At 50.7% G+C, this 121,628-nt stretch overlaps 1 protein-coding gene across 2 annotated transcripts; it reads left to right on the forward strand.

Annotated features, from left to right (window-relative positions):
* Positions 1–14,448: 14,448 nt before the first annotated feature.
* On the forward strand, positions 14,449–98,607 carry GRAMD2A (GRAM domain containing 2A). 2 transcript variants are annotated; one of them, XR_010561718.1, is made up of 13 exons: positions 14,449–14,503; positions 55,823–55,936; positions 57,182–57,239; positions 66,497–66,569; positions 67,112–67,215; positions 68,842–68,940; positions 73,044–73,115; positions 76,697–76,759; positions 90,050–90,206; positions 91,778–91,880; positions 94,175–94,282; positions 96,848–97,617; positions 97,726–98,607. XR_010561718.1 is itself a non-coding variant. In XM_065412173.1 (11 exons), exons 1-11 carry the CDS (start codon positions 14,460–14,462, stop codon positions 94,284–94,286), a joined length of 999 nt encoding a protein of 332 aa, XP_065268245.1. In that variant the 5' UTR covers positions 14,449–14,459. The 2 variants fall into 2 exon arrangements, 1 of the variants encoding a protein (XP_065268245.1); XM_065412173.1 differs by lacking the exons at positions 96,848–97,617; positions 97,726–98,607 and having other exon boundaries at positions 94,175–94,286.
* Positions 98,608–121,628: the final 23,021 nt, after the last annotated feature.

Genomic DNA, 121,628 nt, shown 5'->3' on the forward strand with positions numbered 1-121,628 from the left:
GGCTAGTCTACACTACCCGCCCGGATCGGCGGGTAGAAATCGATCTCTCAGGGATCGATTTATTGTGTCTCATCTAGACGGATAAATCAATCCCCGAATCGACGCGCGTACTCCCACCTCGTCAGGAGGAGTAAGCACTGTAGACGGGGGAGCCGCGGCGGTCGATTTGCCGCCGTCCTCACAGCGGGGTAAGTCGAAAAGGATACATTGAATTTGCGTATCTTAAATCGATCGATCCCCCCCCAGTGTAGACCTAGCCACAGAGAGAGGAGATGTAGCTGCTGGGACCTCTACCTGCTTCCACAGAAGCAGCTCAAGCTTCCCTGAGCACCTCCACGGGGGTGAAAGTCACTGTTGCTTTTTCACTGTGTTAGAATGTTGAGCTGAGAAGCCCACCCCCCTTCCACTCCTGAACATTCATGTTACTATAATAATCCTGCTCCGACTGCTCTTATTGGAAGGCTGTTCCAGAACCTCCCTCCTCTGGTGTTAGAACCTTCTTTTCATTTCCAGCCTGAACTTACTCAGACTTCTCATCCACAGATGCTTTGCAAAGGGGGTTCAGCATCAGCACATGAGCAGGGACTGTGGAGAAACTGAGGCGGGGATAATTACAGGCTTGATGTTCAGAGGTACTTACTGAACTCCAGTTGAAGTCAGTGGAGGTAGAAGGGACTCAGCATCTTGGGAAATCTAGTGACTGCACAAGGGCACAGAGCTGGGGATAGAACCCAGGAATCCTGACTCCCATTCCTGATCCCCATCAATTATTTCATGGGTGCTCAGGGGAATCGGGGTGGGGCATGCAAGGTATCCCATAATACAGCGTCATCTGGTCTCAGATCACACAATCCCGCACACAGCAGCCAGGTGACAGCAGGTGAGAGAGCAGGCAGGGATGCTAAATGGGGAGGGGAGCTGAAGGCAGTAAGTGCTGATGTGGGAAGTCGGGCTGAGGGGTGGGCTGTTGGGAGCCTACAGGATGTGGAGTCAGACTTCTGAGCTGTGTTTTCTAAGGGAGCTGGGGCTCTGGGAAGTGCGGGGGTGGGAAGGCTCTCCCAGGTACTGCAGGCAGTGTGGTGAGCAGCCAGGGCTGTGGTACCCCAGACCTGCCATTAGGTCTGTACTGGGGGAGCTTTTATATCAAATCACAGACCTTCTGTGTTCCCCTCAGTGATTCCTCTTCAAGGGTCCAATCCAGGCCCCATTTAAATCCATGAAAACTGACTCCACTGATTTCCATGGGAAGGGGATTGAGTCCTCAATGCTGCCTCAGAAGTGGAACTGCTGCCCCTGCCTGTGGGCGGAAGAGCTGGGGATGCCCTATGGTCTGTGCTGGGCAGGGCTGGCTGGCTGAGCATTAGCGGGTGGATCTGGCCCAGCAGCAGAGTGGCCAGCCCAGCCCGGGGCACCAGGGTGATAATGCCATTGCCAGCAGCATCAAGGAGGCACAGCTGACACTGGAAGTTCCCATGGCAGCTGTGACTGTGACAGAAACAACAGTTGACACCACAGGGCTGGCCAGGCGATCTGCTGGGAGACCATGTGGGACCAGGCCTCACTTGGGTAATTAACACAGATCCTGGCAGCTGAGTTACTGCTGCTCCAGCCAGACACAAGTTACTGGGCTCTGTACAGAGGTAGCTGGGTGAGATATAATGGCCTATGTTACATGGAAAGTCAGACTGGATGATCTGGCCTTAAACTCACTGACCTCCTGCGCACGTCAGTGACACGCTGTCTGCAAGGGGACTTCTGTCCCACACTCCCAGATGCTTCCCAAACATGAGTGCATGAAGCTCACAGGGTGCCTGTCAGGGGGTTACTATCATATTTCACAGCCAACCGCGGCACAGGGAGGTGAAGGGCAGCGTTTTTGAGTGTCTCAGTTCTTGGTGTCCAACTCGAGCCCTCTAGGGCCTGGTTTTCGGAGGGGCTGAGCTCATTGATTTTGTCTGGAGCTGCAGGGGCTCAACCCTGCTGGAATCCAGGCTCCACAATTCCTCAGTTGGGCACCAAGCTGGAGACACCCCAGACCAGTAGCCACTGTTGATCATTTTGTCTAAGAGACTTGCCCAAGGTCACGGGGTTGCTAACATTGTATTTCCAAAATACAGGACAGACCGCAGATGTCCCTAGACTTGACCTGAGTCTCTGGGGATGAGTCCCTTCTCCTCCCCCATCCTTCTAGAGGATCTTTCTCCAGCTCTGGGTGCTGCAGGGAACCCGGGCAGCTGCAGCAGCTCCTGTGCAGGTTCTATGCAGGCGCTGGGAGCTGAGCTGGAGGCTGAAGTTGCTGGTGTCTGTCTGCTCCACTGCTGTGCACTGTATGGGGGGGAGGCACCATTCAGTGGGGGTCCAGGAACAGAGGGGTGGAGCGGCCGGGCAAAATTTGAGTGGTGTTGCGATCCCGTGCTCTGGGTCCAGTTGTCAACCAGCAGCACTTTGCAAAGGGAAGTGCTGGAGCGCTACTCCATCCTGGATTTCGGGTGCCAGCAGCACTACACTCCTGGTGGAAATATGGGGAAAAGGCATATGGATTTAGTACAGAACAGGCAATTTTTTATTTAAATAAATAATACAGGATTGTTGGCACGCTGCCCTGCATGTTAGTGACAGAGGGCGGAATAGAACCCAGGGCTCCTGGATCCCTGTCCTCCATTTCAGCTGGGGCCCAGGACAGGTGCCTGGGATTGGCTGCAGACTCAAAGTGATTTAAGAGGCTGAGATAAAGGAGCAGTTCCCCTGTTTGACAGCAGGGCAGGCTTTGGTAGCTAACACCTCACCAGGGAAGCCCCTGATTGGATTTCTGCCCCTACCTCCCCACTCCCTCTTCCTTCATTGGCTTGTCTTGGCTAACCCAGGGACTCCGCCAAACGTGAGCCAGGCAGAGAAGCAAACAAGCAGCAGGTCGCACCTTGTCCTGGGAGGGGCCCACAGGTGCTGAAAGTGGCTGCTGATCAGATTGGCAGCAGGTTGGAAATCTGTGAGCCAGACTCAAACTGTTAAAAGAGGTGGAGTGGATTGAGCTGTTGTGTAACCTCAAGCGGTGTGGAGGGGGGTGGCATTTACACCTCTGTAACCCCCTGGCTCAAGGAGACCAGAGACCAGCCCCACAGCGCTGACAGGCCAAGCAGGCTGGTCTGCAGCACTCAGCATACTGGGGGCCAGTGCAGGCCTGGGGGAAGTAGCTGTGCCTCCAGTGGAGTTCTCTGGGCCATATTCACCAGTGACATAGAGGGAGGTATCAGCCACACATAGGGGGTAGAGTGTCAAGGAGTGGGTGTAAATCTGTAGTGTAACATGCACCAATTTGGGTTTGGTGGGTGTGCAAACTGGGTGTAATTTACATGCTGAGGGGTGAACTGGAGGCTGGGTAGCAGGAGAGATTCAGGGGGGTGCTGCCCGCTTCCTTACACACTACTGTAAGTTGCTTTCCCATCACCACCCTTTCCTTCCTGCACCCCCAAGCATGTAAATTGCACTCGCTATGGGTAGGGCTGGATTAATGCAGGGGCTTTAGGGGCTGCAGCCCAGGCCCATGGCTCAAGGGGGACCCCGCAGGCCCACGTGTCGGATGCAGCCCACTGCTTCTTTTCATCTGGCCCGCGGCAAGTCTCCATGCCGCGGGCCAGACACCAGTCCCCGAGCCTCGGCACCCCCCAGCCCCCCAGGGGGCTGGAGCCACAAGCGCTGGCTCGCCGATGTGCCCTTGCAGCCCCTAGGCGAGGGGCATTCATGGAATCTCTGTGCATGCCGGCCACCTTGTGGAGCAGAGCAGTGTGGAGCCAGGACAGGAAGGGATCCTGCCTTAGCCCTGCTGCACCGCCGACCAGGAGTCACCCAAGGTAAGTGCCTCCTGGCCGGAACCAGCACCCCGTACCCCCTCCTGCACCCCTACCCCAGCCCTGAGCCCCTTCCTGCACCCAAACCCACCCAGAACCTGCACCCCAAACCTCCTGCTGCACCCTAATCCCCTGCCCCATCCCTGGCCTCACCCCAGAATCCACTCCCCCAGCTGGAGCTGTACCCCCTCCTGCACCCCAATCGCCTGCCTCAGCCCTGAGCCCATCCCCAGGGGCCCCACAAAATCTACTAGCCCCAGGCCCACAGGAGAGTTAATCCAGCCCTGGCTATGCGCACCCACTAAATGCCAGTTCAGTGAAACTGAAACTGTTGTGCCACTCACACCCAGCAGGCCAGGGTGAGCCAAGCATTTGGGAACTCCTCATTGGATCATTGTGATTTACATCTAGGAAAGAAGCCAAACAGCCTGAAGAAGCTGCAATGCAAGCTGGTCAAAAATCTTCTGAGAAAACATTTTCATCAGAGAATGTAGTTTTGTCAAAGTTGAATTATTCCATGGGAAATGTCAGTTCCGATCACACATGACATACCCACTCTCTCACTCACATACAGACACAAATTATGAACAGAAATGTTTCATTTTGAAATCACCATTTTGAAACCAAGTATTTTGGTTCAGATAAATAGTTTTTGTTGTTTCCAAATGTTCTCAACGTTTTTGAGATATGTCATTCCATGGAAAATGTTGCTGTATAATTTTTTTGTCTGTATTCAGGATGAAAACGAACATTGAAATAGCAGAATATGCCTTAGGATAGAAATTCCATTTCCCCACTAGCTCCAGTCCAACTAGTACAAAACGGAGCAGCCCTTCTGCTGAACACAGGTCACTGGGAATACATCACCCCAGTGCCCTGCTTTCTGCATTGGCTCCCACCCAACAGAGTCCAGTTCAAGGTCTCTGTCCTAGTACTCGAAGGCCCCTTGTGGTTAGCTCTATGGGTATCTGCAGGATCGTCTCTTTTTCCATGACCACAATCTCCTGAGACAGCTACGATACACTGGGACAGTGAAACTGTCCCCCATGAGCTGAACCTAGTCTGTGGAGCCTGCTGCAGGCCGCCCCCCCCTCCCCCCCCCAGCCTGGGAGAGGGGGATGAAGAGCCCCAGGGAGAGCAGAGGTGAGGTTGGAGGGCTGGACTTGGCAGGGAGCGGGGGAACAGAACTGGTGGGGGGCAGGATTAACTGCTGAGCAGGTGTTGGGCAGATGTGGGGTGATTTCCTGCAGTGGGGGCCAATGTCACCTCACCCCATACGTTTGGGAGCATTGGCAACACTAATTGTCACCCATACCCTGGGGATGGGCAGGGGGAGCTCAACCATCTAAAGACAGACCAAAAACCCAGTGTAAGCTTTGTACACACATCTCCTGATGTTTGGGGTCCGACTCGTGATTTTTGGTCTCTTGAAGCTGGCAATGCTAGTGGAGGCAGAGCAGGCACGAGGACAACATGCAGACGTGGAAACTACCCCTGTCATTTGCAAAGTGCTCCCTCTGGTGGAAATCCTGCCCGCATGATCACAGCAACTGAGCTGCAGTATTAATGAAGTGGAGGATAATTCTAGCGAGTGACAAGATCTGCTCTAGCTCAACTACAAGGTATGGGCTTGCTGCAGGACTCCCTGGTTGGGTTCTATACCCTGTGTTTGGCAGGGGCTCAGACAAGATGATCACAATGATCCTTGTGACCTTAACTTCTATAGATCTAGGAGTCTGCTTCTCTGGAGGGAGTCCTGGCTTCCTGCCCAGATCCGTGAACAGCCCTTATGCAGCTCTCTCGCTAGCCATGCTGTGAAGAGTGACTGTCTGGCTGACTGCGATGCTGAGGCTGTGCCTCTATGGTTCAGTAATGGAACAGGGACCTCAGGGCTTATGGCTTGGCGAGAGAAAGGGAAGGGAGGCAAATTTGTGAGGAAGTGGTTCAGCCCACCCTGAAGAGCAAACAGCAGCCTTGGCTGGGGTCTAGATAACAAGAAGCGTCCCTGAGATCCACGGCTGGACCGGACACTCCTTGGGCAGCTCGGGAGTGGGAGTGGGTGAGGCTCATCTGGGCTGACTGCCTCTAGTGCTTCACACCCCCTAGGGCAGGGGTGGGCAAACTTTTTGGCCCGAGGGCCACATTGGGGTTGCTCAACTGTATGGAGGGCCGGGTAGGGAAGGCTGTGCCTCCCCAAACAGCCTGGCCCCCGCCCCCTATCCACCCCCTCCCATTTCCCGCCCCCTGACTGCCCCCCTCAGAACCCCCCACCCATCCAACCCCCCCCCCGCTCCTTGTCCCCTGACCACCCCCTCCTGGGACCCCCCACCCCTAACTGCCCCCTGGGATCCCACCCTCCCTGCCCCCTGACTGCTCTTCTGACCCCTATCCACATCCCTGTGACAGGCCCCCCGACAGGCCTCCCGGGACGCTCACTCCCAACCCTCCCTGTTCCCCATCCCCTGACTGCCCCCCCCAGAACCTCCGCCCCATCCAACCTCCCCCTCCTCCCTGACTGCCCCCCAGGACCCCCCGCTCCCTTACCCAACCCCCCCGCTCCCCACCCCCTTACCAGCAGCAGGAGCTCGCAGCCACGACACCCGGCCAGAGTCAGCTGCGCTCCCCACGCTGCCCTGTGAGAGCGGCGGGCCAGAGTGTGGCCCAGCTGCGGGGGAGGGGGGAGAGCAGAGGAGGGGTTGGGGACGAGGCTCCCCGGCTGGGAGCTCAGGGGCCGGGCAAGACGGTCCTGCGGGCCAGATGTGGCCAGCGGGCCGTAGTTTGCCCATGTCTGCCCTAGGGGCAGCTGACTCTTATCGCAGTCTGCCCATCTGACTGGGCCCAACTTCCGTAAGAGACACGTGTAAGCAGCTGGGGCACTCCAGGGGAGCCTGTGGGAATGAGCCCCCCACTGAGTGGTGCTGAGCACTCACAGCTCCCACTACCCCAATGGGAGTCTTAAGCTCTCCTCCCTCCCAGGATCAGGCCCTAAAGCGGCGTCTGTTTTAGGTGGGGATGATGGGCACAGGGCAATACTCCCACAGGCCCCCCAGCCCAGGTAAACTTCCAATGCCCCCGTCATTCTCTCCTTATCCATCTGTCCATCCCTGGGGGCCCTGCCACTCTGGTCTTCCCTGGCTCTTCCCCCAGTGGCACCATTGGCTGGCCAATGGCTCCTCAAACTCCGCTGGGGAGGGGAGGGGTGGGGTAAAAGCAGATGAGTCTTGGGTTCAGTGAGAGGCCCTGGATGCAGCCTTGGGGCTCTGTCCTCAACTGCACTGCAGCAGAGTCTGGCATGGCTGAGTGAGGGGAGGCAAAGGGGGCTCTCAGCCTCCTCCAGTCCTGCCACCAGCCTGGGATCAAATTGCCCCTGGGTGCTAAGGACTGCTGTAACTTCCACCTGCTTGGACTAGTCCCTAGGGACCATGATGCACATGAAGCTTAGTGGAGCGCCATATGCAGAGGAATGAGGGGGTCCCAGGAAGGCTGGTGGAAAGTTGGCCAGTCCATGATTCCTCCGTGCCAAGCAAACTCTCTACAGCCTTATTAAGGCAGCTTTCAGGTCACTTTGTTCTCTGTACCAGTGCAAAGTTCTTAGCAGGAACCAAGGTCTGACCCAGCAGCTGAGACAGATCCTGCAACCATCACCCATCCTTACACAAAAGCACCAGCACTGTGTGAGGAGAATGAGGTTTGCACAGCGGGCCTTGCTCTCAGTTGTACCGGCTTCACCCCAGTAAAAATAACAGGAGTACTTGTGGCACCTTAGAGACTAACAAATTTATTAGAGCATAAGCTTTCGTGGGCTACAACACGAAAGCTTATGCTCTAATAAATTTGTTAGTCTCTAAGGTGCCACAAGTACTCCTGTTGTTTTTGCGGATACAGACTAACACGGCTGCTACTCTGAAACCGTTCACCCCAGTGTTACTCCACTTTGGCCTTAGGAGACACTCCGGATCTACACTAAGTGAGATCGGAATCAGGCCCAATAGAACTAGAACAGTGTGAGAACAGTGTGATCGGGTCAGAATCAGGACAATTGACTCCTTTCTGGCCCCGGTGTAAGAGAGAGAGAGGAGAGTCAGGCCCTGGTAGTTGTAAACTGGTAATTGAACCATGATTTTTGGAGCTGACTAATCAGCAAAGGCAAGGTAAATGTGTGTGAACCGAGATTTTTAATCAGTTTACAGAGCTATGTAAACAGGCTAATCTCTGGCCGGAGTCACTAATGTTCATACAATCAGCCCAGTATTCACCTTGCCTTGTCTGGCAAGTCCTGAGCCGTGTCCGCTTGTGCCCACACACTGGGCCACAGGAGTATTTATTCACTCAAAGGATGAGTGTAAATTGGACAGTGCTGTCCCATCCCCACTAGTTTGTACAAGCAGGGAACCACAGGCCTGTTCGCTCTCCCAGCCCTCGGTCTGAGGCGAGCAGCACAGGTCAGTGGCTAGCAGTACTTCTGCTATGGGTAGGTATTTTTAAGGCCTCAGCGCTGGCCTGTGAGACTGTGCTCTGGGCTGAAATATCCTACAAGCTCTTCTCTCCCCAGCATGGCCCCCTTCTGGTTTGCACCCTTGTTTTCTGATTGCTGCATAGGCAGATCACAGAGCTGGCACGGAGCAGCCAGCAAGACCCAGCCATGCCCAGAGAAGAGCTTTACTCTGCCTAACTAATACATGCAGGGCTGGATCCTGTGAGGTGCTGAGTCCCCAGGAGCAACTCTCTGCCCTTCTCAGGAGGAGTTTGGCACCACATGGGCTCACATTCCTGCCAGAGGGAATGAACGGTTCTAGCAGGTGGTTGAGCCCCACAGTGAAGCTGAGGCATTTGCTTAGTGCCCAGCCTGTGTGCTCGGAGGGTAACCACATGCCAGCCCTGTGATCGGACGAGACGCCAACAAACTGTGTGCACCACAAGGTGCGGAAAGGCAAATGGGAGATTTTCCTGCTTTCAGAGGGTTTGAAAGTTCTGTGTGGCTGCTGGCTCAGACTTTCCGTTGATGTCATGTGGAGGCAGGTGTGGTGGAACAACTGTTTGAGGGCTGGGCCTGGAAAGCAAAAGGGACAAAACTACCCCCAGGCTAACTCCACCGACTTCCCCTAGGGGTGGGACTGGCCCAAGGGCCTCATTGCTTGGAGTGAGGGACCTGCGTGGAGGGGCATTCGGCACTGAGCAGAGGCAATGCCCGCATGGAGCACAGTGCCACTTGCGAGAGGCTGAGGTTTGACTGGCTGCTGAATAAGTACCAATTCTCCCCTTAGAGCCTGAATCCTTTGGGACTGACAAGGGTACCTACAGGAGTTAGGTAACCATGGACTGTCACTGGAGTCTGGGAGTTGGGCACCTTGTTACTTTCGGCTCCTTGAAAAATCCCAGCCTTCGTTATGTACTATGATTAGCACAGAGGGCCGAGAGTAGTGAGGTGGTTGAAAGAGAACTGTCCTGGCAAATGAACCCGATCTCTGAGCACCTGCCCTGGTCTTTGTGTGTATTTCACACTCTTAGCGACAGTGTGTGCCCATGCCATAGTCTGCCACATATGCAAAGGGGCACGGGCAAAGCCACAAAGGGACTTTATTGAGCTATGGACCTTCCCAACTGTCCTATTAGTCATGCTAATTATTACAGGTTTGTATTATGATGGCACCTGCATTCCCCAACTGAGACTGGGGTCTCACTGTGCTGGGTTCTGTACAAACACCTAGTGAGAGACAGTTCCTGCCTGGAAGAGCTGGCAGACAAGACAAGGTAGTGATAATAATCCCTAGTTCTTAGCATGCACCTTTCCTCATATGATCTCAAAGCGCTTCACAAAGGATGGCAGTATCATTAGCCCCATTTTACAGATGGGGAAACTGAGGCACGGGGCAAGGAAGTGACATGCCCAAGGTCACCCAGCAGGCTAGTGGCAGAACTGCAGATAGAACCCAGGCACAGAACAGCAGCAGATTGTAAATAACCTGGGCTGTGTTTTCCCTGCATGTTAGTGAGCGAACATGGAGAGCAGAGTGAGTGAGCAGTATTCCCAAGACATTGCCAGAATTCCCCCGAGAGGTACCAGTGGTTGAAATGTGCACGGCACCAGCAGGGCTCTCTTAGCCATCAGGGATCAGAGGAAGAGCTGCTGTAAGGGAATAATGCTAATACTGGCATCCTAAAGCCACTCTCTGAGAGCGTGAGAGGATGGGTGAATCTCAGACAAACACCCAATAGTTGCCCTGACAGATACCCACGTTTTCAAATGTGGCCACTGCTTTTGGGTGTCTGAGGTCTGCGGATACCCCCGCTGCTTTCACGCAGAGTTTGGGGCACTCAGTGCTTCTGAAGATCAGACCTGAGGCATCTCAAAATCGGGTGCCCCAAAATGGAGGCATTCGGACTCAGTGATCACTTTGGAAAACTTTGGCCTGAATGGTTTGCTGCCTTTGGTGGCTGGCAGGCTTGCTGCGGCCAGCTCTGTGCCAGCCACCAGGCAGCTCACCATTTTCCTTAGGATGCCCCCGTTGGTTAATTGCCAGCAGGCACCTGATTCCCTTGGATAGCGGGAATATACACCTAAGAGAGTGTGCTGGACCCTGAACAGGTGAGATGAGCATGCTCATTAGCCGATATCAAACTTCAGGAAATCAGACCCTCCCTGATGGAGGCTATATGGGTGAATTCTTCCCCCACTGCAGAAACCCCAGCGTGGCCAGGATTTCGCCCTGCATGAGGGACCAGCTCCTCAGCAGGAATAAGTCAGTATAGCTCCAGGAAAGTCAATGGAGCTACACTCTGTGGTGTTGGGGACTGTGCCTCTGAGGGCTGAGCTTCCCAGCTCTGGTTGTGGTTATGCCCAGCCAGCTGGAAGCTGGAACTGACTTAGCATAAAGAAGGGCCCTGATCCGCGCACATATTTAGGCACCGAACTCCCATTGATTTCAGTGGAAGTTAGGAATCTAAATACCTTTGAGGACGTGGGCAATCACTGAGCGCCACACACTGATTCACACCAGCGGAGGAGTGGTGCAGATTCTTTTTCCCCCCCGTGCAACTGCCAGTGCTACAGTGATCAAAGCGTGGGAAGATTTTCTTGCTCTTCAGTTTTGAGTGCATTGCTACAGCTCAGAAGCCATGAATTTGCTGCAGCGGTGCAGCCAGAACACATTGTCTCAGCGCCTTTCTCCACAAAGCCACCATCCGTTGTCAGCCTGAAGGCTCCCAAAGAACCTCAGTACAGAACCTCAGGGCTACAGCCTGCAGTCCCCCCTTGGTCAAAATGGTGCAGCCATTTCTGAGGTGGAATGTGGCACCTATTGAACAGCACACAGGAACACGTCATTTTTGCAGGGGAGTATTTTTGTTCCCTTTCTTAGGAAGAGACGGGATTATTAACTTCCTGATTTGAAACTCTAGGGAATGTAGACTGGCAAAGTGTTTCCAGGTTAGTACAACATAATTAGGCATGTTAGAAGTTGGCCAGGGCCCTAGGGACAGTACCTACTCTTGCAAAGAGTGCCAAGGGATCTTTTAATGATGCAGGTGTCTGCTTTGCTATTTCCTGCGATACTGCCGGGCACTCACAAAGGCAGCTACCTCTTGTAGGTTAGAAAGGATTTTGTGCTGCAAAATGAGGGATGGGGAAATTCTACCTCTGTAGAAGTGTTCAGTGCTGAATCAGAGTGCCAATGTGCCTGGACTCCTGACTACATACCCCTAGCACGCAAGATGGCATTCTGCCTCAGGCCACTTTGTCAAATACCCATCACCCTCTCTCTGATTGCTGCACAGGAGATGCCTCCTGTTCCCTGAGCAAACACAGACTGATTCACCGCAGGTTTGTTGAGCTCTAATAGCTCTCTGGGTTTAAAGAACTTAACTCTTCTGGGAAGCATTCATGGCATGGACAGTTCCATTGTTTGGTTCTGGTGCAGTATTGTACATTACTCCAGGCACTGGCTTGGGTCATGATAGCACCTCAGGAAAAAACACAGGTGGAGGCAATAAACTTCTGTGAAATGCCTCACATGGTTCCTCCATTACCCTGCTGTGATAGGTGTGGTAGGCAGTGTGGCCTAGTGGCTAATGCATTGGGCAGGAATTCAGGAATCCTAGCTCTGCTGCTGGCTGGCTGAGTGACCAGGGGCAAAGCATGTCTCTGCTCTGTGCCTCAGTTTCCCTATCTGTAAAATGGGGATAATTGTACTGCCCTCCTTTGTGGAGAGTTCTGAAATTGGCTGATGAAAATCATTAGATAAGAGCCAGGGATGGGGGTGTCTCCTATAATAGCACCTATGCAGGGTATTTTCTGAAGGAGTCTTCTGGCTGCTTTTCACCCCTGCTACAGGCAAAGGGCCCAGGACCTGGGCTTTTGCTTGCAATGTTGGAATCTGAGCTCCCCCTGTGACGGGTTTGGTCACAGAGACCCCCTTGGGACTGTCACCTGATGTGCTGAAACTACATCTGAGCCCGTTTTCACACACTCAGTAGATCATAAGCTTTGTAATGATACCTTACAAGAGACCTTTTGCGTAAAGCATATTCCAGTTACATTATATTCATACTCATATGCATAGTTCCATAAACATATGGAGTGCAACATCACACACACCCCCCCTCGACACACAAAGAGCCCACCACTGGGCTGGGGAAGAAAGAGCTAAAGAAAAGAGAGAGGCAGCCAGGCTGAGCTATTGCTGAGACACATTGGCGGGTTGTCTCGACCCCACCACAAACCAGATGGCTCCTCTCAGGGGGATCCTGGTACTTGGTACAGATCCGTGGAGGGCACTGCAAGAATAGGGAACGAGTAAGAAAATGAAAGTGATTCTGGCTTTATGAAAAGTTGTGCTACAGCATGTAATTTAGCACCTGGGCCCTGTGCTGATTGGCACTTTATAAATATCTTGCATGAGGGTGTTTCACAATGTTGGCACGCTAAGTGCAAGGCTACCAAGACTGATCTCTTCTGCCATGCCTGTGTGGAGGCAGCAGGCTGAGGGGTGGAGGGGTTTCATTATGGTGGAGGAGGGTTACTGGATCCCCTGGGCCAGTGCACTCCCAGGTGGATAGCATTGGAGCTGTACAGCCTACCTGGGATGTTGTGGGGAGAATTCACTGATGCAAAGGGTGCCTAGAGCATGGGATGGGCACTTGTTTATGCTTTATTAATCAAAATAAATACCTTAATGACACATTGGAGAAGCGGGCCAGAACCTCCACCCTGTGCCTTGTGCTCCTGAACTCAGAGGGTATCAAACAGGGCCCAGTCCGCTTGGTATCGTTTGACACCCACGGTGAAAATGACTACACACAATGTAAGGCAGTGGGGAATCGGGATTAGTGAATCTGACCCTGCTCTCAAGTTACCAGTGCTGCCACCCTGGTGGAAAGGAGAGACCCAATCTTCATTAATCTAATCAGCCCTACTGGGCTCAGGTTAGAGAGTGTGGGGCAGCACATACCCATTAATGCAGGGACTTAGCCTGCTCTTGGCTGGCCCCATGCCAGGCTCAGATCAGCCAGCCAACGCCTCGTGTGCTACCCGCCATGCCAGCTCCTTGGTCAGGATCCCTGCAGAGCATCCTGAGAAGGAACAATCTGACCTGGAGTAGGGGGGCTGTGGGGCCAGGTACAGAGTAAAACTGGGCCTGGGACAGTCCAACTTCCAGAAACTCCACCAGAGAGGGGGTGGGAGATGCACCTGTTGGGGGGACTATGAGGGGCAGGAAGGAGATGCCCCTGTTTGGGGGAGAAGGGCTGGGGAAGGGGGAGGTGCCCCTGTCAGAGGGGGCTGGGAAAGGGGTGGGGGAGATGCCCATGTCAGGGGGGAGAGGCCTCTGCTGGGAAAGGGGAGGGGAGGGCTCTGTCGGGGGGGGGGGGCTATGAGAGGCAAGGAGCAGATGCCCCTGTCGGAGGGGGCTGGACAAGGGGAGGGGGGACTATGAGAGGCGGGGTGGGAGATGCTCCTGTCCGGGTTGGGTGGGAGGATATGCCAGTGGCCGGGGGGGGAGGGGGGGGGGCTATGAGGGGCGGGGTGAGAAATGCCCGGGGAGGGGAGAGAGGCCCCGGGGCGGGGGGCTGGGCAAGGGAAGGGGGAGATGCGTGGGGCAGGGAGGGAGGTGCCGGGGGAGGCGGGGAGGAGAGGCCCCTGTCCGGTGGGGGAGGGGCTGGAAAAGAGGAGGGGGGAGATGCCCGGGGCAGCGGGGAGGTGCCTGTCGGGGGGGGGGCTGGGAAAGGGGAGGGGGAAGATGCCCGGGGCGGGGCGGGGGCTATGAAGGGAAGGGGGAGATGCGCGCGGCAGGGGGGGCTATGAGGGGAGGGAGGAGATGCGAGTGGCAGGGGGGAGGTGACTGTCGGGAGGGAATGGGAAAGGGGAGGGGGAAGATGCCCGGGGCGGGGCTATGAGGGGGGGCAGATGCCCCTGTCTGGGCGGGGGGACGCGCCGCCTCCAGGCTCCGCCCCTCACCTGAGCACGGGGAGGTGCTCTGGGGACGAGGCCTGAAGTAGCCAATGGGCGAATGTGGAGGAAGTTGTGCGCTCTGGGGTGGGGCTCCCGGCAGCCAATGAGAGGCCGTTGGGTGGGAATTGGGAGCGAGCGGCCGGCGCTGGGACTGGATCCAGTCGCTGGGGATGACGGCGCCGAGCCGCGGGGAGAGCGCGGGGCCGCCGCCCAGGTACCGGGGCCGGGCAGGGGTGAGACTGGGGTGCGGAGGGAGCCGGGCGGGGGCTGGGGGATCAGGCTGTGCAGGAGGATGGTGGGGAGGCCAGGCAGGCAGGCAGGCGGTACAGACTGGGGAGCACAGCGGGGAGAGGACAGGGGCGCAGGCTGGATGGGTCTGTTAGGGGGGCACAGGGTGGGCCCTGGAGAGGGGAGGGGAAGAGAGGGGGTGGATCGGGTAGGGACGCAGGCTGGGTGGGGGTGGATGGGTCCGGCGGGGGGCACAGGCTGGGCCCTAGGGAGGGGAGGGGAAGAGAGGAGGTGGATCGGGTAGGGGCGCAGGCTGGGTGGGGGCGGATGGGTCCGGCAGGGTGCGCAGGCTGGGCCCTGGGGAGGAGAGGGGGGTGGATCGGGCAGGGGCGCAGGCTGGATGTGATGAGAGGGACGTGGGGAGATAGTATAGCCAGGCCACAGGGAGCAGCATATTTGGGCTGCCGTGTTGTGTGCCAGGGGACTAAAGGGAAGTTCGTTCTAGGTGGTGCCAGCAACGCTTCCTTTGTACTGTCAGACCCCACTTGGCCTCTTCTGGCGCATGTCCCGGGGGGTTGGCTGTCAGGGACCCACGCTTCCATTTATGCTCCTTTTGCAGCAGTGACAGAGACCGATCTTGTTACTGTGTAGGGAGCCTTCAGCCCAGATGGCATCTGCTGGCTTATGAGGGAGGGGCCGTCAGATGGCAAGGTGGTGTCGGTTGCAGCTGATCTGTAACGTGGAGGGACTCTGCCATACCTAGCAGTGCCTGCTGAGTGCGAGTTTGCTCCCTATCACGGCAGAGTCTGTAATTGAGTATCCCCGATCCTCCTGGGTTGGAATCTGCAAGGCCGACTGCTCTCTGTCCACACGCGTGAGAATACTGGGGGGTTAACTCAGGATCTGTAGCTGTCATGGCACACGTGTCACCCAGTTGTTGCTGTGGTGGGACGGGGGCAGGGAAGTGAGGTTACACCCTGCCACTGACTTGCTGTTGCTGTTTGATCTGAGGCTGAGGCGAAGGACCTATTTTCTTGGTCTGCCTTCCTAAGCTAATGGCACGAGCCTGTACGCAGCCTGCTAGGATCTTATCTTCCTCTCTTTCCTGCTGCTATCCATACAGTAGCTGCTAAATACCCTGTTCATCCAGCGTGAGGTGGTGCTGACCTATGACAGGTGAAGCAGGAGGGAAGAGGCTCTTGTGCTAGTTGCAGAAGTGTCTCTCCAAGCCTGACTGAACACAAGGCTTTTGCAGTTCCATCCTGGGGCTGTACAGGAGGTGAAGAAGGGGGTTCCTCTGCTGCAGCCTCTGGAGATTTCCAATCTCTAGAACTGCTCTGGGCTGCACAAGCTGGTTAATCCAGGCTATATGCAGCTGTAATAGAGCTAAAGGTTGCCGGCAACTAGGAGTTCTCCAAATGCTTTGCCATGGAAATTGCTTGAGGACAGAGCTGTCTGTCTCTCTGAGAGCTGAGTTGTGTCTCTGGCTGAGGGCCAAACAAGGAATTTTTCTGCTTGAGTTTCAGCCAAGGGTTGCTTGCTGAGGTTCTGGAGGCCCTGTGGAACTGGGATCTAAACCACAAGTCCTAGCTCAATGTCCCTTCTGGCTGGTGAAAATCACTGGGCAAGTATTGGGACCATTATTGGCACTCATTGTCAACACCTCCTTTCAGGAGGGAGAGATGCCTGCTTCTCTTAAAGATCCTTCCTCACTGAACCCTTTTGATGGTGCCCAGCTCTCTAACTATTGCTCTGTCCTGAGTCTCCTGTTATTAATGAAGTGGGGGCAAGGCAGCTCTGTCAGGATCTGGATCCTCAGGTCTCCTAGACTCCAGTCAATCTGGGGTTCGGAGATGCAGTGATTGATATTTGGGAGTGATTCCCCTCCTGGTGATCCCTTCCTTTAGAGCAGGGGTTGGCAACCTATGGCACGTGTGCCGAAGGCGGCACGTGAGCTGATTTTCAGTGGCACTCACACTGCCCGGGTCCTGGCCACCGGTCCGGGGGGCTCTGCATTTTAATTTAATTTTAAATTAAGCTTCTTAAACATTTTAAAAACCTTATTTACTTTACATACAACAATAGTGTAAAAAGCAACAGAGGGTCCTGTGGCACCTTTAAGACTAACAGAGGTATTGGAGCATAAGCTTTTGTGGGTGAATGCCCACTTCATCAGAGCAAGTTGTGTCTCTGGCTATAATATATAACTACAATAGTGTAGTCTATAATATATAACTACAATAGTGTAGTTATATATTATAGACTTATAGAAAGAGACCTTCTAAAAACGTTACAATGTATTACTGGCACGCGAAACCTTAAATTAGAGTGAATAAATGAAGACTCGGCACACCACTTCTGAAAGGTTGTCGACCCCTGCTTTAGAGCGATTAGCTACCTTCCCTACGTATGGTGACTAATGGTGCAGATGGAGTCATTGAGTGATTCTGCTCCTTTCTTATTGAGGGACTCCAGAGGTTACTGGGCAATTGCTCCTCTGCCCTAAGGGCTACTTCAGGCTTGGTTTCCTGTGGTTTAATTGTGAGTAGAACATTTTTGGTAAGGGTGGGCCCCTTGACTTTGGAATTCACTTCCCTCTTGGTTCAGTGGCACTCTCTGGGTATGCTGCAAGGCTGGTCTGTTTTGCCAGTTTTTCAAATGGGGGGAGGTTAGGGTGGGTATAGGTAGGTTTGAAATGGGGATGATGGCTGCGACTCCTTGGTAGGGTGGAGAGAGTCCGTCATCTGTTGCTTTTATTTGCAAGATTTCCTGCCACTTTAATGCAGGTGCCCCCTTGAACAACAGAGTGGGCACAAAACCCAGACACGTCTTAGACAGGGCTGCATAGCAGCTGCGTTTTGGTGCAGCTGGTTCTGTAAATCCAGAGAGCAAGAAAGGGAATGAGGAGTTTTCCCTTGCCATCTTTAAACAATGCAGATGGCCAGGAGCAATTCCACGCAGGTCTTGGTGCCAGCGCCAAAGCTTGCATCATACAGAAATGAATTGCTGGGAAGGAGGAGGGCAGTCAGTGAGAACTTGTGGTTTCTTCTAACTTCTCCCTACACAGTTCTTGCTTTGTGTGCTGCCGTTGAGCCTTAGTCCTGGAGAGCAGGACTGCGGAAGCCTGTCTCTGCCATGTGCACAGCTCCCCAACTCTGAACAGGGCTGGACACGTTGGCAGATTAGCAGGCAGTGTTCTGCTGCTGACATGTTCAGGCTTTTTTGTGTGTGAATGTTTCCGGGCTCTGTGTTTTTGATGAGTTTCGTAGGTCCCTTTGTAAACTGGGTTGCGGAGCATACGGTTATACGCTGGTAAAGCAGAGGGAAAAGCTGACTTTTATTTAGCTGGGGCACAAAGTTTTCCCCCACACTTTCTCTTTTCTTCATTTTATTGCATCTCATCAAGCATGCTGCTGGGTCATTCACCAGGCTGCTGGCGCTTTCTCCATATGCTAATGAACTAATGAAGCTCCGTACTGTTTCTTGTTGGGAAACGGAGTCGCTGTTTCCCGTAAAGCGAGGCCAGGCCTCCCTTTGAATCTCAGCACTAACAGGATCTGCATTGTTTGTTTTGCTTTATTACATTTCATTCCTTGCTTGTTAGTATGAGCATCTGAATAACGCCCTCTTCCCGCACTGGTGCGTGTTAATTCTTTCAGCAGGCTGAGCACTCTCTTGGATTGAGAATGTTTGTTTGCCTTGGCGTGTGGGATATATAGGAGACCGGTACTGCTGCATTGGGCTTGGATTTCTGAGATGCGCTGTGACTGGCTGACTTCACTTCTTCCAAACATGTGGCATCTTTCATAGCTATTTAGACTTCACCTTTTTCAGTGCATTTAGCCCTGCTGCCTGACACTTAGAACATGGCTAGCAGGGAAGATAAGAATCCGGTGTGCCTCACCCTGGGGGGCTTTATGTCCACCGGGAACATGGGGAAGAGATGGCTTCTTTCTGCATTGTTTGTGTGTCCTTGCTCTTGCTGCTTAGATTGCCAGTATGGACACGTGGCCACTAGGAACCAGACCCGCAGCATGCAGGCTACCAAACAGCCAGCAGATGATAATTACTTTTGATTGCTACTGACCTTCTCGAGACTGCGGTCAGCCAGCTAGAGCTGCCTGACTCCACCAGTCCCTAAGCCAGGGGGTCTGCTGGATTCTTGTGATTTTAAAGAAACAGCTCTCTGGTTAGGGGCTGAGCCCACTGCCCTATCTCTGAAACACTGGGCTGAACAACTCCCGAGCATGCTCCTGTTCTTGGGATCTCCTTTCCTGAGTCTGGGTTTTTTTCCTAAAATGTAACTTCCTTACCCCAGCTCCAGGCTGAGTGTTCACATCTCGGTGGTTGTCACACAAATGTCTAATCCTTACTATTGGTGACTCTCACATCCCCACTCCCTGGTGATTGTAGCAGTAATCTGGCTAGACATGGAGCAATGGGCATGTGACAGAGCTTAGACATTTTACGTTTTGTTTCCTATTTCTAGGCTGTTATCTGGATGCCTGGGGACACTTCTTAAGTAAAGGGTGAGAAAGTAGGGTTGGCATTTTGTTTGGCTGGTGAGTGAGGACACTGCGTGGGGACCAGACAGGGGACCAAAGGCAAAGGACCTGATTTCAGAATTTAGGTTGCTTTCCTGACTCTGGGTCAGCGTGCTCCGCTGTTGTTTCTTGGGAGAGAAACACGGACACTGCACTCCTAATTACACTCCTCTTTGGCGCTGCGCCTTAGTCAGTTGGTTAGACTGAAGGCTTGGTGCATCTGAGCACCATGCAACCTGGACCTGTAACCTAGTTTTCTGAGCACCTAGTGCTATTTCAGGCAATTGGGGAGGAGGTTAAAGTGGGGAACTGCATTTGATTGATTTACTCTTGCCCCCGTTTGGGTGGGGGGAGAGGGTGGAGGTGTGTTCTGGACGTTGTAGCCCACTTTTGCTGGGTTTTTATGGTGTGGAAGTTGGAATTGGAGGGGGGTTCATTTGAGCAGAGCAACGATGTGGAGAATTCAGGACAGCGCCTGTGCAGGATATGACGTGAGGTGTGGGAAGAGCTGGTGGCAAATGACAAACTGAGCATGGAAATCGCAGTGGGTGAAACTTGCTCTGCTTGCATGAGCCTGAGTTCACCTGGCCTTCGCTGGGAATCCAGCCACAGCTGCTGCCCGTGGGGTGCTTACATGGAGTTTGAGGGTCAGCAGCTCAGCCCGATCCCAAACCTCGTAACACCGCCCTTCACTGGCCCACTTGGATGCAGTGCAGGAGCTGTGGCAGTTTCGCTCCAGCCACCTTGCCCATAGCCTTCCCCTCTCCCCAAAGGATAAATGCGCAGCCTTTGCCTTGTGCAAACCCTCTGTACTGGAATACACCTCATCCTCTGCATGATGATCGCCCAGGATCAGCTGCCCTTGTGCTGGGGAGGCTATGTGACCAGGTGTGAGGAATGGGCAGTGCGTGCACAGCTTTCCACAGGAATGGCTCCTGGCAGGCACCACAGTGCAGCGACTGTGAGACTGGCTGGAGCAAAGGCTGATGCACTGTCCCAGCGCGTCAGGAGAGCTGGGAGCGTCCTGACTTCCGGTGGTACTTGGACGACATGGGAACGCTGGCTCAGCTGTTTTTGTGGGACAAGCCATGAGGAAACTGCCTCCCAAACTGTCCCCAGGGGCATCTGCCTCAGAACCACACACCAGTGTGTGTAACACTTACAATAAAATCTCCTTTGGGCAGTGGGGGAAGGGAGCCCCGCTTTTGAGCCTTCTCCTGGCACTAGGCTTTTCATGGGGTCCAGAGAACTAGCATCCAAGGTGGCCACAGGCAGCCTGAGACAAATGTCCCAGCTTCACATTGGGCCATGCTCTTTCCCAATGTTCACTCTCGCTTTTCTTCTGCCCAGTCCGTGGGCTTCCCACCTGGGGTGGCCACTTCCTCCTAAGGTCAGGAATCTGTCCCCAGCCTGGCTTTCCACCTGCACTGGCCCCTGGCATCCTCTACCTGTCTGCCTGCCCTGATGCTCCCATCATGTGCGAGTCTCAGGACTGCCAGTCCCCCTGCAGGTCTAGAGAATGACATGACTGTTGAAGGATGCCTGGTGCAATTGCCACGGTGATGCCCTGTCTCCATCAGTGTGGGGTGTTTAGCGGCAGGATGGGTCTTTGATCAGGATGTGCCCCAGGAGAGCTAGGAGTTGAGCCTCCTGAACAGCAGTGGGGATAAAGAGCCCCCTAAACCCCCTTTGCTGAGCCCTACTTTAATGAGTGTTTGTGTCGCTGTCGCCTGGGCTGGGTGAGCGTGGCAGGAACCTCCTGCCTGGGCTCTGGCTCAATGTGGGTTGGATCTCGGGGCAGAGTGTGTGGCCAGTGGTGCAAGTGTTTACGTAGCTGTGAGTTTTCCATCCCCTCCATGCATTCCCACCTCACGTTGATGAGCCTGATAAGGGCTTCCTGTTGTGCACTGTCAGCAGCACTGGGGTCCCTGCAGGAAGCAGGTTGTGTGTTGTTCTAGGCCTGCCCTTGGGTTACTCCACACGCTGTGTGCGTTCTGCCCTGGCTGCAGCGTGTTTTTATGGCATGTTTCTCTCTAGTCATAAGGAACTAGCTGAAGCAACCTTGGAGCCCTTAGCAATTATCTTTGAGAACTACTGGAGAATGGGAGAGCTCCCAGAAGCTTGGAGAAGGGAATACATGCTGACTTTTTAAAGATGGGTACTAACTTCAATTCCTGGAAAGATACGAGAGCAAATTATCAAACAATCAGTTTGTGAGCACCTGGAGGATAATAGGGTTATAAGGCATATTCAGCATGGATTTGTCAAGAACAAATCATGCCAAAGTAACTGAATTTCCTTCTTCGATAGGATTGCTGACCTACTGGATAGCAGGGAAGTAGTAGATGTGATATACCTTGATTTTTTTGGTAAGGCTTTTGACACAGGTCTGCATGACGTTCTCATAAGCAAACTAGGGAAATGTATGTAGTCTAAATAAAATTTCTATAAGGTCGGTGCACAACTGGTTGAAAGACTATACTCAAAGTGTAGTTATCAATGTAGTTATCAATTGTACCTAAAGGGGATGAGCGAAATACTGTCATGATCACTAGTCTGGAGTATGACTAATATAGAGCTAGATCTCAGATATTCATTGTATTCGGTGTTAATACTATGCATGGCAGAATAGGATTTTGATCTTTTCATACTTTGATATCCAGGAATGTTTATCGATTTTTAAATTTACACCGTTGCACAAATTTCTGGGCTTTAGGCATTTTTCCCCATTTTTATTGATTTTAAATGTTCACAGTTGCAGGAAATGAAGGGGTGGTGAGGCAATAACGATTTAATGTCATTTGAAGCGTTCTCATGGCTAACACACAAATTGTCAACATCCCATGTCAAAATATACAAAGTAAAGAGCCTTCAGTCAAACATTAACAACTTTTCAAGCAGCATTTTTCTTTATTCACCTAGCTGTACATTTTGATTATTGATGCAAATATTTTCCCATCGGTTTGCGTGTGTATGAGTGAAATTGACATTTACCGATTTTTAAAAAATCAAATCCTTCCAAGCCTAGTGTGACTAGCTCTGGACTGAACATGGGTGTGGGTGGGGAAGAGATGTATATTTGTGTAAGTTCTTCTGCTGAGGTGGCCACATCCCTGCCCTGGGATGGTAGAAGCCCCGTGTGCAAGCAGGAACTTGACAGGAGAACTGGAATTGGAGTGGGAGCCGACTGACATAAATTCCCTGGCTACTTGCCTGGCATTGGTCAGTCAAGAGCCTCGGGGTAGAATTGGCTGAGCAGACTTGGGGCAGTGATGGTGCTCTGCTTTGGGGGCTGCTGGGCTCTGCGCTGACCATGAGAGCTACACGCTGATGTGTTCTGAGGTACAAGGCGAACAGCTGTTGCCCTCCTAATCTGGATGATCTTTCAGTTCTTGGGAAATGTGGGGCTTAGTTTAAGCCTCATCCTTCCCTCTTCAGTGTTCTCTGAATATACGGCACTCAGTTCAGGCTGGATTTGGGGACTGATGGCATCAGCTGGTGGTATGCTTAATTCTCAGGTTGCGAAAGCCTTCCTGCATAACTTGTATGCAGTGGTGTTGTAGCCATGTCAGTCCAGGATAAGGAGGAAGACGAGGCAGGTGAGGGAATATCTTTTGTTGGAGCAACATCTGTTGGGGGAGAGAGACAAGCATTCGAGTCACACAGAGCTCAAGATATTCCCTCACCCCTCTTGTCTTTCTCCATATCGTAAGTATATCCTCCGAGTGTCGTCCTCCACTCCCCCCAACCCCCCAGTGACCTGGCTTGTCCAAGCAGTGGATAGCTACGTGCAATTGGTTCGGAGATCTGTGCCTCCTCTCTTGGGGGTAATGTGCTTCTGCATGGGGACAGGGAGAATACAGACCATTAATGCAACTGTCATACTGCAGTGTATTCCACTTGTCCTGCTGGGAAGGGACCATGACCCTTCTGTGGCGTGGCCTTGTCTTGCTCCGTGTCAATTACCACGTGGGATTTAGGGTGGCTTGGCAGATGTTGTGTACAGAAGCAGAGCTCCTCTTTCCGGCAATGCCTGGAGTCCCTGGCTGAGTTTCCCCCTGCAAACAGCCAGCTCAGGCCCAGCCTTATGGAATGGTGCCTGTATAAAGGGGGGGGGGGGGAGGTGGGAAAGAGGGGATCTGAGGTCCTGCCTTTTACATGTCCTATTCGAGGGGAACCCCAGCTGTAAGGGGGTTTTCCTGCTGCCCTGGACTTGAGTATTGGGGAGCGAAGGGTCCCTTGTGGGTTTCCCTGACACTGTGTTTCTGGTGGGTGTGGCACCCTGGATCCTGAAGAGGGGGGAATGCTGCAGTGCGTGGGCCAGCTGAGTCAGCAGTGTAACTCCAGTAGGGCCAGCCAGGCCTTACACCACGGGGGCATGTGGCCAGGTGTGTTCAGGATTAAAGCAAATTCCTGGCTGCTGCCACTGGCTGTGCTGAGGGAGGAGAGAGCCATGGTGGTGGGTGAGAACGGCTGTCACTGGGCCCTCTGTGTGCTCCTGCTACCCAGGCATGTGGCCCTCCGCTGAAGGCAGTCTGCGTCTCTCTATGTGTTTGGTGATTGTTACCCCTGTTGGCCAGATCTCCCTGCCAAATCAACTGTCATGTGCGACAGGGAGGAGGGGGCTCAAGGCTGAGGGAGCCCCTCACGTGCTGGGCCAGTGTCGTCCGTGTTACAGTAGTGCCCAGAGGCCCTAAGTGAGAACCGGGCTCCACTGTGGGTATATAGCGAGAGATGGTCCCTGCCCCGGAGAGCTTGCAATCGAAAAAGCCAAGGCAGGCAAAGGGTAGGAGGGGAAACTGAGGCATGGTATGTGGCAGGGACTTCCCCAATGCCATGCAGCAGGTCGGAGGCAGAGCTGGGACTAGAGCCCCTGGCTGCTGAGCGGTGCCCTCTCGCTGGATCATGCTGCCCCTCGAACATGCGCACTAAGAGGAAAGCTCCATTGCTGGCGAAATGGCAGGGGAATAGTTGGCTCAGCTGCTGCTTGCTGTGAACGTGGCAGCTGCTTTGTTAGACTCTTGTTTGTGGAATTACAAATAATAAACCCAGAGCCAGTCTGGTCTCCTAATGAGAGAGACACGCCAGGCTGCGCTCAGCGGCAGCCGGAGAGGGACCAGTGCACAGAGGGAGGCAGAGCGCAGGGTGCCTGAGAGCAGCTCTGGAGGCTTGCTGTGCTTTTAACAGCAGGATGCAGGTTCTCCCTTTGATCCTGCCCCCTTGGCTGTCAGATGGCTGGCAGGGGACCCGCCCTCTCCTGCTTCCATTCCTCTTCCTGAAGGACTGTGGAGGCTGGGTGGGGTTAGGGTGACCAGATGTCCCCATTTTATAGGGACAGTCCTGATTTTTGGGTCTTTTTCTTATATAGGCTCCTATTACCCCCCACCCCCTGTCCCGATGTTTCACACTTGCTGTCTGGTCACCCTAGGTGGGGTTGTGGTCTCTGAACTCACGTGCACCGAGAAGTCGTCCTGCACCAGTGAAGTGCTGGCTGCCCCTCTCATCCCCCGACTCTACCTACTGCCGTGGCAAAGACATACGGAGCATAAGCTAAGGGGCACGTGGGTTGATTCCTGGCCCAGAGGCCCCATAGCTTTAGTGCTGTTTCTCCAGGGCATTTTACTGTCCTGGCAGGATGGATGCAGTAATCACCTGGAAATGACAATTAGTTACTGAAGTGGCCTGGGGCCATAGTGAATTCTTAGCTGCTGCAGAAGTGCTGAAACAGATCTTCGGAAATTTGCAACCCTGCCTCCGAAGGCATAAGTGACTTGGCAATTCATCAGTGTCTCTGCCTCCTGGCAGATGGTGGAAATTCTGGGAAGCTGGTTAACTCAGTCCGCTGCCCCTGTGCAGTGCTTTTGGTGTCCACACAGCCCCCTCGCCCCCCCTGGGTGTAGGATTCTCCCACTTTATTGCAAGATGTGGCTGAGCAGTTAGAGCAGGAACTGGGAGTCTCTCTCTCTCTCTCTTGCTTTGCTCCATCACGGACTTGCTGTATGGCCTTGGATATGTCATCTCCTGGTTGCGTGTCTTGATTTCCTTACCGGTATGTTGTGGAGGAGGATCTCCAAAACCCCCTGTGGAATTGGGCCGAGGTTCCTCAGAGGGGGCTGGGTGACCCTCCCCTGGCACCTGCATTCCCACCGAATTTCAAAGCCAGAAGCTTGTGGGAGCCAGAGATGGGGCCTTCCTGGCTCCAGGGCCAAGGCCTTGGAACTCGGCCTTTAGCACCCAGGAAGCTAAGGGACCGCAAACCTGGCCTCTCTTCTGAACTCCATCACCTCTTTGGCCTGGCGCTCCACAGCCACAACACAAAAGCTGAGAAGAAGGGAAGGAGAGAAGGAAACTTTGTGTTTAAAGCCTTAACGGCCTCGGGGAAAGTGAGGAGGGAAATTCTGACCCCTGTTCTCTTGCGAGTTCATAGCTAATTCTTCTGGGAGGTGTCCAGTGATGGCCCCATTGTCCGAATGGAGAGAGATGATAGTGCCCCACTGCTGGGTGGGCTCCTGGGGAGGGGGACAAGTTGCATGTAAAGCGCTTGGTGCTCAGGCAGATGGGTATGTCTACTCTGCAAAGAAGACCTTGTGGCGTTGAGTCTCCAAGTCTGGCTCAATTGACTCAGAGTCGGGCTGTGGCGATAAAAGTAGACATTCCTGCTTGGGCTGGAGCCCGGGCTCTGAAGACCGGGGATGGGAGAGGGTCTCTGAGCCGGGGCTCTCGCGCAAGTGGAAACGTCTACGCTGCTATTTTTAGCCCTGCAGCCCAAGCCCCACAAGCAGGGTTGGAAATTTCCTGGGGAAAAAGCCGTATGGGACAAGGTGCTGGTAAATAGTGCCTTGAACTTGGTTTAAACCAGGAAACAAGGGAAAATAATTGCATCAGTATTCAGCAATTTTAGCAAGCACAGAACGAATCTTCTCAAACTTTGAACACATCCGTTCAAAACTGAGGAATAGGCTCGGTCTGTCCACTACCTCCGAGTTGCTCCAGAACACTGCATGGCCAAATGGACCTGGGCTGGTGTCTGCAGCTCTGCGTGCTTCAAGCCTCACCTCTGCATGATTGGCCCTTTCGGATATTGAAAACTGAAGTCTGAGTCATGACGCGTGTAACTTCCTAGCCAGGAATAAGTCAGGGTCTGTCTCGGCAGGTCAGGGATCTGCCTTGTGGCACAGGTGAATTCCTGGCACTCCCTCCAAACTTAAAGAATCACTCTGGCCCAATCAGAGGTCTTGGCCCAGAGGTCCTGGGAGGGGCTGCCGGTGGTTGGCATTCCCTGCAGTGACTGGTCTCCCCAGATGCATTGGCCATGGCTCTGCCAAGGCTGCCTGTGGCCCCACAGACCCAGGTTCACAGACTCAGGAGAGACTCCAGCTTACCGAGGTGTCTTCATGGCAGCCAGTAAGGAGACTCCTTCCTGGCTGAATCCCAGTTGTTGCCTCTTGGCGAGGGCTGCCTCTTGCTTCTAACGGAGTTTTGTTCACAAGCCCAGCGGCGGTTGCTCTAGGCAAAGGCAGTACAAGTTGCTGCTTGGGGGGTCAGCTGATCGCCTGGGGGTCAGCACCCTAGTTACTGGCCCCTGGGGGTCTTGCACACTGTAAGACCAGCCTGGGCCTGGCTCACATCTCTTGAACTTGTCCAGGAGCTCAAAGGGCCTCATCAGTGAAAGAGTGAGTCAAGCACAGGATCCTGCTGCTGGCCTGCAAGGCCCAGTCTGGCAGCAAGAGCATCTGCTTCTCTGCCTGCTCCCCCTGCATATCACTGACTGCCGGGGGTTTGTTCACCTGCCATGCCCGATGGCAGAGCTCCTCCGGGCTGTGGGCACTGCCTGTTGATGTGCCCCTCTCTGTAGCCCCAGTCCCCCCGAAGACTGGGATAACTTCCTGAAACCGCCTGGCCTTGCTTTGAGTGACTGGGCTGAGGCGTGCAAAGGTTAACTCAAGCTGCACTCTCCCACCAGATGGAGATTAGGGGCTTGCAGGACACGTTGCTAGTTGAGGATGGCCTGTATTAGAGCAGCACCCAGAGCCCCCGGTCAGGATTGAGACCCTACTGTGCTGGGAAAGGGCCCCGCTCCAAGGAGTTTGCAGTCAGTCCTCTCTCAGCGTTTCGTCCTTCGCCGTGTGCGGCTTCCTGCCTCTTCCCTTCCTCTGGCTGCCTTCAGAGATGGGCTACCTAGCGTTCAGGAATCGGGGCTCTGTGCCTTCCCCCCCCCCCCCCCCCCCGGCCACCATCCCCATCTCTCCCGGCGCTTACTGGCTGCTGACGGTGTCTGTGAGCTGCATCCGTGGCTGGGGGAAGGGGTGTTTGGCTGGAGAAGGGAAGTGAGAATGAGGCACCTAGGGGAAGGGTGGAGGCTGCCACATGGGAGAGGGTTAAGACTTGGGCTTCCTCAGTCTGCAGAAGGGACGGATGCAGTACTGAGCTGTACCAAGCAGGCCGAGGGCTGCCCTCTGCTGGCGGTGGTGAGACTTGCTCCCTCTCTCGAGGGCACATCCATTGATAGTTGGCGACGTCTGCAGGTTGAGGTGGAGACACTGTGACTATTCAGCTGCTGCTGGGTTCTCAGCAGTAGCCATAGATGCTTCCTTCCCCTCTTGCTGTCTGGAAGGCTCTGCTCACCACCGTGCTCTGCTACTGGAACGTACTCTGCTCGGGGCGGTCGTGTGGTCCATGCCCGGGCTGCAATTCCGGGTGTTGGCTTTGAGCTGGAAAGCCTTTGAAGGTTTGGATCCTGTGTCTAAGATGTTTTCCCCTTGCACTTCTGGCTTTTAGGAAACATTTCAATTCTAGTGTGTCTGCTCCACCTGCAGTCAGTCCACGGAAGGCTGGTTGTGGTCTGTGGAGGTAGCAGCCGAGCTCCTTAAAGCCAGGAGAGGGAAGTACAGGGAGCGCTCTAGCCCATGGGGGAGACAAGTCAGATAAAAAACAACTTCCTTTCTTGCGAGAGTGCAAGAGAATGTCAGCTGTTTAGAGAGAGCCGGCCAAGGTTACAAGGCAGTAGACGCTGGCCTACAAGGAACACTCCACTTCCAATCCCCAGCTTCCTGATTCCAAGAATGGTTCTTGTGTAACTGGCTCTGCTGCCATCTGAAACTTTTGGGCTAGAGAAAAACCAGTGCATTTAAACTCCGGAGAGCCAGGGCATGTCATTGGCAGTGGCATGCGACTCATCTTACCCCCTGTAAGAGATGCTCCAAAAGAACATGGCTGTATGGGGCACCTAGTCAAGAACCATCAATCTGTGGTACCTGTAAACTTGTCTGTGGTGTGTGTGATGCTGGGGGGCTCAGCAACTAGAGTGGCTGCTGCAGAGATGGCGGGAGGAGGGTGTTAAGTGTCTAGTAACAATGATTTAAAAACAAGCCCAGTGTGTTGCTGAAAATGCAGCACTGGCTGCAAGGAACTTCCCCAGTTATATTTTTATTGGAGTTGGTGAGAGACAGGACATAGGCTCAAGATTCTAGGTAGCCTCTAAAAGCAGATACAGATGCAGAGAACGTCCTTGTGTGGAAGGTCGTGTTTGTTAGACGCTAGCGTGATAGAAATGACACACATGCAAGTTGTGCACCCTGAATGAGGGAGTGGGGAGCACCCACTGGGTGCAGCACTGACCTGTTACTGCACCTCACGTTCAATTGAAAACCCGTTCCCTGCAGGAGTCCCACAAACGACTGCTGTGAAATGCATTGTCTGGCTGGATAAGAAAATCTTCCTTTTTTATCCCCTCTTGAGAAATCCCAGCTTAAAATGTGCTAAACCCCAGTTTGCCTTGTCTGAGGGAGGGAGAAATCCACTTAAAAGCTCCCATCTCCTGCTGCTGCTCACTGGGCATGGGGATTGTTTGGTAGCATCCAACCAGCACTAATAACTAGCTTCCACACTAAGGGCTTGACTGTTTTCCAGAGGTGCTGAGCAACCCTGACTCCCACTGAAAGCCAGAGCAGCTGCAGGTGTAAATCAGGCCATCCGTTCCTGGATTTCTTTTCTTTAACACAAAAATACAGTCAAAATGCTGTAAAGGGCAGGACCTGACCGGATTTCACTACTCTGGGTCCCTCGTGCCCCCTTTGCCTTTGTGTTGGGTCCTGCAGAGTCAGTGCCATGCAGGATCACGCTGAGCATCTCCTCTGTCCAGCTCGCCAAGGCACAGGCGTTAGGGCTAGGTCAGGCTGCCTGGAGGAGTAAGCCCAGTGCTGTGGGGTCGAATATGTCAGGCTGATGAGGAGGCGAGGCCGGATTTGGCTCAGTCGGCTGTGCTGGTGTGTTGAGCTGTGGGGAATTACAGCCGGCTGGACTGGGTTTATGGTCCCTGCCATCTATAGGCCAGTGTCTGCCTGGTAAACATGCAGACAGTCAGTGGTTGGAGGTGGAGTTGCACAGAGCAAACACCCTGCATCGCCGGTGCAGTTGGAGAGTGCCAGAAAGGCAGGCTGGAGCTATTGGCCCTGGGAGATCATGAAGGTGGCTGTGAAACAATCGTGTCAGGCAGCTGCCATTCCAGGGAAGGATTGCCCATGGCATAGAGCAGGCGTCAGACTCCTCTCCATGCCCATGCTTGGCTTGGTTTAGATCCCAGGCTTCATCCTTCCCTCCCAGTGACCCTGCCTGCCGCTGAGGGGTAGGTTAGGACAGACGGCTACTGGCCAGCCTTTCCCAGCTCCGTCTTCTCCCCCCCTTCCCTCATCGGGAGTTCAGGGCACGGCGTCTAAGTGCAGCCGCTGCAGTGTCGAGGCAGGAGGATTTTGCATATGATGCCCAGCCGCGCAATGGGGCCCGATCCTAATGGGAACCTTGGATCCTACCGTAACACAACCAGTAATTCCATACACACAAAATGGTGCATCCTTTCTAATGGCTATTGATTTCTCTTTGTAGGGCAAGCTTCTTTGTGTCCTACTAAATCTATTGCAATAGGGTCCCATGTGTTCCCCGAAGCAAGGGGGTTCTGAGCTGGAGACACTGCATTTTCCTTCTGCTTTGCTCGTGTGTGAAACGGTCTGTGTTTTTTTTTTAATCCCTTTTTTTGGTACATGTTCCTGTCCCAGTGATGACGCCCAGAGTGTGAACGTTTCCTTAAACAGTCCTTGCCTCTTGCTCTGCTCTAATAATGCCTGATTATCTTCCAACAATAAATACAAAGTTGAAATGACTTTGGAAGCAGAAAATAATGGTAATAAAAGGACCCTTCCTCCATCCCAGGACATCAGAGTGTTTTGCAAACATGAACCCTCTAACCCACTAACCTCCCCTTTCAAGGTGGAGGTTAGTGCTCACCCTGCTTTTTCAGATGGGGAATTTGGGCAGGGAGAGGTGCCGGGAATAGATCACGGGAGTCAGAGAGCTTAAGGCCAGAAGGGACTGCCAGAGTGGACAGATGGGGAAGGGGATCTGAGTAATAGCTGCGGCTCTTGGGGGTCTGGTCCGTGGTGGTTCTGGTTCTGCTTGGGAGATGCAGCAGTGCTCTTCATCCCACGGAATAGGTGTTGAGTCTGGCCAGCCTTCGCTGCTGTCTGCCCCAAAGAGTGAGGACTAAGTACTCTTTGTTCTGTTGAGCAGTCACTGGCAAACTTAGCCACGTGCTGCCCTCCATGGAACCCAGGAATTGCCACGCTGAGTCAGACCGGTGCTTTGCCACCCACAGTGACCAAAGGAAGATGCAAGAAACCCCGTGAGGAGACAGTTATGGGATAACCTGCACCAGGGAAATTTCCTCTTGACCCTATAGATAGGGCTTAAGCCAGCTTCTGAAGCAGGAAGGTTTGTCCCTTCCAAAGCTGGGTAGATAAACTAGAATAACTGCACATTCTTGTTACCCATATAAATATCTAATCCCTTTCTGAAGGCTACTAGGCTCTTGGCTTCAGTATCATCTTGTGGCATTGAGTTCCACATGCTGATCATGCATAATGTAAAAAAGCCTTTCCTGTTCAGTTTTGAATTTGGCCTCTTTCCATTTCATTCAGTGTCCCCACGTTCTTGTGCTTTGAGAGAGCATGATCTGCCTTCTGTGTATAGGCTGTACCCAGCCTGGAGGGATGCCATTGCGTGGCTCACAGAGAACTTCTGTGAGCTATGCTAAATCATAGAAGATTAGGGTTGGAAGAGACCTCAGGAGGTCATCTAGTCCAACCCCCTGCTCAAAGCAGGATCAATCCTTTCTAGATAGGCTGTGTGTGCTCTGAAGCTTGGCTTAAATAATCTCCGGTCTCACAAAGGTGTTGGACTCTAGAAACGAGGGATTTCCTTGGTGATGGAAAAATGAGGTGCCATGGATTCAGCATATCCTTTCTAAATCCTGCTATTGCTTTGAGTGAGGTCCCTAAAAGTAACTGTACAGCTACCACTGTCAGATCTGCAAAAAACAGCTGTGTCCAAGATCCCAGCTCTAATGAAGTGTGTGTGCACTGTTGGTCAAACTTCAAGCAGGTGGTGCGTGTCACTCCACTCGGTGGGCCTGATCCTCCTCAGCCCTGCAACTTGTGGCGTTGTTTGCACAAGTACCGGAGTAGAATGGTGACGTAAATAACTATACAGGATGCAAGGCAAGGAAGAATCCCATCCTGAATGTCATCTAGTGCTGGGCATGTGGGCTGCCAACCTCCGTCCAGCTGCTCCCCGTCACAAAGGGAATCCTTTTAGAATTCAGCTAACTTCCCTCTTAAGCACAAGTGCTGGAGTATGACTCCCATCAGCTGTTCTTCCTTAAACAGTGAGCCATTGAACCTCTTAACCTCGCCTGTTGATTCCCATCGTGTTGTTTATTTCAGTAGCTTTATGGCTTTCGTACCATTACCAGTCTTGCCTCACAAGGAATCAAGATACTTTTAAAATGCTGTATATTTTTGATGCAGAGAAAAGCAGTTTTAACTAGCGGTCCTGGCTGAGAACTTGGAGAATAATTGTAGTGGTTTAATATTGCAGCCAGTTGACCCAAAATGTTCTCTGTCTGACCAGGAAGCTGCTCTCTTCCTCCTCCCCTCCCCTCCTCCCCGCCACACACCACACCCCAGTGTCCTCGCAGCAGTGTCATGTACAGGGAGATTTTCTCACTGAGCTGTCCTGATAAGGCATGTCATTGAAATGATCAATTCATAAGGAGCCTCCATAGAGCTGAGTGAGGGTGAAGTTGGCCACCCAGCTGCTGTGGGATTGTAAGCTGGCTTCTGTTCTGTTGCAGTGTTGGCTTGGTGATCTTCAAGAAGAACTTAAGTGGTTAGCGTTTAAACAATAAAGCAAACCTCTTGTTGGCTAAACTAGAGCTATAGGTGGCTAGGAGCTGGCTTCACGGTAACTTTTTAAGACTAGGTTGGTTGGACAAACATCTGTCAGGGCTTGTCTGGGTTTACTTGGTCCTGCCTCAGTCCAGGGGGCCGGACTAAATGACCTCCCAAGGTCCCTTCCAGCCCCACATTTCTACAATTACTTGACTCTGGACTTTCCAGTGTTACCCCTTTCCAGGAGGGTTGGTGGAAGCAGGCTCAAATGTGCCTTTTTTAGTTCTGCTGAAAGACCAACTTCCACTCCAGCTACTTCCTTGCTGTTCAGTTTTGTACATGTCAAGTGTGCATTCAGACTAGCAAAACTGGGGGGGAGGGGTGTCAGACAACTTTTTAGTGCAGCGGCACGAATAGGTGAGGTATTTGGATACTAAAAGCCTCATCTGCCTTAGGGTTACAGCTGTGCCAGGGGTCTCTGTTACAATGTGGCTGTCTCTGGCCTGGCTACAACACAGTTGAATTTTGTAATGTAGACGAGACCTTACTCATATTCTCTGACCCAGGCAAAGCCTTGGGCATGTCTAAGACAGGACCAAGGTTTAGGGACACCACTAAAACCTGGTTAGATCTAGCATTGGTCAAACACTGATGACTTCTTTCATGACACTTTTTTTGTCAATCTTGAAAATTTGAAAAATATATCCCAGCTTTATTTAGGTCATGTCTATGCTGTCGTAATCATCCCTAGCTCTTCTCTAGTGCTTTTCATTGGTATGGCTCAAAGCACTGTTACAAGTGGATCCGGGAGATCCACTTTTGTTAGTGAGACTTCTGACGCTATTGGGGAAAATGCAGATGTCCAGCGCATGGGAGATTGTCACTCATGCACCTGTAAAAGGCTTGATTCAGGACACCGGCGTTGGGTGTGCATGCAGGGCGTAGTTTAAAAGGATCTTGACTTTTTTGGACTTATTTCGGAGTGTTCTGTTTTCTGACAGTGCCCCTCTTCCGGCCAAGTCAGGCCCAGACATGTGTGGGTTTGCAGATCCTTTAATGATCTGCACTGCTCTCTCTGCTCCCCTGTTGGGGATGTCTTTCCTCAGGGAGCCTGAGAACCACAAGAACAAACTGGAGCACGTTAACACTTCTCTGAGCAGGGGGCTGCAGCTAATAGGGTTTCTGGAAGAAGTCTGCGAGAGGATTCCAGGCATGGGGACTGTGTGGAAGGCCAGGGCTGCTGGGGAGCAGGGAAGGGACAGTTTGCTCCAGGCCCCTTGTTTTAGAGGTCTCCCAAATTGAGTGGGGTTGCAACCTGGTGCATGGGGACGCAGTGCCATGCAGATTTGGCCTGACTGCTGCTCTGTCATGACGGAGAGCGGCTGGGCCAAACCTGAGTAGTACTGTGACCTCATGCACCAGGTCACCATGCCTGGAGTGGGGAGCCGGGCCCAGTCCCACGGGACAGGAGCCGCCACTGCGGGGTGAGTGCGGTGCAGGGTCACTCTCCAGGCCTCCCCCACACCCCTGCCAGCCTCCCCTCAGGGTAAAATTTTTGGAAACATGGGGGGCCTCCATTTCAGATTTTGCCCTAGGCCTCTGCACAGCTCTGTGGAAGGCAGCCAGCAGCAGAGTGAGAGCAGGATACACCGGGCCATCGGGTGACGTGGCTTGTGGGATCGGAACGCGAAGAGATGTAGCAGGGAGTCGGTTTGCAAGGCCTCAAAGGAGGGACAGGAGAAGGCGCTCACGTGTGAGACAGCAGGAGAGCGTAAGGGGCAGCCAACGCCACGGAGAGACTCAGAAAGAAGCTAATAGGTTTTTGTGGAAGAAAGATGAACCCAGCAGGCTGCTTATGCCTTAGTAGGGGTATTTCTCCTAGTTGCTGGATCTTTGTCCTGCTTCTGCTGCTTCCCACCTGCAGCAGCATCCTGGCCGCAGTCTGTGAGATCCTTGTGTCTGCCCTGGTTTGTAATGAATCAGGCTCATTGAGGAGAAGAGGTGCCTGTCTGGACACGCGAGATGGCTCAGACGAGTGCAGACAATACATCAGAAGAGAAACAGCCACCGAGCGATCTGAAATAACCGGGCAGCCCAAAGAAAAGACGCAATTTCCCTGTATTGTAATGACATTGTAGAGAGGATTAGGGCTTCGAGTTAGAGAGGAGGGGAGGAAGCAAGAATGAGCCTGTTCCTGAGTGAATGCCAGAGGGGATGGAGGGTGAGCTCTGAGGACTGTGTGTGGGCGAATGGCTTAACGTTAAGTCTTCCGGGCAGCGGCTGCCGGTGACTTGGTCAAAGATGTGCAGGCACGTAGCACTTTCCCTTGTCCCCTTCTGCTCTGTTCTGGGGCAGACGAGCCTTTGAACTACACAGGGCCCCTGCGCCCAAGCAGGATTCTTGCAGACTCTGGAGCTGTTCGTGTGATCGGCGCAGAGGCACTGGAGGAGACAGGTCTAGGTAAGGGGTCATCCAGAGAAGGGGCAGAGAGAGCTCCCGCCACCATCTCTCCTTTCTTGAGCAAGGAGAGAGGTGCTGATCCTTCAGAAATCCAGGGAGCAATCTGTTCATTTCAGGTAGTTTCTGGGTGCCTCAGACTTGGTAGTGTCCCTGTGTCAGTGGTGTAAGTTTCCCTCTCTCTGAGCAGGTCTAGCTGGAGAGTCTACTGTAGGCAGCTCGGCCCTGAGGTGCTTGTGTGCATGTCTCTCTATAGCAGTGTCGGGAACAAACCCGTAGACCAGCTTTCCTGGTACATCTGATCAGAAACTAACCCCAAGCTGCTTCTATGAAACGCCTCTTGGGAGCAACCCTGTATCTCTGCAAAATTCGCCCTGCCAGAGGCAGCAGCACTGTGGCTTCAGCGCTTAAAGGGTCATGTGGTGGTAGGAGGATGGGACGGTCTCTATGGTCTCCAGTCTGGCCCATCCATGGCACCATAACCATTCAGGACCAGTGGTGGCACAAGCCATTAGCTTGTCTCTGAGATGTGCCACAGCAATGCTTCGGCTTCTCTTGGGGTTGGAAGGCCTGTTTCTCGCTGAGACATCTGACTGTTCTAACCACCAGGAATCCATGCTGCTCAAGGACTCTGCAGCTTGTAGGCTTGTTGCCTTGAGCTGCGCTTGCATTGGGTTATTGCCCCAGGTCCAGTGAGTTGCCTGTCTTAGTCCTGATCCTACGCACTGGGACTGAAAGAATCTTGCCAACTGGTGACACCAACGTTATTACTTTGGCCAAATTGGGGGTTCCCCGGCAATGGGATTTCGCACAGGCTGCAAACCACTGAAGTATAGACAGAGCTGCTCAGCCACACACCCTCCCTGTTCCTTTGAATCACCATGTTTCGTGTCCCCCAGACTGTGGACCAGGACAGCTGGAGGGACCTAGGTTAGAAAACATCCTTTCATCTTGAGCTGAGTTTAGCCGAGCACATGGTTAAATCATTCTACATTGATTGCAAGCTCAGAAGTTAACTGTAACCCTGAGGGGCTTTGTAACTCCTTTTATACTGCACATCTCGCTGAGCTGTTTGATTCCAGGATTCTGTGTTCCAGTTGGCCTCTGCTTGCCAGTGTCATGGGGGACGTTTGCTGCGATGACAGGCCATTGCATTTACTGGCTTCACTAGCCATTCTTGCTACTCAGTTTTTGCAGGGCAGGAGGCCATTTGCTTTGCAAATGCAGTGAGTGTTTGTTGAGGGGGTTGTGTGGACTTCTAATCCATCCCAAACCACGTGTTGGTGGAATAGAGTTGAAAGTGTTTGTTTCTCTGTTGTCTGGGATTAGCAAGTGGTTTATTTTTCTGTTTCAGTTTGCTTCCTGAAACGCCAGTCAGCTGGCTGCCTTGATTTCTCACCTAGCACAGAGCTACGCTGCTTTGCTTTGTGGCAACAGGCTGAAGTCTCTCAGATGTAGGGTGACCAGACGTCCCGATTTTATCGGGACTGTCCCGATATTTGCTTGTTTGTCCCGCGTCCCGACCGATGTTCGGTCAGGACGCGGGACAAACAAGCAATTTTGCCCTCCGCTCCCGTGCACAGGTGGAGCCCGGAGGATTGCACCAGCTGGGCACCTTCCCCTACAGGGGGAGGTGGAGACAAGGCGAGCTGGTGCAGGGGGTGGGCGCTGCTCTGGCGGCTTTTTTTTTTTTTTTTTCCCCTCCGCCGCCCCCTCCCCCCTTCCTCCACCCCCCCCCCTGGCGCGTCCCGATATTTCAGTTTTGTCATCTGGTCACCCTACTCAGATGCAGCAAAAAACTTTGTAGGAGTTTGCAGGCAAAGTGAGAGGCTTCTAAGTGAAGCAGAGAAGAGTTGCATGAAAGCTTCTTCTGTCTGCATTCCTGCTGCGAAGCTTGGGCTGTCCAGTTCTCATGGCCGTGTCTAAGGCCTTAGCTACACTCGGGACTTCCCAGCACTGCCGCGGCAGCGCTGTGAAGCGCGAGTGTAGTATGTACTCCACCTCTCCGAGGGGAATAGCTTGCAGCGCTGCAGGCTGTGATTACACTGGCGCTTTACAGCACTGTACTCGCTGCACTCGGGGGGGGCGTTTTCACACCCCTGAGCACAGCAAGTTGCAGCGCTGTACAGCGCCAGTGTAGCCAAGGCCTTGTCAAAGTTAGACCCAGGACTCATAGTTTGTCAGACCACTCTGTTTTATTAGCACAGTGCTCTGCTAATACATTCAGATAATGTGAGCCTCCATGCAAGATTCAAACGGTCTTATTTATATAGATAAAAGGGTGCGAACTAAACAAAGGGACAGAGAGAGCAAAATAGTAAGATATGCATATTGTGCTCCATGCATATCTTGCTTCCTTATTAACTCTTATCGATCTAAGACTAATGCTTCACCAATTGCCCTTAAGTGGGGCAATTCATTAAGCAGTTAATTAATGTCTGCTTTCCTGCCCCCCTGGCTTGCAGCATTTCTCATTTCTACTTAAAGGTACATACAGCATTCTTTAATTCATTCTATTTCTTTAATATAATTCATTTCACTTTCACAATCCCTCCTTTTGGTCAAGCTTACGCAAAGACCAACAATTACTGGGTTCCACATCTTAATAGTTCTTTATCTCTTCGTTCATCAGTGATATTTAACATCATCATATTAGCACTCTGTTTTGGGGCAGTCACCTGGGTGGCATACCTTACACAATTCTGGATACAACAGGAGATTAACTGAAAACATACAAAAATCATTAGGATTTCACACAGGATAGTCAGGGCTCCCTGAAACAACCAGTTTCCTATGCCAGAGAAATTGAATAGGTTACTTAGCCACTTCCATAAAGAACTTGGCTCTTCATGGGGAAGATATGCAATTTGTTCTAAGTGACTAGCGCGATCTATTACCTCATTGGTGTTGTCAGGTATGAACACACAACATTCTTTTCCAATGAGAGCACAGGTCCCTCTTTTGGCCGCCAGCACTATGTCCAATGCCTGACGGTTTTGGAGGGCCATCTGTCAGATTGCCTCTGTTTCTTTGGCCAGGGATTTTTAAACTCTCTCTCCAGTTTCATTTGCCATTATTTCAACTACTGCTTGTAACCTCAGGAGCCTTTTTGCATGGTGTTGAAAGATTGTATTGTTTTCACCTAAGGTTACTGTAGGGGGAACATGAAATTGATTTTTTTTTTGTTTGATCCTCAGGTCAAGAAAAAAATTCATATCCCCATACCCAGCCCGCCACTTTTTAGTTTTATTCAAATAATCCCATACACCATTGGCCACAGTATGCTGAAGGCAACGGCTTTTTCCCAGATCCAGCCCTGTCCATTACACACCCAACACCAATGACCTTTTCCCTCCATCACACTTATCCATTTAGATACATTTATTCCCACTGCTTCCCAAGTGTCATTATTGTTCCATGTTTTGTTAAACGGACGAGGTCCTCCAGTGAGGTCTGGGGAATTGAGTGGGATTGCCAGGACAGGAACACCAGCTTGAGAGTGGGCTGGGATGTGGCTGCAGACCCAGCAATTAGAAATATTAAGGGTCTGAGCTATCCACACTTGCTGCTGGATAAAAGAATTGTCATTGTGGACTCCCCAGACCTTAAGACACCAGTAGCCGAGGAACAGGTGCCACCAGAGGCGCATGTTGGAGGCAAGGCCCTTCTGGTTCTGACAACCTCAACTGAGGGAACCGCAGTCACGGTTTTACATCCACCAGGCAGCAGGCGCTAGGCTCACTACTGCTTCTTTTTGGGCCTTGCTTTAGGTCCTCGTCTGCTTCTGGCAACCCTTACGAGAGCGTAGATGGTAAGGTATTGCAGGCTGTTCCTCTACGTCTTCTTCTGGAGTCAAAATTGACTCTGCGTGGTCCTGAGGTGATTGGTTTGCTGGGGGGTGCCTTCTTACACTGCGAAGCGTGTATCCACGCTGTGATGCCAGACAGTTTAACAGCCATCTGGATAGTAAGCAGTACCTGATGATTCTTTGATGTCCTTTAAGTCTCTTTACTACTTCTTCCTTGACTCTGGCTATAACAATGGCCTTCACACCTTATCTTTTCCTGATGCATACATTCCTTATTCACAGAGATTGTGAATACAAACAGTAGTATTTTATATCGAGCAAAAAGGCATTGCAAATTAAACCTTGCTAAGTTTTACAATCAATAACCAAGACAATTTACATTGAGACCCAGGCCTTCAATGTTCCTCTAATCACTTAACATAGACACAATAGAGAATCCTGTTTCTTACTTACTAAACCTTAAAACAAAGAAATGTATATTTAACTAGAGGCCTACTTTGTAATACATATAGGAAACCATAGTAGACATTATAACTTATTCTAAAACAAAAGGGTGACCATAGTCAGTCATAAGGATTGTTCTGGTCTGTCATTCCTTTCTGCTATTCAAAAAGGGTGGCTGACAGGATGAAATCAAATCATACATTAATTCTTATGGGACATTATAAAATCCTGCTCCTACATATCCCCCTTTTGACACTAAGATTATTAATCGCCAGTGTCACTTCTTATTTAGTCCACATAATAGAAAATACTGGGAGGTGATTTGGGCCTGTCGCTCTAGCTTTGCATACATTTGTTTTATCCAACAGCACATTTCAAACGTTACAATTAAACACATACAATTTAAAATAAAAAACAATTAGGGTTAGGAACATTAGTATGCCAGTAGTTGTGGGAGACCATTCAGAAAATATATTATACCAATAGTAAGCTGTTATGTCTTTCTGCAGTGGCAATTCTTAACATGTTGCCATTTGCATGTATAATATGAATGGTTTGGTTTCCCACATTGCCTTTTTGTTTGTTTTAGGAACTATGTTACCTTTTTACCTTTTGTAAACACATTACTTACATTACATTTACATTTGTCTATTGGAAGGTTGCTAACACTTCCATTCTTTTAAAACACTTTCCCCCCCAAGAATTAACACATACACATAGCCCATTATACAGTACTTTGGTCGCATTATTCATTTTATCCCACATACAGGATCCTAGTGAGATGTCTTTACTACAGGGCTTTGGAGCAACAGGCATGGATAAGCATACCCACTTTTATTTGTTTCTTATTAGGTTGTCCTGTAGCTGATATTAGCTTTTTCTGAAAGACAAAAATAACATTTTTCTACCCCTTTTGGGGTGGCATTCATTATTGCTTAAAATATTCCTTTCTTTTACAAATACCCTTGCTGATTGCAGGCAAAACAAGAGGAATTACCTCCATATTTTCCTGTGTTTTTGTTCTATAGGCAGGCCAGGTTTCAATGGCTTCTATCTTTTAAGAGTTATGGGGAAATTATCCCACTGTTCAGTCATTAAATCCATGAGGTGGTGTACCTCAGTTTTCCCCTTACAGCAGACCAAGTTTACAATGTCTTTCCTGCTGTATTAAGCTTTAAGTTTGTTCACAGGTAACAGACAAAAGCATCATTACCATAAAGGATTTTTTTCAAAAATCATACACACTATACATTGTTACAGGGGTACTTATTAACATTAAATTTATTTTAATTAAAGGTATCTTGTTATACCGTGCCTTTTATTTAGACAATTTGTTTGCTGACCAGGTATGTTCTTTATCTGCAACTTCTTTGTGCTGGCAGTTCTCTCACTTCCTTTATCAGTTAGATAATTTGCATCAACACAGGCTTGGCTTTTGGATTCAAAACCATTAGCAGAGCTCAGAGACTCTGTCTTAAAAGGAACACAATTAACTTTTACCAGAGTTTTGATTACTTTTAACTCTTGCTTCCAAAACACACAGAGAGCTGAAAAAGAAAACACAGTCTATTGTGGCTCCTTTGGAGCCCTAATAGGATTTTAATTAAGTAGCATGTTTCGTTTGCATTTCTTTTACCCCCTCTATAATATACACTGCACATTCCTTCTATACTTCAACTTTTAAAACATTAGCCATATTAATTTTTACATAAGGTGTAACTGTTTCTTTTGTTCTTACAGAGTTTTATGTACCCTTATCAAAGTGACAGTCTGATTACACAGAGCCATTTTAAGGCTCAGTGTTTCTAACATTGCTTCTTTTTGTTTTGTGCACCTCACCCCTGCTGTTGCTTCAGAGGGCCACTGTCTTTATTCTTTTCCTACAGCTTTCATTTGCTATTTTGTTACAAAAACAAACAAACAAACAGAATCCAGAATCTCTCCCTATTCTTCTGATTTTGACTGCCCTGCTGCAGTCATGACGTGGTCTTTATTTGAAAACATTTAAATTTTGTAAAGAATCAAGTTACCCCTTAAGGGTTAAATACCAAATCTCAAAGTCAACCAACACTGATTACCTGTGTCTGGCAAAAAGGTCTGTCAGTTTTGCAACTTTGAATTAAAGAGTCAAGTGGATTTTTAGTGGCATTATAAACAAAACAAAACCAATTTATCTTAAACTTACAAAACAGGAGTTTTACAAACCTCACATATTCCCACAGACAGACGGATACATACACATTTTCTCTCCCTTAACATCCCTCTTACACTGCTTTGTTTTTACATAGCTGTACACAGATTACATTACCTTTATACATTTGGGGCAGTTAAGTTCCAATAGAACCCCCCCCCTTATGTTCTTTTAGCAAATTTGACTAAATTGTCCATAGTCAAATGATTTTAATTAGATAGTCTCTTTACCTGGATTATTTACAGACATTCCTCTGGAAAAGGGCCCATTTTTCCTTTAGAATGGCTGCAAAGAAACCAAGAATTCTTTTAACAAGATCCTTTTTAACATTTTCACAAAGTTTAACTGTTTAATTCTCTCCAGCCTCTGTAGAGTTAACTTTTCACTCTCTTTCCTTAAATCACTTGTTTATTTCCCAAAATGACACCTTTATTAACTCAGATTTCACCATTTTAAGTATTGTTCCAGGGGTTTATACTTGCACTTACTCCTGACACTATGCCCTTAGGGCTTCCAACCTGGTTTTTTTTTTTTTTTGTTTTTTTTTTTTTTAGTTTCTTTATCTGTTGCTTGCCTGCTTGTCTGGGCCCGATCCTGCTTTTTCCAATGAACCATTTTTTGTGAGTGATATTGTGGTCATTTCACAATTTTGAAAGAAATGCTTAAGGAAAGGGACCAGGAAGGAGAGTTGAGGAGCCCACCCTCCTTGCTGAATTAGTAATGGAACACTAAAGAATCAGTTTCTGAGGCAGACAACGAAGGGGAACAGAACAAGGGGCATTTTATCCTTTTTACAATGAGAGGGGAGTATGAAGGGAGTTGGGATCGATCCGGGGTTGTTGTTTTTTTTTTGTCAGAGAACAGGGTGAAGGGGAGCGCTCAGTCTGGTGGTGGGAGAGGAGGCTTTTAATAAAGCTTTTAAGTTATTATTTGAATATTTGAGAGAGGCAAGTTTTAATTTTGTCCACCTACGATTTGCCTCTTCCCACCACTGCATGAAACAATTAACCTCTCCTCTGGCCAATTTAGTTTTAGATTGGCCGAGTTTGTCTTTTAAGACGTCTACTCGGTCCTTGTCCCAAGATCCTAACAGTGGCCACTGAGTTTTGGGATCTCCCTGAGTTAGCCTAGACCATTTTTCCAGAAATTTACAGGAGTCCGGACCCTTCCTAAAATACATAAAATGAGCCGGCGTTCCTTTAGGGAACTGTCCCGACTTAGACGTCTGGTTACCAATACAGGAGGACTTTACACACACCAATCACACAAGAAGGAAATTCGGGTTCGTCAGAGCGATGCCCGGTGCAACACACAAAAGGAGCCCACAGGCTACTGACTCAATCGCCCTTGCTTTCACACCAAGGGTTTTACCCAAGGTGCGGTGCGGCTGCGATTGTGCAGATTTCACTCACTCAGACCGCGGGGACAGGAACCCCTTGGTCGGCCGATCCCCGGACGGAGATGGCACCCAGACTCAAACACTCCACAGGAGGACGGATAGACACAGAGACAGGACAGTCCTCAGTCCGGACAAAACACAGAAATAATTACCTGACCAGATTCCTGATGTCAGATCCCGGGATCCCTACCAGAATAGAGTGGGAACCAACAGGTTCAATGGCGTAGACCTCACTGTGGTCGTGCGCCCTTCCATTCAGGAGGAGGACCGCTCGGGCCAAATGCCCAGGTGCCGGCTACCACGGTCATCCTACAAAAATGGTCAGGAATCACACAGCCCCAGTGAAGACGGTTGCCATCTCGGTGGAACCTCCAAATTGTCAAAGTTAGACTCAGGACTCATAGTTTGTCAGACCACTCTGTTTTATTAGCACAGTGCTCTGCTAATACATTCAGATAATGTGAGCCTCCATGCAAGATTCAAACGGTCTTATTTATATAGATAAAAGGGTGCGAACTAAACAAAGGGACAGAGAGAGCAAAATAGTAAGATATGCATGGAGCACAATATGCATATCTTGCTTCCTTATTAACTCTTATCGATCTAAGACTAATGCTTCACCAATTGCCCTTAAGTGGGGCAATTCATTAAGCAGTTAATTAATGTCTGCTTTCCTGCCCCCCTGGCTTGCAGCATTTCTCATTTCTACTTAAAGGTACATACAGCATTCTTTAATTCATTCTATTTCTTTAATATAATTCATTTCACTTTCACAGCCTAAAGTCCTTAAACTAGTGCAGGGGTGGCCAACCTGAGCCTGAGAAGGAGCCAGAATTTGCCAATGTACATTGCCAAAGAGCCACAGTATTACATTAGCAGCCCCCCATCAGGTCACCCACCCCGCTCCCAGCGCCTCCCACCCCCCGGCATATTGGAAAGTTGGCACCTGTAGCTCCAGCCCCGGAGTTGGTGCCTATACAAGGAGCCGCATATTAACTTCTGAAGAGCCACATGTGGCTCCGAAGCCACAGGTTGGCCACCCCTGAACTAGTGCATTGATTTAATTCTTTTTGAAGATTAATTCTTTTCCTGCCAACAAATACTACCTGACCTTAAAGGTAAGTGGCCTTCTTTTAAAGGCAATGTTAGCAATTTGAAAACATCTGCATGGAAATGAGAAACAATCATGGGATTTGTTTTTATCCGAGCATCCAGGAAGCAAATCAGAACTTCTTGTGTGAACTCTCTTCCCTAGAGAGAGACTCTTACATGCTCATTACCCAGGGGCTCAAGGGGCTTGTTCTAAGAACGGGAGCCATCTGGTTTGTGCTAGACATGGTTGCTGGTTCCTTTTATGTATTGAATGGCAGAGTAAAAGTGTGTGTGTATGTGCCCATACCCTCACTCATCCGCCACACACATTAAAGTCACTCCTGAGACCTCACCTGGGGAATGTAAATCTGCCATGCGAATTGCTGGAAAATCCAACTGTGCTCCCCTGACCTGGAGCTAAGTGCAGGCTTGGCAGCCGAAGGAGAACACAGGCCTGATCAGCTCGGATGGGAAATGGGATTTTTGCATGGGAACACAGGCATTGCGAGTAGAGTGTGGCAAATGGTCCCCCGCCTATCTCTGCCCTGCCTTTCAGGAGCTGTGCGGACCCCTCTGCCCAGCAAACATGGCTGGCCTTTACCCTGTGAGGTGCAACCATCTTTAATGTTTAAGTTTTTTTTAAAAAAAACATAGCCAGGGTCGCTGTGGTGCTGCAGAACTTGCAGTTCCCCACTGCTGCAGCCACAAGCCTGGAAAGGCTGAAAATGTGGGGTTCTCTGGGCCTAGACCATCGTCTTAAATCAATTCATCCTACACCCCAGCTCCCTCCTCCTGGGTACATGTGCCCCACCTGCCCGTGGGCCCAGCCGAAGACTTGCCTTTCTAGCACTAGTCCCTGACCTTGTGTGACCCCTTGAACTGTGCTAGGTGGACAGGACTTGCTAAACCTTGAAAAGGCTCGGAGTCCTGCGTGCCCAAGCGCTGCTCCGTGCTGAGCAAGGTCCCTTCGGTTTCGACCCCAGTAGGGGCGGATTCCACCAAGCCGCGAGTCAGCTCGGTTTCCCTGGATAGCAGCTACTAGACTTGCATGGAAGGGAGAGAGCTTTGGCGCTGCTATCTGCATCTGTGTGCTGCTCTGAGTTACGCTCTCCTGGGAGGCTGAAGGCTTCCCTTAAAGCTCCGGATGGGTGTCGGAGGAGGGAGTTTGTGCTCTGAGCCAGAGGAGGCAATAATCTTAGGGTCTGTCTTCAGAGCAGGGATAGCTTGGCAGGTTAGCCTAGCCCAGCATCTGCAGAGCCTTGCCCAAGAGACTGTGTCCCCCAGTGCTATGCTTGCCTGTGGACTTCTGGGGGCATAGCCCATGGTTCTTTGTGCTGCAGCGAACTGAACCGCTCTGTGGTTCTTTCCCATTGAATTGTGGGAGAACTCGTCCATCCTTCTGGGTATGTGCGGGAGGGGGGGGATTGTGGGAGGCATTGGAGGACTATCAGCACTTGGGTAGCTTAGCCTGCATCCTCACAGCGAATTGGGTGGGTTACCAGCCTGAGTTAAAGCAGCACCTGATCTCTAACCCATCACCAGCCAGGACAGATAGCCCAGGGTGAAAGTGTAACCTATGCACCTTCTGGATGTGGTGTTCTGTCCCATCTAGTGGCACCGAGACTACTTAGAGAGAGAGAGAAAATGAGTCTGCTCTATAGCCTTAGCCAACAGCCAGTTGGCTTTTAGCTCGTGCGGTAGAGGCTCATTCACTAAGTTTCAGAGGCCCCAGGTTCCATCCTGCCCACCAACGACCGGGGTCTGTCGGCATTACAAAAGCACCACTAACCTCAGGTGAGAGGGTTTCATGGGTGGACAGGAGGGTGGTTGGGTGTAAGACCGTGGCTAACTCTGCAGGGTAAGACCTACCCTAAGACGCTACTGATCTCAGGCTCTTGTGACTGAGTAATCGGTCTGACTCCATTTTCTTCTGCACTCAGTCCTTGTGACTTTCCTTATTTAAAATCCCTAGGGGCTGGATTCTTTCAACCAACTCTCTGGAAACTCTTTCCCTTCCCCGAGTTGGCAGGATGTAGTTATTTTAAGGCTGACAGTGTTACGGAGCCCGAGCCGTTTCCTCATGCGCTTGACCCACGCCAGTTGCTTCCTTTCAGTTACAATGTGTGGGTGAATGTAGTGCTGGTGAAGGGCCCTGCAGATTAGAGATGGCTGCATATGCCCGGAACAGGCGTGTCACAGCCATGTTCCTCCAGCGACACGCCATGCCCCTGCCCTAGAGGGACCATGTGGAGGAGGGACCGAGAAATTCAGTCTGGTGGCTTGCTCTGTGTCTCTCCAAGCAGCCAATTAGTGCCAGTTGCAATGTGGGCAGCTGTTTGGTAGGAAGCATCCCAAAGTGCTGTTGACTGTATGTGGCAAAAGCTGTTTGCATTCATTACACACTTAAACTGTTTGTTTTTCTGTAGACCTTTTATTCTGTTTCAATCCTTTGTTTGCTAGCAGAGCTATGTGATCTCAACTGGCCGCCTTCTATAGAGCCTCCAGCAGAACTGCTCAGGCTATTGTATACCTTGCTAACTCAGAGTTGCCTTCATGCCATCCAGCTGGCTAATGTATAACTGCAAATGACAAGGCAGAAAGGATCTGTGTGGAGTTACCTGTTTGTTCCTTGCCAAACAGAAGTGGCTGTCTCCCCCTGCAGTAAAAGTTTCCAGTCTGTGGCAGTGGCTTCTCTGAGGTTTTCTGGTTGTTTTCCTTTGCCGTGATAGTAAGTGTGATGTTCCCCTGGTGTTATCTGGACCGGTGATGTGCTAAGTCGCTCCAATCCTCGACTCTGGGAGCCAGCCTTACCCTGCTCCGCTGTGAGAACCCCCCACTCCAAGGCTGTTCACGCACAGCCTCTGGCATGTAAGCTGCTCCCAGCACATGATTGAGCACTTTCGGCCAGCCGCTGCTTGGATTGTGCAACCAAATGACACTAGCCAATATCTCCGGTCCCAGACACAACTCTAGGAATCTCCATCTTGCAGTGTCCCGTTATGCCCACTGGACGCTGCAAGCTTATGAGTTCGACAATTTAACAAAGAAATTGATATGTACCAGGCTTGTCATCCCAAGGGGAGTCTCTGACAGCTTCAAACCAAACGCACTGCTTCAGGTAGAATAAACACACAAATGTATTAACTACAAAAGATAGATTTTTTTTTAAAAAGTGATTTTAAGTCAAAGCACAAGAAGTCAGATTTGGTCAAATGAAATAAAAGCACAATTCATTCTCAGCTGATCTTAACACTTTCAGTGCCCTTAGAAACGTAGATGCTTCTCACCACAGGCTGGCTGGCTGCTCTTCAGCCAGGCTCTCCCCTTTGATCAGCGCTTCAGTCACTTGATGGTGGTGTCTGTAGATGGAGGTGGAAGAGAGGCAAGGAAGAGCATGGCAAACGTCTCTCCCTTTTATCATGTTCTTTCTTTCTTCTTGGCTTTGCCCGCCCCTCCCCTGTCAGGGTCAGGTGAGCATTACCTCATCGTAGTCCCAAACTGACCAAGGGAAGGGGGGGGTGACTCACTTGAGAGTCCAACAGATCCTTGTTGCTGCCTAGGTCAGTGTCCTTTGTTCCTGTGAGGCTGGGCTGGGTTTGTCCCATACATGCCCTGATGAGGTGTGAACTGTTCCTGGAGAGTTTTGCCTGGGCTTGTTTTAAGCCATGAGGACACATTTTCAGCCTCATAAGTATATACATGAAATTACAACCTATAACATTGCTATAACAACAATGCTCAGTGCATCATGAACCTTCCGAAGACACCCGACATGACAAACTTTGCTTTGGATACCACACAACCGTATTATAAGGATGAACATGGGGGTGGAGGGTGTTCACCCTAGATACAGAGTATCACAGTAAGGTCTTGTAGACACACTGGCTGAAATTCTGCAAGCAACCACCTTTTAAAATGCAAAATTTTTAATTGGCTATTTGATGGTGGTAATCATTGTAAAGTCTATCGCCTCTTATGTCAATGGAGTTAGCCTCAGAATGCACCTGGGAGGTGCAGGTCCTTACCTCATTTTACAAATGCGGGAATTGAGGCACAGAGATTAAGTGACTTGCCCAAGGACACTTACAAAGTCTGTGGAAGAGCCAGGAACAGAACCCAGATCCAGTATTGCCAAACCCAGGCATTCACAAATCATGAGTTGGGCCCTGAAAATAATGAAATTGATTTAAACATTGATATTTGTGAAAACAATACATTTGAGGTTCTTTTCCTTTGCCTTTTGAACCTTTAGGGTCATGTTGTCAAACTTTCCTTAGCAACCCCAGGACTCCAGGAGCAGTAGCTTCACGAAAAATGCCAAATGTTGCAAGACTTGGGATAAAAATCACAAGAGTTGGCAACATTGCTGTGATTCCCAGTCCACTGCCATAGCCACAAGACCATCTTTCCTTTGTAGCTAGCACACTGTGGACTGTGCTGGAGAAAAGCCCTGGCCTCTGTCTTCTGTAGTCAGTTAAAATGACTAACACCCACTTTCAAATTGCATATGCAAACACGCAAGCCCTTTGTGCACCCAATCATGATAATTACACTCCCCAATCATTGTAACTTTGCATATCATTAACCTACTAGAGATCTGACTGGTCATTTGCAATTATCATGATTGTGTGTGGTGATGTGATAACTGTGTGTAAATTGGGGACATAAACCCATGCATGTGTGCACACCCTCTGAAAACAGAGCCATTGTATTTTAGTCAGCGGTGAAAATCCACATACAGAATGAAAATTCCAGGCATCCCCTCCACATGCTTAAATCTCCCTGAGTTTGCCCCAGCCTGTCAGATTTACTAAAATGAACTTTTCTGTGGGAATGGAAGGTACCAAGGAAGCACCAGTCTACACTCTCTACAAGAGACCTGGGCAATGTGTGTTGTTACTTGGTTGTATTAAGATACTGCACAAAAAAAACTCTCAAGGGTAATGGGTAAAGTTACCTGTGCTGCTCATTAGTCATTCAGTGGGATTTCCTAAACCAGAAGCTACTTTCACTGCAGAGTCAACTTGAGTGTAGATCACTCAGATTACTTCTCTCTGAGAGCCTGACATGAGTGAGAGAGGCCACGCTGCAAAGTCACGCTCTATGCTGGAATGCCTGCATCCACACTGGCTCCTGTATGGTGCTAAGACTTCGGGGTCATTGCGTGGTTCTCAGCACTGCAGTGAACTGAGCCACTCTGACTTACTTCCCAGTTATTGTGGAAGAACTCGTCTGTCCTTTCCAGGCAGAGTCCCACTGACGCGTGACCCAAAGCAGGTGGGTTTTTTCCACTTCTCGATGGAGTTGAAGCAAAAAAAAAAAAAGAGAAATTTAGCAACGTGGAGGAAAAATCGTCCATATTCGAAATGTTGAACTGTAGAGAGACGAATACCCCGTTATCCAGAAAGGGGAAAACTCCCTCTGTCATCTGTGGGTGGGTTGCCTGTCCTATACATTCCCAGAAAAGATTAGGAACAGATGTTGTTGAACAAACAAACCACTCTTGTGCCCTAGTGTGAGAGGGTCTGCTAACCGAAATGACTGGCTGCATTGTTCCATGCTGCCCAGCTGGGTGACCGGTGGGTAGGTGGGGTCTCAGCACCGTCTGAGGCGCAGCCAGTCTCTCCAGAACATGGCTATCCCTGCTCAGAGAGGAGACCTCGCTCAGGACCCTTTGTGACAGTACAGGAGCTCAGGTAGCTGCATCATGCAGGCCGTTGTAACCTTGCCCTGGCTCCCAACAATTCGGGGTTTGGAAGAGCGAGGTGGTGAATGAGAAGGTTATTTATCCCTTGAGACCAGCTTAGGTGGCACCTAATGGCCAGGTTCCACTTGACAAAAAACAAGGAAGAATCCAGGCTCTGCAGTGTATAATCTTGCAACGTGTTCAGTGCTGTGTCGAATCGGAGGGGGAAAGACTGGGAATCAGCCAAGGTAATAGCCCCTAATAAGGGCTGCTGCCCCACCCAGAAGCCAATGTCTAATGCTTCCATCTTCCCCCTCTCTCTCCTGCCCAGCACTCTCGCAGCAGACCAAGGTCTGGATCAGCTTCCAGTCCCAGGCTTTAATCTGCTGCCATGTACTCAGAGCTGTAAGCAGAATTGTTCAGAGCTTCCCTCTGCAACCTGCAGGCACTGTTTCCTTTTGCTCACTGCTTACATGTTACTGAGTTTCCCCGTTCTCTGCTGCTAAGATCCTGCCATGCTGAGTATCCCCTTTGCCCTTTCAGGTGAGTTCTCTCCTTCCCAAAGAAACCACTCCACTAGCTTCCTGTGTGTGTGTGTTTGGGGGGGGGGGGCCTTTAGAGCCACTCTAACCACCTCCTATCCAGCCTCCCTGATGCTCAGCTTTTCAGCTTATCCCAGTCAGCTGCTCAAATAACCTCCCCCCTCTTGCTGCTCTGACCATGTCCTGTCCCCCTCCTGGAATCCTTTCGCTGGCTTTATCTGCAAACTCCTTGCCCTCCTTTCCACAGGACTGCACTGCCTTGTCCCTGCTGGGTCTAGGGTGACCAGATGTCCCGATTTTATAGGGACAGTCCCGATATTTGAGGCTTTTTCTTATATAGAAGCCTATTACCCCCCCACCCCCGTCCCGATTTTTCACAGTTGCTGTCTGGTCACCCTAGCTGGGTCTCACTCCTGGTTTCTGCCTGCTTTGCCCGTCCTTCCCACCGGGCTGTTCCTGTTGGCTCCTCTCTCTCATGCTTCTGCCTTTGCCTCCTGCTCCCTGGGAGCCTGGGTGACTGACATCCCCTCCTTGCAGTCCTAGAGTTCAAGGGCACACGGGACCACCTGATCTCTTGTATATCACAAGTACCAACACCATCCTGCACCCACGCGCCAAGCCAAGTAATCCGAATGAGACCACAGTATTCCAGTCCTCTGCAGACTACACAATGGAGTGCTTCTTTCCCCCCCACCCCCCCTTCTCCAGTGCTCGCTGCAGCTCTGGTCTCCGATTCAGACTTCACATGGATATTGGCCACTCACAAGCTTCATTTGCACCCTACTGTGAATTGCCTTTTCCTTAGAACTCCTCCCCACGCACCCGCCTCTCTCTGCCTCTTGACTGGAGAGTGCAAGCTCTAGTCGGGTTCAGTGGTTAGTCAGGCCTGAGGGATTAAGCCAGAGTTTGTAGCTGCAGTCCAGAGCCAAGGATTGGGCCAGAATCATAGCCAGGAACCTGAGGCAGGGCAGGGTGCGGAAGTGGGGACCAGGAGCAAGGCGGGGACCCATCTTGGCAGCAGATCTGGGATCTGCCTGGTGCACAGACAATTTTCTGGCACTCCCTCCAGGCTTAAATAATCGGTCTGGGCCCATCAGAGTTCGCGGGAGGGGCTGTGTGGGCGTCACTTCTTGCAGCGACTGGTCTCCCAGGCTGCATGGCGCATTGAGTGGGGCTCTGCCGAGGCTGTCTGGGGGTTGTGCAGAAGCGCTGCCTGCTTGGAGCTCCGCTGACCTGGGTTCAGTTCTCACAAATCCCCATCATGGGGATTGCGTTTCTGGTTAAATACGAGCGCTCGCTGCTACCGACAGCAAGATGGTGTTGCACATGCAGGTGTGTGTGCAGAGCCTTCTCATCTCTCGGCTGCTTCTAGAGATCAGGCCCTTATTCCGCCTCCTTGTCTGGCACCCTGGAGATGCTGCCGTACAGACAGAGCTTCCATGGGCCGCCTCTCGTTATCCCTTAGGCCGAGAGTGTGGCATGAACCAGACCCCGCCCTAATGTTTGTTCAGTGAGTGACAGTGCCAGGTGTTCCTGCTGCCATGGCGACAATCCAGTCTCGACCCCAGTGAGCATTTGCTCTGTTTTGAAAATCGAGTGGATCTTGGGGCTGGACGTTGCTTCCTGGGTCTCCATGCAAGTGCTGCTGCCTCCAAACACAAGAGGGAGGAGCAGCTCCATCGCAGCCAAATGTTATAGGTAAGGTAGGGTGACCAGATGTCCCAATAAAATCGGGACTGTCCCGATATTTAACCCTTATTCCCGCGTCCCAATCAATGTATGATCGGGATGCCATTTGTCCCGATATTCAGGTAAGGAGGCGAGAGGGAGGGAGGCACTGATCCCGTGGGTGCTCTGGGGCTGGAGCACCCACGGGGAAAAATTGCAGCCAAACAAGCTCCCCTCCTCGCCTCCTTCTCTCCCCCCCCCCCTCCAGTGCGCTGCGTCCCCACTCCTCCCCCCCCTCCAGGAGGGAGGGGGGAGGAGCGGGGACGCAGCTTGCTCAGTAGGGTGACCAGACGTCCCGCAGCACTGTTTTTTTTGTTTTGTTTTTGTTGGGGTTTTTTTGCTCTGCCGGCAGCACTTGTTTTTTTTTTTTCTTTTTTCCTCTCTCCGTTGGCAGACACCCCCCCCCCCCCCCCCCGTGTCCCGATATTTTCTTCCTCTCATCTGGTCACCCTAGCGCTCAGGGGAGGAGGCGGAGAAGAGGCTGGACAGGGGCGAGGACTTAGGGGGGGTGGAAGGGGGCGGAGCGAGGGCAGTGCAGGGGCGGGAAGAGGCGGAGGGGTGGGCCAGCACCCACTCGGCAGAGGGGAAGTCAGGGTGAGTGGTGGGGGGGGGGGTGAAGAGGCAAGCGGGGAGGCGAGCGGTGGGTGGGTGAGTAAGGAGGGACACAGCAAGCCAGTGGCAGGCCAGGGGATGAGGAAGGGTGCGGTGGGGAGGGGGTGGGACCTGGGGCAGAGTGGGGGCGGAGCCTGAGAGGAGCGGGGGTGGACTGTGGGTGGGGCTGATGGCAACCCAATGTGTCCCGATATTTTAGTGTAGTGATCTGAACATCCTAAAGTAAGGCCCTACCAAATTCACGCTCCATTTTGGTCCATTTCAGTCATGGGATTTTAAAAATCATAAATTTCATGATTTCAGCTATTTAAATCTGAAATTTCATGGTGTTGTAATTGTAGGGGTCCTGACCCAAAAAGGGGGTGGGGGGGGTGTCTCAAGGTTGTGTGTGTAGTGTGTGTGGGGGGGGCGTTGCGGTACTGCTATCCTTCTGTGCTGCTGCTTGGCAGCTGGAGAATGGCGGCTGCTGGCCAGAAGCCCAGCTTTGAAGGCAGACCTGCCGCCAGCCGCAGCACACAAGTAAGGATGGCACAGTATGGTATTGCCACCCTTACTTCTGCACTGCTGCCTGCAGAGCTGGGCCCTCAGGTGCCACTCTCCGGCTGCCCAGCTCTGAAGGCAGAGCAGAAGTAAGGGTGGCAATACCGCGACCTCCCCCTAAAATAACATTACAACCCCCCTGCAACCCTCTTTTGGGTCAGGACCAGTCATGCCAAATCCACAAAAAAAACTTCTTTTGGGGGGGGGGGGGGCTTAAGTGGCTTGTGAGTTGCTTGTTGGCTGGTTTTTGGCTTGTAGTTTGTTGCTTCTTTTATTTTGATTGGCTCCCAGCAAGCAGGGGCAAGTGCGGGGGGCAAGCAGAGGCAAGGGGTAAGCGGAGGAGAGAATCAGGGGTGCACAGCGGGCCCACCACAGTCCCAGACTGCACGCTGGAGGGAAATAGTCACATGGAGTGTTGGGGTTCTTAGGGATTGGCTTGTTTTGGCCTTGTTTTGAAATGGGATTAGCTTGAATTTTGGCTTATTGTGAAAGTTGGGTTGCTTATTTACCGCATGAAAGTTGGCAACTGTGGTCAGGACCCCCAATTTGAGAAACGCTGGTCTCCCCTGTGAAATCTGTATAGTGTAGGGGAAAAGCACACACATGACCAGATTTCACAGGGGGAGACCAGATTTTTATGGTCCGTGACGTGTTTTTCCTGGCCGTGAATTTGGTAGGGCCCTAATTATCGGCTGTCTTAGCTGCTGCGATGCCAACCACATCAGTGAAGATGAGGGCAAGTTTTGTCTGCCGTCATGTCGGCCAGTCATGGTTAAACCCTGCGGGGACCTAATGATCACAACCATGGGCAGTGGGTGAACCCCCACTTTGGGGAGGCTAGCCCACCGGCCGCGCCCCTTCTGTCCAAGGGCCCCTGCCTACATGCCAGAACCCCAAATTCCCACCTCCCTAACAGGAGATGCCCTGAGGGGGGCCCCCCTGCAACTGGAGGAGCCCTGGTCCACCCGCCCCAGCCACACAGGGCCAAGCCACCTCCCCCGATGTACCGCTCCCACCCCAAGCAGAGGGATAGCACAGTGGTTTGAGCATTGGCCTGCTAAACCCAGGGTTGTGAGTTCAATCCTTGAGGGGGCCATTTAGGGATCGGGGCCAAAAATCTGTCTGGGGATTGGTCCTGCTTTGAGCAGGGGGTTGGACTAGATGATCTCCTGAGGTCCCTTCTAACCCTGATATTCTATGATCAGGCTGATCTGCCGGCCCCAGCACCACGCCGAGCCACCGGCCCTCCTGCCTCTGACGACCCTCACAGCCAAGCCACCGGCCTCCCAAGTGCCGGGTCAGCCCCCCCCACCAGCGCCATCCTGAGCTGCCAGCCCCCCCTCCCCCAGCGCCGGACCAAGCTGCCAACCCCCCCCGAGCCACTGGCCCCTGAAGGCCCTCCCCCAGTCAAACTGCTGGCTCTCCACATCCCTCCTCACTCCCCTGTCCCTGAGGAGGAGGGACGTGGCAAGCAGCAAGGACCTGTGGAGTGGAGGAGGTGCAGGCAGCAGCAGTGGGGGCCTTGGGGAAAGAGCGCAAGCCTTCCCTGGCCTGTTATACCCACCGTGATCACAACTGGATTTTTGTGGTGCAGACACACATCTAAGTTGCCTGACAGGGCTCCTGGCGAAGCGTCCTTCCTTAGCATTGCCTGAACCGCTGCCTCCCCAGCTCCACTTTGTTAGTCCCACTCTCGGTGTCTTTAATTCATCACCTGCTTCCGTGCTGTTCCTGTGTTGTGTGTGGTCCTTTCTAGCCTCTGTCTGGTTGATTTCCTTGTCGCAGCGAGGAACCCAGACTCCACTGCACTATCCAGCCCTACAAAGAGGAAGTGTCCTCTCTCTGGCCTCCGGTGATAACCCTTTGCGGGCAGCCCTGGGACAGTGTTTGCTTTTGGTTTGGTAACTGCTTCATGCTTTGCACTTCTGCTTGATAAGCCTGGTTATAGCAGATAAGAAACTTGAACAGGAGGCAGCTGCTGCTTACAGCAGAGGGTGGGTGTTGCTGGAAATGATGCTCTGGTGTCTGGGAAGGCAGCGGTTTGTTTTACTTTGCGTTCGGCCTGAGACCGGAGGCATGGAACAGTAGATGGGGCTGGTATTGCTAGTGGTTTGGGTGATTTATAGGAGCTTGCAGCTGGGTGAGAAATTCATCCCCAAAGGAAACCTTACATTCAAGCAGAGATGTATGTGTCACAGCCACTCCTTACTGCATCAGAGTGTCCCTCAGTTCTCTGGTCAAACAGATGTGCTTCGTCCCCCTCCGTCGTGTCAATAAAATGCAAAAAACCTAAAAAATAGGCAGTGGTGGGAGGGGTAAATCTCAACCTCTCCTCTGGTACCAAGTGAATTGACAGCTTGGATAGCAGCTGGGCTGTCTCGAAAGAGCTGTAAAAGTGACCCAGCTATCTGTGAAACAGGCTAGATCTTCAGATGGCGTGAGCCGGCGTGAGCCAGCGTAGCTTCATTGACTTCTGTGGAACTATGCTTGCTTATTGACACCAGCTGGGGAGCTGGCCCACAGCATTTCTCTCAAAGGTCATTTCCCTCCAATAAGAGCCAAAAGTTAAGTCTCCACTGAGCTCCAAAGAAAGGTGCCTGGTGCGGTCTCTGTTGCCTGGAGCTCTTGTTTCACGTTGTAGTTATAAAGACCATCTCCACATAAGCTTTTCTACAAGTTCAAACACTCTCCTAACAGCCAGCTCCCTTCCTCCAGCTCTTTCCCCTCTCCTGCTATTCGTTTTAGCAAGCCAACAGGGCAAGAGATTTCACAGGCCTGCTGCAAACTTATAGGAAGTCCAAAGCTTGGGTCTGGCAGCAGCCTTAATTCTTCTGCATATAATTCCAGCAGCAGCTGCATGCAGCAGAGCAAAATACTTCGGCTGCCAATGGAAGTGGTTTGAAATGCTGAAAACCTCCCTGTGCCAATGGGATTTGAAAGCTATAGAATTAGAGGCCTATCTGCCATAGCTAATGCCGCTGCCCCCCAACCCGCGTCGCTGGTGAACTAACAAACTTCCTGTTTTATTGTGTCTGTCTGCAGCACGAAGCCGGTGCATGAAAAAGCAGCTTCCCTGAAGAGCTCTGAGCTCATGCACAGCCAGGAGAAACTGGAGGTGTCTCATAAGGAGAAGAGCTTGGATGCCCTGGATGGCAGGTGAGCTCTGAAATGGTTTGGATTTGTAGGATCTGATGACAGATTAAAGTCTGGAACCATGTTGGTTGTGATCAGCTAATTAGTTCTCTGACATGCACAGGGTGGGTTTTTATTTTAAGTACTGGTTGTGAACAGCTTCCCCTGAGATGTGCTGGCCCTCTGTGCAGCATACCTCCCACAGTGTGACCACATAACCTCTTCTGATCTCTCCCTCTCCCAGGGACGCAGCCACCTTCCTGCATGTCAGAGCAGCAGCGTGCTGAGCACAGAGCTCCTGGCCTAAGTCTTTAGGGCTGTCTGGCCTGGCTGCGTTGACTGCTGCAGTGAAGGAGCTTTCTCCCAACATTCATAGCTGGAGTAGGGCCTTCTAAATACACTTTTTGCATGACTCCAGTGTGCTCTGCGGGGGATCAGTGAAGGGCTGAGAAATCCTATTAAACTAGGCTGGGCCTGGTGTTTCCTGCCAAATATTTGCCCTTCTCCTTGTGTGCCAAGTTCTATCAACAATCACAGCTGGCCCTGGAGTGTGAAATGAAACCCAGCAGGTAGGAAGCTCTTGCCAGCCTTTCACAGGAGAATCCCACATTAGCAGTTAAGGGTTGGATGCTAAACATACCAAGTAATTCCCTTGAACTGCTGCTGGGTCCCTCGCTGTGATCTAGGGTAGGGTCCCAAGGCCACTTGTAGCTTGCAGCCCCCAAAGTGGGGTGAATATAAAAATTTATATCCCATCGCACAGAGGGTGCATCTACTCCAGGTGTCCTGTCTGGCGGTGGCCAGTGCCGGATGGTTTACACCTGCTTCCTGGCATAACACCTTAAATTGTCCACTACTGAACCATGAGAGGAAGATTCCTACCTGACTCCAGCTAGTGTTCAGCGTATATCCTGAAATGCAAGCATTTACACCAATTATATCTGTTACCCTGGCTAGCGTCACTGCAGATGACTCATATAAATGTCCAATTCTATTCCCCTGAGCTACTTGTTTGTCTCCTGCAGCAACTAGTTTCACAGGTTAATTATACTGTGTGCGTAAGGGACCAGGGGCCTGAGAGGGTAGGAAGCTCCTATTGCTTAGGTACTTCCTCACTTTTAATTTCAAGGGCCCTCTTATTAACCGCCCCAGGCTGTGTTCTCAGCACCATTCATTATGTTGTATACCTCTGTCGTATCTGCTTTGGGGAGAGGGGTGGGGTGTCCAATAGATGGCTTTTCACTTGACTAGGATCTCTCTGTCTCGCAGTTTGCATCTGAATGAAGCTCTGAAGGATGAAGAAATAAAGAAATGTCTCAGAGAAGCGGTGAGTCGGGGAGAAACGCTGCCTGTGGTGCATTTGAACTGTTACTTCAGCCTCCCAGCTGATGGCTGCCATGTGATTGGTGGCTATGTGAAGATAAGTGTTTACTGTCTTGTTGCCAGTCTGGGTCAGTATTGGGCAACGGCACCTCTGTGGGCTCAGCTTAAGGCACCAAGAGGCTCTGCAGTGCCTTAAACTGAGCGCTGATCACTGGACAGGAACTCCTGCTCTGGGCATGCTGATTGCTCTGCGAGCACTGTACGGGGAGCAGGGTCTGGGGCCAATCCTGCTACGCGGTGGGGATGCTGTCTTTAGAGGTTCTGCTGCCCCTCTGAGGCCCAACCCTGCCATCTGCTGCACCTCCTGGATTCCATAGTCTCAGCCCCAGTTGGGAATCTCCTCCCTCCACAACTTCTTTTGCTGCACCCGCCGCATCCTTTCCCTTGGCATGAGCAGGCCCAGGTGTATGTCCTCTTCTCATCCCCCCTCCCCCTGCCCGCTTATATCTTCCACCTTTACAAATCCAGGAGGCTATGTATTTCCACTGCCAGTCCCTTTTCCTGCCATTACCAATTTCTGCACATGGGGAGGGGAGAGAATGAAACCTTTGACCTTACTCTGGAAGGACTAGAGGCCTAGAAGGTCATTCAAGTGGCTGCTCCTCTAAGGCATGCAGAATACGGCCTGACAACAAGACTGTGAGCTAGTCTGTGTGCACTGACAGCCTTGTCTATCACAGAACCCTCTTTGTGCCTGGGATAGCCCATTGCACCACGGCCCACTTCCAAGAGACCACAGCCGTTTCTGTGCCTGGAGCTGGTGGACCTTCCTCTGCAGCCCCTGTCATTAACGTGACCTCTCTCCAAGAGTGCGGGAGCTGCCTCCACTCGGCCGGACATCCAGTTCAGTTTCATTGCAGCACAGTCTGTGTTTATTGGCAGTGTTACAGAGCATGAGAGCCGGAAAGTCAGAGACCCATTTCTGCATCAATGGGAATGTACAATGGAAAGCATCACTAGGCTGGCCATCTCTTAGCTATGGAATATGCATCACACTGTAACATAGGGGTCTAATCCCTATCAAAACAGCAGTGTGACTGGCTCCTGAGGGGAAAAGCCTCTGGACAGAGGGTCTGTGTGTAGCCCCTGCCCTGTAATTACAGGGTCTCCTGCTCACATGCAGCTGTCTGCCTTTCTCGGTGATGTCTGCTTTTTGACACAATGCTCACTTGTTAGCATGGAGTCACAGTATATTTAGTTTGTGATCTATAAGTTTACCCTGTACTGTGTGTGTGTGTGTGTGTGTGTGTGTGTGTGTGTGTGTGTGTGTGTGTATACGTGTACACATAGAGCCATTTCAGTAATTCAGCTGTCTGTGTAGGACGGGGAAACAAATCTTTACCAATGCCCTGAGCTACTCTGCTGTAGGCTTAATGAGTCTAAATACCTGCAGTAGCACTTCATCACTTTGCAAACAAATGGAGGCCCTATACCTGTGCTGTGGCTCAAGGTGGGGAATCCGCTCCAGAATATGAGTTATTCACATCCGCAGCGTTTGGACAGCACTTAGAACTCCTATTGAGCAAGGTGGACATTCGTAAGAGACCATGACACTTTGATATCATTGAGGCATTGTGTATATTGCCTCAGAGACCACAGGTAGTTCGCCTTTGGCCTCTCAGCCTCATTTTAAGCATTTTAGCCACTCAAAGCAGGTTATCTCTGCATATTCAAGAAGAGGAAGCAATACACTCGTATGTAGGGGAAATCCCAGTGGGAGCAGGAAGTTTGTTTTAAGCCATAGTGTTGGTCACAGCTCCTCCTTATGTCTTTTAATCTCTTCCAGGCCCGGTCTGTGGTAGGTAAATGGCTGGGTGTATGTCTACACTGCAATAAAAAACCCGCTGCACCAACTCTGAGCCTGGGTCAGCCGCTAAAAATAGAAGTGTAAACATTTGAGCTTGAGACCCTTCCCCCCCCCCCCCCCCTTGAGGGGCTTTAGAGCCCAGACTCCAGCCCAAGGCTGAACGTCTCTATGTGATTTTTAGCCCAACAGCTGGAGCCGCACAAACCAGAGTCAGCTGACCTGTGCCAGCCGTGCTGCAGGTCTTTTATTGCAGCTTAGACGCACTGTGGGTGTTAACTCCTCTCTCCCCGGTGCTCCGTTTTAAGCCTGTATAGTATCAGTTGATTAAATAAAGTGGTGATAAAATTGCACTAAATCTGAGATAATTGTATTGGCTCAAAGGGCAATGAGATCTGGCGAGAGTGCATCTCAGACTGCTGCTTGGTCACGTCTGTCCCATTAGAAAACGTACATGATGGTGTGTCGCTGGCACAGTATGTGGATAAACTTTGAGCCATGTCTTTAGAGGCAGAGTTGTTGGATCAAGCTAACCTAGGTTCCTGCTCTCGCTCACCCCATAGCACTGTGGGGGTCAAACACATGGGCCTGGGGGCTCCCCACCTATCCCTCATAACTTGCTGAACTTATCTTTCTCAATACTAAAGAGAATAGTTTTAAAAAGCTGCTTATTGGTCTGAACCCACAGTGTATAGTGAATGTAACTGACACCAAGATGTTGCTTGATAGAGGAGAAATACCAGCTGACACATTGCTGTGATACGAATAGCTGACTGAGCCAACAGGGGCAGGCGGCTGGTTTGCATGTGGAGTTGTGAGAGAGCAAGCAGGGGTGTTAAGTCACTGCAGGTAAAGAAAGCAAGTCAGGGTGATCTCTGCAGTTAGCCTTTCCTGTAGATTGGGGAGGAGAAGTAAAGGGATAAGAAGGGAGGTGGAGGGAAAGGTGCCAGCGTTGAGTCGTTCTGTAACAGTGTAATGTGGTAGGAGATTTGTGAAGCCAGGGTTCTATGGGATGCAAGCTTTCTCCAGCATCTCTAAAGGTAAAGGACTCCTTATATAAGCAGAGCTTTTGAACAGAAGTTGTAGCCAGAAATGGGTCAGGTCCCCTCTAGTGGTGCATTATGGCCTCTCTAGTCCAAAATAGAGATCCCCTAATTAGCAGTTTGCCTCAGTCCCAGTTGAAGGAAGCTCATGGCAAGCATACCCTGCTATCTACTGCAGGTCAGAATCTTCATGGCGTGAGATCTTGCCAGACCACATGGCAGAAGGAACCTTGTGATAGCTACATTTAGAGGCAGCCGGAGGCTGAGCCGGGAACTCTCCTGGCACACCCACTCAGCACTATATAGGCTGTACCTAATAGCAGATTTGGGCATTGTGGAGAATGGTTAGAGTTTGTTAGTGAAACTGCTGAAATGCACAGTGCTGATATAAGTGCCCTAAAGTAGCATTGGAATGTTGTAGTACGTTAACTCCTTGATGGTGCTTTCCTCATTATCCTGGATATCTGGCAGGGTGGCCTGACAGCAGCGATCCTCTGGCTGTGAGCTGCCTTTTGTCTGCTGCAGGGTAGCCAGCTTTCTTCTGGGGAAGGCAGATGAGTGTTGGGCCACACGTGTGCAGGTTAACGCTTCTGTCTTTCCATTGATGCCTTGTAACTGCTGGTGCTGGATTAGTGTTTGTTTGACAGCTGACTCCTTAGTGCTGCTAAATAATACATGACAAGTGAGGTCCTCGGAGCACCACATTGCTCAGCAAATGTGTTTTAAGCTCCAGCTTTGGTTGACTGACTCCAAATGTGTTTGGTAATAAACTGCTCATCTCAGCCTTGTGCCAACAGAGCAGGGAGCATGGCACGCACAGCCCTGGAATCGCACCATTTTCTCTTCCCTTTTCGTTCAGTCTTATGGAAAAAGGTCCTAAAATGACACATCAGTATATTGTTCAAGCTTCATAACCACTGGTGTTGATTATTCTCTGTATTCTCTGGCCAAAAGCTTTGCTGGTTGAGGTGAGGCTGTATTGCCATTTTAACACAATATGAATCAAATAATTTCTCTCCACTTTCTCGTCTAGATCAGGTACAGCGCAGTCTGTGATCTGGGCCCTGGGCTTCCTTATTTGTCAAAGATGGTGCGCAGCTGAATGCTAACAAGGCCACGGGAGGGACAGGTGATGCATTATGTGCGTCTGCCGCCTCCTGGCAGGTTGTCTGACATGCTGCAGTGATTGACCTCTGGGGCTGTATGTGGAAAGGAGCTTTCTGCAGGAAGGTGTGTGTGTGTCATGTCCACATTGGGTGCTCAATGGAACCTCAGGCTTGGCCATGAGTTACTGCTGTGGCTTTTCCTGTTAGCTTTTGTAAAGGCGGATGAATGCTGGACATGGCAGGCAGAGGGAAGGGGTCCCGTAATGGAAGGCATGGCCCAGGGCAGGACAACAAGGAGAGAAGAGGAAGGAAGCCCCTCATCTGATGGAAGAAGGGGCCTCTCCTCTAAGCTAAGTTCAGCGCTGGCGGGGCAGGTCTCAGATGGTTGAAGTCGGCAGGGTTGCACCAGCTGACTCCAAGAGCTGCATTTAGTATGTGATCCCGACCGCCGGGGTGGAGCCTGCCTGCAGAGTGACCCTCCCTGGTGCCACTTTAAATAAATTTAAATTTTTTGGAGATATCCTATCTCCTAGAACTGGAAGGGAGCTTGAAAGGTCATTGAGTCCAGCCCCCTGCCTTCACTAGCAGGACCAAGTACTAATTTTGCCCCAGATCCCTAAGTGGCCCCCTCAAGGATTGAACTCACAACCCTGGGTTTAGCAGGCCAATGCTCAAACCACTGAGCTATCCCTCCCCCCCCCCCCCCCCCCCCCCCCCCCCCCCCCCCGCTGCACCTTAATCCCTCTTTAGAAAGACGAATTACGGGTGATTCCTCATTCTGAAACAAATCTGATCTTGTTAAAAATTAACTCTCCTTTGGCCTCCATCAGGACTTAGTCCTGGTTTTGAATGGGCTTTCCCACTCAAATGTCGCTCTTTATTTGGCTGAGTGTAATTGCATGCCTGTGTTTGCTCAGCCCTTGGTAAGCACACAGGTTTTCTTGCTGCTTCTGCTTTCCAGTAACGATGGGACAGTCCCGGAAGCTACCTCCATAGTGGCTGAGAACGAATGAATGGAATTTGGCAGTTTGCTGAGAGAGCTTTGACTATTCCCACGTGCATCTGCCCTTGGTTTTGTGTTTTACTGAAATTCTAGCTACTGTTCGATTTCTCCCCCCATCCCCCGTTTTTCTCCGTTCTTTGGACCACTCAAGTCCATGGAAATACTGATTATATTAATAAAATCCAGTGTGTTACTTAAGGTAGAGGTGTTTTTATGTAAATAATAAGTTAGATTGAGTGTAAGTGCAAGGCTGTCTGCTAGAGTAAGGCAATGTAATGAAAGATACACTCGCGTGGACCTATACATCTGTGCTTGTGTCCTTACAGAAAGAAGTGCCAGAACCAGGGCCGGCTCTAGGCACCAGCAAAACAAGCTGGTGCTTGGGGCGGCACATTTTTAGGGGCAGCATGGCCGGTGCCAGAATGCCGCCCCTAAAAATGTGCCCCGGCCGCCCTAGCTCACCTCCGCTGCCGCTCGCGCGCCGCTACTCGCCCTCCCTCCCAGGCTTGAGAGCCTGGGAGGGAGGGGGAGAAGCGGCGCCCGCGCCGCGGCCACTCGGAGTCTCCCCCTCCCTCCCAGGCTCTCAAACCTGGGAGGGAGGGGGAGATCCCAAGCGTTTCGCGCGCCGCTGCTCCCCCCTCCCTCCCTCCCAGGCTTGAGAGCCTGGGGGGAGGAGGCAGGGCTGGGGATTTGGGGAAGGGGCGGAGTTGAGGCGGGGCCGGGGGTGGGGGTAATTAAAAAACGGGAGGGGGGGGGGCGGCCAAAATTGTTTTTGCTTTGGGCGGCAAAAATCCTAGAGCCGGCCCTGGCCAGAACTGCCTGGACGTGGCTCCCCGCTCTGGAAGGAGAGCTGGCGCTCATTGACCTGGCCAGGACGGGGAACTGAACTGCCATCTTTCCCTCTAGAGTAGGCCCAGAAGTGGAAGTGTTGGAGGAGGCAACACAAGGAGCTGGTGCCTTCACTCCTTCCACCTCTCCCGCTTCTGGGCTCACTTCTCTCTCGTGGTTGCTCTTTTATTTTGTCCTCTCATCCCACGTATTAACCCTGATATTTGCCCAGAAAACCAGGACCTTAATTTTTGGCACCAATTTTCACCATTTTTTCAAATGTTTGCAATGAACACCGATACATTCCTTGGAAATTTTAAACAAAATACAAACAACAGAAGAAGGGCCTTGATTACGGGAGGTTTTCATTACATGCTCCTAGACCCCTGAGCAATGTGACCTCTGCAGACTTGATGCAGTTGGGCTGGCTATGTGGAGACAGAAATATGTATAAAAATTAAGCTGAAGAGCATTCAGAGTATGCATCAGTGTCTAGAGGGGTTACAGGCAGGAGGTAGGGAAGGTATGCCGTTGGAACCTCCTACCCGTTGAGGGGGAACCATACAGGAAAATAATAAGATGACAGTAATAAGCAAGCAGTTTGCTTGGCATGGTAGCTCTCTGGGGCAGGGACTATGGTTTCCTTGTTTCTGTGATGGACCTACCATTTATTTATTTATTTATTTATTTGGGCGGGGGGAGGGGGGGGTGGTTTTTTTTAAACAGAATCTATCCGTAATTGCAAGTAGTACTACACTGGGGGTGTGTAGCCAGGACTTGCCTAGTCTGACTTAGGGCCCTGCTGCCGCCTCATTTTACCTTCCAATCTCGCTTCAGACCAGCCACCACATTAGGTGTTTTCAAAATACTGCTCCCCTTCTGGGTGTGGTTAATTATTAAAGAATACCAGACAGAACCCCCTTCCCCAGGCCCAGCAAGTCCTTCAGCAGCCATGTAGTCCTCCCTCTAGCTCAAAAGTCTTTCCAGTTGCTGACAGCCCCCTCCCCAGGTTCTCTGCCCTCCTAGCTGGGCTTCCTGCTCCTAGCAGGTGTCTCTCACAGGCCGCCTGGCTGGGAGCTGTAGAGAGTTGTCGCCGGCCCTGGTACTAGCAGCGCCTCTCTGAGTGAACTCGGGCTGCCCTTGTATTCCCCAGCAGGCCTGGTGTCTAGTCATATGCTCCTGTCCTGGTGTCATTTCCTTCACCTGGAGAGGTGAGCTAACCTTGGCACAGGTAATGCTGAGCCCCAGCTCTCTTAAAGGGACAGCTTTCCTTGTGTCTGGGGTCAATGTTGCTGTGATCATATGCCAAACCCAGGGCATGTAGGGCTCCTTGCAAGGGCTCTTTGTGGTGGTTCCCAGGTCGGGCGGCTCTGGTTCAGGCTCCACTGCCTGTCTCTGCGGTGGCAGGCTCTTTCAGAGGGCGTCATCTCTGCTGGAATTCCAGCTGGTGCTACACCTGCTGCTTCAATCGGGCATTCGCTGGTCGAGTGCAGATCAGCAGGGGCTGTTGATGGAGGAGATGGCCCATGGCTGCCTGAGGGAGGGCAGGGTTCCCCGCGGCCTTGACAAACGAATATTAGTCCCAGTGTGGAGTGAAACGGGGAGTCGGGGGGAGCTGTTGTTTCATTACATTGCTAAGGAGCCTATGGGGGAGTGCTGCTCACCTAACCAGGGAAAGAAGGGGGAGCTCCCCCCATTCTATCACTTCAACCCCTGCTTAGACCCTTGCTGAAGACACCATCTCTTGATGCAAACAGTGCATCTGGCTCTTGCCGCGTGTCACGTCTGATGTACAGGGGTAGATCATTCTGGCAGGTTGCGGTGGCTCCTACAACAGCTGGATTCCTTCCACCACTGCTGTCAGTCAGTGTAGCTGTAGGCCAGGGCCCAGTATGGGATGGTGGTGATGGGTGTGTTCTCCTAGCAGTGGATGAAGGGCAGGTGTTTCTGCAGATTCTTGGTTCTCTCTGCTGCCTTTGAGCCCATTGGCCAGCTATAGAACCTAGCCAGGCAGGTGGAGTCGCTTGTGAGTGGCTCGGTTTATTTCTTCTTAATAAATCCTAGAGGGTGGCGTTGTGCAAATGGCTCATCTGCCTCGAGGAAGGTCCCCTGGGTTACCACATGGTTTCGCAGTCGCTTTGTATTGTGGTGGTGCTAGGGACCCCAGTGATAGACCATGGCCCCGTTATGCTTGGCTCAGTACAAACCCAACACAAAAAGACAGGCCCTGCCCTGTGGAGTTAACAGTCTAAGTAGCGTCCTGGTGTCACTCCTCTTGTGTGTGGGTTATTGTGCCCGCAGGATCTTGTTGCACCCAGCTCTGTATTTCTGTCCCTGCCAGTGCAGTGGAGCAGTCTGCTCGGTTGACAGACATTGGCACATGGGTAAGATGCAGTCCAGACAAAACTGAGAGGCTGCTTCTCGGGTGTTCAAGGGATTTAATCTAAGGAGTAAAATCTTCTTTGTTGTACAGCCTCAGGAGGTTTTCTCTCTGCACCAGATTTACTAAGAGAGCAGTGAGCTACTTGCACATAATTCCATTTTAAACTTGGGAATTGCATAAATGTGGTGCCAGGGTGCTAATGGGCCCAGCTGTGCGATCCAGAAACCTGGCCAGCGCCTTTCCACCTTTGTTGATGCTCTTCAATTCTGCTTCCATTGTTACATAGTGCTTTAAAAGGCACCAAAAATATATTGCTCAGTGTATGTCCTGAAGGGTTTAATTTTCTTAGATTAATTGCCCATTGTCTCATTGCATCCTTGTACTTCCCCGTCTCTCTGTAGCCAGTTCTTGTCTCTAGCATGGGCTTGTCTACACATACAGCCACTGTGGTGCTTAGTGAAGACGCTACTTAGATTGTAAACTCCTCAGGGCAGAGCAACGTAGCTATACCAACATAAGTTTGCAATGTAGACCAAGCTTACAACTGTCGGCTCTTTAAGGCAGGGCCCGTCTTTTTGTTCTGTGTATGCACAGCGCCCAGCACAATGAGGTTCTGGTCTGTCTCCTAGGCACTATGGAAATACAAATAATAAATAATATTCATTAATAATGGAGGAAGCTAAAGTGTTGGGCCAAACATTTGCTTCCTGGTTGGCTTAGTGCCCAAATTGTTTCAACACACGAATGTTCAGACTGTCATCTCCTAGATGAACTAAATATTATAGGGAACTGGCTAGTGTAAGTGTGCACCATTGCTCTCTACTGGCTAAAATTGGAACTGCCCCACTGTGTTATAGACCCTGTACCTCTTACAGCAATTCTTCTTTAGCTCTAGTGGCAGGGCCCCAGGCTTCTGGAGCAGGAGGATCTGGGGTGGGTCCCATTCAGGGGGAGACGGGGATGTTTCTTGTCTGTGTATCAGTCAGGTCACCAGGTAGCTTCTCTGACCACCTGACTGTCTTTTTAATTTCTAGACACCAAATAAATACAACTCGCAGTACCACAAGCTGTTCAAGGACATCCCCACGGAGGAGAGTGTCTTGAAAGGTGAGTGGTGGAGACAGTCTCCAGGGAGTAGAGAGACTTCTGTACAGAACCTCGGTGCTGCACTGGTGTCAGACCAGCGGCCCTCCCCGTTCCCCAGATGACCAGACAGTGGCTGAGACCAGAGGCTGAGGAAGGTGACAAATGCAAATTAACACACAAGCTTTTTCATGCTGGAGATCAGTCTTCGAGTCCCGGCTGGAGGTCAGGAGCTGAGGAGTTTGATCATCGTAGCCTAGGCTCTGTTGGGAGTTTGTCCACCTCGCGCCACACACTTTAATTGTGAGGGACAGTGCTTAGCACGGTGGGATTGGTTCCTTGCTTTTATGAACATCAGATGTCCCCAAAATGTGGGGAAGGGAGAAAATCCCTGTCTGGATGTCCAGGGCACTGTAGCTAGCAGCATCTCAGGGCAGGAGTCTGGCAACGTGCTGGAGTCCCCAGGCATGGCATCCGCACAGGGCTCTGTGGGTTTTGCTGTGGGGCTGGATCTGAGGTCTGTGGGTTCCCCTCCCCTCCCAGTGCTACCTCTGTGTGTGTTACAGTCTGCTCCTGTGCGCTCCAGAGAGACATCCTCATCCAGGGGCGGCTCTACATCTCCCCCAACTGGCTCTGCTTCTATGCAAACCTCTTCGGGAAGGACATCAAGGTAACGCCGCGTGGCTGCTCTCCACCGCACTTCGGCAGAGGCCTGACATTTGATTCCAAAACACCAGCGCCAGCATATGGCAGTGATCTCCCTTCCCCGTCACTGCCTAGCACTGACCTCTGTCCCATGTGGGCCTAATGGACCCTTACCTCATTCTGTCACATACTTGTAGAGAGATTTTATTGAGCTTAGACGGGAGCCCCTGGACCATTCCTTCCCCTGGCCCAGGTTCTGGCTTAGCAGGATGAGATGCGACTTCTAGCGCCCAGTGAAGGGTTACATTGCCAGATGTTCTCCTCAGTGATGCATTTTCCCTCCAGCCCTAAGCTGTTAAATAATGCTGTAGTGCCAAAATCAGCCCGCCATAAGCAGGGGTGAGGGTTTTCATGCATTGCTGGGGGAGCCATCTACGTATCTAGTAACCTCTGAGTCTTCTTAATAGAAATATTGTTTATTTGTGTTGCTTTTTTAATTCAACACCGCAAATATTTTTAGAGGCTCAAACTGTCAGTGCCTCAAGATCAAAGGCTCCTAGAGGATTCTGAAACAGATCTGAATCTTCCTCTCAACTCTCTGCTTGAGTTGTAATTTGACATTTTACTATTAATGCTGTAGCTGACAGGTAGCTTTTTTGTGGGGTTTTTTAAAATTTTTTTTTTTAGAACTGACTTCCTTTAAAAACAGTGCTGAGCAGCTGAATTATTTATACCAGCGGATATTCCTATTTAAACAGATCTCTGATAGAAGGAATGCGAGTCAGCTCCCAAAGTTGAGCATGTTTCAGTGAAGTTATTCTGCTATGAAACTACATCCTGGTTTATTTTTAACTGTGCCCTTGAATGCAGGGACTCTTATCTAGGTCCCTAGACAAAGATCTGCTCTGTTGGTATTGGACAATGGTCTTTTTTTGTGTTAATTGTATTGAAAATGTATAAACTAAAAACCTTTTCAAACCGAGGTTACTACATGGAGTGCGGTGATCCTTAATACTGCTCAGTAAATGTAAAGATGTCCCCAGCCAATGATTGTTACCTAGGTTACTATCAAATACAGGATGCAATTAGACATCCATGTAATGGAGATTGGCTCACTGTATTTCTAAAGAAATTCCACACAGAACTATGTTAACAAACCATCACTAAGGTTGCAAAGTCAAGCATTCAGAAGTTAGGAAATGTGAGAATTAAGGTTGCCCATCACATACTGTTCTTTTCCCAAAGCACCCATCTCATTCAGTGCACTGGGTGCACAGAGCTCCATTAACAGGCAGCTGTTCCGTATTATGTTTAATCCTCGTTGGCCAGCATGGGTATGCCTACACTGCGGGGGGGGGGGGGGAATACCCACGGCACCAAGTCTCAGAGCCTGGGTCGGCTGACTCAGGCTGGTGGACTGCGGGTCTGAGCACTGAGATTCTCCCCCCCCCCCCCCCCCCGCAGGTCTTTTATTGCAGCATAAACATACCCTGCATGGCCCCATGCCTTATTGACTGCATAGTCTCCAGTCCCTGCATGGAACACAGAACTGCCAACTCCCTCGTGGGCTTTTCTGTGGCTCTCGTTCCTCACTGTTGGATCCCCACCTATAATACGTGTGCGTTTACCTGGTGTTTGTTTTACATTTCAGGTGGTTATCCCAGTGGTCTCGGTTCAATTGATAAAAAAGCACAAAACGGCCCGGCTGCTGCCCAATGGGCTGGCTATCACCACCAATGCCAGCAGAAAGGTAACTGATTGGGGGTCTTATTTCCACTCAGCTGCTGTGCTGTGGTCTCATGTGAGAGTCTAATCCGACAGAAGGCCCCTAGGGTGCTCCCCTGCATCTCACATTGTGATGTGACGGAGCATGGGTAGCTGCTCCGTGTCGCGTTGCTGAGACGACCTGGCAACTCAGCTATTATTATAACCCTAAATGTACATAGCATCTCTCATTCCAGACCATCCCCAAATGCTTAGCAAACATGGACCCAATCATGCACTTCATACTTAAGGGAAAACACCCATTGAAAGCAATGAGCGTTGGTGTGAGTAAGGTATGAAGGATGGGCCTTAATTGCAGCAGCCACTTCTGGGGTCGGGCATGGCAGCTGTTTAACTGCTTACAAAAACAATGAGTCCGGTGGCACCTTAAAGACTAACAGATTTATTTGGGCATAAGCTTTTGTGGGTAAAAAGAAGTGGGGGTTTTTACCCACGAAAACTTATGCCCAAATAAATCTGTTAGTCTTTAAGGTGCCACCGGACTCCTCGTTATTTTTGTGGATCCAGACTAACACGGCTACCCCCTGATACTTGGCGCCATAACTGCTTACAGTAACACTACACAATTTAGGCCAGGAAACGAAGAGGAGACTCGCATCCCCAACTGGAACCACAGGGGATGCGTGCGGAGGCAGAATGTCATTCGCATATTGGAATTTGGCTAGGGTCTGAGGGCAGACAATACAGCTGGGAGAATCTTTGCTTTCAGTTCACACACACACACCCTCCCCTGCCTGTGAATTATGTTTTGTGGTTGAGACGAACACAAAGTGAAACCCAGCTGAACCTGGCTACCTTCCTCTTGGCTTCCAGCCAACCCCATTAGCCCAAGAGTAACGGGGGGTCTTATCCAGGTTTATGCCCAGCGTCTTGTGTTATGTGAGTTTTGTTCAGATCTAGCTAATACTCCTTCTGCAAAGGGTCCCATGGAATATTAAAGAGCACAGATGATGAGGCCCTTGGTATGATGTCTCCTCTCAGCTGGCCCCTTGGCAGCCAAAGCCCCATGCTGGGATTTTGGAACACTGCTGAACTGAAGGGACAAGCGCCATGTCCTAGGCCCCAGCACTGCTTTAGCCAGCTCTTCCCCACGGCTTCCAAAGGCCCAAACCAGCACAACTTGAGAGCAGAATTGTGCAAATAATTGATCTTTCAGTCCGGTGGCTGAATCAAACAGTTAACAATGCTGGGGGCTGAACAGAACATTTTGCTTTCAAGTTTAACCTTTTCAAAATCAAATTGAAGTAAAATTCAAACCAAACAATTGTTTTGAATTGAAAAATGGAAACCTTTTGATGTTTTTAAATTTGGTTTTGGGGTGGGGGGACTGGCAAGGATGATGGAGAGCCATTGAACCGTGGGGATTCTTCTGCTGAACTGTCGAATCTGAACTTTAAAAAAAACTCCGTGTGCCAGCCCTTCTAGTCGTGAATCCTTTCACACTGTCAAGTCCCTGCGTATTAGTCTTGTGAACTCAGCATCCTGAAACAATTACATCAAGAGGCATGTGACCTTCCCGCACTCTCAGCCAGTTCATCTGAACTTGTGAGCAGAATTCTCTAATGCTTCTGCTTAAATCCAGCCACTTCTCTTCTGAATGACAGATCAGGTATAGCCTGCAGATGCTCTTGTCCTGGGCATGGTATCCCATAGGGAATGGCAGCTTGAAGAGAACGGGAGGCTGAGCCTCAAAAACCTGGTTTGGAATGTTCGTGTGCTTCAAAAAATGAAATCCCCACTTAATCAGCAAACAAGTCGTTGTTTGTGCAAGGGATGGGGAGTGCAGAGGAGGACACATCTATAATAGAACAGACACTTTGAAGTGGGTGTTAAGCTTCTGAGTTTTGCTACAGATGAAGCTGAAGGAACTTCTGGAGACAGCCAGCCTTCTGTACACCCCTCCTCCTGGCACTAAAATGTGAGAGCAAAGCTAAGCAGTATGGAAAACAGCCCCTTGTTGGGAAATTCCAGCTTGGTAGTGACATCTTTAACAGTGGGAGGAATAAGACTTTAAGTTGGGCCCTCTGGAGGAAAATGGTATTGTTACTTACTTATTTTCCCACTGATTATGTGCACGCACCGAACGCTTTTCCCCTTCCATGCTCTGTTCTGCTATGCAGTCGAGCAAACTTTGCAAGAACCCTGCTTTCTAAAAGGGTCATGTAAATTTCCGTGCGCTGCTCTCTCACAGGAACAGGGCTCCTCACTTGGAGGGTAACCATGCAGAATACAAGCGGTGGCCAGTGTTCTGTCCTGCTGTTGAAGTAGGAAATGGTGGAGTAGATGGAACTCTTCCTATGGAGACTTCAGTACTGCCAATGGCCCACACAACACTGGGGCCTTGTGATGCGGGAGCTTCTACCTTTGGGGAAAAATTCAACACCAAGACTCTGACTGTTCTGACCATAGGCGCCAACTCTGTGGGTGTTCCAGGGCTGAAATTTTTTTTGCAGGTGCATAGCACCCACCGGCAGCCAGCTCCCCCCTTACTTTAGAAAATCAGAAGCCGGCATTTATGGTTCTGACTAATTAATTATCTCACTTTTCTCCTTGAGTTAGAGAGACCAGCCCCAGCATCCTGGCTGGAGTCCCAGCTCTGACCTGTCTAACATCCCCCCCCCAGTTGCAAGTGAAATAGTCATTCTTCATTTCCTTTCCTACATTTATATTCAGTGCAATAAAGACAAATGCAAAGTACTCCACTTAGGAAGGAACAATCAGTTGCATACATTACAAATGGGAAATGACTGCCTAGGAAGGAATACTCTGGAAAGGGATCTGGGGCTCATAGTGGATCACAAGCTAAATATGAGTCAACAGTGTAACATTGGTGCAAAAAAAGCAAACATCATTCTGGATGTGTTAGCAGGAGTGTTGTAGACAAGACACAAGAAGTAATTCTTCCGTTCTACTCTGCACTGATTAGGCCTCAACTGGAGTATTGTGTCCAGTTCTGGGTGCCACATTTCAGGAAAGATGTGGACAAATTGGAGAGAGTCCAGAGAAGAGCATCAAAAATGATTAAAGGTCTAGAAAACATGACTTATGAGGGAAGATAGAAAAAATTGGGTTTGTTTAGTCTGGAAAAGAGAAGGGGGGACACGATAACAGTTTTCAAGCACATAAAAGGTTGTTACAAGAGGAGGGAGAAAAATTGTTCTTTGTAACCTCTGAGGTTAGGACAAGAAGCAATGGGCTTAAATCACATCAAGGAAAAACTCCCTAACTGTCAGAGTGGTTAAACACTGGAATAAATTGCCTAGGGAAGTTGTGGAATCTCCATCATTGGAGATTTTTAAGAGCAGGTTAGACAAACACCTGTCATGGATGGTCTAGATAATACTTAGTCCTGCCATGAGTGCAGAGGACTGGACTAGAAGACCTCTCGAGGTCCTTTTGAGTCCAGATTCCATGATTAGTGAGTACTGGCGCTGATAATCCAATATTCCACCCCAGAGGTGGCTGCATTTTAGTGCTGGCTGAAAACATGCTCTCTAGAACCCATTAGAGTTGAGTTCTCACTGAAAGCCACTCTACAGTACATAGAAGCAAAGTCCTATTAGTCTTAAACCTTAAATTTGTTTTGTTAGTGACCTGAAAGGTAGGTTTTTCAAGGTACCCAGTGTTGGCCTAATTGCTCCCACTGAAGTCAGTGACAAAACTGCCACTAGTGTGAGTGGGATGAGAGTTTTTGCCTCTCCTCTGGGAGTAGGATGATGCCGAGTCCTGGTGTTCCTGCACAGAACCATAATGCCATTGCGGATGGCCCTTCTGTTAGCAAAATGAGCTGTTCCCACGTCCATCAGCATGACGCTGTGCTGAGTCTGCCACACGGCTGGCTGCAGCATCAGCTCTTTGTAACCTGCTCCTGTGCATCTCAACAGAGCGCTTAGCATGGTGGTGAGCGTTTAAATGCTCACACTGTGAAACAGGAGCCAGAACTCCAATGTGCTGTTGGTTCTAACTCTGAGCATCCCAGCAGAGAGAGGAGCCTGTGCCTCCGGGCCGATGTCATGTGCTGAACAGGGATAGCCTCTCACTGCTGCTTCTCTCTCTGTTTGTTTTCAGTACATCTTTGTGTCCTTGATCTCTCGAGACAGCGTGTACGATGTGCTGAGGAGAGTCTGCACGCACCTACAGGTACCCTTCTAGTTCATCACAAATCCAGTAGCTCCCACCAACGGGTTGGAGGGAGCTCGAGACTGAAGTGCGTGCCCTGAAACCACTGTGCTTGGACGGTGGCAGCACTGTATCCGTTGCTCACATGCATTGTGTGATGTGGCCCCTGTCCAGGATGGTGGAAGGCTCTGTATTTTCCCTGTGTGCTCCCTGGGAATAGCTGTCCTGGACGCTGCTGCAGAGCAGACTCTGAAGGGTTTGCCTGACGGATCAAACGTTACAGCCTCACATCTCAAAGTTGCATGGCTTTGTTTGTTCACTGGTCTGCTACTCCCCCGCCCCATGTATGCAGGCAGGGTGATCTGCCGACATCCACTGCCGGGGGTGGAGGAGCAGCTCGAATGGGCATGGGAGCAAGAGCATCTTCCCCTGTGACTTTGTTCGTCCAGCTTCAAATGCCTGTTACTAATAGTGCCTGGATTAGTGATGAGAGAGGAGCACTGGGTCTATCGCTGCCTGATAGGAACCAATGGACGCCCCCAACAGAACCATAGGGCTTAGATGCGTTGATATTGCTGGGGGAGCCGTCTCAAGTGCTGGACAGTGGGAGCAGAGGGGATACCACAGACCCCATTGGGGAGCATCATGTGCCAGCATACTCGGCTGAGAGGCTCCCCAGGGACAGGTCCTAAGGGAGGGACATCTGGGAGGCTGAACTATTGCCCTCTGCTGGCAAATGACAGTGCTGGCAAATGACAGGCATTCAGAAATCAGGGCCATCATAAATCCATGAGATTGTCTCCGCCTGGAAAGGCTTGCAGGATATCAGTCCCACGGCACAGGCCCCAGTGCCAGGCAGGCACTGCCTTCCCTGAATAGAAGAGGGGGAGCTGGCAGCACCCCTTTTCTGCAACTGCGCCTTGGAGCAAGTGATCGTATCGGGCTGGGTCTATGCTTAGCTAGCAGTCAGCTCCTCGAACCTCCCCAACGTTCTCCAGCATGCTCGCATGACTCGGAATATGCCTAGATACGGCCTGGGGTGAGAAAACATGTTCCTGGCTGGTGAGGTTAGCTTCCTCTAGGTGGAATCTTCCGTTAGATCAACCCCCCCACCCCAGTTAGCTTAATTTAGATCGGCCCCATGCAGGGAATGCCAATGCCTCAATGTTTCCATTCATAATAAATGAGTCCAGGCCATTGGGGATAAACCTGCTGTTTAGATTCTCGTTCCCAGTTCGGGCAGCAGAACGGCTGAGCTGTTCTTACCCTTACTGCAAGACAAATCCCCTCTCCTATTAAGCCAGTACCTACACAGATGGCTGATGCTTAAACCTCTGTCTGAGTGCTGTGCGTTCTGCTGCAGTACAGAGCTCACTGAATGTTTCATTCTCGGGCAATCACTGAAGTGACTCCGCTGGAGAGCGGGATGACGTCTGAGTACAGGGCTGGGAGCCAGATCATAGTTGTGGGCAGGATGTTCCAATAAGGCTTTTCCATCTGTCGCCCTGAAATAAACGAATACAGGAAACGTGACTTAACTCAGCCTCGGCACTTCAGTGAGGTCGGTCAGCAATATCCTATGGAGGAGGAAGCTGAGGTGTGGCGAGCTTAAGGGACTTGCCCAAGGGTCATACGGGAATCTGTGGCACCTGGGAATAGAAGCATTGGGCAGTCAGTCCTGCACTTCAGCAACAAGACCATCCTTCTTGCATCTAACACTGACCTGAGCTTGGGCAAGTGACTGCACTTCTCTGTGCCCGGTTCACCACCGGTAAAATGGGGATCATGCACCGGGGTTGGGGGGACGCGGGAGTGAGAATTTATTAAAGTGCTTTGAAGATGGAAAGTTCTGTATGCTTAATATAAGGAAATACATGTCCATGTAATTTGCCTCCTACACGTGTGTGTGTGTGTGTGCGCGCGCCTGCATGCATGCATGCACACAGTAGTGCAGTGTTGCTACTGGAGTTAAATCACATATCCTAACATGTGCTGTTAAACTGCCCATGACATACATTGTTATATACGGTGGTGGTGTAGCCGTGTTGGTCCCAGCATATTAGAGAGACAAGGTGATCTCTTTTATTGCTATCTTGCTGAGAGACGCAGCCTTTGGAGTAGACCTGAGGAAGAGCTCGAAAGCTTGTCTCTCTCACCAACAGCAGTTGGTCCAATACACCCACCTTGTCTCTCTCACGTCATGCGCTGTATTTTATAAAGCACTCGTTTGACTTTCTTGACTTTAAAACATACTCACTTCTGGATTTGGGTTTAAATTTTTTTTTTATATTTCTTGGGGGGAGGGAGGGAAAGAGGTTCAAACCCCACCTGGATGAGAATTATGGATGCTCCATTTGCTTGACTGGTCCAAGCCATCCTCTTACATGTACATTGCCTTCACTGTCCCTAATTCAGTTTACACCTGGAGGTGAAGGTGGTCTTTGTCAAGTGGCAGCTCACAATATGGAAAATCCACTTGGCGGTTAATGTCATAATATTGGCATTGATACTGTTTCCATTGTCTTGACCGGGAGCAGAATCGGGCCCGTGATACATAATTCACATGTCGCATCACAAGAGAGCCTGAATTTCTGCTGTTTTCTAGGTCACTGATAAACTAGGCTGAATCCAAGGAATTTCTTTGCTCTAATGGTGTGCATGTGCATTATTTATAACCTCGATGTAAGAACACTGGCTCTGCCGGTATTTGTGTTTTTTACACTCTCTTTACAGGGGTTTTAAATTTTGGAATAAAAACCATGGTACAAATTAAATCTTAGGGGAAATTTTAAAAAAAGTCTGAGGAGAAGAAATCCATCAGTCCTTAACCTGGTGCTGAGTTTAAAAAGCCTCCAAAGAACCACCTTATTTCTGATGTCTTTATTTTGAGCTATCTGGGTGTGTGGTATAATTCAGAGGTATCCTTAATCCAGAAAAGTATCTCTGGCATGTAACAGGCTGTCAGGAGCTTGGATCTTTCATGGACTTGCAGAGTTCTTCTGCTGATTCATCCTGACAACCAAATTAGGTGGAAGCCAATAACTCTGCCTCAGGAGTTCTTGCTCTCCCCCCCAGTCAGTGTTACCTGTTTTACAGGGAGGAGAAACTGAGGCACAGAGAGGGGAAATGACTTACCCAAAGTCTGGCCATGGGTCTGGAGAGCTGAAACTCAAAGTTCGGCGCTCCTAGCATCCTCCCCAAGCCCAGACTGTCACCAAAGTGTCTTTACGTTATGTTGGTTTTGTTCAGTCTTGGAAACGAGAAGAAACACTCGCATGCTGCTGACTCCTCATTCACCTCTTCTCCAGCCCAGTCTAGCCTGAGCACCCTGTCTCCATTGGAATAACCCATTGTCAGAAACCCTTTTCCAGAAGTCACATGTACAGGAGCCGCAACCCCTAAGGATTTGCATGTGGCAAGGTCGCATACAGGCGATGTTCTTACCGGGCTCACCAGCAGCTTTGGAACCCAGAGTTACTATAACTTTCTGTTGGGGGAGAGAGGGGCAGCGGAGTGTCCTAGTTGGGATGCTCCATTCAGTGCCTTCCAGTGGAGATCCCCTGGGGATGGGTCGGTAATGTCTGCTCCTCCCTCTCTTCCAGGTTTCAAGTAAGAAGAGTTTGAGTTTGAAAGAATTCACAGAGGAACCTGATTCCGTATCCCTGGTAAGAGCCATATTTGCAAACAAGGAATCAATAACAACAATAGAATATCACAGAATGCCCCTGGTAAAATGCCTCTGCAGTGAACATATGAGCACTAATGCTGCAGGCTGTGAAACATCTGTTTGAAGTGTTAGCAAGTTTAATAAAATCCCCATGCGCTTTGAACCTGCCAAAAGCAGCACTGGAGTGTGGTGAACACCAGCTCCTCTGACTGCCTCCTCCCACAGCCAAAATCATGTTTAACATTGGTTGTTAGGGAAGGTCACGGTTAGGCTCTATTTTTTTAGCATGGCCTGCAGGATCTTTTGACAGAATCCAGCATGACTTGACAGAAATTGATATTAATGGGCGGCGTGGGGTGTGAAGGGGATCATTTAGAAAACCTTGTGTTGATGCCTGAATTGAAGGCTCATGTTCAAGTGTCTAGTCCAGGTTAATAGAAATAAAATCTGCTTGACATTCAAACAGCTTCTTCATTGCTGGTTAGAGCTGAGATCCTAAAATTGAATAAAAAGCTGCCTGAGTCCTGAACACTCATAACATGCTGGGAACATGATTAAACGAGCAAAAATCCCAGTAGATTAAAAACATCTTATCTTAAACTTTCTGTTCAGCCGATTCACCAGTGGATCAGACTCAAAGATCAGCTTTTATTATTATTATTATTATTATTATTATTATTATTTGTATTTGCAGGGGAAATAACTCTATATGAAAATCCCAGCACACCAGAGAGCACAAAGTATATATGGAAAGATGTTGGCAGAAATGTTAAGTAGGGCTGGCTGGAAAATAAGAATTCCATTTTGTGACAAATTTTGTGGCTTCAAAATTTGACTTCATTCTGCATTGGAACAAAAACCGGAGCTTCTCAGATTTTTCATGGAAAAAATGAGCGAGTGAGAGAGAAAGAGAGAGCAAGCGAGAGCCACCACATAATACCCAATAGTCCGGTGGTAAGGGCACTCCCCTGACCACGATGCTATTGGCTATTCTTCTTCGAGTGCTGTCCCTGTGGGTGCTCCACTTTAGGTGTTCCTGCGCTCATAGTCGGAGACTTTTGGTAGCAGTGCCCAGTTGGGTCGCACATGCGTGGTCCCTGCCTCGTGCTGCTGCAGGCAGTTAACCAAGGCTGTGTGACCAACCCCCACTCAGTTCATTCTCTACCGCCCTTGGCTACAAGTCGGAGCAATCAGCAGCACTTCGCTACTTTGTAGTTAATTAGTTACAGTCAGTTACTTAGTTTCCTTGTTATCAGCTACTTAGCTTGTTTCCCTTTTCTTTTCTCCTTGCTTTAAAAAAAAAAAAAACACAAAAACCTCATGGCCAGGAACTTCAGAAACAGCTGTTTGAGGGCGAAAGCCCCCGCCTTCCAACGGAAATGCCCGGTTTCCCGGGCTTTCAGTGCCTTGCTTCCAGGGCTCGCAGACCTGACAGCCACCGTCGGTGTGTTTGCTGCCTGGGCGAAGCAGGTATGCCACAAAGTTTTGCATTGCCTCAGGCTCACGGCCAGAACAGCACAGAGTGGAGAGGTCTCTCGGACCTCGGGGCATGAGGCTCGGGACACCCCCCTTCGCCAACCGCGGCTTCGGACAGGGGTCCTTTCTCCAACCCCACATCGGAGTTCCCCACTGCAGGAATAGAATAAAACAAAACAAAACCGAGCCGTCCCACGGATAAGAATAGTACCATCTGTGCTGTCAGCGCCGGGAGCTCGGGTGGCTGAGCGCTCCGGCACCTCTGCAGACAGAGACTGCAGGGGATGGCTCCGGCGCAGGCACTGAGGGGAGGTCAGAGCCCCGTGCCTCCATGCCACTGTCTACAGCCGCTCCGCGGGCAGGCATCCAATGCCAGCACCGCCTGGGCTGTCAGCGCTGGGAGCTGAGGTGGTGGAAAACCCCAGCACCACTAGAGCCAGAGACTCCACAAGAGCGGGCTCCGACGCAGGCACTAAGGGGAAATCGAAACCCTGTGCCTCCGCACTGCGATGTCTGTTCATTCCGCAGGCAGGCTTCCAATACCGGCACCAGCTGTGCTGTCAGCACCGGGAGCCGAAGTAGCGGAAAATCCTGGCACCACTAGAGCCAGAGACTCCACAAGAGCCGGCTCCGACACAGGCAGTAAGGGGAAACCAAAACCTTGTGCCTCCGCACCACGATCTACAAACGGCGCCGCAGCACCACTACAAAAAGCAGCTTCTTCAAAGGCGCGCCCGACACACACAGAGGCACAGCCAGCAGTGCTGCCTTCTCCTCCGTAGCCCTGGCACCGACAAGGAGACAGCCACAGAGGCCAATCAAACCAGCACAGCAGCAGTTCCTCAGACAGAGGGTTCTGGTATTTGGCTCTGCCCCGATCCCCCTATCCGCGGTACCAATACGAGAATGACACCCTCGGCACCAAGTCTCCCTGCATCCCCAACATCACTCACTGTCTCGCTCTTTATTTGAAGGAGGAAGATGAGGAAGAACAGGGAGCTATTCCCCCACCGGCTCCTATCCATCAGGAGTCTCTCCTGGGGCATATTATGCTGTCCCCGGGTACTTAGTGGTATGGGGACCCCCTATGCTGCTCCCATCCCAGTGGGCATAGTGGACTCCATGGGTCATATGCCCCACACAAGGGGGGACTGCTCGCCACGGTCAGACCCAGCACACAGTAATTCCCCCACAACTTCTGTACCAGCACCCTCAGTGGTACCAGGGGAAGAGGAGGAAGAACCCCAGCTCCTGCAGGGGACATCACCTACCCACTTGCCATCATTGTCCATAGAGGACACCTTTATGCCTCCTCCCCCTAATATAGGGGATGATTTCAAACTGTTCCATGGCTTATTTGAGAGGGTGGCCCACTCTGGACATCTCCCTTGAGGAGGTCCCCATGATACCGCATGGGCTAGTGGACTTTTTGCATACATCCACTTTGTTTAAAAAAAAATTGCCCTTCACATGAATGAGGCACTGATGGACCCTGTAAGGGTCATTCCGTGGACCCCTGTGGCTGCCCCTCCAGCTGGCGGGAGGTCAGACAGGAGGTGCGTACCAACAAAGGGCGCAGACTTTGCATCCAGTGCCTAATTTCTTAGTGATAGATGCAGTCCAGCTACGTGGCATGCAACAACAGCCCAGAAACACAGCTCATGATAAGGACTGGAAAAGACTTGATCAGTTTTGGCAATAGGCTTACTCCTTAGCTACCCATCACCTCCGCATAGCCAGCTATGCGACATTACTAACAAAATACAACTATACAAACTACACAAAAATGTCCAAATTGATTAATTTTATTGCCAAGGACAAGGGAGAACAATTCTCAGCACTTGATTCTGAGGACAGGGCTGCAACATCTGTGTCAACGGTGATTGTAATGAGAAGAGCTTCATGGCTCTATCTTTCTGGCTTCCCCGAAGAGGTGCAATCCACGGTGGAAGACTTGCCAGCCCAAATTATTCGCCAAAAGACAGACGACTTGCTCCACTCACTCATGGACTCACGAGCAACTCTCCTATCCTTGGGAACCTATAACCCCAAACCCAAGAGGAAACAGAGGAATTACTTTACATCCCAACGATACCACCGGCCAATGTATTCACAACAACAGCGGTGATTTGACTCACAAGGTCGCAGACACTGGCCCTAAGGGGACAACAATCTACTTCTCAAGTTGCTGCATCCCAACCATCAACCTCCAATAATTCAACAAGTTCGTCAGAAACACAACGATTCAAGATGGTCACACTATACACTATAAGCGACTGCCTGCTAAAAACGTCAACCCAGCACACAGCATTGCAAGCCACTGAACAGGTGGTAACCCTCTTCACAAATCTGGGTTTCCTAATAAATACCGACCAGCCCATTCTAACAGTGCAAGAGCTGGACTTCATTGGGGCCCACCTCAACTCTATCAAGGCCATAGCCTCACTACCAAGCCAACGTTCTGTCACTCTCACCGGCCTCATACCCACTGCACAAAATAGCCCACAGGTATCTGCCAGGACTTGCCCCCAACTCCTTGTCCACATGGCAGCCACAACATTTGCTGTCAGACACACCAGATTAAACATCCGTTGCCTACAAGGAAGGCTACGTATCAGCTTTGTTCCACACAGGCACAGCATAAACAAGCACCCCACAATATCGGACAAAATAAAGGACCCCCTTCTCTGGTGGGCAAAACCGACCAACGTATGCACGGGGGCACCCTTCATTCAGACCACAAATGCCTCACTCCTGGGATGCGGCGCACACCTGCACCCACATTCTATGTAGGGCCACTGGTCCCCTGCGGAATCCCTTCGACATATAAACCTATTGGAACTTCAAGCTGTCCACAACGCTTGCTCCCAATTCCTGCCACTCATCAAGGACAAGGCTATTTGAAGCCTTCGCTTGTATCTATTATATAGACAGACAAAGGGGAGCACACTCACAGTACCTCTGTATGCAAGCCATAAAACCCTGACAATGGTGCATAAGACACAATATCCACCACAGCAGATACTCTCAGGACTGCAAAGGGAGCTTGACAACACAGTACTCCTGCATGTATTTCAACACTGGGGATTCCCCACAGTAGACCTTTTTACAACTGCACAAAATACCAAAAACCCTCGTTTTCACTCTGGTGCAGGTCTCGGCGTGCAGTCATTAGGCGATGCATTCCTCCTCCAGTGGAACGCTCCCTTTCTCTATGCCTTCCCTCCTATTCCTCTCTTGAACCGAGTGATCCACAAGATCAGGCTGGATGGGCCACAGTAATTCTACTAGCATGGTCTCGCCAAACCATGGTATCCTTACCCGCTCAGCATGACCGTGCATCCATGAATCGCACTCCCACTTCTGTCTCACCCGCTGTCCCAGGACTCAGGCCGTGTCCTGCATCCACAGAAACTCCACCTCAGAGCATGGCTCCTCCATGGCTCACAGAACCTGTGCTGACCTGTTCAGAGGTGGTATAAAATAGTTATGCAGTTGAACAGAAATGAACTGTTGCCCATATATCCTGAAGGAGAGATGAGTTAAGGCCTGGTGCCAACTAAAACGGATGACTTCCATCCCAGGGACATTACCCTCTATACTGCGTTATCTATTAGAACTCAAACGGTCAGACCTATCCATGAACTCAATAAAAGTCCATCTACCTACCATCACAACATTCCACCCCAAGGTGGATTGCCATCCCGTCTTTACCCATCTACTGACCCAATGTTTCCTCAGAGTACTCAGTAATGCCTACCCTGAACTACGTGAGCCTACTACACCATGGGACCTGAACCTGGTTCTTTGGATCATCACCTCTTCCCCGTTTGAACCCATGACTACATAATCACTGCTACACCGTTCTATGAAAGTAGCATTTCTTGTGGCAATGACACCTGTCAGACGTGTGGCAGAACTGTGGGCTTTCATGGCGGAACACCCATACATGGTCTTCTTTGAGGATAAAGCCTCCCTCAGACCACACAGATAGAACACATTACACACTTCATAATCTTGATGTTCGGAGGGCATTGGCTTCTTACATAGACAGGACTAAAATAAATCACCCAGACTGTTTCTATCCATCACTGAATGCTCCAAAAGGAGCACCATCTCTAAACAAAGACTTTCCAAGTAGATCCATAATCGCACAAAACTCTATCATCAGTGCGACTGCCAATCCCTCATGGGGATTCGCTCACATCCCACTAGATCCTTATCAGCCTCCACTGCTTCCCTGCACAATGTACCTATCACGGACATTTGTAGAGTTGCTAACTGGGCCTCAGCCCATACTTGTAGACAGCACTATGCCTTAGAGCAACAGGCAACGTCTGATACCTCCTTCAGATGCTCTATACTATTGGAGGTCACGACTTCAACTCCGAAGCCCCTCCTTCCATCGTAGGGCACTACTCTGAAGTCACCTAAAGTGGAGCACCCACAGGGACAGCGCTCAAAGAAGAAGAGAAGGTTACTCACCTTGCGCAGTAACTGACATTCTTCAAGATGTGTGTCCCTGTGGGTGCTCCGCTACCCTCCCTCCTCCCCTCTACTTCGGAGTTTCCTTATTAGTCTCTGCAGTAGAGAAGGAACTGAGTGGGGGTTGGTCACACAGCGTCGGTTAACTGCCTGCAGCAGCACGAGGCAGGGACCACGCATGTGCGATCCAACCAGGCACTTACGAGCGCAGGGGTGCACGAACATCTGAAGTGGAGCAGCCATAGGGACACACATTTCGAAGAACCTCAGTTACTGCACAAGGTGAGTAACCTCTTCTGGGGTGGTGGATCTCTCTTTCACCTGGACCTGAAAAACCTTCCCAAAGAAAGTTTAGTTGGAACTGATCTTTTTCTGTGAAATTTCCTTTCCACTAATTGGCATTTTCCAATGGAAAAAACATGGTGTTGCAAAACTTCCCACCAGCTCTCCCTTTAGGGCAGGTATCTGTGCTGCCCCTAGAATGAAATCCCTATGGCAGCTAGTTGAATGGCAAGTGTCTTGTGTAGGAACCTGTCAAAGATGTTTCCTGAGTTTTGAAAAAAATCAGTCTGGTCAAGACACATCTCACTGAAAACGTATCAAGTTTTCGATACAGACACCTGAGCCATGGTGAGGAAATGAGAGAATGAGTGATGGTGTTAGAGCACCCAGTTGCGTTCTAGGAAGACCAAAGGGCTTCCGATCTGTTTTACATTCTCTTGATGTTGATTAACTGCTGGCAGGACCTGGGGCTAGGAGAGCTGAGGGCTACAGCAGTACAAGCATAAGTTACTCAGATAAGGTGTGTGCACCACCTGGTGGTTGTGCAGGTGTTTGTTTTGCGGATACAGACTAACACGGCTGCTACTCTGAAACCTGTTTTAATCAGAGAGAGACTGACATACACTAGCAATGCTGTCAGCATGGAAGTCACTGCAGACAAATTTAAGTGAGTCTCCAGCAGGGGTTAATTGGGGCTAGGACAACAGCTTTTAAGTGCTGGATTTGTTGACCGCTGGACTTCTCTTGCGATGGCCTGATTCTGAAGCTGGTGACCTCATTGGAGCTGCGCGCATGGTAGCCGTGTGCCCCAGAGAAGCTGTCTCTCTGCTCCTCTGTGTTGTGCAGGGAGCGCTGAGATGTGCTGGTCCTCCGAAATCCTCATTTTCTGCAGCTGCTGTCAAACAGCAGCTTCCGAAGTAAAGCTCTTGCAGGCTCTCACGAAGTGCAGACTTGTCTCTCTGTGTGCACCGCCGGGGACGGCTGCCCCATGGAAGGGAGTAGTCAATCTGTGCAGACTGCTAAAGGGAACGGATCCCATCTACTGAGCCCAGACTGGCGCCATCCTAAGCCCTTCAGCTCCCCATCCTGCAGCGAAGTCTCCCTAGTGACTGGGAGAGTAAATGTCTGTCTATGGGCCATCTGAGTGCTCTAGCCCCTGGGGCCCCCACCTTAATGGGATCCTGTTGTAATAATGGGATGACTCTTCTCTCTGGGGGCTTTTTAAAAAAAGCTTTCTCCCACAGTGAGGGCTCTGTGCCCTGAAATGAGAGAACCCAGAAGCTTGGCTACTGTGATTGGTGGGCCCAAGCTGGCTCAGCTGTGTCTGCTGCATCCACTCAGAGCAGGATCCACGTACGTTTCCTTTCCGTGCCTGCCCCTGTAGATGTAGCAAAGGGGACGTGCGCTCTTGCGGCTCAGGCTGCCGGCTGTGACAGTGTCAGGGAAGCGCTGGCGCGCTTGTCAGCGGCTTGAAAGCTGTTCCAACGTTGGGGCAGGTTTTCTCACCTGGATCTCAGGGAGGCAGCTCATTGAGGTGATCTAGCCAATGTCTCCGTCCATGTGAGCAGACATTGCCCTAATCTGTTGCTATTTCTGCTCACCTCTCCTTATGTTACGTGGCCGGTCATGTGGTCTCATGCCATACTGCAGAGGCCCTTTCAGTGATCAATATTCCTTTTGCAGCTCTTGTATTGGTTTTACAACTGTGTTGATAATCGTCTTTTATCACGGCCAGTTATTTTCTACTTTGCCAACTAACTGGTTATTATCTTTTAGCCATTTGCCTAATGCACCATATAGTGCTCAGAACTTCCAGGAGGCAGGCCTCCCATGAGGGACAGCTGTTCTGGCCTATAGATAATGTTCATGGTGAGTGTGAACAAGGCAAGATTATGGGTAATAGCATAGGAATTGCTGCTGGTTAAAAGGTCCTGTTGTAGCTGAAGCCCTTAACAGCCCGAGTGAAGCTACCTGGCTCCAACAAGGAGCTGTAAGAGCAATTGTATGCTTAGTATTTGCAATGCACCTTCTTGTGTGCCACAGATGCTTTGCTCCCCAGGCTGGCATTCCCAGAGCACAAATCCCACCTTGTTTTCAAGCCTGGGATTTGAAGTAGAGCAGCACATCCAGTGGAGCTCCAGGGAGGCTGGGGGTTAAGGCGCCAGCTTGAAGAAGCTGGCAGCATCTTACCTGAGACCATATTCTATGTTATGTTTTTAGGGACAGGGTCTGTATTGTTAGCAGCTGGCTGTGGGTTCAGGCCGGGTAGTGCTGCTGAGCATGAGGAATCCATCCTGACAGCTTTCTCCCCGAGCCATTGTGGACGTGGTTTCTGGGAGTTGCTCAGTGCTCACGTGTGAGTGCTTTGCACCAAGATGCAACTCGTGTAGATCCTTCGAGCTGGGCTTTTGCTCCCTGGCCTAACGAGACAGCCACCTCCTACCATGGGACAGGAAGGAAGGTCTAACAGGAGCTGTGCTGGACTCTGCAGGGAGCCCATCCAACCTCCAGGGCAAAGAGAAGCCCAGAGGCGGAGGATGATGAAGCGGTGGGGGTAGGAAGAGGAGTCTCCAGAGAAGACCCCTCGTTTGAAGACAATGACTTGATTCATCCTCCTAGAACACAGACCAGTGCAAGGGTTGGTTGTTTATTGGAAGCTGACCAGTGACCTGGCCAGTTCAGGAGGAGGGGAAGGAACAGACAAGCTATCGCATGAGTCCCTCTCCCTGCAGATCAGTCTGTAGCTCTAACTGCTTGGTGCAGTTGCTACTCCCCCCTTCTCACTACCGTGTCAAGGGGAATGTAGCAGACCTCTTGTCTGAGGAGCTGCTGACAGGGCTGTGAGCATCCCTCTCACCTCTGGATCTATAATGCATGGGAGAGGCATTGGTAAAACCCTAGCCGGGGCTGATTTCACCCACGAGCCCTGTGCCCTCTGGTCTCGGCACACAAGGGGCAGTCAAGGGGGCTGGAAAACAAGGGCTTGCGTTGTTTCCAGTTGGCTGCTGGGGTGAGGCATGTGGGGAGCTGGGCTGGCCTGGGGCACACACCAGGGCCCCTGCCTCTGCCCTCCAGGTGCACAGAGCAGTTGGATTTATGCTCAGCGCAGCTTGCTGTGGCTCAGCACACACATGCCCAGTGAGGCCTAGACACTGGCCCCTCCCCCACAAACACTCGTGGGAGCTGATGAACAGGATGGGGAGAGCGCAGCAGAACAGCCTTGTGTCCAAACCCCACTGTGTGGTGCCTCGGAGTGGCTGTCAACTGCTCCACATTAGGGCTAGACAGGGGCCACTTTATTCCCAGCGAGGAGCGGCTGTGTGAACTCCCCATCTGCCAGCCAGCATACACCAGGCACTATTCCACCACCCCACCACCCCCGAAGGTAGGGCCCAATCCTGCCAGTGCTCCACCCACCCACTGGGGCCCCTACATCGTTCAGCACAGAGATGGCTCCTCGTCTCTCCCAGCCACTGCACGGGGCTCCTCAAACCCAAGGGGGGTGGAGATCAGACTTCCCCCCACCCCACCCCCGGGCTAGGCTGCCCTCCACACCTGAGAGCTGCCAACTGGAAACAACACCAGCCCTGCTCCCTGTTTTCCAGCCCCCTCGGCTCCCCCTTGTGTGCCGAGACCGGAGAGAACAGGGCTCGCGCAGCCGTGTGGGTGAAGTCAGCCCAGGTTAGGGTTTTACAAATCCCTCTCTCATGAACTACAGATCCAGAGGCGTGAGAGACGCTCAGAGACCTGCCAGCAGCTCTGAGATGGGTTAAAATCATGAGTCAGACCCCCCATGAGCATTTTTTTAAGAGTATATTGGGGGGGGGGGGGAGGAGGGTGTTTGCACCCCCCACCCATCTCCACTGTGTGAGGGACAATGTTGCCAACACTCCCACATTTACTAAGGAGATTCTGGCCCCTGCTGCAGGAGCCCTCACCCCACATCTGCCTGTCCACCTGCCCAGCAATTAATTCTGCCCCCAAATCAGTCCTGCCCCCCACCTGTGCTCGTCCTGCAGCTCCCAGAGCTCCTCACCCCACCCTCCTAGGCTGTGCTGCAAGGGAGGGGAGGGGAGAGGAACCGTCCTGAGCGGCTGGGCGCTTTAGTCCCCTCCCACCCCCGTGAGAACAGCAGTGTTGGCTCCTGGGGTGGGGGAGAGCCCTGCCTGCCTCCTGCAGCAGCTCCGACCAGTCTGGATGAGGTCAGTGGGGAAGGCAGCCGATCATAGGGGTTTTCCATCTGCCCAACCCCCATGAATCCAGACTGCTTCATGCCCAGACCCTCCTGCCGAGCCTCACCCCCCTGCACCCAGACCCCCCCCCAACGAGCCCCACTCCCCCTGCACCACCCTGACGAGCCACCCACACCCGGATCCCCACCCTACTGAGCCCCAACCTGCTGCACCTGGATCCCCACTCACTGAGCCCCACTTCTCCAGTATCTGGACCCCGCCCCAGTGAGCCCCCCACACCCAGATCCCCCTTGCTGAGCCCCAGCCACCTTCACCTGGACCCCCCTGCAGAGTCCCATTACTGTTGCACCCAGAACCCCCCAACAAGCCTCTGTGTATCCAGATCCTCCACTGAGCTGCCCGTACCCCGATTGGCCCACACAGAACCCACACCTGAATCCCCCACACTTGGATCCTGCCTTGCTGAGCCTGCCTGCCCACACCTGGTGCACCTGGCAAGGAGGGGCAGGGCTCTGGGGTGTTTCTGGGGCAAGCCTGGTCCTTGCACTGTGTCAGGGTCGGGTGCAGCCTTACCACTGAGTCTGTGTCCCCGGGCGAGAGCTGCACAGTGATCTCCCACCTCTGTGCAGCCTGTAGCCTGTGCTCTCCAATGCCACGCTGGAGCCTTCGCATTTATTTTACAATTAAAATTTGCAGAATTTTAAAATACTATGTGCAGAATTTTTAATTTGTTGGTGCAGAATGCCCTCAGGAGTAACAGACAAGAAAGGAAATGAATGCTGTGTGAATTTCAGGTCCTGTTGGGGAGAAAATCTCAGTTTGACCAATGGAGTGTCCCCATTCAGTGGGGATGTAGCTGTGACCCTCCAGCTTCTAAGAGAGGTTGATACAGGTGAGGGCGGAAGAGACGGAATCCCGGCCCATCTTTCAGGAAAGGGTTAGTCTGACCCCTCGCTGCGCAGATGGTTAGGATGGGGCCTGTGGGGACTGATGATTGCAGCATCTGGAAGGTTTAAGAGACTTGAAGGTCTGGTTCGGATCACTGGCGTAAGCTCTCTGACGTCAGCATAGTTTCTCTTGATTTCCAGCAGTGTGAGATTTGAATGCCCTCTTAAATTTCCACTTCCAGAATTAAGGAAGCAAAAGCAGTATTTTTAACTTGGCTAGTGAGCATGAGAACCTGAAAGTGTTTTAGTCAGGTCCCCTCCATAGCCCCCAGATAGCAGAAATCTGCTTGGGGCCAAGGGAGACCCATCTCTCCAGACGCTGATAGGCTATTACAGCTGTGGGATTAATGCAAGCAAACCAAGCAGAAGGCGAACAGATCAGCAACGCAGCCACTTAGCCAAAGAAAAACACTTCGCATTAGTCTGATCGCTGACCCTCTGCAGTACTTCTGGTTCTTGCTCATCATTCAACGCAGTACACGCAACCTGACATCTCGGTACCTGAGTTCCTCAGAGAGGCCTCCATAGGCTCCAACATAAGGCTGTGCATCCACCAAGGAAGGATTCAAAGGAGCACACTCACTGCACGTAACTGGCAGGCAAGATGCACAGCCTAGGGTTTGCAGTTGTGAAAAGGGGCTGTGCGCTGATTTGATTGCTTGCACTTTGGTAGTGCAAGGCTGGAGTGACATCCGAAAGAGGCAAAGCGTTTAAACCCCAGCAAGAAATCTGGCTCAGGCTCTAGCATTGTTTGACTGGGAACTGTTTTATAGTGAGCTCCAGAAATAAATTGTGCAATATATAATTTATCTGTCAAAATATTTATAAAACAAGTGCCTCTGCCCGGGTCTGCTGGAGTGTAGCTAGGTTTGAATCGCATAGGAGGAGGTGGTAGCAGTGCCACAAATTGTACATGCTGAAAGATTTTTAAATTCACTTTTTGTTTACCCTCCGCATTAAAAATCTCCCCTGCAGCCTCCACAAAGCATAATTAACTGTTGGGCAACTTTACCAGGAATGTGGCAGATTCTCCAGCAGTTGGGAATCTTTTAAAGCAAGATTGGATGCGTGGGTAGAAGATAAGCCTAGTAACTTGTGGCCGAACTACAGCATGGCGGCCGTGGGGCTGAGCTGTGAGCACTTGTGACTGTTGTATGTGACCTGGTTATTGCACTAGTAACTGTAGAGCTACGCTGGGATATTGGAATGGCCACGGTAGCCATGTCATCCCAGAATATGAGAGAGACAAGGGTGGGGGAGGCAATATCTTTTACTGGACCAGCTTCTGTTGGTGAAATAGACAGACCGGCTTTGAGCTACACAGAGCTCTTCTTTAAACTGTTGTTTTAAAACCCTGTTTCTCTTATGCATTGCTGTGTCCCTGCTGGTCTATGTTGTGCAGCAGGTCAGACCCGCTGATCAGAATGATCCCTTCCTTCCATTAGATTAATGGAGATCTGTCTAAACCATGAGATTGCTCTGAAAATCTCAGCCAGTATTTCCGCCATGGACTTGCTCTCCAAGCCCTACCTGCTCCGGGAAGGACGCCCTCCTGGCCCCCACCACGGTGCTCTTCTATCTGGCACGAATCCAGCACCAACACTTGATAAAGAATTTGTACTGTGCTCCTAGTGACTCTGAGGGTGCCAATCCAAGCAGTGAGAATGTGGCTTGTAGTGGCAGCCCAGACAGGCCCTTGAGGGGGCCTCGCAGCTGTGCAGAACAGGCTGGAGACTGCTGCCCAGCAGATACATGCCTCACAGAGTGAGAATCCTGGGCTTAGATCCTCTCCTAGAAATCGCTTCCAGGGCTTGGATGGCCCATGCTGGAGGCCCAGGCTCTCTCTGATGCCTGCTGGCAGAGGGGGTGGAGAAATGTGGTGCTAATGTTCAGTGTCTTCCACAGGAGGTGATCGTCCCAGAAGTGAAGTGGAGGAAGGTTTCCCCAGCATCTCTCTCCCTATCTCTCCCGGATGCAGACTACCAGTGCATCCACCGAGCGTCCATCAGCAGCCTCAGCACCAAGGAGAGCTCTTTTAATTCCGAGGAGCCCCTGGTATCAGGTGAGGGATGCCGGGGACAGAGGGTTAGAGCTAGTAGCCAGCTCTGGCAGAGTATTTACATTCGCGCCTGTGATTTGCCTTTGGGAACGTTTCTCTGGCCACTGTCCTCCTTTTGACGGTTTGTTTGGCTTATTGCACTGAAAACATTTTACAGATGGGGAAATAGAGGCACAAGAGCGACGTGATTTGGTTAGGGACACAACAAATACGGGTCAGCACTGGGATTAGAACTCAGCATTCCTAGTTCTCACAGCTCACTAGGCCAAACCTCTGCCAGGTGCTGCATAACTGAGAATATGTTCCCCTGGCTCCTGTGTAGCCCTGGTGCCCATCTGTAGGTGGAGGACACTAAAACAGTGTCCAGATGGGAGCACTGGCCTCCAAGGAAGGAGGAAATAGTATCTGCTGCCTCTTGTGTGAAGAAATTTCCCTTTGGGAATCCTGGCCATGTGATGGAGGAATATTCCCATTGGAGCTCTGGGGAGGGTGTGTGCAGGTCAGAGTGGTTTCGTGGGCTCTGTGGAACATAACTCTCGTTCACTAACAGCGAAGGTGCGTGTGGGGCTGCTGTGCATTGCTCTGTAGCTGTATCCCCTGGGGATCGCACAGGGAGAGGACCCCATGACCTCTCCCTAGATCAGGAGGCCGAGCCAAGACCACAGCTGAAGTGGACTGTCCTTGGGAGAGGAGATTCCTGTTTGAATACAACTCTTGCCCATTACATGTCTGAGGCAGAAAGAGCACAAAAAGCTGCCAGCAGGTTTCTTTGCAGATTCCTCAGATCCAGCTCTGATGAAAGAAGAGAAATGCTGAGCCTGGGGTGTAATTAGCACATCTAAGAGCTTAGCTCTGGTTGGATTGCCCTGTTGGAGATCTTGCTGTAGAAGCCATGTTCTTCTTGACTGTGAGAGGGTTTGGCCAACCTGTCCTGAAATGTGGGTCAGGAAATCTACATAAGGTGCCCAGACAGCCTTGCTTTTGAGAGGGATGTTTCTCTCTTTGATGTGCATGGCTTCATGCCATTACCTGCCATGAGTCTTAGTAGGACTTGCCCTTTGGGAAGGTACCTTCGTGCCTGCACCGGACAGCAAAGGATTAAAGGCATTTATTTTGTAAGTATCTAAACTGCCTAGGGAGGTTGTGGAATCTCCATCTCTGGAGATATTTAAGAGTAGGTTAGATAAATGTCTATCAGGGATGGTCTAGACAGTATTTGGTCCTGCCATGAGAGCAGGGGACTGGACTCAATGACCTCTCGGAGTCCCTTCCAGTCCTAGAGTCTGTGAATCTATGAGATAGTTCAATTGTGCTGGGCGTCCCTCGGGTGATGTGGTGAATATTGAGCAGGTTCTTAGTATAATGGAATTGAAGCAGAGAAACTCATTGAAAGGGTGGGGGATTACAAATGGATTTCCCTAGGGACAGGGTCGTAGCGAATGATCAGGAGGGCCTGGTATATCAGGGCTTTTATAGCTGTTTGAGGCTGGTTCAGACAATTGAATAGGGTCCTTAAGCTAGATTAACCATCAGTCTGTCAGTTTCATTTAGGTGTCTCTTTGCTTTTGTTTCAGAAAGTGCAATAAACACAGAAGAGGAGGAATTGGAGGAAGAACCAAACTATGTAGCAGAGCTGAGACCCTCTGATTATCAGCTCTTGAAAATCTTCATCGTACTGTAAGCATGCAGTCAGGCATACAGACAGCTACGTGGGAGCAGAGTGGGGAGCCGAGTGCATTGGCTGCAGATCCTTTTCCCTAGGGCTCACTGGTCCAGTCACACCCAAGTCAATAGCAACTGAAAGTCGTTACCATCTGACAGTCCTGTAGTGGCCTGTGTGAGATGATGTGGGCTCAGTCCAGTTCCTAGACAGAGATCCACACCACAGTTGGCACCAGCAGCGGAGAAGGCTTGGGATTGAACCACCTTCTCGGCAACAGACACACGTTGGCAGTGGAGGGGGAGAGAATACCAGAGAGAAAGTTTCCTACACTGTTAGAAAGGGATTGCAGGCAGTGGTGGATTAGCCACTGGGCCAATGGGGCCTGGAAAAATGGGCACCCCGCTTCCCCCACCTGCCTGGTGCTCCTGCCGGGGAGCAAGGGAAGCCCCCGTGCCCCAACCCCGCTCCCTGGCAGGAGCACCAGGAGGGGCGGTGGAGGACTGCAGGCGGAAGGGATGGGGGAAGGCCCCCACTTGCTCTGGCCCAGGGCCCCACAAAACCCTAATCTGCCTCTGATTGCAGGCATTCTGTTCCACACTGCACACAACCATATCCCTGTTCCTTGCTGCTCTCTAGCATCCCCTATTGAAAAGCTCTGTAGCCCAACTCTCCTCAAGTCGAGTTCAGATGCAGATCCTCGCAGGAATTCTCAAAGCTGTCGCCTTTGCCACCACAGTGTGTTGCGCTGGAGGGTCAGGCTAGCATCAGTGCGGGATTGGAGTGGCAGCGTTAGCCAGCTCCGCTGATTGCAAAGAGTAGAGGAGTAAAAGTGGGAAGGAGGAGAGGAGAAAGCACATGGTCAGAGGAATTCAGTAGAAGGTTGGAAGTAGCCTTGTGGCTGCAGAGCCTAGTGGGGATGTTGAATGCCTCTGCTGTTGGCACCCTCACAGCTGGGCTAGCAGGGCCTGTTTCAGGATTTATTATCTAAGCCACTCTGCGATCACACTGGGCTGAAACTTATGAGAGAGGGGTTGACCATGTGGCTGCATTGTGAAAATGATTTAGATCCGTAGAAGGTGAGGGGCCCCCAAAACGCTCATCTCATCCACGGGCTGCTCAGCTTGCATTAGCCAAGCTCTGCCCCGGAACGGCTTGGACTGTGGAGGGTGTTTGTGCTCCCCTCGCGAGTGCTGAGCCATCTGTACAAAGCTCTCTTACTAGCTTGTCCCATGGCCCAGGCCTGGGAACCCAGATCTTAATGCTTCCCCAGCTGGAAGGTGCCCACCCAGTGACATTGGACTGTTAACCATTTGTGCACTTTATGGGGATTGCTCTGTTAGCTTCCCATTAGTCCAGTCTCCTTCAGTCTCTTGCTGCAGGGGTGAGACACAGCGGGGGGCTGGGGGTGAGGCGGCAGAGCCTGCACTGCTACTGCCTTTTCTGTGGCTTTAGAGAACTTCTGTTCTTTGGGGCTCTGCATCCAGACCCTTTTCACCTGCACTGACATCGTTCAAGGGAAATCTCTATCACATCCCTGGCTGTATTCTGAGTCTGAACGGCTGGGTGCTGCGTTACATAGGTGCTGCTATATGGGCCTGATTCCCATTTACACTGAGGCTCCTTTAAACCACTTTGGCACTGTAAAATGGGCCTTACGGTTGGTAGAAGGGATCTTGTGGCCACTTTAAGGCCTATTGCCACTGCCAGAAAGGGGCCTTGAGATCTTGGTACAACTGAGAATTGGTCCCTTGTGCCCACTGGAATTGCTAGCATCTGTCTAGCCCTGGTGCTGGCTTTCTGACCACTGACTGTATATCCTGCACGCAGCCCATGAGTTTAGTCTCCCAGCTCTCATGGGTAACGTGCTGCATCGGGCATCAGAGCTGGAGTAGAATTTTGCCCTTAGTCACTAACCACAAACTACATTAAAAATGGGAAGCAGCAATTTGTCTGGCTTTGTTTAAAAAAACATGAAGTGTTCATAAAAACTACATAGAAAATATAGAACTTAAACAGGCAGCAAGTTGCAAAAAGGCTCTTGGCTATTGCTGAATAACAGTATTTTTATCAAATACATCTTGTTAACATACATCTCATGCTGTTGCAAGGAATGACGCTCTGTAAAGACACAAACTAAATAAACAAATGTGTCTCCAATTGAGAAACCTCCCCGTTGGTTTTAGTCTCTTCCTCCTCTCTCGGGCCACATATTCTCTGGCCAGGAAAACACAGCCCCTGCTGTAGGAAAAGCTTTAGCCTCCAAGGCTTTCAGACCTAACACGCAGCTCCTGTCTGTCTTTGCTCCCAGGATCTGCCTCCTGGTTGTGTCCTCGTCATATCTGGCATTCCGGATCTTCCGTCTGGAGCAGCAGCTCTGCTCTCTGAATCGGGACTACCTCTCACGCGGGCACCGGAGGTAGGAGAGTGCTCAGCTCTGGGACCCTCGGGTGACAAATAGGGGGCCCACAGGGCCATGTTTGTACAGACTTTGTTTTAGGGGTGTGCCTACATGATAAAATCAGGGTCCCTGCTTATGGGCTGTGGACAGTAAAGATCTTGTTGCGCGTTACAGAAGAGATGCAGTGTCTTGCCAACATCCCATATATCCCCCTGCCCACAATCTCCCTCTCTGGTGCATCGTCAGCGTGGCAGTTGCCTTCCACATGAAGCTGGTGGCATTTCCACAGTGCTCTCCGTGAATCATCTGTAATGCGCTTGGGCTCCTTCCACATGGAAGGTGCAATAAATAAAATGACCCCTGCAAGGTGGCAAGTGCACCTGTAGTTTGTGCAGCAAGACATCTGACTTTAACTCAGCAGAATGGATTTTATTTAAAGTGACCTGGGGAAGGTCCCATTGCTGTCGCTGAGACTGGTTCTTTGGCACTGGGACAATCCTGAGGAGCAGCGCCTGCTGCTTCCCAGCCAAGGGAGCCAGTGAGAGGTATTCTTGCCATTGGCCTGAGGCTAGCACCAACCTCGGGGCTGGGTGCTGTTCCCAGCATTGGCAAGGAAACTAATGTGAGCAACCTTCTCCCCCAAATTCAGTATATCTAATTACTCCTGAGGGCATTCTGTGCCAAAAAATTAAAAATTCTGCGCACAATATTTTAAAATTCTGCAAGTTTTATTGGTCAATAAATAAATGCAAAGCTCCAGCATGGCAGTGGGGAGCACAGGCCACTGGCTGCACGGAGGTGGGAGATCACCCTGCAGCCTCCCCACCCCCAGGACATGGAGTCAGTGGTGAGGCTGCACCCAACCCTGACACCGCACAAGGCCTGGGCCTGTCCCAGAAACACTCTGGGGCACTGCCCCTCTGCACCAGGCACACCAGGTGTGGGTGGGCAGGCTCAACCAGGCAGGATCCAAGTGTGGAGGGGCTGAGTTTGGGGGGGGGGGGACCCAGGGGTGGGGTGAGACAATTCTGTGTGGGACAATCTGGGTGCAGGCAGCTCAGTGGGGGGGGGCGCTAGGTGTGAGGGGATCTGGATGCACAGAGGCTCGTTGGGGGGATTCCAGGTGCAGGGGCAATGGAACTCTGCAGGGGCTCAGCGGAGGGATCTAGGTGTGGGGGTTTCAGCAGGGAGGCCTGGGTGCTGGGGGAGTGTGGCTTGGTGGGGTGGGGGTGTGGGTACAGCTAATTGGGGGTCAGTTGCATGGGGATCTGGATGTGGGCGCTCAGGGTGGTGCAGGAGGGTGGGGCTTATCAGGGTGGGGGTTTGAGTGCAGGGAGCTCAGTGGAGGGTGGTCTGGGTGCAGGGGTGGGGGTCCTGAGGCAGGGGGTCTGGGTGCAGGGTGCTCCAGATGCAGGGATTGAGGTTCAGTGGGGTGGGGTTCAGGTATGGAGGGCTAGGGGGGTTCTGGGTGTACAGGGTGAGGCTTGGCAGTGGTGTCTGAGTATGGGAGATCCAGATGCATGGGGGTTGGGTGGATGCGGGAGCAGTTCCCCGTACAGTGACCCCTCCCCCTGCAGCTGATGAGCGATGGGGGCAGGAAGCAGGGGAGGATGCTGAGCTTCCTGCAGCTGGGGGAGGTTTCTGGGGGTGGGTCAGACACAGCCCCAGCCACTCCTTGCAGGGGAAGAGGAAGTCCCATCCTCTCCTGCCTCCAGCCCAGCCAGGACTAGCCGCTGATCCCAGCTCAGGGTAGGAGCCACTGGCTGGGGTGTCCCCAGCCCTGCAGTGATTTACCTCTCCACAGGCTGCTCCGGGTGTCTGAAACAATGTACCTGCACAGCTAGGGAGTGGTGCTTGACTGCTCTTGCAACTTCCCTCTGCTTCTATGTCAGAAAGTCATTTTTCTGCGGGGAAGCAAAGAAATCTGTGGGGGACATGAATTCTGCGCACGTGCAGTGGTGCAGAATTCCCCCAGGAGTAGTATCTGGTGTTGCTTCCCCTGGTAGCGTGAGACCAAGCACTGAAGAGCAGTCAGGCTTGCACTGGCAGGAGATGCTGGATGGGTAAGAGCTAGTTGGGTCTTTCCCCCTGTAATGCTCATGATTGTGGTTGGATATAGTGTCACTCCGAGTGCCTGTATCATGCCTGCCCTCACTTATCCCCCAGCACAACGCTAGTGGCTCAGCATCTCCCTGGCTGTGGGAGAACGTTTCTAGTGCAGTTACAACACATCCCTGCTGATTGCTCCAGTGGACCTGTCAGGACTGCCTTACGGTCTGATCCTCCTGCAGTGACTCCAGCAGGAGCAGGACCTGACCCGTAGTTTCCATGACTCCAGAGCAGCGTCGTGGCAGCATAGAGTCAGTGAGGGAGTGCTGGACAGGGACCTGCTGCAGTGCAGGGAAATGGTGCCTGTGGATTGCCCCCTACAGGATGTGATAAGTCTTTTAAGAGATGGGATCTGTCCCCTGTCACTCCTCCCCCGCACAATGCCAGGAATAAGTTCCTTGGGGGACCTGGGGTCAAGGCAGGGCCCTGTATGGGTTTGCTTGCCTTCATCTTCCTCTGTGTCTCTGTTTGCAGGTGACCGTCGCCCCAGAGCTGTGGCTTACGATGGACTTTGACAGGAAAATAGCACTTTGTGTACAGATCTCCAGGGCGTCCTACTGGTGAGCGTGTCTGCAATATCGAGAGAGTCTGAATCCAGGATTGCTCACTCTTTTATTCCGCGTTACTTCTGGCTCGTGACACCTCCCTTTGCAATGGCAAAACCCCACATCCCTCCCTCCCTTGGCCCATCGTGCTGTGGGATCGGACTGGAGCCCAGCAGGCCATCCATGCAGCCACTTCTTCCAAGCGATAGCCACCTGTTTGTACAAAACCCGCTGCCAAGCATTGACTGTTTATCAGAGTCTTGGGTGCAGCTTTGTTGGACGGCAGCTCGAGCTGCATCTCCAGCCGGATTCTGAGAGCAAGTAAGAACAGTTAGTAGCTCGATGGTCCAGGAATCATTTCTGTTGAGCATAGGAGGTGTCACAGCAGCATGCAATCTGCTGCGCCCTTGATCAGCACACTTAGGACCAAATACTGTTGTTCTTCTACCAGCAGAGACTCCTGCTCAAGCAGGGACAGACTGTCAGTATAACCTGAGCTGCTGCCAGCAGGACTCCCCTTCTTTTCAATGGGCGAGGGCCTGGTGCTAGTGAAACCACATGTTCTTCCAGGGGCCTTGGCTTTGGCCCAGACACACGGTGCCCAGAGCCAAATCACCATGGTAGCGGGAGACTCTAGCACTATGACACCAGCATTGGGCCATCGTCGCATCCATCGGACGGTGGCACAACAAACTACAGGTGACCGGGCCTTTCTGGTGTGACACTGCTGGGCCCACTGCTAGGACGACTCAGTGTTCAAGTTACCACCATTTTTATTCCTAATTCTGTTTTGTTTTCTTTCTCAAGGACAACCGTGGACCTCAGTTAAGTGAGAAGCCCTGGTAGCAGAGACTGACCCTCCCTACAGAGCTCAGGATGGGGGACACAGCTGGGGCATGTTCTGTTCTCCCAGAACACACATCCCACACTCAGCTAGTTCTCCTCAGGACGGATTTCCTCTTGCCCTTCGGGGTTTCCACATTACCCTTCCACACTGGGCCTTGGCCTAGCCGGGTCCCGAAATGCATCTCCGCTTAGGTGCCAGTGTTCATACTCAGGCAATAGCTCAGTTACAGTAGTTGTCATAACAACTTTCAGTGTAAAAATTACAGCTCCAGTGAGATGCCAGACAGGAGTTAGAGGCCTCTTGGCCTGATACCTGCTGAAGTCAGGTTCTTCAGGTGGCAATAGCAGACTGTTAGTCGTGGGGATTCTTGTGCAACTCACATCCCCTGTGAGGCTAGTGTGCGCAGCATAGATCATGCTTAACCGTCCCACATCCCTTCCAAAACGTACCATGGTCCCTGTGCCAGCATTCCTTCAGGGCAGAAGAGAGGTGAAAATAAAGGGATAAGGTGGTTCGCTAACCCCAAAGCCCAGCCCCACCCAGCGCTATGCAGAGTACGTGCCATACTGTAATAATACTCTGCTGCACTGGGCAATCCAGGGAAAGGGCAGCCCGCTCATCCGCAAGCAGATGCAAAGCTGCAAAGCAAGGCCGACCTGCACTGGGTAGAGTTTGGCAGTGGGGAGATGAACAGGCTAGAATTAGACCCCTCATTCGGCTCCTTGAGGAGGCCAGAGGGACAGTTTAGAACCAGATTCAGGAGGGCTCTGTTTGAAAGGCGTCTGCACTTTAAGGGAAATACAGAGACTGGCCAGGAACCAGCAGTGCTGAGTCCAAACTTGGAGTGACAGTTGTCTGATGGCAGTGCCAGGCATGCTGTGTTCTCCACATGGGGCTCCTCAGCACCCCAAGTTTCTAACCACAGGAGAGGGCTGTATTGGAGCACCCCCAAAGGAGAGTCAAGAGGTGGGCCTGGAGCTGGCCTTTGGGTGGTGGGTTTGTAGTAGGATGTAGCCCTGCTGCGATCAGGAGCCAGCGAACACCTTAGAGGGGGCAGGAGGAATAGCTGTGTCTGTGTTCCCTCAGAAGCTCTGTGTCGTCAATATCTAAATGAAACTTCCAGTGCTCTGTGGCCTGACGCTGGGGAGTGCAGGGACTGAGCAGAAACCCTGCTGTACATGGGGGACAATGGAGCTGTGGGGGATGGGATGGGAGGCATGAGTGCAATGCTGGAAGAGGCTGAGCTCATAAATATTCAAAAGCCTGGCTGGGCTGATGCATATTAGGAGTCTGGCCTGCTTAGCGTTCTAGAAGCACCTCTCGTACAGCCACTGTAACCATGCACTTTAGGAGCCTGATCCAAAGTCAATGGAAAGACTTGCATTGACTCCAGCGGGCTTTGGATCAGCCCCCCATTCCCCTCACGCTGAATAAAGCTGTCTCTGCATCGCTCGCGTGTGTGAAGCGCTTTGGGATCACGTGGAGCGAAAGGTGGGAGACAGACACAATATGGTGCAAGCTCACACCAGCAAGCAGCTCGTATAACTCTGGCATCAGGATGCCCGTGATTCCCTCAGTGAGTTATTCCAGAAGGGATGCGCCCAGCAGTTCTGAGTAGGCTGCTGGAGAGTGGCCGTGTTGCCAGCAAGGTGGCTGCCTGTTACTCACCAATCCCCTCTTCTCCAGTGTGTGTGCATCAGGCATCCGCTCTTTGGGTTGATTGTGTTTGAAAGCACTGCTAAACCGAAGTGCCATGTCCCCTGTGAGCTCTGCAGGGAGCAGCGTCCTGCCTCCGCTGCCCCCCCCCTTCCTGCCCTGGCAGCCGATCTCACAGGGGAGAGGAGCACAGCTAGCAAGGAGGGTGTGTGGATTGGCAGCAGTGCAACAAAGTGCCAGAAAATGCTACTTTATGCCAGGGATCATTTCGGGGGTGGGGGTGGGAGGTCTGACTCACTGTCTTGCACAAATGACAGCTCAGCTTTTCAGAGTACGAATCTCTTTCAGTGTTTAATAAAAAAAAAACCCCTCCAGTGACATTAACCCACGCTCCTGGGGATGAGGTCCCAGCGAGCAGTGGGGTGTGGGCTCGCTTTGCGGATAGCGCTCCGCTCCTCCATCGCTGGAACTGTTTGCCTGCGGATCGGCCATCAAAACTGCTCTTGCACATTTGCTTGGGTCAGGACTGCTCCTGGCTTTCACCCTGTCCCCTATAAACACTGACATCAGGACCCCTGCAGCCGGCAGAGGTGCACATTGACTGTGTCAGCCACAGCTCTTGAACTGCCGTGGTAGTGCTGGCAGCTTCCTGCCAGCAGCAGGATGCCTGGGAGAGAGACAGGGCTGCAGTGGGTGTAGCCATGTCTGCTGTATTGCATGGTGCCATCCAGGGAGGAGCACTGTGATGCTGACTGCTGCTTCAAAGCACAGCACTTGCAGAGCTGCGGAGGGGGCTCTGCAGGCGGTGGCAGGACTTGCAGAAAAAGAACGACACACTCCATGGCCTAACCTCTGTGTGTCTGGGCTGAGCTCATTCAACTGCCATTAACCTCACCGCTGCTGCAAGGTCAGCAGCTGCTTCTGCTCCATTGCCATCAGCTCCAGGGCTAAGCAGGGCTCCCGCAGCAGGATTTGAACACTCCCTTCTGGAGGAATAGGACCATATGACGAGCTTATTGAAGACTTGGGATCTGTTTGAGTAGCACACTCATCCCAGGGCCTTTGTTAGAGGAGGGCAGTGCAGCGCAGAACTAGGGGTGCCATCGTGTGTTCCTATCGCAGCTAGCTGGGGCTGGGAATCCACTCGTCACTGCACAGAGAAGGTTTCTAAGCACTAGCGTTTGGGAGTAACTGAAGATTTGGGAGCTCTCCTGATCCCCCTCCCATTGCAGCTGTTTTCCACTGAAAGCACTGATAATGTAGTATCCTAGATAGTTTTTTATACCACACTCCTCACCATAGTCTGTAGGCACCTTCCAGTTGGGCATTAAGCAATGTGACTACGCATCTCTTCCATGTTTGTTCTCTTATCCTCACCCCAGAGGGAGCAGCGCGTGCAGGGGAGTGTCTTGTTTTGGTAGGGGTGATTTTAATCTTATTTTTATTAAATAAATACACCGGTTGCAGAATGGAGGTCAAAGAATTGCACCTTGCACTTCGAGCAGAAAGTGGTGAGGTTTGTGGTAGCCCTTAGTTCCTGGCCGGGGGGGTTCATTGCACAGGCTCAGACTGCCCCTGGAGAAAGGTCTGTCTCCCGCACAGATGAGCTTTACTCTTTTTATTGTTCCATTGTGACAGAGGAGCAAAGTTGTCGACAAGGTCTTCATCCCAGAGCTTAAATGGTCTTTTAGATACCCTGGCACAGGCCGTCGAATGCTTTGAGGATAAGGACTGAGCCTTGAACTTGAGTGGAAATGCTAGGGGAAGCCAGCGTAGAGAGTAGAGGACTGGTGCTCATGGCAGGCTGTGGTGTTGAGATGTGCTGCAGTGTTCTGTACTTGGAGTTCCCTAAGCACTGCAGGTTTCATGCCCAGGTATATCGCATTGCTGCAGGCCAGCTGAGCAGTGACGAAGGTGTGAATAACTGAGGCCTGGCCTGATGGGATGGTGTGTCCTAGCCAGCTGGAAGTGGTGGAAAGCATTACTCACAACCACTGTGACATGCGAGCTTGTTGTCAGTGAGGAATCCAGGAGTACTCCTAAGTCGATGGACTGAATTGACCAATTGTGGATGTGAACTTCAGCCAAAGGAAACTCCACCATGGCTGCAAACTCTTCAAAATACTTGCCCCCACCCTCCAGCATCACCTCTGTTTTGCTCGGGTTTAGCATCAAGCAGCTGTTCTTCATCCATGAGCTGATCTCATCCAAGCATTGGGTTGTCTTGGTGGTGGGCGTGTGGTCATACGTGGTGAAGGATGGGTAGAGCTGTGTGTCATCGGCATATTGCTGGCACTTGAGTCCATGTCATCTGACCTGTTCACTGAGCAGTTGGATGTAGATGTCAAAAGGGACCGGTGAGGGAATTGATCCTTGTGGAAACCCAAAGTGAGGGGTCTAGTGGTAGAGGTGCAGTTGCCCATCACTGCTTTTTGGGTGTGTTTGTACAGGAAGGACTCAAACCATTTTACCTCATTACCCTGGGCTACTGTCCTCTCAGGCCAGACAGCATATTTCACAGTCATTCATGTCAAACGCTGTAGAGAGGCCCAGGAGGAGGAGAATGGCTGTCTGGCCTCTGCCCACTGACAGCAGGAGATCACCCATCAGTGCCACTAGGCCAGTTTCATTTCTGTGTCCTAGCCTGAATCCATGTTATGCAAGATTTAGAATGTTAACTTCAGTTGGACGAGCTTGTAGTTGGCCTTTTGCTAGCTTCTCTGCGAGCTCAGGAATGGGAGTTTTGACGCTGGGCTATTACTGAATTATCCAGGCTGGAGGCTTTTCTAGCTGCAATTTAGTCCTCAGTTGTCATTATTTTACTTTTCTAGCTGCAGTTTATTGTTCCATTTTCTAGCTGCAATTTTTTGTCCTTCTCCCCTCCAGTGTTGTTGTCACTAAGATGGAGAGCTCTAAGCTGGGATGCCAGAGCTACTCCAGCAGGAGAACAGGTCTTTATTTCCTCTTTTTACATCCCTTCCTACAGCCCTCTCCACTACACCTCTGAATGCCAAGTGCTAGCTGCCAGTCACTGGTTTGCTCAGATCCTCTGGGAGATGGGACGTGAGCACACAATCCTTTAAGGTTTTATAACGGTATTTATTATCTTTAAAGAGCAGGGAAATGTATCCCAAGGCAATAACCCAGAGATGAGCAACTATTAAAGCTCTCAGTGGTGGGCCAGTAACTTCCCAGGACCATCCCATGAGCCATGTGATTGGGAGACGAGAGAGCTCTGCTTGGGCCTTTTGGACCATCCTCGCAGCTGCATGTTCACACCCTGTCTCCTAGTGACTGGCTTGCACACTCAAGTAGTTAGTCTCTGAGGGTGTGTCTACACTGCAGTTAACCCACAGCTGCCCTGTGCCAGCTGACTCAGGCTTAGGGGTTGTTTAATTGTGGTGTAGATGCCCAGGCTCATGCTGGAGCCTGGGCTCTAGGATCCTGCGAGTTGGGAGAGTCCCAGAGCTAGGGCTGCAGCTGAAAGTTTTCAATCCACTAGTGAAATGAGTGTCCCTGAACTGCCATGACCCACTTCTTACCCTGAGTTGCGTCCTCTAACCAGCAGCTGCAAGGCATTGCAGACGAGCAGCCTGGTTTCTGTAAGCCCCCAGATAGATCACAGTGAAATCACTCAAACAGGCATTTTGCCTGCCTCCATCACCTGAGACTGGCCTCTCCCACTGAAGTATTAATGTCAATGAGTGCAGCAGCAGGCAGTCAGAGGGGCTGTAACCTCGGCCATGGAGGAAATGCCCTTTAGCATGGCCAGCGTGGTCAGGCTGAAGTGACAGTGACAAGACCCGGGGTAGGAATGGCCCAGTAGACGTCACAATCCTGTAGCATGGGGGAGGATTCCATTCACACACACCACGCTCCCCCCTGGGAGGCTGGGGACAAAGGCTGGAGCCATTCGTGGTCCTTGTGGCCAAAGGAAGGCGAGTAGCCAGGGCGGAGCTAATGATGCTGTCATGAAGCTCGTTTTGAGGAGCTGGAATCTGTCCCTGGTCCGGTCACTTGTACAGTATTTTTGTGAGTCAAACACAATCTCGGTGCGATTTTTACCCTTACTCTTCACTCCAGCCTGCCCTAGGAGTGTGTGCTGACGCAACACCACACCTGGGAACTTGAAGTACTGATGCATCAATGACGGAAAGGCAGCTGAAGTCAGTGCATGCACAGCCCAGCCTTGCTGCTTCTATTTTTATATTTGTTGTAAACCAGAAGTATTTATATAGATCCAGTGAATGGTTCAAGTCCTTTTTTCCCCTCCTCAGTTGTATAACTACATCTGTTGGCCAGCGGATGACATCTGGGGAATAGAATGCTGTCTTGCTGTAGCCTGTGAACATATTTTAAATAAAAACCAACATTTTCTAATGTGCCAGTGTCTGACAAGTGGTTACCGTCTTTCTGCACTTAGAGAATCCAAGCAGGGGAAAATATATAGACGCAATTCTGAGTTTAGCTGCCCTATCATCTCATACTGTCCTCTTGTATGTTACAAACCAAGCAGGGCATGGGCAAAGTATGGATGGGAAGTCTCAAGGAAGACCCCGCCGTTGCAGGGAGTGGTGATGGTGGCTCAGTGAGTAGGGCCCTTCTTGCTCTGTGTCAGTACTGAACCAAGGTTAGGCTGCTGCAGGAGGTCCTGGCCATTCATTACTGGAGGCCCCATTGTGCTCTCTGGACTGATGTCTCTTGGTCTGTGCCTGGCAGGGCCGGCTCCAGGCACCAGCTTAACAAGCAGGTGCTTGGGGCGGCACCTGCGGCAATTCGGGGGCGGCAGGTCCCTCACTCCCTCTAGGAGCGAAGGACCTGCTGCTGAACTGCCGCCGCCGATTGCGGCTTTTTTTTTTTTTTTTTGCTTGGGGCGGCAGAAATGCTGGAGCCGGCCCTGGTGCCTGGAATCCTAGCTGCTACAGTGATGCTGATAACAATGAGCTCCCAGCACTGACACAGGCAGCACAGCTGGGGCCAGGGGCCCGGAACACCCGAGTTCCAGTCCTGGCTCAGTCAATGCCGTGCTGTGTCCCCAATAGATGTAGAGCCGGCAGCGTAGCTGGCCACTGTACCTCCCTCACTGCAGCCCTGGGCTGATGGAGGAGGGGGTGGCTGGAGCACACTGCGATCCTGGGCTTGGCTGGAGCACCTGGGAACTGCAACTGGTGGTTGATTCTTGGCTTTTTCTACCCCTTGGGCCACCCACTCTTTTGGGCTGCCTGGACGTGAGCTGGGGTAGCCAACCTTGCCAGAGGCTTCCCAAGGCTCAGGAAAAGCCAGATCACTTGTCTCGCTGTAAAAAAAAAAATTGGGGGCACCGCTTTTTGGCGCCCTAGGCAACCGCCTAGTTTGCCTAAATGGTAGCACCAGCCCTGGTTGAGGATGGGAACTCCCACAGTGTGGGGCGTAGCCTTTTATTTTAGTTCAAATGTATTTAGTAATGGTGTGTTACACCACAGTGGGTTTGACTCTAGTAGCTACAGGCTCAAGCTCAGTGGAGTGAAAGTCACCTCTGCTACTTGTTCCAGATCTAGAGCTTCAACGATCACATGAAAACCAGACAGTCACAAGAATAATGTCTAATATCCTTTTTCAAGTTTATTAAAGTTACCAACAAAGTTATGATTATCCAAGCCTAGATAAATCCTACACATAATTATAGCGATTGTTATACTCACATCCTCCTATAGCAGGGGTGGGCAAACTGTTTGTCCCGAGGGTCACATCTGGGTATAGAAATTGTACGGCGGGCCATGAATGCTCACAAAATTGAGGTTGGGATGTGGGAGGGGGGTGGGGGTGCGGGCTTGGGGGTGGGGCCAGAAATGAGGAGTTCAGGGTGCGGGAGGGGGCTCTGGGCTGGGGCAGGGAGTGTGGAGTGTGGGGGGGATGTGAGGGCTCCGGCTGGGGGTGCAGGCTCTGGGGTAGGGCTGAGGAGTTTGGTGTGTAGGAGGGTGCTCTGGGCTAGGACCGAGGGGTTTGGTGGGTGGAAGGAGGATCAGGGCTGGGGCAGGGGATTGGGGGACAGGGGGGTGAGGGCTCCAGCTGGGGGTGCAGGCTCTGGGTTGGGGCTGAGGATGAGGGGTTTGGTGTGTAGGAGGGTGATCTGGGCTGAGACCCGGGGGATCAGAGGTGCAGCGGGGGTTGGGGCACCGGGGGGGTGGCTCAGGGGTGCAGGCTCCGGGCAGCGCTTACCTCAAATAGCTCCTGGAAGCAGGGGCATGTCCCCCCTCTGGCTCCTATGCAGAGGCACGGTCAGGCAGCTCTGCTGCACGCTGCCCTGTCCACTGGTGCCACCCCTGGAGCTCCCATTGGCCGCGGTTCCTGGCCAATGAGAGCTGTGGGGGCGTCACTTGGGGCAGGGGCAACATGTGGAACGGAGCCCCCTGGCTGCCCCTATGTGTAGCAGCCAGAGGGGGGACATGCCGCTGCTTCCGGGAGCTGTGCGGAGCAGCCCCCAACCCTGCTCCCCGGCTGGAGCGCCGGAGCAGGGCAAGCTTCAGACCTTGCTCCCCCGTAGGAGCTTGAGTGCTGGATTAAAATGGCAGGCAGGCCGGATGCAGCCCGTGGACCATAATTTGCCCACCCCTGTCCTAGATAGTCTTAGGGTCTGATGGGGCTCTCCTGGCTTGATCATCAGTAGAGGGATGGTTCCTGGTGGAGTTTTCCTATGGGGAACTCAGTTTTCCCAATCTGGGCACCCACTTTTATAATGTGATACTGACTGTACCTCATACCCTGCACCTATGCGTGAAAGTGTCAACCCTCTTTTTTCTTATTTGTATTGTGCTCCCAAAGAATATTGGGGTACCCCGTTTTCCATAGCTTGTGCCTAGTTCCTTATATCCTCATTAGCATTGATGCACAGCCTGTGTCCTGCAGTTAAGGCCCGTGTTAGTACCTTTAGGGCATTTTGTGATCTAAAATTAATCTTATGGGCTAACTTTTCACAATACCATTCACTGGTACATCTTTTCCTGTAATCGTGGGTCATTCTTTGGTCACTTATTTATGTCAAGCGTTTCCTAACTCTAAGCCTAGTATGGCTAAGCTAAAATCTTACAGGCCTCAGCCTGTAGGCCCTGCGTTTCAACCCTACTTAGGGTATGTCTACACTACGAAATTAGGTCGAATTTATAGAAGCTGGTTTTATAGATATCGGTTTTATACAGTCGATTGTGTGTGTCCCCACATAAAATGCTCTAAGTGCATGAAGCCGGCGGACCGCGTCCACAGTACCGAGGCTAGCGTCGACTTCCGGAGCGTTGCACTGTGGGTAGCTATCCCACAGTTCCCGCAGTCTCCACTACCCATTGGAATTCTGGGTTGAGATCCCAATGCCTGATGATGCAAAACAGTGTCACGGGGGGTTCTGGGTACATGCCGTCAGGCCCCTCCCCCTCCGTCAGAGCAACGGCAGACAATCGATTCGCGCCTTTTTACCTGGGTTACCTGTGCTTACAACATATCACGGCAAGCATGGAGCCCGCTCAGCTCAGCTCACCGTCACCATATGTCATCTGGGTGCTGGCAGACGTGGTACTGCATTGCTACACAGCAGCAGCTAATTGCCTTTTGGCAGTAGACAGTGCAGTATGACTGGTAGCCTTCATCAGCTATCTGGGTGCTGGCAGACGTGGGGCTGCATTGCTACACAGCAGCAGCCCCTTGCCTTTTGGCAGTAGATGGTGTATTACGACTGGTATCCGTCGTCGTCGTACTCCAGTTCAATCGGAGGCACCTGGGCAGACATGCTTTGTCTCCTGGAGACAGTCCTGCTGGCAGTCCTATTGAACCGTCTTGACAATGATGGCTAGCAGTCGTAGTACAGTATCTTCTGCCAAGCACCCAGAAGATGCCGAGGGCTATCAGTCATGCTGCACCGTCTGCTGCTAGCTTAAGATGTAAAAAATAGATGTATTCATTTGCTTCCCCCTCCCTCCGTGAAATCAACGGCCTGCTAAACCCAGGGTTTTCAGTTCAATCTTTGGGGGGCCCATTCTGTGTGACAGTTGTTTGTGTTTCTCCCTGATGCACAGCCACCTTTGTTGATTTTAATTCCCTGTACCTGTAAGCCATGTCGTCAGTCGCCCCTCCCTCCCTCCGTCAGTTTCGTGCCTTTTTTCAGACCAGACGCCATAGCACTGGGATCATGGAGCCCGCTCAGATCACCGCAGCAATTATGAGCACTATGAACACCACGCGCATTGTCCTGTAGTATATGCAGAGCCAGGACATGCCAAAGCAAAACCAGGACCAGCCGATGAGGCGATTGCAGCGCGGCGACGAGAGTGATGAGGAAATTGACATGGACACAGCCCTCACACAAGGTACGGGCCCCAGCAATGTGCAAATCATGGTGTTACTGGGGCAGGTTCATGCCGTGGAACGCCGATTCTGGGCCCAGGAAACAAGCACAGACTGGTGGGACCGTATCGTGTTGCAGGTCTGGGACGATTCCCAGTGGCTGCGAAACTTTCGCATGCGTAAGGGCACTTTCGTGGAACTTTGTGACTTGCTTTCCCCTGCCCTGAAGCGCCAGAATACCAGGATGAGAGCAGCCCTCACAGTTGAGAAGCGAGTGGCGATAGCCCTGTGGAAGCTTGCAATGCCAGACAGCTACCGGTCAGTCGGGAATCAATTTGGAGTGGGCAAATCTACTGTGGGGGCTGCTGTGATCCAAGTTGCCAGGGCAATCAAAGACCTGCTGATATCAAGGGTAGTGACTCTGGGAAACATGCAGGCCATAGTGGATGGCTTTGCTGCAATGGGATTCCCAAACTGTGGTGGGGCGATAGACGGAACCCATATCCCTATCTTGTCACCGGAGCACCAAGCCACCGAGTACATAAACCGCAAGGGGTACTTTTCAATGCTGCTGCAAGCCCTGGTGGATCACAAGGGACGTTTCACCACCATCAACGTAGGATGGCCGGGAAAGGTACATGATGCTCGCGTCTTCAGGCACTCTGGTCTGCTTCGAAAGCTGGAGGAAGGGACTTTCTTCCCGGACCAGAAAATAACCGTTGGGGATGTTGAAATGCCTATCGTGATCCTTGGGGACCCAGCCTACCCCTTAATGCCATGGCTCATGAAGCCGTACACAGGCAGCCTAGACAGTAGTCAGGACCTGTTCAACTACAGGCTGAGCAAGTGCCGAATGGTGGTGGAATGTGCATTTGGATGTTTAAAAGTGCGCTGGCGCAGCTTACTGACTCGCTCAGACCTCAGCGAAAAGAATTATCCCCATTGTTATTGCTGCTTGCTGTGCGCTCCACAGTATCTGTGAGAGTAAGGGGGAGACATTTATGGCGGGGTGGGAGGTTGAGGCAAATCGCCTGGCCGCTGATTACGCACAGCCAGACACCAGGGCGGTTAGAAGAGTGCAGCAGGGTGCGGTGCGCATCAGAGAAGCTTTGAAAATGAGTTTTGTGACTGGCCAGGCTATGGTGTGAAACTTCTCTGTTTATAAACAAAAAAGTGTCCTTTTCCCCTCTTGGTCTTAAGTCCAGCAACCCAAAAGTCCCTCTACTGTGCCCGTCCCTTCTTTGCACCCAACTCACAGTTGCTGTCGATGGCCAGTGCAGCCCTAGAGTTCAGAGGTTCATCCGCAGAGTTCACCTCCCACCCTGTGTGGAAGGGGGTGGGGGAAGTAAGGAGTCACCTTACATACTCTGCTGCTTAGGCACTCACTCATTGCCCCAACAGCCAATTGCTGCACCTCTGTGGGGTTCTGTTCTGGCCTCCTCTGCCAGCTGCCCTGCTGCCATACCTCTCTGCCATCCACCCTGCTGCCCGTGCCTCCCCACCAGCCATATCTCTCCACCAGATACCCCAGTGGCCGCCTGCCCTGCCTCTCCAGCAGCCACACTGCTGGCCACTAGCTCACTCACCAAAATATCTTCACGGCCCTCCACTTAACACAGTGCTCATTGACTTTGGCTGTTAGTGGGGGAGCCCCACTGCTAGTACATACAGGGCACTCTTCTGCAATAGAGAGACTGCCCCAAAGTAGATGTAATACTTAGACATAGGTATTACCGATTTTATCTCTACATGACTCAATTGAGTCTAAATTAACTCTCTTAATATACTATGGAGCAAAGCAGGGTCAAACAGTGCCTACACCACCAGATACAAATATTTGTCCCTACCCTTTCTTAACTCATTGGGCTTTGGAAACCATGTCCCCTGCCTAGCGAGTGCCATTCAGTTGAGGATGAGTCCCTCCATCGGAGTATGTCAGGTACAGTTCTGCTGCCCTCGGTTCATACAACAAGGATAACAACCCTTTATTACTCCTGCCCAATAACAAGGAGACTGGGGATCCAACACCAGCCACAAGTCATCATTTGGGCAAGCAATCCCATCGTGCTGAGTGCCTAGGCAGGGTGGGTGTGTCCATGCAAACGAGATCAGCTCCTGAAGTCTTTTCCACAGCTCACCACTAGATGTCAAGGGAGAGCTCATTCAGACCCTGCTTACATCACGATAGCTGTGGACCAAAGGCTTTTGCTGCTGAACTTTTTAGTGGCCCCATAGATCTACGCTGAGCTCACAGGCAACGGTCACGTAGCATAGCATCCCTTCCCCCCCCCCCTCCCGCTGCACAAACCAAGGACACTGGCACTGTGTCCTGGCTGCAGAGCGGTGTGCATAGGGTAACGTAGCTCCCATCCTCCCACCACCCTTTGTGGGGAAGGAAAAAGGGTCAGTCCATAGCAAAGCAAACCACTCGGCAAAGTAACTGCAGCTAAAACCATTTGAGTTGTGGTTTTGGAAGGCCTGGGAAGGACAGCTCCAGTGAGTCGAACGCCTGCCTGGAGGTCCCCATGTGGTATGCTCCTGGCCTGCTTTGCAGCAGTAGGGCTGAGCAGCCCCAACCTTTGCTGAGCCAATGGGCCATTCATTGCAAGGGGGACACTAGACAGAGGCAAATGCAGTAGGTTCTGTCCACACTGGCAAAAAGAAGACCCTGTAATTTCTCCCTAGTTCCCTGGCAGTAGCAATTGTGTGAACTTCGGTATAGCTGGGCCTTGGGTATATTTACCACCCTGCCCTCTACACTCACTGAGTCCCCCCACGCCCCTGAGCTGTTTGCATTGGGGCTTGCTTAAAAGAGGAGATGGTGTATAAAAAGCCCACCACTTTCAGTGCTTTCTTTTATTAGTGGTTCAGGGTGGAGATGGGCCTGAACCAAACCCCTCAGGTCCAAACACCCTCAGGCTTTAGGTAACTTTCAATCAGGGCCTGGAGCTTGCACCCTGGGCCCATCTCTGGTCCCAGTGTTAGTGTTTGAGTGAGTGTGGCTCTCCTGCTAGGCTGGGGCAGCCAGCTCCTGGCTCCTGCTGCGAAGCCTTCAGCCTCTTCTAAAAGCAGGAACTAACTCCTCATTCACCACCAAATTAAATGGAGAGAGGCGGCACAGGCTGTTCTCTAAGTCTAGTTCCTGAACGTTAAAGCGTTAGCACAGCTGGCAGCATACATTGTGGCAGACGAGTGAAAGGCCAATGTGTCTGAATGTGATTTGTACAACGGTCCCATGTTAACTGTTCTTCCAAATGATTGGTTATTGCTAACAACTGCTAACCTTACTGAGTCAGAGCCTTGGCTTTCCCACAATAGCAACATCAGTCATTTAAAAGCAACCAACCAACCCTCCCCACATAGGCCTACTACTTGGGAGGAGAGAAGAAAGTGCTTGGAGGTGCTCAGCGTGACGAGAGTCATGTACGTTTCTAGATGAATGGATGGATTTAAAGGAGAAATGTTCTTAATAAAACTATAGGTTTCTCTGCAGTGGCTTGAATTATTTGTTCATTACTGAGAAAAGCCTGAAAAGTAAGGAGGCTTTAGTGTCATGTAAAAAGGAGATTTACACACTAGATGGCAGTAAAGAACACAAAATCCACAGGTTGACTTCAAAGAAAGCAAGTTGCCCTAAATGGACCTGCTGGTGATTCCTTTATCTATCTAAACTGTTTTGCATTGGTTTTCTTGTATTAATTTAGTGCTGATGCAAAGCATAACAGTACTGGGATGAGCGTGTGGTTAAAACATTGGCTTGGGACCCAAGAGAGCTGGGATCTGTTCCTGACCGACTCTATGAGCTGTGCTTCTCTTTGCGTCAGTTTCTCATTCTGCAAAACAGGGATAATACTTCCTTGGATGCAAGAGTTAATTCATTATTTGCAAAGTGCTCATACACTGTGATTAGGGCCCTATCATATTCACAGCCATGAAAAACATGTCACGGACCGTGAAATCTGGTCTCCCCCGTGAAATCTGTATAGTATAGGCTTTTACCCTATACTATACAGATTTCACGGGGGAGTCCAGCGTTTCTCAAACTGGGGGTCCTGCCCCAAAAGGGGGCTGGGGGGGGGAATCGCAAGGTTATTGTAGGGGGTCACAGTATTGCCACCCTTACTTCTGCGCTACCTTCAGGGCTGGGTGGCCGGCGAGCAGCAGCTGTTGGCCAGGCACCCAGCTCTGAAGGCAGTGCCCCACCAGCAGCAAAACAGAAGTAAAGGTGGCAATACCATGCCATGCCATCCTTACTTCTGTGCTGCCGCCTTCACAGCTGGGTGGCCAGAGAGTGGTGGCTGTGGGCCAAGGGCCCAGCTCTGAAGGTGGCAGCACAGAAGTAAGGGTGGCAATACCGTGACCCCCCTACAATAACCTTGCGACTCCCACCCAACCCCTTTTTGGGTCAGGACCCCTACAGTTACAACACCATGAAATTTCAGATTTAAATATCTGAAATAATGAAATTTATGATTTTTAAAATCCTGTGGCTGTGAAATTGACCAAAATTGTCCGTGAATTTGGTAGGGCCCTAACTATGATTGTCATACAAAGGACAATTAAACAGTTATTTAGGAAATGTGAAGCAGGGGCAGAGGTAAAGCATCCTGCCAGCTTGCCTCAGATGTTTCGTGACCAGCCACCTATGGTGTGGGAGTGATTTTATCTTTGTAGCCCATTCAGTTATTGGTGTCTCTGCTGAGACTGCCAGTAAGGGGCTCAGCTGCCATGTGGACACTACTGTGGTATGTAGCCTACTGCTTAAATCTGCCTCTGTACCAAATAGCTATAGCTAATGGAGGATAGCTAATGGAACACCCATTTTTTAAAAGGCTACAGAGCCAATTCCAGCAATTACAGACCGGTAAGCCTAACTTCAGTACCTGGCAAATTGGTTGAAACTATAGTAAAGAACAGCATTAACAGACACATACATGAACATGATACTTTGGGGAAGAAATCATGCCTCACCAATCTATTAGAATTATTTGAGGGGGTCAATGAATATAAACAAGGGTGAGCCAGTGTACTTGGACTTTCAGAAGGGCCCTCACCAAAAGCTTTTAAGCAAAGTAAGCTGTCATGGGATAAGAGGAAAGGTCCTCTTGTGGATCAGTAACTGGTTAAAAGATAAGAAGCAAAGGGTAGGAATAAATGGTCAGTTTTCACAATGGAGAAAGGTAAATAGCGAGTGGCCCCAAGGATCTGTACTGGGACCAGTGCTGTTCAACATATTCATAAATTAGCTGGAAAAGGGGTAAACAGTGCGGTGAAAAAGTTTGCAGGTGATACAGAATTACTCAAGATAGTTAAATCCAAAGCTGACTGTGAAGAGTTACAAGGGATCTCACAAAACTGGGTGACTGGGCAACAAAATGGCAGATGAAACACATAGATAAATGCTAAGTAATGCATATTGGAAAACATAATCCCAAACATATGTACAAAATGATGGGGTCTAAATTAGCTGTTACCACTCAAAAAAGAGATCTTGGCTTCATTGTGGATAGTCAAGATCCACTCGATGTGCAGCAGCAGTCAAAAAAACTAAGATAATGTTAGGAACCATTAGGAAAGAGACAGCAGAAAATATCATAGTGCCACTATTTAAATCCATGGTACGTGCACACCTTGAATACTGCATGCAGTTCCAGTCACCCTATCTCAGAAAAGATATGTTAGAATTGGAAAAAGTACAGAGAAGGGCAATAAAAATGATTAGAGGGATGGAACAGCTTCCATATGAGGAGTGATTACAAAGACTGGCACTGTTCAGCTTGGAAAAGAGATGTCGCAGGGGGATATGATAGATGCCTATAAAATCATGAATGGTATGGACAAAGCGAATAAGAAAGTGTTATTTACCCCTTCACATAACACACGAACCAGGGGTCACTCAATGAAATTAATTGGCAGCAGGTTTAAAACAAACATAAGGAAGTATTTCTTCACACAACACACAGTCAACCTGTGGAACTCTTTGCCAGAGGATGTTATAAATGTAGATCATGTTATCAAGAGGGAGAATCTGGAATAGACTCTACAAGCCCAGGCCCACCATTATAATAAAGGGGTCTACCAAACTTGTTCAGTTTACCAACTACCGTGTTGTTGACAAGTACCAACAATATGCTGTTGGCCAAGTGGCAGGAACCCTAGGAGATCATTTGCTAAAGGGGGAATGTGCACTATGACAGCAGTTCTCAACCAGAGGTCCGGGGCCTCCTCGGGGGCTGCGAGCAGGTTTCAGGGGGTCCACCAAGCCAGGCCAGCGTTCGACTTGCTGGGGCCCAGGGCAGAAAGCTGAAGCCCCACCGCATGAGGCTGAAGCCTGGAGCCCCAAGCCCTGCTGAAGCTGAAGTCTGGGTAACTTAGCTTCACAGGCCCCCCCTGTGGCATGGGGCCCCATACAGTTGCCCTGCTTGCTACCCCCCTAACGCTGGTCCTGGCTTTTATATGCAGAAAAACAGTTGTTGTGGCACCAGGGGGCCGTGGAGTTTTAATAGGGTGTTGGGGGTAGGGTGACCAGACCTCCCGATAAAATCGGGACCATCCCGATATTTAGGTGTTTGTCCCCTAAGATCGGTCGGGACGCAATTTTTTTTTGTTGTTGCTCCGCTGGCAGTACTCGTTTTTTGGGGGTTTTTTGTCCACCGGTGGACCCCTCCCCCCCATGTGTCCCGATATTTTCTTCCTCTCATCTGGTCACCCTAGTTGGGGGGGCCTCAGAAAGAAAAAGGCTGAGAACCCCTGGACTATGAGATCTGTTGCCTGGATAAGAAAAAGAAAAACAAATTTTCCATGTGAACTAGTTAAAGGCTTGGAAAGCACAGGAGGGCCTATTTATAGACCCCAAGACCTGCCAGGTGACTTGAGGCCGGAAGCGCAGCCTCCAACAGGCCCTGCAGACATTCCCATAGAAGAGAGCCGCCCTACACTCCTGCGATGGCATGCTGGGAACCTGTTGGGATACTTTGGTGATCTCTTCTCCTCTCAACTGGGTCAAACCCACCTCCTGACCCACCACATCCAGATAAACCTGGGGGGCCAAACCTGAACATAGGACCCACAGAGTTCCAGAGAAACTCTGAGTAGCTCTAGAACAGGAGGTTCCTGCAGCGCTAGAACTGGGCATCATTGAAGAGTCCCAAAGTCCTTGGTGCAGTTTGGTGCTACTGGTGCCCAAACCAGATGGCACAACCTGGTTCTGTGTGGATTTCAGGGCCTTGAATGCAGCCTAACAATTTGATGCTTATCCTGTGCCCCAAGTTGATGAACTCGTGGATCAGCTTGGAAAAGTTAAGTATATTATGATGTTGAATTTGACCAAGGGGTACTGGCAAATACCCCTTAGAGCTGACTCCCAGCTTTGCCACCCCTTTATGGCTGTTCTATTTTATAACCATGCCCTTAGGATTGCATAGGGTGCTGCCCACCTTTCAAAGCCTAATGGATCATGTACTTCATCACCACAGGCAATCTGCAGCTGCCTATCTAGACAATGTAGGGGTCTTCAGTGAAGACTGGCAATCATACTTAGTGCATGCAACAATGGTTCTGCAATTACTGAAGAAGGCTGTAAGCCCCAGCGCCCCATAAGAAATGTAAATTTTGCCTGCAGGAGACTTAATATCTTGGGTATCTTGTAGGGAATGGGAAAATGCAGCCCCTGCAAGATAAAACAGAGGCATTGGGAAAAACTCCCATCCCCCAAACAAAAAAATACGTGTGGGCCTTTTTAGGCCTGGTCAGCTATGATTGTCTGTTTATTCCCCATTTTGCAGAATTAGCCACACCATTGATGGATCTTACCAGGACGTCTGTACCGAAAACAGTACAGCAGACATAGGACTGTCCTGGTGATTCAAAAAATAAAAGACATTTTGGGGAAGCAACCTGTGCTCTGGTGCAGAGATTCTTCGCTACCTTTTACTTTATACACAGACGCTTCCATCATAAGTTTGGGGGCCGTAATGTCTCAAAATTTTCAAGGAACAGAGCATCCAAGCTTCTGCTTAAGCAGGAAGCTCCAGCAACATGAGACTAAGTACTCCACCCTAGAAAGGGAATGCTGGGCAGTAGCGGCACTGCACTGTTATCTCCTCGGAGCCCCGTTCAAACTACTAACGGCCCATGCTCCTTGAAATGGACGCAAGCAATGAAAGATACTAACCCATGAATTACATGGTAGTATCTGGCACTACAACTTTACACCTTTACAATAAGGCAGTGCCCAGGCTCCCAGCATGAGAATGCACACTTCTTTTCCCGAACAGAAGGAGATCTTGTTCTTGGGAAGAATCCTAATCCCAAAATCTTTCAGGAGGGGGAGGTATGTGATGGGGCCCCATGCTGGAGGCCCTGCAGTCCTACTCACCCCAACCCAAGAAAAGAGCAGTGAAGTGGGTCCTCCAGCCTGCCTAAAATGAGCCCAGCAGGCTCAGCTAAAAAGAGCTGCAGGGCTTTAGCAGGTCAATTCCTGCCTGCGATCAGAGAGGTGAAGAAGGGTGTGCCTCTCTGGCCAAAGCAGGAGCTCAATAGGCTGCATTTACTGGACCTGGGAGAGAGAGGACTTGAGAACCGTAACCCTAAGGTAATGGGTGAAGATAAAAGGACCAAATGGGAAGAGGCCCAGAGAAAACAGCAGCAACTAATTAAAGGAGGTTATTCGTGGCTGTTGTGGATAGGATCTGTTGATCACTTGTATAGTCAATTGCTTGACCACACTTTAGTTTGTTATTTTGTTATGAAATATACTCAAGAAGAGACCAAATAACCAGTGTCAGTCAGGAAAAAGGTTCTATATGATAGCAGTCTCCAAAGAGCAGTCCTGTGAAGCGATGTTACATTTACCTTAAGCAGAAGGAACAGGAGTACTTGTGGCACCTTAGAGACTAACAAATTTATTAGAGCATAAGCTTTCGTAGCCCACAAAAGCTTATGCTCTAAAAAATTTGTTAGTCTCTAAGGTGCCACAAGTACTCCTGTTCTTTTTGCGGATACAGACTAACATGGCTGCTACTCTGAAACCTGTCCTTAAGCAGAAGGTGTGCTTCCCCAAAGTTCCATCCCTAAAGCCATCTCTTTATACCCTTCTTGTACATCGGTAAAAGGTCACCTGAAACTAGATTCAATTAATTAGTTTTTTACTGCGTTTGTTTCTGGTACCATGGTGCAACCATTTATCTCTTGTTCTGAACCTATGCCTTCCAGGTCATGATCCACTCTTATCTTTGTTCTGGGTACATGCATTTCAGGTAGTAAGGAGTGTGAGACACCTCCTAGACCTGTACCAGGATAAATAAGTTTGTGAAGGTAACACCCTTTTTGTTGCTATGAGGAAACAATTATATGTCCTGATATTGACAGTTTTCCTTTCTACTTAAGCCTACATTTACTTCCTCTAATGCTAGGTGTTATGGGATACTTCGGATAAGTGAACAGGCTTATGATAAAGGTATAGGTCAATTTGTGCTATATAACTGCTATATTAATCCTTAATAATATGTATAATTATTGTATGCTTGGAATACCTATATTGCAGATAGTATTATCAGCATAATATATATGTATGCTAGTCAGCACGTATTAGTCAACAGGTCTCTGGGCTGGAACCTGGAGTAATGGGTGGGCCTAGGTTCCCCCACTGGCAAAGCACCCTAAACCCTGAGCAAAGGTCTGGATTTAAAGGGGCCAGCGATGGGACTGAAGACCCTGGCAGGGACAGACAATTTGGTGAACACTTTGCTATCCTGGAAGGGGTTCGTGTATGTGATTTGGCTGGAGGGCTGAGCCACTGAAGACCAACCTAGTGAAGTTGGCAACCTATAGAGGGCTTTAGGAGTGGGGAAAAGATAGCAGTATCTCACCCAGCCAGTAGGAGGTACTCAAGGGGTGAGTGCCACCCCATCATACACACTCTTTCTTTGGGTGATTTTATCTCAAAGGATATTGAAGTAGCACATTACAGTAGCTACAGTTCTAATAATTTCACTCAGTAGAGGGCAATATTGACTAAGAAAAACAAGCAGCAAGTATTTGATGAATAGCTATGAATGTCCAAGTAAAATGTTTGAAAAGTTACTTCTTTGCGAACTGTGACTTTTAATTTGTCAGTGAGCCTTTGTAACATAAAACAGACTGGGCAGTGAGCGGGCTCTTATTTTTTTTACTTTCTGGGCTCTCTGAGAATTAGATTAAGGATTCAATCCAGTTAACTTTGACACATGAGTAACCTTAGTTACATGATTAGTTCCACTCACTTCAGTGCACAAAGTTACCCACATGTTTAAGCATTTGCAGAATCAGGCTCTACATGTGTTCAGTGATCTTAGCAAAATGAAGTGAGTCATGCATATGCAAATCTAGGATAACTTCAACTGTATGCCTGGGCAGCATGACATTAACATGCAGGCAGGGTTGTATTAGGATGGTGATGAGGTATCTTTTCTCTACACAAGATTTTTCTTCAAGGTTAGGATGTGGATAGATGCAAGATGACTTGCATTGGGTGAACCTTACAAGTTTCTAGTAAGCCATATGGAAACTACTCTGATGTAGAAATTGGGCTGAAAATTCCATGGAAAAGACTTTGCTGGAAGCTAGCCAGTACTTTGTGTGTCAAAAAATACAGTACATGTTTCAGGAATAGCCTCTCAGAATGCAGAGAAGCAGGTAAATTATTTGTAGAGAACATTATTCAGTAAGATTATTTCATCTTCAAAAGAGCTTGAGTTTAAGTTGAACTGTGCATCTAGAATCTTTTGAACTGCACTTGCAGTCCTATCTCTGTGGATACCTGAAATACACTCCCTAGATGCACACACAATCTCATGGCTCCAGGTGTCTCCTACAGAGATAGCTAACCAAACTCTGACAAACTAAACCCTTGTATTCTTTCTGTATTTCTTTCCTCTTCATTACTTAAGGGATGTGTGTGGATACACACATACTCACACAGATATTTTCTGTTCTCTCCTTTCAAGTGAGAGAACAGAAAAGACGCTAGGTAAATCCTCCCCTAAGGGGGAGTCTGTCCTGAACTAACCTGAAATAGAAAACATGTACATAGCAACGAGGTGCCCTAGTCATGGACCAAAGTCATTGAATGTTCATGGACCTGGAATCTCTCTCCCTAAGCTCCTGTCCTAAAAACTACCTCCTGGAGGCCATTCTAGGTTAGTGGTTCTCACCCCTCCTTGTATCACTGACCCCTACCTAAGACAGCAATCCCCCCCTGAACACTCACCCTTGCTTAAACTCTACAATACTTACCCAGGGTGGGAAGATGGGACAGGTTTTTCCTGTGCAGCAAGCATGTTGTAATGGAGTGTTTGAGGCTAGACAACGCATTATGTAAAGATCACAAGTGACACCATATCTGGTGTTGATTACAGACTGGGCCTTAACAACCCATTGGCAAAATCAACACTGGCCAAGGGTTGGCTGAGCCTCTCTGCAGTTTTCTGCAAGGAACCAATGTTTCACAAAAGAGCTAATGAGCCAAGCTTCCTGCACACATCAGAGAAAAGTTGGGAGAGCTTCTCCAGTAGGGGAACATTGCCATGTGGTACGAGAGCTGACGAATGTCTACAAACCGGAGGAAGTTCTCAATGCATTTATAGAACTCATTCATCGAGGAGTAGCTGCAGGGTTTTTAGGCCCCCAGTGACTCTATGCAAACCCAAATAGCTAAATTAACATATAGAGGCAAGAGATTCTGGGCTCCTCCTTAGGCTGCTCTGCATTAGGAAAGGTTTACCTGCTGTGCTCATCTGCGCTCCTGCCATCTACAAACCACAGAACAGAACTAGATGTTTTTTTCAAACATATGCTGGTGCACAGCAGGGCAGCCCTTTTAAAAATTAGATTCATTCCACTAAAATTACCGTCTTTACTCTATGTCCCATCTAAGCCTGTGATTCATTGCTCCCTATAACTGCTTCTGCTCCCATCCATGGAGGGTGATCCACCATTACCCCATACACCATTAGGGAGCTCCCTACTGGTGCTGCTACAAACACAACTATTTTGGTAGGTGAACAAATCCTTTCAGAAAGCAGCCCAGGCCTGCAGCTCTCTCCTGCTGAGCTGAACTCTGCTGTAACCACAGTGTTTTGCCTTGTTCAGAATTCTGGGCTGCCTCTCACAATTCAGGCAAGAGGTGCAGCTGCAAAGGCACCTTTGAATTTTTGGTAGAGGTTTGTGTGGGGGGGCAGGGTTGTTTAAATGGTTAAAAACAGCGTTTGTATTTCTAATATAAAACAAGCAACAGACGGCAGCTCAGATTAGACCCCTCCTGTCAGGGTGGGTGCCAGCTCATTGCCTACCTGGGGCTTGCAGATTGCCAGCATGTACTTACACAGGAAGCTTTGAGGAAGATAAAGGGGCAAGGTGGGTTCATACCTTTCTTTGAGCTGTGACACAGTTGCACTGCCTGTTAGGTTTGTTTACCAGCAGGGAAGTATTTGTCTAACTCCCCCTTCACACTGTTTATTCTTACTGTGCCTGTTGCCGCCCTTGGTACTTTAATGTATTTGCTTTTCCTTGTGTAAAGAAATTCCACCTTAAGGCCTTCAGTGCTTAACATTTCCTCCGCTGCTCCCTTCCCAGTCGTGAGTGCGAGCCACGGAGCAATTTCGGTGCCTGAACTCCAGAGTTAGGTGCCTTTCTCCCCAACATGGCACCACTGCGTGGCATGCAACCCTGCTTAGCTGCAGGCACCTAAACTCACTTGCTGCCTAACTTTTCACTGTAAAAGTTTCACAGGCACCAAATTTTAGACCCCAGAGCATGTGACTACCTCCCTCTCTAGGCATCCAGATGCCTCTCTCTCACCCCAGACTCACTGAGATTCATGAACCAGGGGCAAGCATCTAGGTGTTCAGCTGCCTACATTGTGTGTGGGACCCAAACCAACACCTCTGAGCATGCTGACCACATCAAGTACCATTCAAAACCCATGAATAAGAGGTGCCCACCTTATAACTTTTAGCCTAGCGGTTAGAGCAACTGCCTAGGGATGTGGGAGATCCACATTCAATTCCTCCTCTCTGATAGGAGAAAAAGGATTCAAACTGGGCTCTCTCACTTCTCAGGAAAGTGCACTAATCACTGAGCTATGAGATATTTGAATGGGGGTGGGTGGGAGGGCTCCTTTAGTGGAGGCTGTATTAGTGTGGATAAATAATGAAAGCACAGCCAAATGACTGTTCCATTGAAATACTTTTAGTGGAAATTGAGGGCACATAAAACCTTGTAGGATCGGGCCTTTATGCTGTAGAGCTGGGCTTAGCTGAGCCACACATTTAGGCCACCTAGCTATTTTATAGCTCTGCTAAATAACAAGTAATGATCAAAAACTTCTCCTCCCATCCCCAAGCAGCAATGCATCCCTGCCTCCCATTTCAAACATTAGTTCAATCTCATGACCAATCTTTACTCATTTATGAGAAACTGTCCTGCAGCTGTCTTTTGCTGTGCAGCAGCCATTGAGCATAAGGGATACAAAGAAGAGACAATAAAGCCTGAACATATTTTTTTCCCTGCTATCATACATGGTTTAACAGGAGTTAATTTCCATGCCTCCTGATTTTTGCTGTATTTTTTTATGGCCATCCCCTTAATCCACTCCATTTACTAGCTGATAGAAGTGTTGTGAAGAGATTTAAAGAAACTTTCCAAGACACATGGCTCACCAGCTCCTCATGGTGCCAAAACATAGTAAGAATCTGCTTGTGAATCATGTTGTCAACTGTAAAGGAGAAACTACCCAATAAACAGAAATGTTGCTGCTCTTGGACTGCTTAGCAAAGGGTGGCAACAGCAACTTCTCCCCGCTCCATGCTGTAATCTCATTACTTTGATGAAAAGCTCTAGATAAGAGTAAGGCATTATT

This window comes from Emys orbicularis, chromosome 10 (genome assembly GCF_028017835.1).
Source record: "Emys orbicularis isolate rEmyOrb1 chromosome 10, rEmyOrb1.hap1, whole genome shotgun sequence".
NCBI lineage: Eukaryota > Metazoa > Chordata > Testudines > Emydidae > Emys > Emys orbicularis.

What these genes read in the sequence shown, in the direction of transcription:
- GRAMD2A (XM_065412173.1), top strand. Translation starts at nt 14,460, where the DNA reads ATGACGGCGCCGAGCCGCGGGGAGAGCGCGGGGCCGCCGCCCAG. An exon ending in TTGGATGCCCTGGATGGCAG is followed by an intron (nt 55,937 to 57,181) that starts GTGAGCTCTGAA and finishes TCTGTCTCGCAG; the next exon opens with TTTGCATCTGAATGAAGCTC. An exon ending in GGAGGAGAGTGTCTTGAAAG is followed by an intron (nt 66,570 to 67,111) that starts GTGAGTGGTGGA and finishes TGTGTGTTACAG; the next exon opens with TCTGCTCCTGTGCGCTCCAG.